Genomic DNA, 111,867 nt, shown 5'->3' on the forward strand with positions numbered 1-111,867 from the left:
TGGGTCCCTCCCAGCCAGAGGGGCTCTTGACAGATTCAGACCACTTCTGACTGGGACCTGCTGACTTCTCACCGCGAGCTGTTAGCCAAGGCACAGAGATGGGTGAGACCAAGGGACACCTCAGGTGCCCAGGGTTCCAGCAGCCAGATTGGGAAGGGGACCTGATCCCACCACCCTTCTCCCTTCTCCTTCTGCACCCGCCCCCAACCTCTCTGATTCATGCAGTGCATCAGCGACAGGAAAGAGCCCTTGGCCTGCTGGTAATGCCATTAGTAACCCCGAGGGGAAAGGGGAAGTGGAGAGGGAAGGGGAAAGGTGAGCCATCCTAGCTCCCTCAGGCTAGAAGGCCGACAGCTGCTGCTGCGACTGCCCTTAACCCCACCCTGACCTCACTGCCTCGATCTGAGATGCAGGTGGCTAGGAGCCTGGCCGACCAGAAGCTCTGGGGGCATTCTCCCCAAACCTACTGAATGGGAAAGTCAGCGAGAGAAACTCTAGAATCTGTACTTGTAAAAATGCAGCCCCCGCCATGATGCCGTAGTCAGGTGGTTGTAGGGGCCCTGACTCACCCTGATCAGGGTGATACGGGGGTACCACCAAGGGGAAGCATCAGCTATGAATGAACCAGGAGCCAAAAGGGGTGCTGTTTCCTTTAAGGTGACGTTCTGTACTTTTAAACAATTTTGTTTTGGAAAGCTTTCCAGCAGTTCACTATGTGAATTTTCCAGGAGGCTTTGGAACATCTGGGGTATGTTCTTTCTTTTAAGTCACAGGTTTAAACGGGAAAGAGAAAAATTTCCAGGCCAGCAAGAGGGAGGCGTCTATTGCAGGGCAGCGTCCAGGCCTGTGTCCTCTGCAGGGTCTGAGCTGAGCACTGGGTGGGCTGGTGAGCAGGCCCCACCCCCTCTGGCCGGTTCCCATTCTTCTGCTTTCTCCATCAGGATGTGAAGATCTTCCGGGCCCTGATCCTAGGGGAGCTGGAGAAAGGGCAGAGCCAGTTCCAGGCCCTCTGCTTTGTCACCCGGCTGCACCACAATGAGATCATTCCCAGCGAGGCTATGGCCAAGCTCCGACAGGTGAGTGCCCACCCCAGACCTGCCCCAGAGCCCTCACCCCTGCAGCCGACTCCTGGCCTGGACCCTACCCCAGCCCCAGTCTCCCACCCAGCCCCTGACCCACCTGATCGCTGGCACCCCACTCTTACACTCTAGTCCCGAACCCTTTAAATATGCCAGACCTGACCCCATAGCCCCAGATCCCTAATCTGCCCTGAAACCCCATCTCCCAGATTCTGCCAGTCCCCTAATCTCAGCTCCTCCCCGTTTATGATGGAGGCAGGTGGGATCTGCCATCAGGCCCAGGGCCACCACTCATCATCCCGGTGACGCTGGACAAGTCACCTCGCCTTCAAAACCCCTATTTTCTTACTGAGAGATGGGTTATGGTGAGAATTAAGTGGGATAGTGCATGTTAAGTGTTCAGTGCAGCCTTTGAAACCCTCAGCCTCTTGCCCTGCTCCCGGTCCCTTCCCGGACCCCGGGCCTCTCCCCGGCCTCATTTAAGTTCCCTGAACTATCCAGCAGGAGCTGTCCGAGGCCCCTCCCTTTTACCTGCTTTTCCCAGAGTGACTCAGTTGCCTGGATGTTGGAGAATACAGGGCCCCAGAGGTCACTGACCCTGGGACAGTTCGCCTCGCCTGCCCACCTCCAACGCCACCCCCCAGCAACGTGTCAGAATTCTCCCTCAGGCCCCAGAGGTCAGCCCGGCGGCCGCTGGCTGAAAAGGCTTGACTGCGCCCTGGGTATCCGTTTCTCCGCCAGTTGGAGGGGGGCTGGGTGCCCCTTGACTGCCACCCTGCCGGTGGCCCCAAGGATCTGAAGACAGCCGGCGTGGGCTTGTCTGACTCTCAGCGACCAGGGGAAGAGTGGGCAGGGGGCCTTGTGAGGCCGGGTGGGAACGGCTCTTCTCCACGCAGAAAAATCCACGGGCAGTGCGGCAGGCTGAGGAGGTGCGGGGCCTGGAGCAGATGCACATGGACGTCACCGTGAACTTCAGCCAGGGGGGCCTGTTGAGCCCCCATCTCCGCAACGTGTGTGCCGAGGCCGCGGATGCCATCTACACCCGCCAGGAGGACGTCCGGTTCTGGCTGGAGCAAGGTCAGCTGGGTGCTGCCCGCTGCCGTATCGTCTCAGATATGATGGGGAGCAATGATGAGATATGGGGGGTCTAAACCCAGCTGGGACTGGTCAGGGAAGGCTTCCTGGAGGAAGTGATGCCTGTGTGGCTGTTTACTGAGAGGAGTCAGCAGATGAAAGGAGCCAATTCCAGGTAGGGACGCGGAGAACTATGACTGTGCTAGGCCCCGGGGAGGGAATGCCCAGGCAAAGCCCCCCTCATCCCTGCCCTTCATGAGAACACAGATGGAACCTTCTGTCCTGGGACATGGGCACAGGAACCAGGGTCTGGATGGGGCCCAAAGATGCCCATTCCCACCTGCTACCTCTTCGGCCACCTCTCAGAGATCAGCTCCTCTCTTTCCCTTCACACCTTCCCAGGATCCTTGAGAACGCCTCCCATCTTTACACCGTCCCTGCCTTCCCGGCCTAGGGGACCTCACTGCTGGCCCATCTCTGGGTCACCTTTCCCAGGACTGTCCTGAAGTCAGACAGACCTGGGATTCAGTCCTGACTCCCCTACCTACTGTGTGACCTCAGCCAGATGGTTCAACCTCTCTGGGCCGGTTTTCCCATCTGTAAAACAGGGGTGATAACACTTAGCCCATAGGGGTGCCAGGATGCCTGAAGGGGCCATGCCAGGAGGCCCCCCCCTCCCCCATCCCTGACCTCCGCCTTCTCCCCCAGGTGTGGACAGCTTCGTGTTCGAGGCCCTGCCCAAGGCCTCAGAGCAGATGTCGCTGCCTCGCTGTGGGCAGGTGGGGGACCGCGGGAAGCCCTGCGTCTGCCGCTACGGCCTGAGCCTGGCCTGGTACCCCTGCGTGCTCAAGTATTGCCACGGCCGTGACCGCCCGACACCCTACAAATGTGGCATCCGCAGCTGCCAGAAGAGCTACAGCTTCGACTTCTCCGTGCCTCAGAGGCAGCTGTGCCTGTGGGACGAGGACCCCTAGCCCGCTTGGGACAAGGGGTGGTCCCGGAGGCAGCTGCTTGGGGCCCACTGCTCCTCCCCCAGCCGCCAGAGGGGGTGGCCACCCCCTTCCCTCCTCCTCATCCCGGAGCCTCTGCCCCCGGACTTGTCACTGTGAAAAGGGGTGTGGCACGGCAGGGGTTAACTCATGAAGGCAGCCCCCCGCTCCCATGGGGACGGAGGGAGAAGGGGGTTCTCCAAGCTTGCCGCCCCCATCTCCCCTGAAATGTTCGCTTTCAAGCAGCCAAAATATGACAGCGTGACTCTCCTATTTAACTCTTTGCAGGTTTAGACCCTGGAAGGTGTCGATACCTGTGACACCCACCTCCCCACGCCCAGCCCCCTGCCCCACCCTCCAGAAGGAGCTGGCCCCCGTGCACCTTCCCACTGCCCAACAGGGAGGGGATCCTTGCCCCAGAGAGGGGGCAGTGCCGAGAGCGGATCTCAACACGTTCCTCTCACTACTGGCCTCGGAGGCTGCCCGGGGCCAGCTGGGGGCCCCCCACCCCGAGACAGACCGCAGGTGCCTTTCCGCAGACCTGGACTTTGCCAAGGGAGCTGGAGCCGGCTTGCACCCTCGAAGCAGAAATATTGTTTAAGGTTTTGAGGCAGGGAGGGAGCATGAAGTATGAGGAAAACTTGAATCCCAGATTTTTACTGCAAAGTATTTATCATTTGTACCAGAAATAAAAGTTTAAATTTTTACGTGGCTGGTAGCGCTAGACTCAGAGTTCTGGGAGAACTTTTGGCCAATGCGGCTACCTGGTGTCAGGAGAAGCGTCCCTGTGCTCTTGGTGGCCCATCTTGGGACAACAGCTCCTAAAGCACCTACTGTGTGCTCAGCCTTGTGTTGGGAGGAGAGGATGTAGATGGGGGTGGGTATTATTAGGAAAAGATACGACGAAATTTATGCGCTTAAGAAGATGAGACATACATAGACGGGCAAGCCAGGCAGTAAAAGACCCCGTGACATAGACTGAGACGTGAGATATGGTGAAAACTCTGGAATCAGACTTCCAGGGGTCAAATCCTGGGCATGATTTTTTTTTTTAAATTTATTTTATTGAAGTATAGTTGATTTACAATGTTGTGTTAGTTTCTGGTGTATAGCAAACTGATTCAGTGATTACATAGATAGAATAGTTTGCATTTGTTAGTCCCAAACTCCCAGTCCACCCTTCCCCCACCCCCTTCCTCCCCTCCCCGTTGGCAACCACAAGTCTGTTCTCTATGTGAGTCTGTTTCTGTTTTGTAGATAAGTTCATTTGTGTCATATTTTAGATTCCACATGTAAGTGATATCATATGGTATTTTTCTTTCTCTTTCTGACTTACTTCACTTAGTATGATCATCTCTAGGTCCGTCCGTGTTGCTGCAAATGGTATTGTTTCATTCGTTTTTACGGCTGAGTAGTATTCCATTGTATATATGTACCACATCTTTTTTTATCCATTCACCTGTCAGTGGATATTTAGGTTGTTTCCATGTCTTGGCTATTGTAAATAGTGCCGCTATGAACATAAGGGTGCATGTAAACATCTTTTCGAATTAGAGTTTTGTCCAGATATATGCCCAGGAGTGGAGTTGCTGGATCATATGGTAACTCTAGTTTTTGGAGGAAGCTCCATACTGTTTTCCACAGTGGCTGCACCAATTTACATTCCCACCAACAGTGTAGGAGCGTTCCCTTTTCTCCACAGCCTCTCCAGCATTTGTTATCTGTAGACTTTTTAATGGTGGCCATTCTGACCAGAGCAAGGTGATACCTCACTGGAGTTTTGATTTGCATTTCTCTGTTAGTGAGGTTGAGCATCTTTTCATGGGCCTGTTACTGGCCATGATTCTTTTGTTTGTTTGTTTGTTTTTTGAGGTACGCGGGCCTCTCACTGTTGTGGCCTCTCCCGTTGCGGAGCACAGGCTCCGGACACGCAGGCTCAGCCGCCATGGCTCACGGGCCCAGCCACTCTGCAGCATGTGGGATCTTCCCGGACCGGGGCACGAACCCATGTCCCCTGTATCGGCAGGCGGACTCCCAACCACTGCGCCACCTGGGGAGCCCCCATGATTCTTACTTGCTGTGCAATCTTGAGTTACTTTACCTCTCTGTGCCTCAGCTCTCTCAGCTATAAAATGGGCTGAATTGTGAGACTGAAGTGAATTTATACGTGTCAAGTGCCCAGCACATAGTGAGTGCTCACTGTGTTAGCTGCTATTAATATAGTTACCATTAGTGAAAAGAGCAGACGTTTCCTCATTTATAAACCCGAGACAGTGGAGCCAGACATCCTGAAGGCCTCTTCACTTCAAGAGTATCTTCTAGCATAAAGAGGCTGTAATATGAAGTGCCGGGCTGGGCACTGAGTGCTTCCAAGGAGGAGGGATGTGCAGGCTGAGTTGATTGGGGAGGGTTTCCTGGACGAGATGGGACGTGGGTTGAGGCTTCAGGCTGGTAGGGGTTTGGCAAGGTGGAGGGGACCGTGTGAGCACAGGGCAGAGACTGGAGTCTTTCAGGTGTTGGGCAAGTCCCAGGGGTCCCAACTCCTGAGGAGGGAGGAGGCTGGGAGTCAGAGCCTTCCTCACAGGCCTTGGAGGAGGAAGGGGACTGGCAGGGCTGTCCCCCTTACTCTGCTCCCCAGCACCCCCAGAACAGGCTGCTGCTGCCCCTTGAACTGTGCTGGCCAGAGGGGTGTGTTGGGTGCTGGGCTTGCTTGATGGTCAAGTTAGTGGTAGGGGAGCGGGGAGACATCCTTTTCAAGTGGGCGTGCCTCTTTCTGAACCTGTTTTCAAGGACCAGCTTCAGCCGTGCTGGGGGGCAAGTTGGGGAGGCCTTCCTCCCCAAGCCTTTTTCTCCTTCTCCTCCTGCTCAGCCCCTGCTCCGGGTGAGGGAGGGGATTACTTGGAGAAGGCATCTCCCACCCCTCTTAACTCTGTGGGTGTGTCTTCATTGCTGGGGGTGGTGGTCCCCAAACCATATGCCTTCCCTACTCACTTCCAAATAGCCAAGAATAATACTTTTTTAAAAAGTAATGTTTTCAAGACTTGGAGTGTTTTTCTGATCTTCTTTGGGGAGGGGGGGATTAGCACCTCCACGCCTGCCTGTCTCCTGCAGGGAGGGGCCTCCTGGACGCTGTCACTACAGACCACCCTGCCTGGGGCCCCTTCTCGGTCTCAGGGCATGGAGATGAGGATTAAGATTCCCTGTGACTTTGGCCTGACCCTATGCTCAGACGAAGTCCACGCCTCCCATCATTCCAAGGAACCCTCCCAACCTCCCCAGCCAAGCTCTGGCTCTGCCACGGTGCCTCCAGTTGGAAGTCTCCTATTTGCGTGCATCAGACTCAGAGCTTGTTACATAGATGTAGATGGTCAGCTACGTGAGAGATAAGGCTTTACTTTCCTCAAAAGTCCTTTGTGGATGTGAGAAAACACCTGCGAGAGGTAATATACCTACGATAGTACTCATTTCTTCAGGGTTTACAAAGTGCCTTCATACAAATGAGCTCGCTTGGCTTCTTTCAGTGATTCTGTGACATTTTATGAATGCGGCTCACCTATGAAACGATGTGACTTGCCCAAGGTCAGAGGGTAGTGAGAGCAGAGCTGGAATCCAACCCCAGCCTTCTTATGCCATGCACACCTACAACCCAAATGGGTTTATCGGATGGGCCCACCGGAACCTCAGCACGGCGCACCAGGGGAGGGTGGGCAGGGCCAGCCCTGCAGTAGCAATCACTGAGGACTGGGTGGGTGGGGGGGGATTCCCAAAGCTCCCCTGGGACTGATGTTGGCAGGAACAGGCTTCTGATTGGCTCCCTTGGCCAAGGTAAGCAAGGCCCTCGGGTGGGAGCCCAGGAGACCAGATCTCACCAGTGCCTCTTCAAGCCAGAGGAGCTAAAATTGGTGCCAGGCCTCCCCGGCAGGATCATCCGAGCGTGGCCGGGCCTGTACTTCCTGTGGGTTTTCTTCAGTCTCCTCTCCCCGCGGTCTTGTTAACCACTGGATGTCTTAGGTGGGGAAACTGTGGAGCCCTACAATTAGAGCCTCTCTGCCCAGGGCCTTCATGGGACCTGGATAGGGTGCGTGGAGCTGTCAAGGAATCTGGCAAAAAAGTGGGGCAGGGGCCGCTCCCCGGAAGCAAAACTTGAGGCTAAAAGTTCACGTGAGGAATGTGGGTACCGGCCTAGGCCCACCTCTGGGTGACCTTGGGTAGGTCACCTCCCCTTCCAAGCCCCCAATTCCATCATCCACTAAGAGAGAGGGCCTCTCTAGACTGTCTTCCCCGGCACTGGCATTCACCGTGTAACTGCTGCCTGGCATCCTACTGCAGATCGTTAGCCATTTGGCTACTGATGGGCAATTGACTGGCTCCTATGGCCAGTATTTAGTAGATACCGTCAAATCACCTCCAAATGGTGCTGTCCAAATGTACATTCTCACCAGCAGTGTGTGAGAGGCCCTGTTTCCACACATTCCTGCTGTATCAGGGTTCTCCAGAGAAACAGAACAGAATATATGTATATACATATATATATATATATATACACATACATACATATATATATATATAACTGTATACATATATATACAGTTGACCCTTGAACAAGGCAAGGATTAGGGGAGCAAGAATCAAAAATCTGAGTAGGACTTATAGTTGGTCCTCCATATCTGTGGTTCCTTAGCATCCACAGTTCTGCATCCACAGATTCAACTGTGGATCGTGTAGTACGATGATATTTACTATTGAAAACAATCCCCGGATAAGTGAACCCAGGCAGTTCAAACCCATGTTGTTCAAGGGTCAACCACACACACACACACACACACACACACTGATTGATTTTAGCTCACGTGATTGGAGATGTGGGCAGCTAAGTCCTGGCAGCTGGCAGGTTAGGCAGAAGTTGATGTGGTATCCTTAAGTCTGAAATCTGTAGGGCAGGTCAGCAGCTGGGAACTCAGATTCAATTTCTGTGTTAAGGCTTGAGGCAGAATTCCTTCTTCAGGAAAGCTGTTTTTGCTCTTAAGGCCTTCAACTGATTGGATGAGCCCCACTCACATTAGCAAGGGTCATCTCCTTTACTGAAAGGCAGCTGCCTGTAGATGTTAATCATTTCTACAAAACACCTTCACAGCAACACCTAGGCTAGTGTTAGACCAAAAACTAGCATCATAGCCTAGCCAAGCTGACAGAGAAAATCAAGTACCATACCTGCCATCACTTTATATTGTCACCAAGCGTTGGTCATTTTGACTGTGAGAAGCATCAAAGCGTTCTAGGGTTTATCCTCGGATATGAACAAGTGACTAGAGAGAGGTGCCTGGCTGTACTGTTGTCCCGTCTGCCCCTCGCCCCCTGCATTCTCCACCTCCCTCTGCCCTGCTCTGTGCCCCGGGACTCCGACCTCTGGATCTGTCTCCCCTGGGCTCTCTCACCTCTGGCTCAGCCAGGAAAAGCACCGGGACGTCAGAGGGCAGGATGAGAGAGACTCTGGGGCTTGGATTCCCCTCCCCTTACTTCCTCAGCACCACGGGTCTGGCCCTGGCTTCCTTCCTCCAAGGCTCCAGACCTTGCACTCCTGGACAACCCCTCCTCCTCATTCCTCTTCAGCCCTAGCTTCCCAGTGTCCCTTAACCCTTCTGGCACCTCTGTAAATAAGCAATACTTCATTAAAGGCCCTCTGAGTTCAGCTGATTGTTTCCCTGTAGAGATCCTGCTGACGACAGCCGTCCCAGATGGGGACCCAGAAGGATGGACGGTGGACGGGAAGGGGGCCAAAGTGAGATGGACGGCACAGGCCCACATGCTTCTCCCTGGGAGAAGGTCCAGACCTCAGGGGGCTTCCGGTCAAACAAGGGAGAGAGAAGGCGGGTCACAAGCTACCTCAGGACCCAGGCCTGCAGAGCCTTTCAGGGGTGGTGAGTTAGTGGTCCTGGCTCCCGCTGTGGGTCTCCCGCTGGGAGAATGTCCTGACTCCTAGGGGGGCGGGGGGCGGGATGAAGGGACACTGCACCCACAGTGCCCTCCTTTTCTGCATCCCAGGAGCAGAAACCTCTCGACCCCCTGCATCCATACCAGCCTTCCAGGATTCCCGCCCGTCCTGATGGTGGGGAAGTGTCCCTTCTCCCCGACTCCAGGGCTTTGAATCCCAGCCCTTCCCCTTCCTCTCTGGAGAAGTTCTCCGCTCTTCCCCTGGCATCTCGCTCTTTCCTGCCTCCTGCCCATCTGTGCTGAGAGCGTTTTAATCTTTCCATTTAAAAAGTGCAATCAAAAGCACCTCAAACCCGAGTCCCACTCCACCTCTGTCCCATTTCTCCTTGTGTCCTCACAGTCAAGCTTCTTGCCAGACTCCCCCCCGCTCCCCCCACCCCATGCCATGGCACTCAAACCTATGCTGTGATGCAATCAGTAAAAGTCACCTGCTCCTGAAACTGGTGAATTATTTCCACCTAAGTTAGGCCAGATTCAAGGTCCTCCCTGTGCAAATACCATCACCTTCACTCACTTGTGGTTTTCCACCTCTTGTACCATGTGATCTAGCCGCCTTGTACCCTGTGGGCTCCCCCCAGGGTGCCAGGCACCCTGCTGGCATATGCTGTTCCCTTTGCTTGTACTGCTTAGGCTCCCTTCCTCCTCCTACCTCTTTCCTGGGGATTTCTGCTTAGATGTCCCTGCCTCTAAGAAGCCTTTCCTGATGCCCACCCCCAGACTCAGGTAAGACGTGCCCTACTGTGGGCCCCCATAGTCCCCCCTATTTCCCTGGTACAGCACAGGCCCCAGGATGAGGGACTTACTGTTCGCTGGTCCGCAAGCATCGCCAGCCTGTGAGCTTCCTGAGGGCAGGGACACTGCCTGGTCTCTGTTCCGTTCCCTGCCCCTAGCCCAATGCATAGCTCCGATGGGTACTCAATTCCCAGCTCCAGATGGATGAAAGGACCAATGGCGCTGTCCTCCTATGTGTGCGGGTGTAGGATCGGCGTGGAGCTCAGAAGCTCCGGAGGGCAATGTGGGATGTAGGACGTTTTAACCAGCAGAGCTGTGACTGACAGCCCGTCAAGGTGGTGACTGGGTGTCCAAAACTGGGCTTCCATGGTAAAGTCTGGCCTTGGATGGGGAGCATGGACTAGAAGACCCAACAGCAGCCTGAAACTTACACTCAATATCTCCAGCTGGCCTGGAACTGGGGCCCTTGCCTGTGGTTCCCCCAGACATGGACCACCACTCACCACAGGAGACAGTGGTGGAGAGACCGCTTGGAAGGAGAGGTGGGGGGCGGGGTGGAGGTGTGTGTGTGTTGGTGGGGGGAAACTCAAGTCAGGATCATACACGCCTATCACCACAAGAGGGCGCCCTGGGCTTAGACTTGCCCTGAGCGTGCAGTGGGACCAGGAGGATCACCTGGCCTGAGGTAGGCGGGGAGAGCCAGGGAAGGGCTGACTGAGGCAGGGCTCTGCCCCAAGGTGTGATTAGAGTGGCCGGACCCCGGCCCAATGCTGGCCCCGAGGTCAAAAGAGTTCATTGGAGGACAGACTTGTTATGCTGTTTTAAAATTAAATACATATATTATTATCTATTATTCGAAACCTTCAAGAGAAAAATGGGCAATGAGTTTGTTTGTACTCCCCCTAGACGGGTGGGGTGGGATGTCTAGGGTTGAGGCTCAGCATTAGGGATATCAGGGGCAGGAAACAGCTGTGTCCTCTCCCATCCACTTCCCTGGAAAGTTGCTTTATTCTGGTTCCCAGCGCACCTCTCACTCTGTCACCCTGACACGAACCCCCTCCACCCCCACTCTGCAATACTCCTCCTGGCAATGGTGTCATCAGATTGACTCTGAGGTGTGATTTTTTAAAAATATTTTTATTTATGTATTTATTTGGCTGTGCCGGGTCTTAGTTGCGGCACGCGAACTCTTAGTTGCAGCACGCGGGATCTAGTTCCCTGACCAGGGATCGAACCCAGACCCCCTGCATTGGGAGGGTGGCGTCTTAGCCACTGGACCACCAGGGAAGTCCCTCTGAGGTGTGATTTTAAAAGAGGCCTGGAATTTCTCCCTGGCCTCTATCTTCCTTCCATCCGCTCTTTTAGGGAGCCTGAGCACGGATTCAGTCCCCGTGGTCACCCCAAGGCAGGGAGCTGACCCCCGCCCCACATCCCCACGCTCTGGGCCCTACAGCCCATCTGGCAGACAGAAAGAGCTAGAAAGGACTTGTTACTTGGTGGCCTTCCAGGACGCCTGGCTCTCCACCCTTCTCCCAGTCCTGACAACTCACACCAGCTGACATGACAGGAAATGAGACTGAGCAGAAAGGCCTGCAACCAAGGAGGCCACTTTGCCGAGGTGGGGAACAGGGCTGCGGGCCCACCTCGCAACCAGAGCACCTCCTCCAGGGGTACAGCCTGTTTCCAGCCTGTGTCTGGACGGGGAGGCTTAACTCCTAGAGCCTTCCGTCCTTGAAGCAAAAGAAGCATGCTCACCTAGAAATGGGGCCTGGGGTGGGGGGGCTAGTAACTTCCTAGAGGTGCAGCCAAGGGCATCAGACGTAATCCCAGGAGGACCAGAAGGACCCCAGGAGGGATCCACATTGATCACAGTTTGGGGACAACAGGATCCTGGAGTTAGGCTTTGGCTGCTCTCTGAAAAAGCCCTCCAGCTGTTGAGAGGGTAGGGGGTAAAGGAGGAAGTGATGGGTCCTTTGCATATCATTTGTATGTAATTTGCATGGTGCTCTTTTGATGTCCAAAGGCACTGAAATGTCCTGTCCTTGCTTCTTTTCCCCTTTCTTTCTTTCCTCTGTTCCTTTCTAACCTCCAGGCAACTCCCTATCTCTCTCCTCTTCCCCCCAGCTTTTTCTCTTCCTGGCTAAACAGAGAAATGGAGTATTAGGCCACAGAGGTGGCACCTTCCCCACCTCCCATCTGCCCAGAACTCAAAGAGCTGATTTCATGGAGACTATGAGTGTTCCATAGAAGCACTCATAGTCTCCACGAAGGAGGGAGGGACCAAGGGGTCTTTTGCACTCCTGTTCCAGTTCATCTAGTTGAAATGGTCATCTAGTTGAAATGGTCAGAGAGGGAAGGAATAAAAATCATCGAACCCTGCCCCTTGCCCCACGCAACCTTCGAAGGCCCAGGAAGAACATATGAAGGAGGAGCAGAGAGAATAGAGGTCTCTGCTCTGCCTTTACTTGCCGTGTCGCGTGACCTTGGGCAAGTCCCACCCCCTGTGGACCTCTGGTCCCTCATACGATTATCTAGGTTCCTTCCACCTGGAGTTATATGCTCATAGAAGGGAAGAGAAGAGAAGAGGAGACTCAGGCTCAGACACTGGAGGCTAGGATTAAAAGTACCAGCTTTGGAGTCAGGCAGGCCTAGTCTAAATTTCAACTCTGCCGTCTACTAGCTGCATTAACTTCCGTGAACCTCAGTTTCCTCATCTATAAAAGGAACCTAAAAATTGTATGTTCCTCTTAAAGGTGTGCTGACTAAATAAAAAGGTACATGCCCAGCACGTAGCACTTTCTTGGCCTATAGGAAGCATTCAATCAATATGGATTGAATGAATGAGTAAATGAATGAAGGTGAGGTCCTGTCTGCTACCTCTCTCCCACCCCTCTCACCTTCCCATCCTTCCCCCAATCACCCCCTCCCCTGGTCCGGAACCCACAACTGTCCTTCCAACTCTGAAGCTGTAACGCCCCATCTCTTCCCCAATGGGCCCCATCCCCAAGGGTTCCACCCCCACCCGCATCCCCAGCACCCCAGTATCCTAGGCTCCTAGAGCTGGAAGACCCTTAGAAATCATTAGGTACATCCTCCTCTGGCTTCTGGAAAACTAAAGCCCAGAAAAGAAATGTAACTTTGCACATGGAAAAGAGAAACAGGTTCCAGACCCTTGGGGAACATGGCTATACAAATGCTATGCAAATAGAGATATGGAAATCACAAGCGCACAGGGGTATATAAACTATGTGCAGGCATTTTTCTAGGCTGATGGTAGGTGAAGTGCAGTTGTGGATAAGAAATGGCCTCAGGCTTGGGGCCAAACCTGAAGTGGAGGAAGGGAGGGAAAGTAGAGGAAAGGAGAGGGAAGGAAGGGACAGTCTGGCAGTGTGCCAAGGTGCAGGGGGCGTGTCTCTGGGTTCACCAGGCCTCCAAAAAGCTACTGATCTCTCTCCTCGGCCAGAAGAAACAGGAAGAAAGTCTCCTCCCTTCTTGCCAAGCGTGGGGGGAAGAAAGGATGGTGCGATTGGGGGAGAGTGGTTTGTGTGGACACGAAGAAGCACTTGTTAAACACTTTCCCTCCAGGGCCACTGTGGCACCCACTGGGCCCTTTCTGACACCTGTTGTGTACCCTGCACTGTGTTTGGTGCTGTGGGGTCAGCCAATCAGTTAACAGCCAGGAGATAGGATAAGAAAAGTCCCGCAGAGTGAGTCACAGGGCTATTAAGAACATTGAAATATTATGGTAATTTAATAACAGATCAGATCACTTCCAGCTTCAGAAAGGAGGTGGCATTTGAATTGTGCACAAAGGGAGAAGAGTGCAGAGTTTTAGAATAGGAGCCCTGATACTTACTGGAAGGGTAACCTTGGGCACACTAAACTCTCAAAGCCTCATTTTTCCCATCTGTAAAATGGAAATAATAACAGTCCAGTTTACGAGTTGTTATGAGGACTAAACAAGATCAGGTGCCTTTCAAGTGTTTGGTTAGCACAGTGCCTGATGCACTGAAAGCTCAATAAATGCTGGATATTATAATGGGGATTATTGGGGTGGATGGTGGGTGGACATACCAACTGGAAAGAACAGTGCAAACAAGCCATAGAGGCAGAAAAGCCCAGGACTTGTTCTGTAAGCAGGTTGATAGGGAGACCTGTCTGGAAAGAAAGGCGAGGTCTGTCCTGCTGTGGGCACACGGCTTTCAAGGCTTATACGCAGGTGGTCTCTTTGCCTTGGCACCTCTTCCTGGGACCTGAAGAGTGGAGGAGAAGGGTGGGGGGAGCTCAGGTGACGTGTCTATGATGGGTGCTGCAGAGAGCACTGGAATGGGAGTCCAGAGACCTGATCCCAGCCAGTTTCCTTCCATCACTAGGGAATTGTGTGCCTTTGGACAAGTCACTTCCCAGCTCTGTAAATGAGGAGGTGGCTGTTCCCACAGCCCCTGACACTAGTAAATAGCTTTCACATCATACTCTCATAGAGCCTCGCAGCAACCTGGGACCTGGTAGAGCAGGCAAGAGACACTATCTTCACCCAGAAAATGTGGTAATTAGCTGGGCCCCATCTAGGTCCCAGGATGTGGTGAGGATGCACGGGGGGGGCGCCTAAGTGAGCTTGACCACCTGCTAACTTCAGATGGATAGATGCCAGTTAAGATTAACACCTGCCCCGTTTTATGGATGAGTAAACTGAGTTCAGGGAGGTGATAAGCCTTGTCTCATGTCACACAGCCGGTAAGCGGCAGAGAGGTAGGATTCCAACACCAGATTCTTCCCAGCGCACTCCCGCGGCTTCTCCAAACACTTCCAGAGCTCCTCGCAGAGCTGGGGAGTCTGTTCAGACGGAAGCTCAGCCACCCCCCACCCCCCACCCCCGCCATCCCCGCTGGTTAATCTGCCAGGGTTTCCTCAGTAGGGCAAGCTGGCGGGCCGGGCGCGGTGGGGAGAGGCCGTTGGCGGGTCCGAGGCGGACAGGTGTTCCGTAGGGTCAGGACCCGCCCCGGCAGCACCGCCTGCCCCCCCCGCCAGGGCCCCCGGCTCCCCGAATGCAAATCGCTGCTTTGCCTGGGCCGGGGGCCAGGCGCGGGGGCCCTGCCAGGGGGCGTGGCCCTCGGCCCCCGCCCCGCCGCGCCGCGTGCTCACCTGGGGCGTGTGGCAATCCCATCGCGCCGAGTGCTGCCGGGTGGGCGGGAGGGAGCAGCGGAGCGCGCGACGGCTGCGGCGACGGCTGCGGCGACGGCTCCGGCGGCGGCTCCCGCGGCGGCGGCGGCCGGGGGCGGGCGGAAGGAGACCCTGGCTTCCCCGGGGGCCCGGCTGGGGCAGCCGCGAGGGGCCTGGGGGGAAGCTGGCTTTGGTCCGGCCTGGGGCAGGATGGTGAATCTGGAACCCATGCACCCAGGTGAGGGGCGGAGGGCGGGAGCTCTGACAGGTGTCGCTGTGCTCGGGCAGGGGCGAAGGACAGGGGCGCCGCTCCCGGGGGGTCTTGTTTCCCAGCGGCCAGGAGAGGGCAGTGTGGATAGCGGGTCACCCCGAGCGGGCGGGCGCAGGGTACATATGGGGGACTTTGGGGAAGAATGAAGGTAGGGGCTACGGTGGAGGGTGGGAGGGCTTCTGAAGCCTCGCATCTGGAGAGCGCTGGCATCTGAGAGCCGCAGCCGTGTGGGACCTGGGCGTGCTGAGCTGTGGTAGTCTCGGGGAAGTTGCCCTGTTCACTGGTTGCAGAAGGGTGGCTCACTGGCTCAGCCAGGGGTGTGGACCTTGGAGTGCAGAAGTGAGGGAAATACGTGTATCCACATGTTGCGTGTTTGGTGTCCCAGGCATTTACGTGAAGTATAGGGAGAGTGGATATTTGTAAGGTCTAGGGGGTGCCTAGGAAAAGTGAGTGGAGCTGGGCATTTACAGAGGCACACCTGGGGCAGGTGCCATGGTGCACACGTATTGATCAGGGCCTAGGGAAGCATGTGTCCGTGTGTATCAGAGGTGAGTCTACCTGTCCCCATGTGTGTTGGGAGAGGAGGTGGAGCAGACCCCACCCGTGAAGGTGTACCTGCTCCCCTGCTCCGTGAGTCTAGGCAGTGCCGTAGGCTGGTGCGCGGTGGGGCTGGGGAGTCCACGTGCAGGGGCTGAGCTGGAGCTCTGTGGGACCCACAGGAGGAGCAGCCTGCACAGGGCCCTGTGGGAAAGCGCTTCCATCTCTGTGTCTGGGGGCGGGGGCAGTGAGAGATACATCCTCTGTGTTCCATGTCCCATGGATTTAGATACCAAGCCCTCCTCTCTTCAGGGGTGGGAACGTAGGCCATGGAAATGCTTTTCCGGGAGTCAGTTTCCCCTGCGTGAAAGGTCTACGGGCATGGAGTGAACCAAGGCCCCTCCATTCACCCTGCTGATCCCTCCTTCCACAGCCGGGCAAGGACCGGAGCTCCTAATCCGGGAGGTTGGACTTGGTGTCGGGGTGGGCCTTCTGGAGGTCTGAGGGCCTGAGCAGAGACGGACTGACGTGGAGAAAGCTGAGCCTGATTTGGCCATTTCAAACCAGCAACTTGCCTCTTAAAGGGGGCAACACCCAATGAATGACCTTCATTAAGGACTTCAGGGCTGTTGACGGGAATTTTGTTACCTGCTCTCCTTTCTGGAGGAAGAGTGAGCGAGTCACTTCTCGTGACCTACCCCAAGGAGCAGGGCAGGCTGGAGGCTTTGGCCCTTCCTGGAGCCGCCAATCCTTGAAATCAAGCAGCAGTGGGTGCAGGGGGGAGACCCAGTTTCCCAGACGCAGTCCTGGTGGGGCTGAGTGAAAACCAGCAGACGGTGAGGTGTTAGCTCTGAGCGGATCCCCAGGTGCTAGGACATGCCAGGGAGGGCTCGGTGTGGCGGAAAGAATCATCCAACTGGGTATCATCCAATGGTTGGGGAAAGTCCATTTTCAGACCTCATAGCACCAGCATGGAGCTGGACATAGCTGGGGGCAGATCCCGGGTTCTCCTTCCTCCACTTTCCACCAAGGAGGCCTAAGTGTGCATGGCAGCAAGACCTGAAGGCACGCCCCCAGTGGGAAGTTCTTTAGGACCAAGATCAGAGACTTCCTGGGGGTTTTCCACTTCATCGTCTACTGGAGGCTCCTGCTCTGGGGGAAGTGGGAGGAGGGGGGGCAGCTGGGACCCAGCAGGGAGGCCTCCTGGGGGCTAAGAAGATCTAGCCGAGAGCAGGAAAGAGAGGGTGAGCTTGAGGTGAGGAGGCCAAGCCCTCCATGCCTGGCCTGGGAGGAAGCTCCAGGCTGACGCTTTTCAGAAGCCCGGGCACCTCCCCCAGCCCTGTCCCGCACAGGCAGACACAAAGGGGGAGACTGAGCTAAACCCAGGGTGCGCTGACTCCTCAGGTGGGTTCTCCCGTCCACCTGTCTACCTCAGGTGGGTGACCTGAGTCATCTCTCTACATTTGTTTGCCACTGCTCCCCAGCCCGCTTCTGTAGTCTATCTCCCCTCAGGGCTGTCTGGCCTCCCTGTGAGGTTTCCTGGCCCCTCTGTGGTGTCTGGTTCCTCTTTGGAGACCTCAAAGGGATCGCTCAGTTTGGGACTTTCTGTGGGGCCTCTCTAACTAGATCTCCATTTGAGGGCTCCCTTTGCTGGGTCTTCTCAGTGGGCTTTTTAGTCCGGGGTCATCTTTGTAAGGTCTTTCATCGAGGGCCCTGCTGTGGGGTCTCTGAGGGAGGATCCGTCTATGGAGTGTCTCCCTGGGGGCCCCTCTCTAGGGTCTCTCAGTCCAGGATCCTCTCTGTGGACATCTGGTCTCTTCTGAGCCCTATTTTTCCCTTCCCAGTGATCCTGTGTCCTGCGGATGCTTTATAAACAGCACTTGCCCTGTAAATCCCCAGTCCTAGGCCCTTGGGGATTCCCCCTCCATTGATCTACTGCAACAGTTTGGGGGGGGTTGGAGGGGGAGCAGGGGCACACAAAGTAGTGCGTAAGGTCCCCCGCTCAGCAGCTCTGTAAGCACTGCGGCCCCTGAGTCAGCCCATCTTTTTGCTCTGATAACCTGGGTACCAGCCGTGATTCAGGTTGGCCTGGGACCTCAGCACTTTGTATTTTGTAGAACACCTCTCACGTGGGAGCACAAACACCTGAGCAGGCATGAGGTCACCAGACACAGGGGGAGCACCCTGGCTAAGGAGGGGCTCCTCCCTCCCAGGCCCAAGCAGGTAGACAAGAGTCAGACAGAAAGCTCAGGAGGGAGAGAAGAGATGGAGGAAACAGTGGGAAACCAGCCGGAGGGGGACACCTGGTTAGTCCCAGAGCATCTCTTGTTTGCCCTTTTCCTCACTGTGAACTGTTCCCTATCAGCTGGGAAAGAAGGATCAAGTCTCACAGACTGATACCAGTTCCAGCTCAGGACCATTGGGTTGGAAGGTCTCTTGAGAGGAAGTGCATTTCTCTTGAAGAAGAGGCGAGAGGCCTCTCCTCCAGGGGAGAGTTGGAGCCCTGGCTAGCTCAGAAGTAGGACCGGTGGGCCCCTTGAATTCCCTCTGGTAGAAGCGCCTGCAGCAGTGGGTGTGGGAGGGAGAAGTCAGGAGGGAGCTCCAGTCCCTTCCGAAGAGATGAAGATGGACAGTAGGAGAGAGAGTAGTGGGCCTTTTGCTTTCCTGGCATAGCCTGGACCCAGGAGGTCCAGGACACTGTGGACACTCAGCCTGCAGCCTGGGGAAGTGCTGCCCCTTGGACTTTGCTCCTGGAGGTTCACACACATCCTGGTTCACAGATGTGTAAGGAGGGGCTGCTGCTGGGTCATGACAAGGCACAGGGAGGGCAAGGCCAGCAGCCAACATTTCGCTCTAGCTTCAGTGGGTGACAGCGCCGGTGAAGCAGATAAGGGGCTGCGTCTGGTATCTGGGTTCTTACACGAAGCAGCTGAGCCTCCCCAGGGAAGGGAGTGATGGCAAGGAGCCTCCTCAGTTGCCAGCTGAGATTAGAAGAGCAGAGAAGCCTGACCGCACCCCACATCTCTCTCACTCACCTCCGGCAAGTGCTGTCCGCCAGGCGAAGGGTTACGGCGTCTCGGCGAGTTTCGGTGTTGGCCCATTTTTAGGCTGAGACCCAAGAGCTCGTCCCACCCATCAGCCTCGGCCTCCTACCCAACAGGAACAGGTTCTCAGTGTCTTAGCATCCTATGGGAGTTAAGAGGTTTTACAGATCATCTCAGCCTGACCCTCCATTCAGACTCAAACCCCCGTCCAATCCCAAAGTGTCACACTGTTGCTCCCATAATGGGTACATCCAACGAGTAGATGTCCTGTCAGAGTGTGGAGCCTTTGACTCCTTCAAAAGTTATTGTTAGACATGATTAGGACTACCTTTTATGCTAATTTAAAAGATCAGAGAGATGGCTTTTGGGTAGAGTTAAAGGTGGTGCAGGGAATGGGTGTTGGAGGAGTGTTTGGGTTACAGGCATAGAATTATGGTTTAGCTAAAAAGTTACCCTTCTTAAACGTCAGATGTTTGAAATAAGTTGATTCAGAATACCTGTTCATCATCCCACCCTCCCTACCCCTTAAACTCTTCTTGTCCCCTTGAGCGTTTTTCCCATGAAGTCAGAATGTGGAGAATGCAGATGGCTTCCCAGGTAAAGGACAAATTATGATAGTGCTTAGACAGAAAAACCAAAGCTGTTTAATGTAATGGGACAAGGGGACTCCAATCGAAGCCTAAGTATCTGTTTAGTTAATTCATTGATCACGTGCTTCCTTTGTGCCAGGAACTGTGCCAGGCGGTTTTCATTCAGTATCTTATTTGCTCCTCATTATAACTCTGGGAAGTATCATTTTTCTCATTTTTTTTTTTTTAGCTGAGAAAACTGAGGTTCAAATATGTGGCTAGTGTCCCCCTGTGCTGGTTAGGATGGCACTGGGATTAAATCCAGGTCTGTCTGCTGTCAAAACCCACGCTCTGAATTCCCGGCGCTACTGAAGCAGCTTTAAAAGCCAACTGAGAGGGCTTCCCTGGTGGCGCAGTGGTTGAGAGTCCGCCTGCCGATGCAGGGGACACAGGTTTGTGCCCCGGTCTGGGAAGATCCCACATGCCGCGGAGCGGCTGGGCCCGTGAGCCATGGCCGCTGAGCCTGCGCGTCCGGAGCCTGTGCTCAGCAACGGGAGAGGCCACAACAGTGAGAGGCCCACGTACCGCAAAAAAAAAAAAAGAAAAAAAAAAAGCCCACTGAAGGTGAGCACTCACCCCCTCCCGCCCCTTCCCAGCAGTCTCTGATGTTTTTCTCAGCACTGTTGAAGGATCCCTATGGGGAAGTGTGACTGAGCCGACCTGTAATAGGCAATGCCCAGCTCCAGCGTGGGACTTCACGGGTGGCACAAAGCTAAGCCCATTTCCCCACTGGAGCAGAAAGCGTGGAGTAGCAGAAGCCCTTTGCAGGCGTGTCCAGGTGGCCCACACTAGTTACTCTGCATACTCATGCATGACAGACTGTACAAAAAGTTTCAAACTGCAGCAGGAAGGACTTTGGTTAGGCTGGAGAAATGCCTTCTTAAATGTAGCACACTGAGAGGGGTGGCAAGTGTCGCTGCAGGGTTTCCCCTAGAGGTCTGTAACCACGCAGGACAGTGTGGATGTCTGGGGAGGGCTGTACGGAGGAGCTCCAAGTATTTACCTGGGAGTCATCACTTTGACCGGTCTCAAAACTATTCCTCAAACTACAGTGGCTCCCAAGGTTGCTTACTCCCTCCCCTGCTCCTGGGGTGTTCCAAGGGCTGGAGAACCTCGGGACTCCCCATCTCTGTCTTGCTTGGCATGGCAGTCACCCCTCCCGCATTGCAGTCACTACACCCCCTGGGACCACACTTTAAATCTCTGCCAGAGCCACACACATCATTGCCCTAAAAAAAAAAAAAAAAGAAGAAGAAGAAGAAAGAAAAGTTGGTTTCTTCCTGCTTTTCCTGGGGCAGAGGTCCACCCTTCTCCCTCATCCTGATCATCTCCAGACCTCAGGCATCCAGACTGTCAACTGCCTGATTACGTGGCGCAAATTAAGAAGGCCTGCTTACCCGGGATTGGCTGGGGAGCCGGGTATGCAAATTGGCTCACCAAGACTTTATCTGGTTTGAAAGAGTTAAAGTGCTGCCCCAGAGAAGGGGTGGGGGTGGGGGGGTCAACACGATTTGAATAAAATATTCTTCTGTCTTTAACGGCTTCAGTATTTGGGTGGCTTCATAAGGAGAGGAGCTGAGAGTGAGTTAGCTCAAAGTTGTCTCTTTCCTTCTCTTTGCTGACCCTTGAGGAGACTTGGGGGCCTCTTAGGCAGTGGCAGCTGTCTGTTGTGGGTAAATGTTTAATTTATTGAAATGAAGCAGGGCAGAGAGGCCAGGCCCGCAGCACTTGGGGGCTGAGACAGGGGGCCTTGTGTAGGTCTTCTCTCTCGGCGGGGCACTGACCCGCCTGCCATCCCTTTCTTACTGAGAACGTTGAAGGAGTAGGAGAGAAGGTAAGGGTTCCCAAGGAGGGCCACACAGGAGCCAGGGTTTGATCACCAGACAGTGGGTTGACCTCTGAGAATCAGGCAGAGAATAGAGGCAGGATTGGCTAAAAAAGATGAGAAGGGCAAGCCTTGGTTCAAGGGTACTCTTACCTCTCAAGGTAGAGTGATTATGAGGGGGAGGACGGGAGATGGATATTTCTTACGCTACTTTAAAAAATAACAGACATTCCCCAAATCCCAAAGGAAATGCAGAAGGAGAATGAGAAGCATTCTCCCCCATTCCCCACCCTCCGCTGTACCCTTCCCCTTGTTAAATTTTTACCAACTGAGCCTGGTGATAGAAGGAAGGGGCAATGGATGATGCAAAGGGGAGAGACCCTGCAGTAGCCCTGGAGAAAGGGGGAAAGGAGGCAAGTCTGGGAGGAGGGGATGTGTGCCCCGAGCTTATGAATATTCTAGTAGTTGTATGTTTAGGAATCAGGAATTTGAAAGTCTGATGCTTGTGGTAATTACACATTCATCTTCACTGTTTAGTTAAAGCCACATATGTCATAGCGAGAAAAATTGTGACCTGTTACTAAAATCAGTTGTGTTTTCCCTGCAGATATCAAGATGAGTGGGGATGTAGCAGATTCTACAGTTGCTCGAAGTGCTCTCAGCCAGGTGGAGACAGGTAAGGGTCTTCTCTTCTGGGAAATGAAAAAGAAAAGCAAGGGCAGGACAGAGTTACTTGAATTCATCGAATAATGGAATAATGTGGTATCTCTTCTGGCTTGGTCTTTCAGCCAATCAGACCCAAAGGCTGGGTCTTAGGCAATGAAGGGATTCCCTAGAGACAAGGGGTATGACCCTGGAGCCTTTGAACAGTAGACATTGGTCTACAGCTGAACAAAGCCTCTGAAACTAGGCTAGGAAAGGGCCAGATCCTTAGAAACAAACAAGAAGTTAGGGAGGAGAGTCACTTTTTTTTTTTTTTCATTTTTAAGTAACATTTGTTTTTTTGCTTTTAGTTTTTTTTACTATTTTTTAATAGATCTTTATTGCAGTATAATTGCTTCACAATATCCTGTTAGTTTCTGTTGCACAACAAAGCGAATCAGCCATATACATACATGTGTCCCCATATCCCCTCCCTCTTGAGCCTCCCTCCCACCCTCCCTATCCAACCCCTCTAGGTCATCGCAAAGCACCGAGCTGATCTCCCTGTGCTATGCTGCTGCTCCCCACCAGCCAACTATTTTTACATTCGATAGTGTATGTATGTCGATGCTACTCTCATTTCGCCCCGGCTTCCCCCTCCCACCCCGTGTCATCAAGTCCATTCTCTATGTCTACCTCTTTATTCCTGCCCTGCAACTAGGTTCATCAGTACCATTTTTTTTCAAGACCCCTAGAAGCAGCAGGCTGTGTTCCCAGCTGCTACTGACTGACAGAAGGCAGAATGTGTCTCTGGTAGAGGGGAACTAAGGCCTTTTAACCCCAGATTTCTCAATAATGCTACTCAAGGAACTAATCAAAAGGCCCATGTACAAGTGTTCCTCTTCCAAATTACATGCATGTGGGTGGCAAACAGACCCAGAAAGGAGGGCTTGGTGCCTATAGAAGACTGTGCTTTGTGAATAAAAGGAAGAGGACAGGGAAGAATTGAGAAGAAAGTTTCATAGCTCTCTGCTTTTAACTCCATAGTCCAAACCTGGCTTTGAAAGCTCCATATAATTAAAAAGAACTTAAAGAAAGGTGAGCATAAATTGTAACACCACCAAATAACTTTAATAGTATCCCAACAAGACCTCAATTAGTCTTTCATCTGGATCATTAGAGGTATTGAAATTAGAAGTGGAAGAGAATTGATGTCCCCCAGAGCTAAAATCTTTTCCCAACTCTTCAGGTGCGGTCTACTTCCATTCTTGAAGCTAAAAGACTCAGGATCAGGGACATGATAATTGGGGGTCTTGTGGAGGCATCTGCAGCATACATTTACCATAAACTTTTCTGCTCCTCCGCCCTCAATTTAGTATTGAAACTGTCTGTTTACATGGGTAGTGGTACATGTTATTTTTTATTTTTGCGGTACACGGGCCTCTCACTGTTGTGGCCTCTCCCGTTGTGGAGCACAGGCTCCGGACGCGCAGGCTCAGCAGCCATGGCTCACGGGCCCAGCCGCTCCGTGACATGTGGGATCTTCCCGGACCGGGGCATGAACCCGTGTCCCCTGCATCGGCAGGCGGACTCTCAACCACTGCGCCGCCAGGGAAGCCCAGTGGTACATGTTTTATATTTTGCTTTGTGTCTGGGAAGAGTTAAGCTTGGAGAGAGTGGGCCAATTGCAACCATTTGTCAGTTGATTTATTAGCTGAGTACGTTTTACTAAAGGTCTGTGGAGTGGGGTATCTGTTCTCCCCAGTTGTGAAGAAAATTCCCTTTAATCTCCAGAACTCCAGCAAGGCTTTCATATCTGTTTACCTGATGAGTAGTAATAGGTACCTCTCTGCTCTGAACTCTTCCCTAGAGAAAAACCAGAGTCCAGAAGCCTTGATGCAGAAGTTGAGTCACCCTTTCCCAGTAGCAGGCTGGCTAGAGCCAACTCTTCACCTGGGCCAGGTGTATTGCCCCAGGTATGTGGTGACACAGCTAAGAGAATGTCCATGTGGGTGGAAGACCACGCTTAGCAGGATAGCAGAGCTATCCCAAAGTTATGGGACCAAGTCAAGGCAGCTGCGTCAGGAGTGAGAAGGACCTACATGAAGCCCTGAAAAGCCATCCAGGAGACAGAGGGAGTTCAGAACCTAGGTGGGGATTAGGAAGGTTCAGGCGTTACAGGCAATCTCAGCAAGTTCTGGCCTCCTGTCTGGGACTGTGGGAGCTTGCACAGACTAGGTTGAAGGAGAAAGAGTCTGAACATAAACCGAGACTTTCAGAATACGAGTGTCATCTCAGTGTCTGCCAGTTCAAAATGTGACCTTGGACCAGCCACTTTGCTTCCCTAGGAGACAGGAACAGATGACCTTTGAAGAGTATGGATTTAGAATCAAACAGACCTGGGGGTAAAAATCACAGCTCTGCTGCTTACTGGTTTATATGATCTGATGAGTTACTTTAACCTCATCTCTTCTATAGAGGACAATTAATGTCCATCTTAGAGAGTGGGTTGAGGGTTAGCTGAGATATTTAAAGCCCTTAGCACAGTGCTTGGCACATGACAGCTGCAGTCATCATTCCCTCTGATGGCATCATTAAGATTCTGTGATTCTGTAATATACACAACGAGACTTGCTGCTAAGTGTTCTGGGGCTGCAGGTAGCTGGGGTGCCCTTCTCCCCTTCACTCAGGCCGAGTGCGTCAACCCTACAGGTTGATTTTGTTCCTTCCACCATTCAGGGAAAGAGTCTGTGTGGGTCCTCCTCAACTCCAAGGAGACCCTTTAGTTCACGCTGTCAGAACGCCTCCATTCCCAGATCCTTCACTTCTAGCAGCTCAGCTTGGTGGCTGGTAGCATCCTTACTTAGGTGACTGTCAAATTACTGCATGTTTGTAAGGGCAAGAAAAAAAGAGGCAGCTCATTAAAGTAACCAAACTTCCTGGAAAGTCATTCTGACTCATTTTTTACAGAGGAAAGCTTATCATGAGTCACAGTGATTACCAACTTGGTTTAATGGCTTCCTTTGGATTTTTAAAAGGCAGATTCCCCTTCCCAACAGGGCCTGAATTAAGGGGTGGTTTGTCTCTGGGTTTTAAAGAAACTATAAACAAAGGTGACCTAGAAGGCCCCAGCTCCCTGAGAGCACCCTCTGTGTTGTGTGAAATCCCCAAGGTGCATGAGGTGGGAGCTGGGAAAGGGAAGTGAATTTCCCCTCCACACTGGCCAGGACTGCAAAGGAGAGCGTTCTCTAGTCCAGACACAGACCTCCCAGTTGGTAGAGACCTGGCAGGGCAGCTAGCTCATCCTTTCCTTTCCTGCGGTCTGTGAGGAAGCCGAGGCATGGGTGGACAGAGGATAAATTCAGTGTCTTTGTGACAGCACTAGGGACCAGAGGAGGCTCCCAGTCCCCTGGCCAGTGTTGTTTCCACACCCCGCAGAAGATTGAAGCCAAGCTGTTTCTAGATTTCTGAACTATCAGCTTTTCTATCCTTCCTTTTACTTCCCGTTTTTACTTTTCCTTCCTTCTTGAGGCTGACACCAATTTTTTTTTTCCGGTTCTCAACTGAGTGGTTGATAAGAACATAGCCTTACCCACATTTCAAAAGCTCCCAGCTCCATAACTGACCATCCCCAAGCACCCAAGCAGATAACCCTATGACTTTTGACCACTCTGGTCACAGTGTAGCCTCCTACACAGGGGAGGACAAATACGGTGGGCTTGGGAGGAGGAAGGGAAAGGCCAGTCACATCCACGGAGCCTCCTGCCCATACCCAGGCACATGGAGCCAACTGTACATGCATTACCTCATTTAATTCTTACAATTGCCATTTTTATCAATGAGGAAGTTGCGGCTCAGAATGAGAAACTAACTAGCCCAGGATCACACAGCTTCTAACCAGTAATCAAACTCAGTCCTGACTCCAGGCTATGAACTCCCTGCAGATTATTGGGCAAATGTTTTCCCACCCAGACATTTATTTTCCTCCCCATTAAGGAGGGTTTGGGGCTGGAGAGTCTCTAAGGGCTGAATTTTTAAAGATGTGTATGCAGTTCTGCTTTTCCAAATTCTCTGCCATCAGTTCCCACACCGTGCATTTGTGTGGGGACTTCCTCAGCCCTGAGCTCTGCTCGTCTAGCCCGCCACCTCCCTCAGCCCCTATATCCCCTCCTTCCACCGTCCCTCTCAGCCCGCTCTCCTCTGACTCCTCCAGCTGCCTTGCTCTGTTCAGGCTCCGCCCTCTTCTCCGACCTTGCTGGCAGTCCTGGCTCCTGTCAGACCCTGGGCTCAGAAAGATGATGAAACAGTCCCTGTCTTCCAGGAGCTTTCCTCCAGGGCTTCATGGTGGAGTGGATCACAGGGCCAACTTGTGTTTGGAAGAGCACGTTCCAACAGTGCCTTTGGACTTTACAACAATTCCGTGAGGGTAGATGGCACCATCCCACTTTGCAGATGGGGCAACTGAGGCTGGTTAGCTGGTCTCACCAAGATTCTGTATCTAGCAAATGACAGAATTAAACTTGGGTCTTTCTAGTGACTATTTACCCAGAGATGGTGGTGGGAAGACTGGGGACCAGCACAGGAAAACCAGGGACAGAGGACACAAGAGCATGGCTGCATCAGGGAGATGCTGAAATTATGGCAGGTGGCTCCAGCCAAGGGGCTTGGCTCTCCTCCTTGGCCGGAGGAGAGCCAAGCCCCTGCTGGGGGGTTGGTCTCATCCAAGAGGCAGAAGCCTTGTCTGGTGCCAAAATGTGCTTGCTGGGGAAGAGAGGGAAAGAGCTGGGGTCCACTTACTCCCCTTGGTGAACTGTGGAGGGTGAGAATCTGGCCTTGGAGAGAACTGTCTCCATCTCTTCTCTCATCCTGAGTCAGCCTCACCAACACACCAGCCCAGGCTCCCCGCATTCTGCAGATTCAGTCGTCATTGGTGGAGTGGGGGATTGCAGGCCCAGATGACAGTGGAGCAGACGCCTTAGGACCCTTGTCCTGCTCAGAGATCTGGGAAGGAAGGGCTCCACGAGGGGAGCCCAGGGGAGGAAAAGGGGAGCAAGAAGGGAGGGTGTGGGGACTGGACTCTGTCAGTCATCCCTTCCTGCTGGCCTTCTTCTTTGCTTCAGTTGCCTAACTGAGAGGTGAAATGGCTCACCGTGTCCCACCGTCTGGAAGGACCATCCAGGGGAGTTAGCTGTGTGGGGACCCTTTGCAGAAAGTCTCCTCACTTAAATCTGGCAACTTTCTGCATGGTTTTAAGACGGAATGGACACGATTATATAGGGGAGGCCAGAGAAGTTAGTGATTCTCCTTAAGGCCCGAAGAAATAATGAGTAACTGACCCAAGAAGAGAAACCCCATCTTGGTCAGTTCATTCCTGGGGTCTCGCCATCTCCACCCTACCGAGTCCCCAAGAAAAGAGCCAAGGATAAAGAAACTACGTCTCACTGCGACGAAGAGGGTGCAGTTCCAGGCAGAAACAGGCAGAAGGCTCTAGAGACGTGTGTGGGTTTTAACCCAGATGTTTATGGAATAAAACTATTCTTTCAATGACAGAGAGGACAAGAGAAGTCTAGGAAGTACCTGGGGTGAGGTGAGACTTGGGGGAAGGTGCGGAACAGTCTCCTATTGACAGCTCTTTCTAAATGAGACACATGGGTGCACGCACACACACACACACACACACACATCCACCCTTTTATGATTAAATGACAGAGTGGGTGTGAAAGCACTTTGCAAAGTGTATGTCACCATACAAATACAGTCCATCATTAGGTTGATAATTATCAGAAATGTTCAGGAGACAAGACAAAGCTCTGTCACTGAGCAGTGTGGGACAAGTTTGCTTGTGCCTTAGACTCGAGTTTCCTTGTCATAATATGGGGGGCGGAGAGGGCTTGGGGGAATAAAGTGAAGAGAATGAGCTGGGTGGGCTCTAGGATTCAAGCCTGGTGACTCTAGTCCTGTGCCTTGGTCTGTGCCCACTCTCGCCCTTACCTCTCTGGAGGACAAAAAGGAAGCCATAGCCCCTCCAGATGTCCAGGGGGAACTGATATGAATCCCTGGATTCTGAGAGGATATCTTGTTCATACCTTTCTCTTCCTTTGAAGACATTTCAAAACCATCCCTGGGAAATAAAGGATCCTGTTCTTAGAGCTATTTTCCCCTCATTTATCCTCCATCCTTAAGAAAAGCTAACCCCACAATTTCTCTTGGCCACCTATTCTTGTAGGATACAATTCTCAGTGTCGGGAAGTCCTTTCCTATCTCTTGTCTACAACCCTCATGCTGCAGCATATGCCCCTTGCCCCTGGTTCTGGCCCTCTCAAACCAGAGTGGCTTCCATCTTACCACGTTTCCAGTTTCTGTGCAGGGAGATGAAGAGGTACTAATTCACCATCCAGGCTTCATACTGTGGCTGTGTGTGCCAGAGGTCTCGGGAAAGCAGCCTGTGGCGTCAGGAGGTACCTGCCTCTAGCACACAGAGAACCTCTGCAAATAAAAGAGCCACCACTACAGCAGCTCCCACCTGGACCACACTTTCTCACCCATCTAGTCCCAAACCCAAACCCACAGGGCAGGACCATGCTGCTCAGATGAAAGTGTTGTGTTTTTTTTTGTTTTGTTTTTTGTTTTTTTTTTTACGGTATGCGGGCCTCTCACTGTTGCAGCCTCTCCCGTTGCGGAGCACAGGCTCCAGACGCGCAGGCCCAGTGGCCATGGCTCACGGGCCTAGCCGCTCTGCGGCATGTGGGATCTTCCCGGACCGGGGCACGAACCCGTGTCCCCTGCATCGGCAGGCAGACTCTCAACCAGTGCGCCCCCAGGGAAGCCCGTGAAGTGTTTTTAACAGCAGTGTGTTTTTTATATGTTGCTTGAAATCAGGAGGTTTATAACACATTCATGTCCGGAAATGAGTGAAGATACTTTAAAGTCTAAGCACACTATATATGAGTGTGTTAGGAGTGTGTATGTCGCAACCTCAAGAGGGGTAATAGTCCATATGGACTAAATTAATACTTGCCTCTGGGTAGCAGGTATGTTTGTAAATATAAAATTATGTTAAACCTTAGCACCAGTGCAGGTGAATGAGCCAAGTCCTGCCTGGCACCCGTCCCTCTTCCTTTCGGAGATCTCTTTAAGGAAGGCCACCTTCCCTGCCCCAGCTGCCATCTCTGCAGCCCCCAAAAGAACATGGACCTCCTTTTCTCTCCGGCCTAAGAGGGAACAAAGTGAGGGGGCCGCGTGGGGGGGCACCTGTGTGCTGCCTTTTACCATCTGGAGTTCCGCTTGGTTTCATCAGCGGTCATTCCTTAGGGCACTGCTTCAAACAACGTGGGCTGCAGGACTGGTCGTTTTACTTCCGGTCTGTCACAGAGCAGTCCACGGTCCCACCGTGCAGGACTGGTATGCAGCTCGTACCCACCACACACATTCAACAGGGCCCAGACTTGTCTACACTGCGTCCACAGGGAGCACTCACTCATGACGTACTTGGGGTGCTGTGAACATTTCTAAATTCTTACTCTCTGTGTTTGGACACATCTGGTCTCCGACCTTAATGAACAGTTCAGACCAGCCTGGCTGTGGGACCACACTTGGAGGTGCCCTGCATTAGAGGATAAGAGTGTGCATAAGAATGCCCCTTTCCTTTGGCATCCCATGGGCAATGGATACATCTTATGACCTTCTCAGCATCCCTCCTACTCCCACTGTCGGTGCTGTGGGGGCAATGATGGGGAGATCCAGCAGGAGAGGTCGGTCCCAGGCTATCCTTTGCTTCCAGGGGTGAAATGACACCCACCCCCAACCCGCTACCAACACACACACACACACACACACACACACACAGAGAGAGAGAGAGAGAGAGACCCTGAGCAGCGTCCAGAGACTCAACACTGTAGCTTCTGGGCCTTAGCCCTTCACTAAGGCCCCCAAATTGCAGCCCCCCTCCCTCATAAGCTGTGAGTAAATGCTTTTGGTCTCTTGGGTCCACCCTCCTCCTTAAGAAACAGTTACAGTAATGAACACCTGGTGTGGAAAATTGCTGAACAAGTGGAAAAAGAATTTGAAAAGAAATGAGCAGCCAAATTAGGGTTACGTCTTAGGGCTTGAAGAGCAGCCCCAATCCGGACTACTGAAATGCAGTTACACTCGGTCCGCCCCACTCCCAAACACACAGACACACACACGCCCAACTCACACTCACGCGCAAACACACACGACTCACACAATCCCCACCTCAAAGCCCTCAGGGCAGGGTGGGCAGTCTGGCGGTGGGGGTACACCCCCTGGCAGTCTTCCTTTCTGGTCAAGGCTCTATCAAAGGCAGGCCGGGGTGGTCGGGGGGTTTGTGAAACTACAGGAAGGGCAGGGGAGACGGAAGTTGGAGTCTCTGCCTGCATTTGCTAGTGGGTCCCCCTCGGGAAGGGAAGGGCTCTGCCAGGATGACCCATCCTTAGGAAGAGCTGCTGAGGGGAGAGGCAGGTGCAGCTCCCCTTGCATCCTCTCACTCCCCACTCCCCACAGCCAAGGGGAAGAGGGGCAGACATGTCCTTAAAAGGGAAGCAGCATGAGGTCATCCCAACTGGGGCTGCGTTCCTCTCATTGGAGCCTGAGGTTCTGGTAGGACAGGGCTGGGGAGGCTGAGCGAATGACCAGAGTCCTCAAAGGAGACTGAATTTCATTTCTAGAGACTTCAGCCACAGACAGTTCAAAGTCCCCTCCTGGATCCTCCATGGGCTTAGGGCTGACTGTGGGGGAGCTCCTGGGTAGCAGCAGGGCCCTGGGAGACTCAGGTAGGGCAGGCCTTTGTGCCAAGCTCGGAACATGGGAAACAGAGCTGCGGGCATCTCCCCAGAAAGCACTAGCGCTGTTGACTCAAAAAATAATAGGTGTTAATTTGCATGGCATTTTACATACAGGTTCCGTGCCCTGCTTTCTATCTCCTATCACTGGCACCACCGAAGCCCTCTAGGTCTCTCTTCTCCTGTCACCCCCTCTAGGAGCATCGCTGTGTCCTCCAGACTCCAGAACTTCCTCATCACCATCTAGCCCATCCTCGGATTAGGCTAGGCTGAGAAAAAACAGCGGTTGGTCTCGCTTGGGTGAGACCAAATCTGGGTCTAGATTTGCACTAGAGAAGCAGGCAGGAAGCCTGGCAGGTCTGGGCCCCTTTGGGCACCTCGGTGAGGGGTGCCCCACCTGCCTGCTGGGAAGAGGAACAAAAAATCTAAGCCAGAGAGCCCAGAGAGGGGCCAAAAGGAGAGGAAACCCAGTGGTTGCTATGACGATGGGGTCCTGGCGCCCAATTTGCATAGGGCAATGATTTCCATACTGCAGGGTGAATTTCCATATCCCTGCCTCAAAGCCTGTTGGGGCAGGGAGTGGGGAGAGGGGAGAGGTCATTTGAAATTCAAATGAGGATGATTAAGGTTTTCTTGAGAAGGGAAGCACGCACAAAAAGGGTTAAGCCGGCTGGGAAATGTCTGCTCTGGACTCCAAGGTATCAAAGGGAGGTGGCACTGGGCTGGCTGCTCCCACCCTGTCCCTGTCCCCTCCCCTCAGGCCCCTGGAGGCTTGAGGGTGGTTGGCTGAGTGGGGTATTAGTGACCTCTGCCTCTCGGGAGAACCAGCTGGGTCCCCATCCCCGCCTAGCCCCAACTCAGTTTACCCCCAGTGTCGTAAGGATGCTTGGGCTCTTAAGGACCATTGAGTGAGCTCTGGTCCTGGGCTCAGGCCTGTCTCCCTCTGCTGACAACAGACTAGTCATCTCAGTTTTTCTACCAGTGAAACTGGAGAAACAGTCTGCACTTTCTTGTTTGGCTGAGGAGATGTGAGGAGAGATGGAATCTGGACTCATCTCTACCATGAACCTGTGTCAGCAAGTCACCTCCCGTCTTCAGGCCTGAGTTCGTTCATTGGACGAAGGGTCTGAACTTGAGAGTCTCTAAGATCACTTCCGGTTCTAAGATGCTGAGATCTGGGAGCACATGCTGACCCTTTGTGCTCACTGGTTATTATTTGAAAGATGGGGGTTGCTGTACCTCTCAGTTCCTGTAATGTGTTAGGAAGGGCACTGCTGCCCTCAGCTTACCAAGGCGGAGGCATTAAGGGCATAGACTTTGGAGCCAGAGTCTGTATTTGAATCCCAACTTTTCTACTTACTAGTTATATGACCTTGGGCTGGTTACTTAATGTCCCTGCTCGGTTTCCTAGACTCTAAAATGGAGGTAATAATAGGGATAGGCTCCTAGAGTCGCCGTGAGGATGTTTTTTTGTTTTTGTTTTTTAATATTGTGGAGAGTGAGAAACTATTTTTTTTTGTTTTTTCTTTAATTAATTAATTTATTAATTTATTTATTTTATTTTGGACTGTGTTGGGTCTTTGTTGCTGCGCACGGGTTTTCCTCTAGTTGCGGCGAGCGGGAGCCACTCTTTGTTGCGGTGCGCGGGCTTCTCATTGTGGTGGCTTCTCTTGTTGCGGAGCATGGGCTCTAGGCACATGGGCTTCGGTAGTTGTGGCTCGTGGGCTCAGTAGTTGTGGTTCACGGGCTCTAGAGCGCAGGCTCAGTAGTTGTGGCGCACAGGCGTAGTTGCTCCGCGGCATGTGGGATCTTCCCGGACCTGGGCTCGAGCCCGTGTCCCCTGCATTGGCAGGCGGATTCTTAACCGCTGTGCCACCAGGGAAGCCCCTGCCATGAGGATTGAATAAGCCAACATGTGTAAGGTGCTTAGAGCAGAGCCTGCCGTATAGTAATGCTATTTGCCAGTATTAGTATCAGAAGGACAGAGTGTCCACACGTGACCCAGTGGCCAATTTAGGGACCCTCTATTAGGAATATGGGCTGTGTCCTGAGTAGACCTACCTGTGAATTCGTTCACTCATGGCCAACACACTGTCCTATCCACCTGCACTTGGGAGTGGGAAGTGTGCTTTGGTGAAGGACCCTCAAACAAACTGACTCCAGGCAATCAGGAAATGGCCGGAAGAAGGGGAGGGAGTTGGTGGAAAGACCCCTCCTCCCAGGACCCAGTGCTTAGGGATGGTACAGATTCAAGGAGACTAGATGATGTTTATAGTTCTGGAAAAACCTGAAGGTCTTTTTTTTTCCCCTCAAATTTCTGTGGTGACTCCATATGTGTTTTCATTTGGAGATAGTATGTCAATATATACTGTGGTGTGGTCAGCCTTGGCTGGTGGGCAGACGTGGGCTTGAGTTTCTACTCGGCAATTTACTAATCAGTAACCTTGGGCAAGTTGATTAACCTCTCTGAGCCTCAAGTTTCCTCATCTGTAAAATGGGGATAATAAGAGCACCTACTCATAGGGTGGTTGTGAGGATTAAATGCTGTCCTGTGTATAAAATGTTTAATACAAAGCTTGGTACATAGTAAATGCTCAATAAATGTCAACTATTAATTAATCCCTATTATTTGAAAATAGTGTTCTCCTGCCAAAATGTTTGAAAATTCTCTGATCTAGTCCCATTCTCCTATTTTATGGGGAAAGAGAGTGGGGTCAGAAAAGAGGAACGACTTTCTCAAGGTCACAGCAACGGGTTGAGATCCCTGTTTCTTTAAAAGCCCTTTCCCTACCCTAGAGGCAGTCCTCTGTCTTTTGCTTTTGTTTTGTTGTTTCGTTGGACAAAGTCTCCCCCCTCCCCATCACCCTTCCCTCAGAAGTGGCCCCTCCAGCCCTAGGAACACAGGCCCCAGAAGGAGAGGAAGCGACATTACCCCGGGTGAGGGAAAGGGCATGGCATGGTGTCTGGATGCGGGAGACGGCTGTGTGACATTAACCAGCCCCGCCCTCTCTGAGCCTCAGTGTACTCACTGGTGAAACAGGAGTTCTGGAATCCCGGCCCTGTAGAACTCACAGGCAGGCGAGACTCTAATAAGGACTGGATATGAAAGTACACTGCACAGAAAGAAACAAACCCAGTGCACGCCCCAAGACCCATGCGTGTTGGCCAGCGCACCAGCCCTGCAGCCAGAGCCCTGAGACCCAACTTCCTTTCCTCCAGCTCAGGCGCCATGGCCCAGCCTCAGTTTCCTTATCTGTAAGACAAGTCGTGAGGCATGAATGAAACAAGAGTGTATCTGTGGCAGCTCTCAGAAGTGAGAGCTGTTCTACACATGTGAGATAGCATCTCCCATCTAAGCTTTCTTACCACACACGTGCCCCTCTGAGCTGCACAATGGACGTCTGTGTGCCCACGTGAGGACCAGCGCCCGGCTGCACGCCCCTCTCGGTAGCTATTCATGCTCTTCCCAGCCACCCTTCTCACCCCCACTTCACTCAGTCCCGGGAAGCGGGTGGCGAAGTGCCTCTTACCAACCTTAAACCTCTTTGAATCTCTTCCCCTCTCAGGCCTGGGCAAGGAGTAGAGAAGGGGCTGGTCTGGAGGTGACCTTTAGGGACCCCCTGGGCTATGGTGGAGAGTCAAGTCCGGGCACCGGAGCTCGGGCTTTGTTCCTGCTTTGTTTTATTACCAGTGTGACCTTTAGCTCATCACTCACCCTCTCTGGGACTTAGTTTCCCTACCTGTAAGTGGTGGGTGCTGCACTGGGAGTCTCTGTGTGGTCCCTTCGAGCACAAGAAAGTTATGATAGAAAAATAGCGGCCAAGGTGCTTCTCTGACCTGTACTTATTTAGGAGTAATGGGAACCCTGGGTTTCTTTAACAGAGTTTTTCCTTTGAAGTTGGATTTTTATTGTTTTCTAGGGTCAGCGGATTATGAGTGGAGACTTCGCTGGGCAACCTGGCCCTTTGGCCCCATTCCAGGCAGGGGCCTGAGTCCCTGGCCTCTTCAGCATAGCCTCTGATCATGCTGCCCACTTTGGGCCTCAGTGTGAGGCCAGCAGGAGGTTCAGGGGCAATGCAGGGGGCCCCGGAGAGTCCCATCTATAGCTCAGACTGAGAAGACACAGGGATTTTATTTCCAAAAAAATAGAAGACCTCGGTGAGGAGCCTTTCATTTATCAAAGAATGACGACAGATAATAAAGGGAAGTCGGAGGAGGCTGGGCTTCCCTTTTAGCAAAGGTGGGCAGTGGGTGCCCTCCTCAGCCCCACGCTCCTGACATCTGTGGTAAGGGCCTGGAGAGCAAGGCTTCGGGGTTCAGTCTCATGACTGCGCAGGTGGAGAAACTCCCTGGAATGCTCACACAGGCCGGGTTGCAAGGAAGAACTGAGGTCAGTTGTGTTGACTCTGCCATTCTAGAGAGGAAGAAGCTTTAAATCATGAAAATCCCCAAAGCCACAGACGGTCAGAGGTGGAGGGACCCTGTAAGATCATCCTGTCCTGGGGTAGCAAGTGGGTTTCTTCAGGAGAGCTGCTTCTGATCATCAGTGGTGGTCACTATGCACTGAGTTTAGGAAAAGGAAGCAAGTGAGGCGGTCCATTAGTGATGTCTGCCCTGGGCATGGCGCATACGCTGCATCTTTGCATCTGCTATCCACAGCCAGGGGCACTCAGCTGGTGGAGAACTGAAGCTCAGATCTCCCGACCCCTATGCCAGCGTTTTCCCCACAGCCCATCAAGGACATCCTGTGTCCTGTTCTTCAGGTGGCTTCAGAGGCCAGCCTCGGTTTCCTCCTGGGCATTTCTTTGCTCCTACGAAGAAGGTGGCAGGAATATAGGCAGAATTTTTTGTTGTAACATGTAAGGAAGATTGAAGGCTGTGGAGATCAAGCAGCTTGCCCAAGGTCCAGCATAACACAGCCTTTGAAGTAACCCTCAAGCTCAGTTTAGAGTGTGTTCTCTGTACAGAACTCTGACCATTAGGCAACAGTGCCCAGTTCCTTGGAGGGATCTCAAGTAACAAAAAAGGTAGGCATGGTGTCTGTGGGGTCTTGGGGTAAAGTGTTTTGACTGGTTTGACTGACCTCACTGGGAAGTCTCCTGGTTTGCTCTGGAGGCTGCCTGCCCAGCAGTGCTTCCAAGGTCCTGGTTGCTTTAATCACTGCTATCCCAGGAAGTGCCAGCACATTTGCCAAGTGGTCATGAAATGACAGTGGAAGTCTTGCTGGGTTAACCTGGGAGCGGAGCTGGTGAGAAGAGAAGCAGCCCAGAAATGGGATAGGTTCAGCCGCATTACAGAATGCTCTCTGCATGTTTACCAGGCAGGAGTGAAAATCCTGCTGGAACAGGATTCTTGTGCTTCCACCTCCCCCACCCAGAGAATTGCTCCCCAGGCAAACTCACATCCCAGCGCTGCCAAAGCATGCAAATCAGTGGGCCTGTGAGGCTGTGGTTCAGAGGTGGGAAAGCAGAGGGCTGGCGCCGGCTCCTCCCGTCTACTGTCGGACAGGGGTCCTTGCCAGGTGGCTCGGACTGCTGACCTGGTGCCCACCAGATGCCAGGGAAGGAGAGGCAGAGGTGGAAGTTGCCTTTGACCCCTGTGCACCTCCTACAGACTGATCCTTGGCCTTTCTCACGGGGACTCCATTGGGTATTATGGCCATCTGGCCTAAGGAAATTCTATCCAGAATCCCGGGTCTCCCCACCAATTCAAGGTGCCGTTTACCCTCGTTTGGTCACTAAATCCCATTTTCTATGAACTGGGATGTTGTCTTCATAATTAACCCAAATCTCTCGAACTGTATTCTCGGCCTCTTCCTTGGTCTGGAGCTCTTTGGTATAGATGAACAGTCCTGGGTACCGTGTGGGACCAGGGAGATTCAGGAGTTGGGGCATTTAGCTGGAGCTTGGGTGGAGTCCTCAGACATTGTCTGAGTTTTAGAGAGGCTAGCAGTAGCGTTAACGCTAGCGTGGGAAGGTTGTACCACATTGGGGTTGGAGACGTGGGTTTTTGTCTTTCCCTGAGGATCATTCCCAACACATGCCCATACTTTAAAAGCTCTGTTACTTCGTACATATTATCACTTAACCTTGTTGAGACTCAGTTTTCTCACTGTAAAATGGGGGTGAATAATAATGCTTCATTTCCCCAAAGGCAGAGCGCTCACCCCGATGATCTCTTCAGGTCCCTCCCAGCCCCGTGAGCCATAGTTCCAAGGTGTTTGCGCTCTGGCTTTCTTGCTAGAAGCTTCATGGTCCAGAGATTCCCAGGAGACCATGAGAACCAAAAGAGGCTTGGAGAGAACTTAGCTGGTGTCCCTTCCAGCTTGGCACCGTTCTTACCCATTTGCCCCCAGGACATCCAAAGAGAGGATTCCGAAGCTTCCTTTGTGAGCCCTTTCTGCCCTATCTCTGCCCTCTGTGTTCATATCTTTTAGTTGTGGGCAGAACACAGGACAGAGGGAAACGGTGGGGAGGGTTCTTTGGTCCTTCCTTGCCTCCCTCTGCAAATGCTACACAGTGACCAGCTTCTGGGAGGGGAAGAAAAAGCCCTGGTACATTTCAATCAGCGGCACTGAATCCTAGGACTTTCGAGATGGAAGGAATTTTCAGTCCTCTGAGATCACCCGAGATCCCCCTCTTGATATTATCAAATTGCCCTTCAATTCAAATACCACTTTTATAACATCCCTGAAATAAGCAACCTCTGCCTGAATATTCCTAGCAATGGGGAGCCCTGTTGACATGAAACTGTGGGTTTCACTGCTGGACAATTCCATGTTTTACAAAATTCTTCCTTATACTGAGGTGAAGCCTGCTTCCCAGGAGCCTCCACCACCGACCTTTAGTGGAGCTGGGTCATTGGAACTGCAGGCTAAGCCTGCTTCACATCCATGCCAATATTTGGGGAGGAAGGAAGAGTACACTGACATTTACTGAAGCACTTACTATGCACCAGGCACTATGCCAAGTAGATCTTTCAAATGTTCCCTCATTGAATTACTTTAAATTTTTTTATTTTGAAAAACTTCAGATACATAGAAAAGAGAAGAAACAGCTTAATGAACAGCCATATACCCAACACCTGGATTTAATAGTTGTTAACATCTTGCCATATTTGTTTCATCCTTTTTGGGGGTAAATATTTTATTTTTAACTTTTTATTTCAAACGCACACAAAGGTGGACACTAAAACGATGAGCCCCATATACTCATTGCCTACTCTCAACAACCATCACGTTTCTGCCATTCCTGTCCCTGGAATATTTTCTTGTAAATTATAGACATTATAACTTTTCAATCCTAAATATGGCGGTATGTGTCTCTAAAACATAAAAGACATCTAAGGGTAAGTGTTCTCCTCACTAGGCTAAAGATCCTTTCCTCATGTGGTGTGACATCTAAGCCCCTTCCCATCTTGGTCCTCATGTTGCACAGCCCAGTTCATCAGGGTCCCTTTTAAAACTGTGGCCCTGGGGCTTCGCTGGTGGTGCAGTGGTTGAGAGTCCGCCTGCCGATGCAGGGGACACGGGTTCGTGCCCTGGTCTGGGAAGATCCCACGTACCGCAAAAAAAAAAAAAAAAAAAAATTGTTGCCCTGAACTGGACATGATGCTGTCAGCAGAGATCTGCAACGGTCTGCATGCCTGCTAATGCACAGGATAGCATTAGTTTTTTAAGCAGCTACACCACACCTGTGCAGCACACTCAGGCCAATATTGGCTTCAGTCAACGGAAATTCTCCCTTTTTTGGTCTCTTTTTCACATGAGACACTAACTCCAGCCTCCTCTCTCTTCCCCTCCCCACAAGGAACTGCAGTTTGTTTATTTCCAGATACTGTCTGCCAATAAACAGAAATGGGAATCACTTTTTTGGTTTTGTTTGGGAGGGAGAGATATATTTCTTTAGGAGATTTAACCTCTTTGAAAATGTAAAATACAGAGTCTAGCTATTTTGATGGTCAAGTATCTTAAATTATGCACACTTGAATTTTTAATCACCGTATGTATCTGCTGTGTTATTCCATTGCTCTAGTTTGAGGCTGGTTATTGGTATTGTTGAAAAAACTCTTTATCAGGTTTCACACTGTAGCAGAGTCTTTTGTTTAAGCTTTATTGGGGTGTTACTGGTAAATAAAATTGTAAGATTTTTACAATGTACGTCATGTTAACATCATGTGATGTTAACATGTACATCGTGTGATTTGATACGTGTACACATTGTGAAAGGATTCCCACCATCTAATTAACACATCCATCACCTCTATATTTATCTTTATATGTGTGAGAGAGAACATTTAAGTTCCACTGTTTTAGCAAATTTTAATTATACAGTACAGTGTTGTCAACTATAATCACCCTGTTATACATTAGATCTTCAGACCTGATTCATCTTATAGCTGAAAGTTTGCACCCTTTTACCAACTTCTCCCTATTTCGGAACCCTTCCAGCATCTGACAACCACTTTTCCACTCTCTGTTTCTATGAGTTTGACTCTTTTTTATTTTTATTTTTGGATTCCACATATAAGTGATACCTTGCAGTATTTGTCTTTCTCAGTCTGGTTTATTTCACTTAGCATAATGCCCCCAAGGTCAATTCATGTTGTCGCAAATGGCAGGGTTTCCTTCTTTCTCATGGCTGAATAATATTCCACCATGTAACATGTTATATATATGTAACATTTTCTTTATCCATTTACCCACTGATGAACACTTAGGTTGGCTATAGTGAATAATGCTGCAGTGAACAGAGGAATGAAGCTATCTGTTTGATATCCTGTTTTCTTTTCCTGTGGATATACACCCAGAGTAGGATTGCCAGATCATATGTAACAGGTAGGCTTAAAGGTAGGGCATACTTTTGAGCAATTTGACTACTTTAGTTGCCTACCCAGTATGAGGTAGAAAATTAGCTTTCTGGGTTAGAGTAGTTGTCAAAACATAATTCCCTAAGTTTAAAAAACTCTTTACTTTTTCTCCTTTTTTTTGGTGGTAAAACATACAATATTAAATCTAAACATAAAATTTAAAATTTAAACATAAAATTTACCACCTTAATCATTTCTAATTTCAGCCTCCTCTTTTATGTATACAATTGACCTTTTTTAACCTAAATGTAGAGCTTAGATTTATTCCTGTTACATTTTATGTTGTTGGTTTTGGCCTCTTATTAGAATCAACCAAAATATTTTCTAATCCTGATTTCATCATCCAGTTGTCTGAATTAATTTCGCTCTTTAAATCACTTCCAGATTTGATCGGCATTAATACTGCTTATTTGCCTAAACTGTTGGTTACAGTCTAATACTTGGTTTTCTCTGTGTTGGACTTGGGATGCAGTGGGTTTATTGGGAAAATTGTATGAGTATGGGAGTTGCAAAATCCAAGCTTTAGTCGGAAATCAAGGTCTCTGAGGCTGTGTGACCACTGCAAGGTGCTCCCCTCTGAGGTTGGACTTCAGTATCTTTCCAATGCTGAAAATAATGCTCCGGCCCCTCTGTGTGTCTGTCCTGCTTTGTTTTTTTTTTTTTTTCTGCAAGTGGCTGCCATCTTTCAAAGCCAGAACTTGGAGAATAGAATATGATCAGGTTTCTGCAGGTGGTGGCACCTGTGATTTCTTAGACCTGAATAGAAGATTCGTTTCTGTAGGAGTTTCTTAGTGATTTGGATCAATTAAACACATAGTCATTCAGTTCCTACTATGTGTTAAACACTGTTTTAGGCTCTTGGGGTACAAGAATGAATAAGATGTAATAACCCTGGCCTCTAGGAGCTCCCAGTTTCATGAGGGAAACAGACACACAAAACACTGACTTTTAAAAAATGTGGTAGGTGCTGGAAGAGATATAAGTACGAGAGGTGGAAACACAGAGGAGGAAATCCCTCATTTTGCTTTGGATAAGTTTCATGGAGGGTGTGACATCTGAGTTGGGTCTTGGAGGATGAGTGTGTATTTTCTAGGGAGAGAGCGCATTCTAGTCAGAGGGAACAGCATGTGCAAAATCCCTGACAAAGGAGCAGGCTCAGCCTGATGGAGGAGTGGCCCGGGACGTGTGGAGCCCAACCCACAACTGGAGAGTGCTTCCCAGCATATAGCTGAGCTTTACTGTATTCCTGGGCGGTGGGTGGAATTGAAACTATGACCTTATTTTGCCATCAAGATGCCTGAGGCTCTGGAGCTTCCTGCCTTGACCAAGGCCACACAGCTTGGGAGCGATGGAGCCAGGACTTGAGCCCTAATTCTCTGACTTCAAGTCCAGGACTGTTTCAAGTATGCCCTGCTACTCCTGCACACCACAGCTTAAAGGGGTAGAAAACAAGTTTCTGATGATTGTGGACCAGTATTTCCCACAATATGGTGATTGCATCCCTTTCTTTCTCTAGGAAAGAGGGGTGCCCTCCTCGCTGTTTCAAAAATGAATAAATTGGGTCCTGGGAATGGCTTGTCGGTCCCCTCTCAACCTAGAGCATTAGGGCAGCAGCAGAACCCCAGTGAGCTTGATCTTGTCCCAGAGTTCCCAGGCACCACCTCCCAGGCCTTTCCTGTAGGCTGGGTGGGGAGAGGTGCCAGGCGGAACTAGGTCCATGGAACATGGGAGAGAAGCAGGAAGAAGCAGCAGTAAAATGAGGGCTGAGGCCATTTCCCCTCAGCCAGATCTGGAGAGAGAATCAACAGTGTCATCAGAAATGAACTAACGCCTGTATTAGACTATGTCATGGTGTCTCCACCTAGGCCTCCAGATGCTCTGAGCTCCTTCTCTCCAGCGGGGGGAAGCCATGTCTCCTGAGAATACTCTGACCTGCTTAGCAGTGGAATCGGAATTGGAGGTGAAATCACTTTGGGGGACTGAACCTTTATTCAGTTCCCAGTGCTGAACTAGTGCCGCTCTCTGCTGTCCCAGAGTAAAGGGGTCTGTCTCCTGGGAGGCCCTGGCTGGCCTGGGTCCCTCCAGTCCAGCCATTCAGTCAGCCTGGGACTCGAGGAGGATTAGACAATGATACCGATGCAGGCCAGGATGAGTTTGATGAGAAGGGGAGACTCCATCTTCAGGCTCCAAGCGCAGCAGGTGCGTCCTTAAGGGGAGAGGCCTCTGGAGAAAGACCCTGGAGAAACTCCTGAACAAGAGAAATTGTTCTCTTGTTGGCTGGTGGGTTTTAAAATTAATCTCTTCATACTGTTTGCTCATCTTTTGCATTTTGTGGATCTCACAAACAGCACTCTAACGGCATCCGCAGATATCGAAAGTAAAGACTTTTCTTAATTGTTCACAATCCTGATGACCTCTCCAAGATAGACTGTTTTGGCCCTCAAGGTTTCTCTCCCTTTCTAGGTCTCATTCACATGTATGTTATTACCTCTTCTGGAGGTAATGATATTACACCTTCTCTTGCCTTCCAGACGCCATACCTGCCCGGTCTTCCTCCTACCTGAGTGCCCACTCTTTCTCAGTCTCCTTTGCTGGCCCTTCCTCATCATTCCCAACCTTGACCCTTTTATTCTCCTTCATCTGGACTCAGTTCCTTTGTAAACTCGTCAAGTCCTATGGCTTTAAGTACCACCTATAAGCTGAAAACTACTCACCCTGTACTTCTGACCTGACACCTATCCTGAGTCCAAACTCCTTTCCCTGTCTCTCCTGGGATCTTTAATTGGCATCTCAAAGTTAACACGTCCCAGAACATAGCTTTTGATTTTATACCACCAGCCAGCTCCTCCCCGAGTCACCCCCATCTTGGGGAATGACTCCACCACTCACTCCATGGAGAAAGCCCAACCCTAGGAATCATCCTTCCTCTCCTTCCCTTGCACCACTCCTTGCAGCCATCAGCTGGCCCTGTCAGCTATCAGTTCAAAATCCGGGTCCTTCTCACTACCTGCACGGGTGCCCTTCTATCCTGCACGCTGCCCCCTCTCACCTAGCCCACTGCGATAGCCACCTGGTTGTTCTCTTCCTCCTTGCTCATCCCTACAGCTGATCACCGCAGGTGTAAACACTTAAGTGAAATCATGTCACTCCTCTGCTCAAAGCCCTCTGATCGCTTCCCAACGTCCTTGGCATGAAAGCTGAAGTCTTCAGCACAACCCGCCTGCCAGATCCACGTCATCTTTCCCCTGGTCACACCCATCCACATCTCTCCAGCCTTGCTGGCCTCATCACTGTTCTTCAGTGGGCAAGCCTGTTCTTGCCTCACTCAGGTCCCGACCCCTCTGTCTGGAATGATCTTCCCAGACCACCCTGCTTATGGACAGCCTCTGACACTCTTCCCCTGACCATGTATTATTGTTCTCCATAGTAACTCTGTCTAAATGAAATTATATATTTGTTTTCTTATTCCTTTTATGTCTCCTCAACTAGAAGAGAAGCTCCATGTGGTCAAGGACTTCTGTCTATCTATTCCAGTATTATATTTCCAGTGCCTAGAACAGTGCCTGGTATAGAGAGTGTATTTAGCAAATACTTGTGGAATGAATGAATTTGCTCTTTGGTCAAATTTTAAAATCACTCCTTACTAGGCCACCTTTACAATGTCATGAAATAATTTTTAATATAAAAGCAATTTTATCTTTAAGTCTACCCTCTACACACACACACACACACACACACACACACACACACACACACACAATTTTCAGTCTGTGGGCCCTTCCCATCTTAACTCCCTTCACAGATTATCTATTTAGTCTTCGTTAGTCTCAAAATCAGGCTGCTGTTCAAAGATGACTTCCCGTCTCACTAATTTCCTCTTTCTCGGAATCCTGTAGTCCTCAACCTCTGCTGTCATCTTGCTGGCCCAGCTGCTCTCGGAGATGCTTCACAACCAATCATACAGGCAAGGGCTTCACTTACCCATTGTTTAGAACAGAGTAGAGGGAAGGGGGCTTAGGTTAAAGCTCCAGAGGATTCTCCTGGACCCCATTCATTCATCTATCAGGTGTTTCTTGAGCCTCTGACCCATGTTAGGAACTGTGGTCGCCATTGAGGAGAAAAATGAATGTCCTCTTCCTAGTTTTCAAGGAATTCATAGACTAGAGGGAGAGAGAAGCATGCAGACAAATAAAGAGTTACATGACATGTGCCATGCGGCTGGTAGAGAAGCCTGAAGGACCAGAGAGAAGGGGAACCAACTTTGTGGAAGGGAACAGTGCATGGAGGTGTGGAAACGGGAGAGGTGTGGCACGTTTGGACATGAGCGAGCTTTCCATGAGCCTGGAGCACAGGGTACATGGGAGGGAGGGAGGTGAGATCATGAGAGGCGGCAGACAAAGCAGGGAAGGTAGACAGAAACCAGGTCATCCAGGGAATTATATGTTATACTAAGAAATTTGGACTTCATTCCAAAGCTATTGAAGAACCGATGGAAAGCAGAAGAATTTTCTGATTGAAAGTTCTGAATTCATTCACATATTCATTCATTCAACCAATATAATTTGAGCTCCTATTATGTACTAAGCCTAGTGCTAGGCTCTGGGTGGTATTTAATATCATTTTCTTGCCATTATAGAGCCAATAATCCATGGGGCACAAAGGAAGATTCTTTGGCAGCTCCTGCCCTGAAGAGCTGTATGAACAGGAAATTTAATTATAGCAAAGAATGGAAGCAATTTCCCTAATAACAGGTATATGTTTAAGCAGATTTTGGTATCTCCATAAATGGAATATTATGTAGCCATTAAAAATGATCTTTGCAAACATAGGAGAAAGATTTATGACGTTCCTTAATCGTGTAGGAGAAAGATTATGATGCTTACTGGAAAAAGCAGGGTAAAAAATCTATACAGAGCGATATATATCAATGAGGAAAAACAAGCATAAAAAAGACCATAAAATATACAAAAATATTAATTGCAGCTGCCTCTCTGCAGATTGATTTTTCTGCTACTTTTTACTTTTTCTGTGCCAAAAAGTTTTCTCTATTAAGCACACATTTACTTTTTCAACCCAACATTTATTATAAAGGGAAAAAGATGAATAAAACCAAGAATGAAAGTTGGGGTGGGGGTGGAAACAGGGGGTGACACTCATCTACCTGACATGATTTAGGTGTCTTCAATGCTGGAGGGCTGGGATAGTGGGAGGCCTTCCTGCCTTCGGGCAGTTCCTTTAGGATTTGTGGCTGGTCCTTCCTTGCTTTTCCATTACAGCATGTATCACAGCTTCTGTCTGAGGGCATTTGGCTGAAGCAATCTGGTGTGGAAAGTTCTAATCTCAGTTAGACTCTATGTGACCTTGGACAAGTCAGTCTCCCCTTTCCCTGGTTCCCTACCTTCCTGAAGGAGATTTTCCAAAGACTTTTCCAGGAAACAGGATAAGCAAGAAGATTCCGGCCACAGGGCAGGCATTTTGTTCTTTTTCAAAATAAAGATAAGCCCATCCCAACATCCTATTTTCCACTAACTTTCAGTCTCTTCCAATCCTGCTAGCTATTAATGTTTTCTTTTTTTTTTTTTTTAATCTCTTCCAGGAAATGACCGAAACGGCTTAGATTTCAACAGGCAGGTAAGGACATTCAGAAGAAAACCTTTATTCTATACATTTTGGGGGTCATTCATACTCTGTCAGGTGTGGGGACACAAAGAAGATTAAGGGAAGTTTGAGGCTGTTTATTCATAGACTCATAGCTCTCAGAATTGAAAGGGGTCTTTCAAGGGCTTTTGCATCCAACCCCTCCCCCAATCCACAATCCAACGTCCGGGTCACCTCTTCATTATGTCCTCAAAAGAGTACTGACAGCACAGCCCTATTTAGGATTATCTTCAGGCTGGATGTGGTCTGGAATCTAAGACCACAACTCTTTTCCCATCAAAGCTCAGCTTGAGTTGTCTCTTGGGCAAGTCTGTTTGCATGGCCTGACTATGTGTAGAGGAATTTGTGGAGGTACAAAAGATGGAGGGTTGGGTTCCTCAGGGAACTCCTGATTTATTTATTTATTCATTTATTTCTAACATTTTTATTGGTGTATAACTGCTTTACAATGGTCAGTTTCTGCTTTACAGCAAAGCGAATCAGTTATACATACACATATGTCCCCATATCTCTTCCCTCTTGCGTCTCCCTCCCTCCCACCCTCCCTATCCCACCCCTCTAGGTGGACACAAAGCACCGAGCTGATCTCCCTGTGCTATGCGGCTGCTTCCCACTAGCTATCTGTTTTACGTTTGGTAGTGTATATATGTCCATGCCTCTCTCTCACTTTGTCACAGCTTACCCTTCCCCCTCCCCATATCCTCAAGTCCATTCTCTAGTAGGTCTGTGTCTTTATTCCCATCTTACCCCTAGGTTCTTCATGACATTTTTTTTTCTTAGATTCCATACATATGTGTTAGCATACGGTATTTGTTTTTCTCTTTCTGATTTACTTCACTCTGTATGACAGACTCTAGGTCCATCCACCTCACTACAAATAATTCAATTTCATTTCTTTTTATGGCTGAGTAGTATTCCATTGTATATATGTGCCACATCTTCTTTATCCATTCATCTGTTGATGGACACTTAGGTTGCTTCCAAGTCCTGGCTATTGTAAATAGCCAAAGGAACTCCTGATTTAAAAGATAGAGGACAAAACAGGGGAGCCAGGACAAAAAGAGCTCAGGAAAGAGGGTGTAACCCAGCTCAGTGGGACAATGGAGATACAAGCTGGACGCCTTTAAAGGAACAAGCTGGGTGGAGTTCAAGTTAGTCGGGAGGGTTTCAGGCAGGGGAAGGTGGTATTGGATGGATTGAAGGATGGATAGATCTGGATGTGTAAAGAGGAGGGTGAATGAAGAGAGGACCTTCCCATTGAAGTTAGAAGCTGATGGGAAGATTAGGGGCTGAGGGCGAAGACAAGGTGTGATGTCAGAGGCAGATGATGGGAGGGTTCATTGGGGGGACAAAGTCTAAATTGGAGACAAGCAGGAAGCAACACTGGGCCCTAGAGTGAGGCAGAGACGTGAGAATTAGAAACAAAGTCAGAAAGCCTGGGTTTGGGTCCTGTTTTGGCCACCAGCTAGCTGTATAAGTTTGGTCAAGTCACTTAATATTTTTAGTATGAGTTTTCTCAGCTGAAAAATTAATTTATTTCATAAATTTGGGGTGGGGGAGGGAACATGTACTGTGCCAGATGTGGGAATACAAAGAAAATTAAGACATGGTCTCTTCCCTGGAGGAGCTCACAGTCTAGATTGAGGAGTGGGGGAGATAGAGATAGAGGGAGAGGGAGAGGGGAGGGGAGAGAGAAACTCTTGAGCGGATCATTATAATACAATCTCATTCATGCTTTATTGGAGGCGTGTAAAAAGCATGGTGTCCAACAGAAATGAGAATAATTCATTCTTCCCGGTAGCTCAGGGCAGGCTTCATGGAGGAGGTGATATTTGATTCTAGCTCTGAAGAGTCAGTAGACTTTGTCAAGCAGAGAAGAGTGGGCTAGAGAAGGAGACAGCCACGGGGAAGGAAAGACAACCCCAATTTGGGGATACATTTGATACTCACTAGGGGTCCTTCACACTCATATCCAGAGTCCAAGTTTAGAAGGAAGTCAGGGGTGGAGGTCAAACTCAGACATATGTTCTTCTCCTCCTTTATCTGTAGAGTGATTTGAAGTCCCTACTAACATTTCCTGAAAGGCTTTTAACTCTGGGTACATCCTTCACAGCTGGAGAGGAACAATCTGGAGTCCTAACCCAAAACCTCTTAGGCAACTTCTGCAATTGTGTTCATTGGGGAAGTTTGCTAACACATGGAGGCCAACTACTCTCACCCTTCCCTCAAGACCTAAGACAGAGGTAGGCTTCAGTTAAAGACATATCTAGGTGAGCTACGAGGAAGGACTTGCAGCCAGTGTGACTTATCAAACAATGGAAGAGCTACCAAGGGAGGGAGACTGTGGAATCAGCTTCTCCCTCAAGGTCTTTAAAGATGAGACAGATTCTCATCTAAGGGATCGTTTGGCCAGGTTTGTTTCCAGGGCAGGAGGATGGAGGACATTCCCGAGGATTCAGTGATCCTGAAGGAGCCCTCGGCAGGTTGGGATGTGGCCTGTTGCCTGTGCTTTCCAAGGGTCCCAGCCCAGGGTCCGCCTCTCATGGTCCCTTGGACGAGATGCACGTGGAGGAGCCCATCCCACACCAAGACGTGGTGGCACCAGCCCAGCCTGGAGGTGGCCCGCTCCACAGGCCTGGTGGGTTTGGCTGCCTGTGTGATCTTTCTAGAGCTTGGGAAACCCTCGTGCTTAGGACAAGGCTAGGGACAGCCCCTCTGGCCCCAGCAGCCTACAGAGAGGCCCCGGCCCTTTGAACATCCTTTGGGGTATGGTTTCCCCACCAGCTGGGAGAAAGTTTCCTGGCTTCTGTCAGGCGAGGGCCTCACTAGCGTTCGCTTCCCTTCGATGAGCCTCATGGGAAGGGGGCAGTTCCACCCTCCCCTGGGAAGGATTTTTGGATTTCTCATTACTGACCAGAACAGACACATAAAGATCTTTTCTTTAAAGAGGTTGGAATTTTGGAGGAAGGGAGGTTCAGCTGGTCACGCTCATTTACACACTTAGACTGGAGCTCTTCTCTGTGCACAGGCACACATGTCATGCCCTCCCGAAGGCCCTCCTTGCTCCCTCTCACTGTCTCTCGGATGCCTCAGATACCAAGGCCCGCACCCTCACATTCTCACCAGTTCACTTGCAGGCCTGCAGGTGGGCACCAGGATTTCTCAGGCCCTTGCACTGACAGTGATACCCTCGTGCTTCATAACAAGGGAAGTAAACCAACGTTGGCGACCCCGAGGCACTGGGCAAAGTGCTTTTGGCACTTTATCTCATCTGATTCTCACTGTATACCAAGCGTTACTATCCCCCTTATACAGGTAAGGAAATTGCCTCCCAGGCAGCCCCACCTGATTTGGAAAAGGATTGGAGAGATTAAGTAATCTGCTGAAGGTCACGCAGATTGGTCAGCTGGCAGAGCCAGGACTTGAACCCACATCTCTTTGACTCCAGAGCTCATTTTTCCCATGATGCCTTGCAGCATCCTCCTCTACAGTCTCTCAACTCCCCTCTTCCTGAACATACACATCGTCCTTAGAGAGAGGCCTGGGAGCCAGCGGCTGAGTGTGACCTCACCATGACTAACTGGGAGGAAGTGGGAGGTGCAGGGAGTGGGGAGGGGAAGAAGGAGTGTTGTGTAGGAGCGGCCTCTGTGTCTGATACAGAGACGGGGTGGCAGACGCGGGAGAGCAAAGGATGAGTCGCTGCCCTTGGTGAGGCTCACAATGGAAGGCCCCAAGCCATTTGGTGCAGTTGGGAATTGCAGCCAGGCTCTGGGCGCACTGCTGTCCTAAGGTTGCCCGAGCGAAAGACGCTGCCTCATAAAGTTTCATGCTGAGCCTCTTAACTTTCTGGTCCCAGGAAAGCAGCCTGAGCCTGTTTGGGAGATAATTGTGGGCTGACCCAGAGACCCAGAAACAGGGCCACCCCTCAGTCCCCAGGAAAGCTTAAGACAGAGTTGGGAGGCAACAGAACAAGGCCAGATGCCTGGACAGGGAATCAGAGGTCCTGGGGGCCAGTGCTGTTTCCACCCTACACAATCCTCTTCTCCTTCCTGGGCCTTGGTGTCCTCATGAATGAAAGGAAGACATTTGCTTGAGATGATTGCTAAGGTCCCTGCGGTCTGTATGTTATGGTCCCATCAATATTCTCATGCCATATTCTGTTTGGTTTTGCTTCCACTTTCCTTTCATGGTTTTCTTTGAAGAGAAATGGGGAAGAGAGTGTCCATTTCTTCACCCTGAGCTGTAGAGAGTGAGGAGAAATATGTCACATGGAATCTTTCCAGCCTTTATGATCTTGTGTGATCCAGCGAACAGAATCTTTTGAAATTCAAGGGGCAGAGACAGGAGGACCCAGCAGGCTGGATCTGGGGCCAAATATTCATTCTTTGAATATGTAGTCATTGCTAAGAGCTGGATAGAGGGTGTCATTTGTAAGAAGATAAATGGCAATGAACTCTGAAGTGCATTCTGTAAGAAACGTAAGAGTACTGAGCTCTGAGATACCGCCCAAGGATGTCACCAAAGAGATGGTGTTGAGGCGGGTGACAAGGGAAGAGACAGGGGTTTGACTGACTGGCAGAGAGGGGCGGCAAGAATATTCCAGGCATAGGAGAGAGTAAGGCTGGAGCCTCGCTATGTAAAAGGGAGCTGTGAGAAGGTCAGCCAGGGATGTGATGGTGGCAGATGAGGCTGGGGCAGATTATGCAGACCTTTGAATACCCAGCAAAGAAGTTTATTTATTTATTTGTTTATTTTGGCTGCGCCGCATGGCTTGTGGCATCTTAGTTCCCTGATCAGCGATTGAACCCGGGCCCTCGGCAGGGAAAGCACAGAGCCCTAACCACTGGACCGCCAGGGAATTCCCAAGAAGTTTAGGTTTTATCCTGTGGGCATTTTCAAGCATAACTAGTTTCATTTAATGGAAGAGCCTTAGGAGGGAGTGTGGGTGCGGAGGGCAGGAAGGATGAATGATGCAATGATGCAAGAGAGGCCTGATGGGATGCCATTGTGGTAGGAGGAGTGGGCAATGCCAAGGAGAGGGATTATGCACACAGACTTAGAGCCAGACGACCTGGGTTTGACTCCTGGGCTTGGCACTACCTGGCGGTGTGACCTTGGGCAAGTTCTTCAACTTCTGTGTTCCTCAGTCTCCTCATCTTACAGGTGGGGAGAATAATGGTACCTATCTCACAGGGCTGTTGTTAGTGTGTGTGTGTGTGTGTGTGTGTTTGTGTGTGTGTATACCTCTTAGACAATGTCTAGAACGTATAAACTGTATAGGTATTTGCTATTATTATTCCTGTGTCAGTAAAGCATGGAGAGACTCAGATTTGAGAGCGATTTTTGGTGTAAAATCCGGAGGATTTTGTCAACAGTTAGGATATGGACAGCCAAGGAAGGGGAAGGGTCCAGCAGGATTCTTAGGTTTCTAGCTTGGGATACTGAGCATTAGTGGGACTATAACCAGAGATCAAGAGAACGGGGGAGGTCCAGCCAATTTGTCCAGATGATGGGAAGAGGATGAAGGGCAGATAATGGACAATAGGTGCTCAATACATGATGAGAAATTTGGATCTGCAGCCCACCAGCCAGGTCAGGATGCATACTGAGGGGTCACCATCGAATCGTGTCATCCAAAGTGATGAGAGGGAGGGAGGTCACCTTAGGGAGGGTGCGCAGACTGGGGTGAGAACCCAGGGCAGACCTGGAGAGAAGGAACATGTAGGGGACAGGCTGAGGAACGGGCACCCGTAGATGAGACCAAGAAGGAGTGCTTAAAGGGATGGGAGGAGGACCACGCCCACAAAGGAGAGACTTTCATATGAAGGTGGGGATAGCAGACAGCATCACAGCACGCAGAGATATTGTAGAGCCCCAGCCTGGAAGTGGCCACGGTTTGGCAGTGAGGTGAACACTGGTGGCCTCATCGTAGCGTCTCTAGCATCTGTGGTGAGAGCAGAAGCCAGATTGCTGTCATCGAGGGGTAAGGAGAAGTTAGGAAATGCTGGAGACGAGGACTGCAGATTCCCTTTCAAGGAGGGGGATGATAAGGGATGCAGATGTTGGCTGAAAATGGAGACAGTGTGAAGGGAAGGTTTTGGGGATGAGGGAGACTTTGGTGGGTTGTGGGCCTAGAGAGAGATAGGAGATGCCATAGAGGAGACAGAAAAGAGAGAACATGGGTGGAGGGTTTAGCCTAGAAGAAGAGAAGGGCTCTTCTGGGAGGGAGGGAGTGAAGGCTGAGTGCCCTGTGGGTGAAGTCAGGAGCCTGAGGGACAGCCTCCTGTTCACAGAGTTTCTCCACTTCCATTTCCTGCTGGTTTTTTTTTTTTTTTTTTTTTTTTTTGGCTGCGTTGGGTCTTCGTTGCTGAGCTCAGGCTTTCTCTAGTTGTGGCGAGCAGAGGCTACTCTTGGTTGCCGTGCGCGGGCTTCTCATTACGGTGGCTTCTCTTGCTGCGGAGCACGGGCTGTAGGCACACGGGCTTCAGTAGCTGTGGCATGTGGGCTCAGTAGTTGTGGCTCACAGGCTCTAGAGCGCAGGCTCAGTAGTTGTGGCGCACGGGCTTAGTTGCTCCATGGCATGTGGGATCTTCCCAGATCAGGGATCGAACCCATGTCCCCTGAGTTGGCAGACAGACTCTGAACCACTGTGCCACCAGGGAAGTCCCCATTTCCTGCTCTGTCAACCAACAGCTAACTTCAGAAGAACATTAGGAAGTATCATTGGCTTAAAGGGGCTTGGAGAGTCCACAGTGACAGATGCACACCTGGGGAGCCTTGCTTGCCCTGCTCTGTGCTGATGACTTCTGGGCCCCTCGTCATCCAGGGCTGTGGGTGTCCACCAGACCCATCAGAGCGATGTCTCCATCTGTGCTGTTGAAAGCTAAGTCTTGCTAGAAGACTTCACAAAAGTTCTCTGGGGCCAGAAGAGAGTCTGAAGCAAGTTGGCAGGTGTCTTTGTCCCTGAGCTTCCTACCCCCAAAGCTGAGACCCAGTGGCCTGGGATTCTATCTCAGCCCCAAGCCTGGTAGCATTCTCAAGCTCACCTGCAGCCGCAACATTCAGCCCTCCAGTGCCTCTCTTGGGAACCCGTCCAGCTAGTCCAGAGCAGTGGTCCCACTGCGCTCCCATAGAGTGTTTGGTTTTGAATCAAATGGGATTTTCCTTCCCCGTTTTCATGACTGTGAGCTACCACAGATTCTTTTTTTTTTTTTTGAATTTTTGAATTTTATTTTATTTATTTTTTTTACAGCAAGTTCTTATTAGTTATCTATTTTATACATATTAGTGTATGTATGTCAATCCCACGGATTCTGGCTGCTCCCGGCATGCGTCGATTGTAGTGTTTAATCAGCTCAATGGGACATCTTCTCTAAAATTAACAAAATTCAGCCTAAGGAAAGGTCTCTGAGGATTCTGAATGATGGAGAGGCTTCTCCGGGGAGGCCCATGATGGAGACATAGGGGCGGCAGGACCAGACTCTCAAGTGAAGGTCTGCAGTGAAGACATAGTGAGCCCCTTCCCCAGGCACCCAGGGAGCAGCCCCAGGAGGGCCGGCACCACAGTAGCTGAGCACCAGAGGACAAGGTAGGGAATTAATTGACCACATTTGACCATTTAGTTGCACAAACCTGTGTCTAGCTGTGAGGGGTCAGAGGGGAGTAGAACGTGGTCCCTGCCCACGGGAGCTCCCAGCTGGTGGGAAGGAAATGTAGCAGAGGCTGCGGAGGGGAGGGAGGGCCCCTGCACTGTAATAATGCTGATGGGGCTGGTTCAGTGAGTCTAAGAAAGCCAGGCAGGTGTGTACAGCCAGGGGTAGTTGGCCCAATAAGCTGGAGGGAGACTCTGAGACCTCCCTGTGAAAGACATTGGAGGATGAGAATTAAGGAGGCTTGTTTCCCTCTGCTGCTAGATCCTTCTTCTGGTCCTGTACTTCCGGGTTGAGGCAGGATTATTGAGGGTGGATGAGCAGACTAAGAGAAGAGGATGCGGAGCCAGCAAGCCACATTTTGCTCAACCCTAAGCAGTAGGGTTGGGTTTTAGAGTGTTGATGTATAACATCCTTCTTCTTTCCCCCTCCAAGGTACCAAAGCAGTTGAAAAAAACAGATACAGGAGCCTGACAGATAGAGCTGCAGGGGGGACAGGGTTGGTTTTTTGTTTGTTTGTTTTTAGAGTGTTTTTATCGCCAAAAAGAAAGTGACACGGCTACCCTAGGAGACATTGCTATAAAAATCATTTAACAATAAAATTATAAAGACAAAGTAATGACAAAGATGGTGGATAATTCTACCAGAAAGCCTAGATGGACAAAAAATGTAGAGTGGACATCAAAACATAGCTCTTATATCTTTGTCAAACAAGAGAAGAGGAGAACAATAAAATATTGTTTTTAGGAGATACCCTTTAAAAATGTACAATTTATTCTCAAAGGCTGCACTTGAACAACAGGCCAGAACTTATATTCACTTAATTTGTTGGGGGACATGGCTTTGATGTGTAGCCACAACGGACTTTCAAAGGCCTTGCTCCAGAATTAAATACATCCACCTGGCACAGATAGAGCTGGTGGAGAACAGACCTTAAAGTACCCTCCTAGCCAACGGGCAGGTCTCAGAAGGTGTCAAGTCGCACACACCCACTTCCCTCTAAACCTGTGTTCTTAGCCTTATCAGACCCAATGTTCCTTGTAACAAGGATGCTATAAAGCCCCTTTAATATTCTAGAATGAAATTTATAGAAAACATACATAAAAATCGGTAAGATACTCTAATTTGAATAAGGATTCAAGGGAGAATGAAAAAAATTAAAATGATATAATATGTATTTCAGCAAGTAAATGCTTGGGCACATTCCCCTGGAAGGTTTGATGAGATAGTAGGATGCTTGCACCTATATGAATGTGACAGACACAAGTACAGACTGATATTGGTATGCTCTACTGGCAGCTGAAAAGCCATGATTTTCCAAAATGTGAAACAACTCTTGGTAAACTTCCAAACAAAATAAAATATAATCTTTCCTCAATTTATACAGAAAATGGCATCCCGGAAAAAGTCAGTGCATATCAGAAGTGTGCAAAAGATATGTCGTGCCTGCATAAAAACTGGAATTGGGCTCTAGGCTCATGTGATACAGGCAGGCTTTTTACTGACACGAGTGTCCAGTGGGGCGTTTGAAAGTCGGATGCGAGTTGTACAGGACACGAACGAGAGTTTCTTGTCCGGTACTGTCTTCTGCGTTGCAGGATGTCTAGAATGCCTGTCCTCTGCCTGGTAAATGCAAATAGAGCCTCCTAATTATTAAGACAGAAAAAACCACCGCATAGATTTTAGAGAATGACCTTCAGGTTTGCTGTCATCCCCAGCGAGGACAGCTGACCTAGACTCACCAGGGACATAGGTCACTTCTACCAGGAGGCAGAGGGCGAGATGTTCCTCTAGCTGTGATCTTTCCACACAGAAAGACAAGGGAGTGGAAAATGAAGGCTCCCCAGCACTGGGAAGAGGCACCCCCAAATAATACACACAGACCTGCCCTCAGAGCACTTACTTGCTATCCAATGAAGGAGACAGGTCTGAAAAGTTCCTTAAAATGTCAGAACAAAAGGATATGTAAACCAGTGCAGCTTCAACGGGGAATAAGCTGGGCTTATTGAGTAACAAGGTTGATGGAGAACAGAATTTTCAGGCAGGAGATCATTGGTGAGAAGAAATGATTCCTTTCTCCAAAGCGATTTCCCCATTGCAGTCAAGATAATATAACAATAGAAATAGTTAATGGATCCTGCTGTGCGCAGGCGCTGAGCGTTACTTAGAGCGACACTGTGAGGTCATTGGGATCATTCCAATTCTATAGATGAGAAAACTGAGACTCTGAGAGGTTAAGGAATTTTCCCACAATCACTCCATCCATAAGTGGGGAATTTAAAGCCAGGCTGGCCAGACTCCAGACTCCGTGGCTCTCCTGCTCCACGGCTCTGCTCGTCTTGGAGGAGGCGGTTCCACGTAGCAGCTGAGCCGATAGTCTGTGTTGGCCAACCTCTCCGTGTCTCACAGCCTCACCCAAAAGTGAGAACAGTCATAGAGCCTACTTTCCAGTCATGTTGTAAGGGTTAATTATAGATAAGATACATAACCTAGAATAGGCTCTGACATACAGTCATCGACCAATAAACATTAGCTGCTATTACTTCTGATGAGTGAGAACCCATCATTTTCTCTTCCCTGGATGGCTGCTGCACTGGTCTTGCACCAGTTTAGATGGGCTGCATCTAAGCTGGTGTTTAGATGTTATCAGAAAGGAAATGTTTTTCGGAGATCCACCATCTCTCCATCTAAGCTTCCCCCACCTGCCCCAAGTTTGGGTGGGAAGCAAATGATGAGTGTCTTCACATTTGGAGAGGTGGAAAGTTGTCCTCCTTTGCCAGTCATGCTCTGCTCTTTGGCCTGAGGCTCAGCTGTCAACTGTGTCCTGCTTGTGGCCTGGGCAGCAGCCTTGGCTTTAGATGGACTGAGCCTTGTTGAGAGCAGCACGGTGAGGAACAGGTAGGAATGGGAGTGGCCGGGGTTTTCAGGAGCCCCGCCCCTGGAGCACCCTGGTTGACCCAGCTACCCACTACACCACCACAAAGCCTCTCCGGGGTACTGGGTGTCGGGCCAGCTCATTCAGGCTGCAACACTGGCACAAGCCCACAGTGCATCTCGATGGGGAGTGGAGACTGAATGTTCCTCTCCGCTCAGGGGTGGGGTGGAGAGTGGTGAGGACACGAGAGGAGGAGGGAAGTTTCGGAACCCTCTCCCTGATTCTGCAGGGATCCAAAAGGGGGTTTTCTTTGGAGATTTGAACCTAGTTGCCTTTGGTGGGTGTAGATGCTGGTCAAGCAGGGCCAGTTCATGCCCCTCTCATGTAGGAGTCTTTTTTGGAGCAGGGGTCTTGAAAAAGAAGCTGGATTTGACCCCAGTGGCAGAAGAAGTTAATACCACCCTGAGCTGAAAGGCACTGGGCTGTGCCCTTCATAAGCAGTATCTCCTTGAAACCTTACAGCAACCTAGAGCAGTAGCTTTTAGAACTCCCATTTTACAGATGGGGAAACTGAGTCTCAGGTCAAGAGACTTGCTTGGAACCAGGATTCAAACCAAGGATGATGGGATGTGCAAGGCGTTTTACCTAAAGTTATATCTTACTTGATATTACTTCATCCTTACGACAGCCCGGTGAGGTAAGCATGATTATTCCCATTATATAGCTGGGGTAACTATAGCTCAGAGAGGTGAAGTAATTTTTACCCAAGGTGGAGCTCAGATATACAGCAGACCTGTCTGACTCTACACTGTGTCAGGCTGCTTTTGCGAGAGACAGAGAGATCCTGCAAATCGACAAGCCCTCATGTTGCCCAGAGCCCCTCATCTGATGTCTGCACAGTACTTTTCCACAGGTCCCAAGCCCTCATGCTCACACCGCAGACCTCTCACGGCCGGGGCTTGCCAGCTCGCATGGCAGAGATGCTATCTGCAGGCTCAGGGAAGGCTGCCAGGGGAAGGGTGGGGCGAAGAAGGGTTCCTACCCAGAGGGTTCCCCTACCCCAAGTGGAGGCGCACCTCCCTGGGCCTGTGCGTGAGAAGGGTGCAGGGAGGAGGGGAGCGTATTCTTGTGTGTGTGCCTCCAGGGCAGGGGGTGGGACCTGCCCTTCTCTTTGCCCCCCTGTCAGAGGGCTGTCAAGGCAGCTCTAGTACCTGGGAGATTCTCCTCCCAGAATCACAGCTGCGGCAGAAAATAAACTTTTCCACCTCAAACTTCCCTCTCCTAGTCTAGCCTGAGAATGGCTTTGCAGGCCACGCTTAGGGCTCAGGAGCTGTTTCCTTGTAGCTGCTCAGTTCCCTACCAGGCCACATCCCATCTCACGGCCCCCACTGCTTGACAACTTACAGAGGACCCCATTAAGCCAATAAGTTTTAACTCACAATAGCTATTGAACAAATGTTATCATTCTCATTTGACAAGGGAACTGAGACTCAGAATGGTAAAGTGGCTTCAATTAAGTGGCAGAGCCAGGACTTATTCAATGTACCTTTATTCAGTGTCTACTTGACAATAGGCGCTGTGTCCAGTGCTGGTCTGCTGTCTTCAAATCCAGCTTATTCGACTAATGGGCTGACCCCATCGCCCCCATCGCCGCCTGGGCCTCTGCTGCTTTTGTTCGGATCCAATGTCAGGACCGCCTTCCCTCTCCCCTGCGAGGCCGCTAAAATACCCTTGGCTCCCAACCCCCAAGGATCCTTGGTTCACACCCTGTTTTGTTTCTCTGTCTTGGCAGCCCCTCCCCTGCGCTGGCATCTTCTAACATTTTCTCCACAGACTTCGCTGGCATGGACTGCTGCAGGGTGTCTGGTCTTAGGCTTGCAGATGGCAGTGTAGTGGTCAGAGGTCCAGCTCTGGCGTCACACAGACCTGGATTTGAATCTCAGCTCTACCAACAGAAGCTGTGGAACCCGGTCACTCACCCTCCCCAAGCCTCAGTTTCCGCCTTTGTAAAAAAGGGGGAAATCATAGCACCAACCTAATAGTATTGTTAGGAGGAGGATTACATGCAATCTTGAGTGTAAACTGTCCGGGACATAGTAAGTGCTCAATAAACTGGGCTATTGTTGCTCTTGCAACAGTATTGGTTCTAGCTGCCCCGTTTCACATCAGCCTGGCTCCAGCTCGCGCTTCCTCTTAGCTCTGCCCTTGGGAGCCTCTGAAGGCCGGAGGTTCACCATTTTCCAGATGGCAGTTCTGCTCATATTCCCCTCAACTGCTGGCGTCCCTCTGAGTGCTCTTACTTGTGCCCTTGTACCTGACTCAGCCTGTTACTAGAGGAATAATAAGAAAAATATGCCAGACTCAGTTGGTGCCGGGTAAATACAGGCATGCCTCACCATACCTAAAAGGGTGGTTCCTGAAATATTGTACCTAAGTCAACGTTTTATCAACTAAATTCTATTTTTTTTCCACCAAGAGCCTGCTATTTAAAGAAATGTTACACTGGATCTTTTCAGAGAATAAAGCATGCCCTTTTACAGTCATCTGGAGCCAAGCATCATTTATAGGGTTTGCTTAAAGTGAGTTACATATCAATTTGGCTTTCCCTCGATGACATCTTCTCAAAGAAAGTGTGTGATCCTAACAAGGAAAATTTTAAACTTTACCCCATCACTGTGGACAGGCTCACTTGAGGGCTTGGAAATGGGTTTGCAGGCCAGTTGGGTAGCTGGTCAACTGAGGCCCAGAAAGATTTGGACACCCAGTCCCTGGAGATAGATGTTGATTCGTGCCGGGACCAGTGGTGGAGTGCTTCTGTGCCCCGTGTCCCGGGCTGGGATTCTCAGAGGTGAGGCTGCTAGGGTAAGAGCCCCCAGGCCAGAAAGGGTTAACACCACTCTGGAGGAGAAAGCAGTGCCGCTGCCCAAAGGCAAGGAGTCCCTTCCTCTCTGCAGTGAACCAGAGCCAACTTCCTTTCTGAGGGTTTGGTGCTTCCCCTTACACTGGGCCTGGCGGGCTGAGAACAGCCTCCTGGCTGTCAGGGCACTCCCCAGCCTGGCTTTGCCCAAGGCCTGGAAGAGACAGACACTCTCTGGAATAAAGCAGGGTGGGGAATGGCAAGACCTGGGGTTTGGGACTTTGCCCAGAATCTGGCCACTCAGCAAGGGCCCAGCACTCTTAGTGTGGGCTGCCCCATCCTGCGTGGGCGGGAGAAGGATCGGGGGAGTCTAACCTCACAAGGGACCCCCAGGCCCCCTTCTTCCCCCGTCCTAAGGACTTCCAAGTACCGCTGGGAAATGAGCCTCTTTGAAATGATGGAAGTGTCCTGAAGGTAGAGAGGAATAACGGAAGAGGCAGTACCTCGACTCTGTTTTGAATGAGCCCTAGGACTGGCCTCTCTACCTGCACACACACCCGCCCCGCCCCCTCACTCCCCATCGCCCTGCCAGCCCCTCACTCATCTTTCCAAACTCAGCTCAAATGTCTTCTTCTCCAGGTAGCCCTCCAGAAGATGGGAAATACTTGAGGAAACAGTCTATATTGTATTGATTATGGTAGAGCAGTGCCTGGCGCAGAGCAGACGTTCAATAAGTGTTTCCTAAGTAGATGGATTGATGGATAGTTGGAATGAACCTATCCGCCCATCCCTCCATCCTGGGTGCCAGGAACTCCCATCTCTCTGCTTTTCAGGACCTTCCGCTCCTCATGCTGCTCTGCCCGCTGTCGTCTTTCAGCCAGCGATCCGCAGAAATGCACCCCTTTTCCCAGGGAGGTGAGCTTGCTGGGTGTCTGCATATAGCGTGTGTGGTGGGCTCCATCCAATCCGCTCTGCTAAATATTTCCCAACTTCGCCACTTGCTGACTGGGCCCCAGGAGTTGTTGGATGAGGCGTCTTAGCTGTTTGCTCAGTGGGTGCTGGGTGCCAAGGTCTACCCTCTAGGGATCCAGGGTCTGCACATAGGACTCTGGCTAACCTAGTTTTTTAAACTCTTTGAGGTTGAGAGTTCAGTACCAAGCTATATATCTCAAGCCAGAATAGGCCCTTTACAAATGCCCCTTAGGGAAGACAGGACTGAGGTTCTCCTGGGACTGCCTTCTCCTGGCCACTTCAATGGAAAGTGTGGTTGGGGATATCCAGTGACATCTGATATCCCTGTGACTTTATTTTTCGTCAACTGTGGAGACAAATTTGGGTTGAGCTTCTAACTCTGGAGTGAGTCAGAGACACATAAACCCTTAGGGCTAAAGGGTCCCTTAGAACCTGTCCCCCTGTTCCCAGAAGGGTTCCACAGATCTGTGCTGTCTGGCACCAAGGCTTTCTTCTTCCTTTCTCCTATCCAGTCTGTCGATACACTTATTTACTCATAATATTACATCTTATGGCTAAATGTTCACCATCTACAGTGGCATCTTAAAAGAAGAAAACATAGCAAATTTTTATAAAGCTCAATGTATTCAATTTTAACAGTCTGAGATTTTGCAGTTTTTTGGTATTAAAATATTAATTGTATGTAATGAAATGATGACCTGAGTAGGTGATACTGGTTACTTTAATATTATTTGGCAAAATAAAAGAACACTCTGAACTCTGAAAAAAAAAAAAAAAAAAGATTTGCTTGTCAGGAGCCTCAAATCTTAGGAACCAGTGTGATTCCAGCCTAACCTACCTCCTGGGGCACACGTTCTACTGCTGACCCCCCTGACAGATGGCCACTGGCTCCACACCTCTGCCAAAGCTCTCCCAGGAATTTGGGACTCAGCACCGAGAATACAGCCCCCTCCAGGGTTGAGAGGGTTGCAATGCTTGGCCATTCTTTCTCCTGATAGACCCCATCAACCTCCCTGTGATGGTCCCCCCGTGGTCATCACTCTGCCTGCCTCAGCTCCAAGGCCCGAGTCCATCCCCTTCACTTGACAGCCGTTCAGTATTTGAGAAGAGTTCTCACGCCTGTCTTCCCTTTTCCATGTAAACATCCAGAATTCCTTCAATAATTTCACGTATCAGGTTTCTGATTGCCTTATTTAAAGCAATTACACACATAGTACATGAATGCTATGTATACTTTCTTGTAAAAATATTTAATAATAGAGATAAACAAGAAGAATTTTGTTCCCTGTTCAGCCTCAGCCCTCTTCCCAGAGGAAATGCCTCTTATTGGTGTGGTGTGTATGTGTTTAGAAGAATCTTCTCTCTGCACGTACATGGATATGGATACAAATGGAAATGTATAAATATACGTGGAGCTTTAAAAATGCATATATATGTACATATGTAGGTAGGTATAAATTATACAGTGTGTATTCTTTTGAGACTTTCCTTTGAAATTTAAAAATAAGATTTATAGATTGTTTCATGGCAGTACATATAGGATTGATTATGATTATTGTTAATGACCACATACTGTTCTACTGTTTCAATGTAATTTTACTGTTCCATTGCCCTATCAATGGGCATTAGGTTGCTTCAAATATTTTTGTACAATGCTATACAAACTCTTTGAACTTGTTTGTGCCTTGATGCCTTTATATGTATAGGTTTCGGTCTGCCAATCACCCTCTTTAAGTGTAGTATCCACAAACGTACAACATTCAATACCCAGATGACATCTGGCTAGGCCAGAGCACAGTGGGGCCCTTGGTTCATTCATTCATCCATTTATTCATTCAGCAAAACTTGGTGGAGCAGGTACCATATCTTTATTGTGCCCTGATTTCTTTCCAAGCCCAGAGAAGACAGTGGCAGGCCTGTCCACCTGAACTTGCATGGTTAAGTAGGGGAACCTCCCTCCATACTCTACTGTACTAGGATGGTACAGCCTACCCTACAGATTTTTAAAAAGATAATTGTATCAGTGAACACCTCTCAAGTCTTTTTTTAAAAAATCTACACTGTGGCCTCAACTTGTACAGTTAATTTTCATGTTCTTAGTAAAAGATTTGTACATTTCCTCTTATGTTTTATCTTATTACTTTCTTCCCTTCCTTGCACAATTTCAAGATTTTTTTTTAACCTTGATGTCTTTGTGCAAGGTACCAGCTAGCCCTGCTCCTCATACAGAGATGTATGCGGGGCACATACATCATCATACTCTAAGGTACTGATACATTCTTAAGACTGAACAATGAGCAGAGTCCCATGACTTGCCATTGGAGACATCCCTCCTGGATGACATTGATTCATTAACTAACAGTATCTCAGCCCTTATGACCCCATCTTGACCTCCAGGGACATGTATATATGTATACCTACAATAATTGCAGCATTCACCTGATCCTCATTTCTAAGAACCCTATATAAAAGGAAATGAGCCTAGTTTGGCATGCCTTTTTAAGTCAGTGTGATACAATAGAAAGAGGGTCGATTCTGGATCTGGTCAGACATAGGTTCAAATTCCAGCTCTGCCACTTTCTAGCTGTATGGCTTTTGGGAAATCCTTTGACTTCTCTGAGACCCAGTTTCCTAAATTCAAGGATTATTGAAAGTATTTATACATCAATTCTGCATCTATTTAATTAAGCCCTTACTAAGTGGCAGACAAGCAAGATAGGTGTCCCAGGTAATAAATGTGCAGAATCATTAACTTCATAGCGTTTTGGTGACAAAAGCAGGGAAAGCTCTTCCTAGAATAGGTTTTATAGACATTTAGCCCTAACTCTTGAGACCTGGGTAAGACTCAGAAAGTATTTTCCTTTTATAAGTAGGGAAACAGATATACTGTCAGCGAGCCCCTTGGCTCAAGTTCGCTCCGCCTTTTGGCAATAAATTTGGTAACTGCTCCTCAGCCTTAGAGAATTTAGCTTACACTGTCAATTGTGTGGGTTCAGCCAACCATTGTGCCTGGAGCCCTGTCGCAGGCTAATAAGGGTAACAGGATAGATATGTAGTCAGTAAAAATTGAACCAAAGGGCGAGCCCCATGTCAAACAGCTACACAGAGCCACTTCAGTGCCGCACTTATCCAGAGAGCCAGCAACCTCACCAATTTAGAATCCAGCTGAGAATAAGAAGGAAGCAAATGAGACCTGGAGCCAAACCCTTTCTCAGAGCCTCAAACTTTTATTTTAGAAACAGTTACAACAAACTTAACTATCTGTTTTTTCTAGCCCTTAGCAAATAGAAGTTGCGAAGTTGAGCTGAAATAGGGACTGCTAGAAAGAAGCAAGGATACCAACAGTAGGATAAAAACCTGGTTGTGAGAAAGGAGGCAGAAAACCTGGAAAAAGCAGAGCTGCAAAAAAAAAAAAAAGGCAATTCAGGGCCATTTAGTGCTACTGCCAACAGAGAGGCCAAGCACTTCAGTGTCCCCGAGGGCATGATTGCTTTTAAAAAGAGTTCACAATTAAGACTGAGTCATTGACTAAATTATCTTTCAGCTGCTATTCAAGGGAAAGAAGAGATGTATATAATACATTAATAAATATCAAAAACAAAACCAATAAATATCTATCCAAAACTGAAATAAAAACTTGGAGCTACAAGGGATCGATTTCAGCGATTGAAAATCCACTTATTTGGGGAGGATTCCTCAGGAAATCCTAGGAATTTGAAAGATGTGTTGAATGTTTTTTTATTGAGGCACAGTTGATTTATAATATTATATTAGTTTCAGCATACAACATAGTGATTCAAAAATTTGATACATTATACTTCATTTATTATTATAAAATATTGGCTATTTCCCTGTGCTGTACAATATATCCTTGTAGCTTGATTATTTTATACATAGTAGTTTGTACCTCTTAATCCTCTACCCCTATCTTGTCCCTCCCACCTTTCCTCTCCCCTCTGGTCACCACTAGTTTGTTCTCTTTGTCTGTGAGTCTGTTTCTGTTTTGTTATATTCATTCATTTGTTTTATTTTTTAGATTCTAAATATAAAAGATAACATGCAGTATTCATCTTCCTCTGTCTGACTTATTTCACTAAGCATAATACCCTCCAGGTCCATCCATGTTGTTGCAAATGGCAAAATTTCATTCTTTTTTATGACTAATATTCCATTGTATACATATACCACTTCTTCTTTATCCGCTCATCTGTTGATGGACATTTAGGTTGCTTCCATATCATGGCAATTGTAAATAATGCTGCTATGAACATTGGGGAATTTGAATGAACATTGGAGAATTTTTGAAGTAGTGTTTTCATTTTCTTTGGATATATACCTAGTGGTGGAATTGCTGGATCATATGGTAGTTCTATTTTTAGTTTTTTGAGGAATCTCCATACTGTTTTCCACAGTGGCTGCACCAATTTACATTCCCACCAACAGCATACAAGGGTTCCCTTTTCTCTACATCCTCACCAAAATTTGTTATTTGTAGTCTTTTTGATGATAGCCATTCTGACAGGCATGAGGTGATATCTCATCGTGGTTTTGATTTGCATTTCTCTAATGATTAGCAATGTCAAGCATCCTTTTCATGTGCCTGTTGGCCATCTGTATGTCTTCTTTGGAAAATGTCTATTCAGTTCTTCTTCCCAGGTTTTAATTGAGTTGCTTGATTTTTTTTTATATCGAATTGTATGAGCTGTTTATATATTTTGGATATTGACCCCTTATCGGTCATATTATTTGCAAATATCTTCTCCCATAGGAGAAAATATTCTCAGTAGGCTGTCTTTTTGTTTTGTCGATGGTTTAGTTTGCTGCACAAAAGCTTTTTAAGTTTAATTAGGTCTTGTTTATTTAATTTAATTTTTTAAAATTTTATTTTGCCTTATGAGACAGATCCATCCAAAAAATATTGCTACAATTTATGTTAAAGAGTGTTCTTCCTATGTTTTCTTCTAGGAGTTTTATGGTTTCTGGGCTTACATTTAGGTCTTTAATCCATTTTGAATTTATTTTTGTATATGGTGTGAAAAAAAATGTTCTAATTTCATTCTTTTACATGTAGCTGCCCAGCTTTTCCAGTACCACTTATTGAAGAGATTGCCTTTTCCCCATTGTATATTCTTGCCTCTTTTTTGTAAATTAATTGACCATAGGTGTGTGCATTTATTTCTGGGTTCTATAATCAATTCCATTGATCTATGTGTCTGTTTTTGTACCATTACCATACTGTTTTGATGACTGTATCTTTGTAGTATAGTCTGAAGTCAGGGAGCATGATACCTTCAGCTCTGTTCTTTCTCTCAAGATTGTTTTGGCTATTCAGGTCTTTTGTGTTTCTGTACAAATTTCCATACAACAAATAATTTTATTTCTTCTAGTCCTGTGAATAATGCCATTGGTATTTTGATAGTGATTGCATTGAATCTAGAGATTGCCTTGGTCATTTTAACAATATTAGTTCTTCTAACCCATGAACCTGGTGTGTCTTTCCATCTGTTTGTGTCATCTTCAGTTTCTTTCATCAGTTCTGAGTACATGTCTTTTACCTCCTTAGTTAGATTTATTCCGAGGTGTTTTATTCTTTTTGATGTGATCTTAAATGGGATTGTTTTAATTTCTCTTTCTGATAGTTCATTGTTAGTGTATAGAAATGCAACAGATTTCTGTATATTAATTTTGTATCCTGCAACTTTATTGAATTCATGGATGAGCTCTAGTAGTTTCTTGGTAGTGTGTTTAGGATTTTCTATGTATAGTATAATGTCGTCTGCAAACAGTGATGACAGTTTTCCTTTTTTTCTGATTTGGATAGCTCTTTTTTCTTTCTTGTCTGGTAGCTGTGGCTAGGACTTCCCATGCTATGTTGCATAAAAGTGGGCATCCTTGTCTTGTTCCTAATCTTAGAGGAAATGCCTTCAGTTTTTCACCATTGAGTATGATGTTAGCTGTAGACTTGTTATATATGGCGTTTATTATGTTGAGGTGTGTTCCCTCTATATTCACTTTGTGGAGAGTCTTTGTAAAAGGATGTTGTTGACTTTTGTCAAAAACTTTTTCTGCATCTATTGAGATGATCATATAATTTTTTATTCTTTAATTTGTTAATGTGGTATATCACACATATTGATTGGTGAATACTGAACCATTCTTGCAGCCCTGGAATAAATCCCACTTGATCATGGTAGGTGATATTTTTAATGTATTGTTGGATTCGGTTTGCTAATATTTTGTTGAGGATTTTTGCATCTATGTTCATCAACACACGCACACACAGAATACACATATCTGCATATATGTGTGTTTATTTAGAAAATGTGCCCCTAAACCTCTCAAGACTTCCCTTTCACCAGATAAAGGAGGGAACTGTAACTAACTTGAATACCTCATAAACTAAAAACTTCCATACAGACTAATGAAATTTTGAGTGCTTACTATTTTTAATATTAATTTTAAACTAAGATTAATCTTAATTTTTTCTAATTTAAAATGAATAATTACCTTTAAAAATTTGAACACTGCAAAAATATTTGACTTAGAAAGTGAATACCTTCTGAAACCCCAAATACCCTCCACTCCACCTATTATTAGCAGTTGGACTGATTATGTTCTTTCAGAATTTTTTCTGTGTTAGTTCTTTTAGTCCTGCAGGCATTCAACAGAGAATTCCTGAAATAGTCCTTTGTTATAAAGGATAAACCTTTAGGGGTGAAAATACATTTTCTATCCTAAAAACTTGCCATTCTGTCTCCTCTTCTCTGTTCTTACTGTTTTGGCCTTAGGCATGTCCTCATCAGTTCTTTGCCCAGACTATTGCAATAAACAGCTTTTTAAACTAGTTGCCCCGCTTACAGTCGTCCTCTCTTCAAATCCATAGTCCACACAGCTGTTAACATAATCGAACTAAACAAAAATCTCGCGTGTCCCTGCCCTTTACTTGAGTTACACTTTGCCGCCGAGTCCGGCCTCAACTCCTTTGCGTGACCCACAGGACCTCTATCGTCAGGCCCTGGCTGTTTGCCCAGGCCTCTCCCACCCCAGGCTGCTGCAATGCTGAATAGCTTGTCGCTCCTGAACATGAAGCCCTGTTTCACCATCTGTGACTGTGTACAAACTGCTCCCATTTCCTGGCATGCCCTGCTTTATCTTCTCCTGGTGAAACCATCTTTGTCCTTCAGGGCTCCTCAGAGGCTCCACTTCTCTTCCATGGAGACTTCCTACCTCATTCCCCTTTCACTAGCTATCCTCTGCCCTGACAAAGCAAATCACACCCTTTCCGTGTGACCACTGCACTGCCTTCCCATTGCTGTAAGTACTGCACTCTAGGTAATTGCTTTTTTACTTGCCGTCTCCTAATTAATCTGGAAGGTCCTATTCACCTTTGTGTCCCAGTTCCTCTTGGTATACAATGGGTGTATACCAAATATTTATTGAGCCAAACTGGGAAGGGGACCTTTATGGGGCAGGAAAACCTCTGTTTAAAGCATGCCACATGGAGGACTGTCTACTCCAACTGCTGTTGGAGCAGACCTGGTGTCAGAGGGCCACAGAGGTGCCTCGTTTTATTTGGGGTACCAGAAGAATACAAGAGATAAGGGCCTCAGCCTTACTTAGAAGACTGTTCTCAAATATGAATGTTACCAGGGAAAAGCCTTTTACATGCATTTATAGCCAACACTCAGGCTTTCAGAGACAGGCTTCCAGGTCACAGGCAGTTCCCCAGGGGATGCCAAAGAGAATCTCATTCAGACTTGTTGAAAGTTTGCTTTCAATAACTATGTCAGCCTCACATCCATGTAAAAGTCCCAGGCTACACTTGTGGATGGAAATGTTTACACCAACTGTGTGCCACATGTGAAAACACCACGGCACATGGGGAGGCAGAGGTCAACAAGCTCATTTTTACGTGGGAAATTCTGGGTGGCAACCCAATGGGGCCACCTTATAGAGTGGTATAGGCAAAAGAGGGCCTGGAGGCCAAAGACCCAAATAGAAAGTCAGGCTCTGCTTTTCCGGCTGTGTGATGGACATATTAATTCCTCCTACTCTTGGTTCCTACATCTGTAAAAATGGTTGGATAAGATTGTTTCCCTCATTGAATCATCATGAAGAATAAATGATGATACTTTTGAAAGTGCTTTTTAATTTCTAAAATGCTTTAAAAATATTCCTTTTTCCCTATCTCGAACTGATGCTCTTGGAGCTAATCTGTGTAGCGCTTCATAGTCACAAGTTGGTGTGTATGCACGCATGTGTGTGCATGTGTGCCTGTGTGTCCGGGACGAGCAAGGCATCTGTCCTTCCTTTCATTAGTCTCCTTTGGGCCCCAGAGTAAAATGTACACTGGCGTGAGGATTTCATGGCATGGCTGAGCCTTGTCTTTCCCCTCTCTACCTCTCTTCCTCATGATGAGGGAGGAAAAGAGCAAATATCAACCCCCTGGAGTTAATTCGTCCATGTGAGAGTCAAGGGAATACAGAATGCTGGTTCTCAAACCAAGTGTATTAGGTTACACATCAAGTAGATGTGTGCTTTATCTGTGTCCAAACCTTACCCTGTGTAGTAATGGAGAACTCTGAATCGGGACTGAGATTAAATCTTATTAGAGCAATGGGATTAGGGTTACTACTGAGCTACTTGAGGAGCCAGAATAGGCAACAACATCAGAGTGATAGAAATAGAAGATAGAGCCATGCTGCAGTGCAGTGGAATGGACCAAATACTAGGTGGAGAGTTAGGAGACCGGTCCTTAGGGGCCCTGCCTTAGTCTCCAGGCCTGGCTTGGCTGCAGCTCTAGCTGTGTTGCCCTGAGCAGGTGATTTCTCCTCTCTGGACATCAGGAGTCACAGCTGTAAAATGAGCCATTTAAACGAGGTGATATCTACATTTCCTTCCAGTTCTGATGGGGAAGGAAGGGAATCAACACTTGTTGAATGTCTTCCATGCACCCGACACAATCCGCACTAAGCTACCTTGAAGAGTCTATGATTCTATCACACATGGTAGTCAGGTTTATGTAGAAGAACTATGGAATCAAATAGACGTGGATTGAAATCCCAGATCTATTATTTACCAGCAGTGTAATTTTCAGCCAGTTTCCTAACTTTTCCAAGCCTCAGTCTTTTCATCTGCAAAATGGGTCTAGTGACACAATAAACATACTTGTAGGCTCACAAGTCAATGCCCACTCTCTCTCCTATACATTCCAAATTTCTTAAGTAGATTCCATCTCATCTATTTTCCTCCTTTTGTGGAGACATAATCTAGGCCTAGATGGATGAGTGAAGTAAATAAATATTAGATCATGCAGGTTTTTAGAGGCAGGGATAGAGCCCGAAGTCAGGTCTCCTGGTTGATTCTGAGCCTTGTACTTATTTCCTGGATGTCTTTTTTTTTTTTTTTCCCATCCCCTGCTCTAAAAAGGATTACAGAGTCTTTCCATGATAGACAACCCAATGTATGCAAAAGAACACAGTGTGATGACAGCCAGCATTCACACACAAGATGATTCCCAAGAAGAGCCACTGGCAAACAGTTCTCAGAGTCTGATTCTGAGACCGTGCTCAGCATTTCTTACCCCACCCCACCCCACCTCCTGCCATTCCACTTCTTGGGGAGCAGAACAGCCATCTATGTGGGCGAATCAACAGTTCTGTGTGGCGCTCCTTCCCAGCCAAAGAACCAGAGAAGGTAGCTCTGTGTCCTTGTCCAACAGGTAGGCAACCAGGAAAACCAGAAGACTCTTATTCAAGACAGATCAGGGTTGGGAACTCCCTGGCTGTCCAGTGGTTAGGACTCGGTGCTTTCACAGCTGGGGCCCGGGGTTCAATCCCTGGTCAGGGAAGTAAGATCCTGCAAGCTGCGCGGCGTGGCTGAGAAAAAAAGATCAGGGTCAAAAAAGAGAGCTTGCATCCATCCAGCTCCTCACTGGAAGCAGACGCTGCTGGCATCTCCCGAGGGCTGGGAAGTGGTACAATGGTTAAAGCTGTTCAAGTCCTGGGCACCAAAAATATCTGGGAGGATGTGTCCTCAAAGAGAGCACAGCCCCTTCCTAGAGTTTTAAAACTTGAATGCACGGACCTATATGCCAGAGGGAGAAGAAAACTTTTATGGGCTTAAAATGATGGGGGGGTTTTCAGATATGTATCAGCACTAGCAGTGCTGCGCCCTAAGAACTGAAGCCAAAGCATTAAATAACATGACTGATAAGCTTTTTGACTTTCCAGAGGAGGTACAAGCAGGAAAAACAAGGATGCCTCTTTGGAAAGCTTCTTTTCAGGAGGGAACAACTCTAAGTGGCTCCAGCCTCCTAAGAAACCGTATGTTTATTAAAGGGCCCCATGTCTCCTCACTTCCATCACTCTTTTGTCTAGAAGTCCGATGCTTTCCAGGAGAAGATCCCAATGTGCGTGGGCAAAGGTGTGCCTAGGCTGGTCTGTCGTAGGTCTGACTAGAGACCAGGGACTGGATGAGGCCATCTCCCCAGGTAATTCAGGGGAGCATCCAAAGAGGCAGGAGCCTTGGACTCATAGAGGGCAGCCAAGAGCCATGGAGAAAGGAGAGTCCCCCAAGCAAAAATACAGCCAGCATCTCTTAGGGGACTCTCAGCCTTGTTCATCTGAGATAAGTTACCTGCCTGCCCTACTCTACCGCTTGGAATATATTTTTAGGATCGTTTCGCGAGCAAAACGTTTGTCAACCCTTTTATAGATCAGTTACGAAACAGAAACTCTTCCTCACTGCTAGGGAGACGTATAGAAGGGGGGAAGAAAGAAGAAAAAATCTTGCCTGTAATTGAAGGCAGGTTGGGAGATGTTCACGCTTTGAAATTCTCCTTCTTGTGAAATGTTTATGAAACACTTTCCACAAACGAGTTATGCAACTGGCACTACAGCTTTGATCATTTTCATCGCCAGTGATAGATTCCTAAATGTTGAGTTGTTTTCCCCCCAAGAGAGTGCCATGTGAAATGTGCTGGGGAGGGGGCTAAGGCTAAGTACTCCAGCCCCATTGCGTGACCCCAAACAGATGGTTAATAAGGAGGTCCAAGTGTAGGTCTGGGCCAGAACATCACCTATGGTCTGTTCTCTCTCCCATCCCTGGGATGTTTGCAGTATTGTTTTGTAGATAGAGTACCTGGGGAGGGTCAGAGGACCATTCTCTTGTAGCGTTTAGCCAGTGTCTTGTCGTGTAACTTTACACACGTCTCTGAAGCACTCCTGGTCTCTGTGAGATGGGAAGATAAACACTCATCCCCACACTTCCTGGCTGGGCGGTGAAGCCAAGTAAGGAATGTATGAAGGGTTTCCAGTTCCTCAGAAGGGGCTCTCTCTTCCCAGAATGAGGCTATTTCTTTCTAAAGCAGGTGATGTCCGGGAGTTCGCTGGGATTAGAAAAGATAATCACCCATGATACCTTTCTACCTCCCTGGTCACTGCCCAAGACTCAGTGTAACACCTTTGCACACAGCTCAGTGGGTGGAAAAGATCCTGAACTAACAAGCCATGTCTAACATATGGACGGGATGACCGATGGCTGTGACCAGGTAGAGGCCTCTGTGGTGACCCACGTCCCCAGGGATTAGTCCATCCCAAACAGGGCCTGGAGAAATATTTCACTTGCGTTAGAAGAAGCTCCAAAGGGACCCTGGAGACGATCTTCACGGTTCCAGACAGGCTGTGGGTTTGGTTGGGTTCTCACAAGTACAGGGGAAATTGAGTCTTCATCCAATTTGCCTCCGGTTCTCACATTAGAAGTCAATGGGATCCAACAGAAGTCTATCTCATTTTCCCGATCCACAGCCAACACCCAGTTGCCTGGAAAGGCTCCAATCTTTTCCATTCGACAGCTGTGGGAGGGATTTTTGGATTTGGAAGGGACTTGATTTCTTGATTTCTTATTGTCTTAGCTAGCCCCTGAACTCTCAGAGAATCGTTGGAGAAGCGTGCCGGGGTCGGGAGGGCAGGCAGAGCTGCTGCTCTATCTTCTTCTCCTCCAAGTACAGCTCTGCTCTTTCTGAGACCCACCGACCAAAGTGGAGATTTTATTTTATTTTTTATTTTTATTTATTTATTTTTTTATTTTATTTTATTTTATTTTTTTATTAGTTTCTGCTTTATAACAAAGTGAATCAGTCATACATATACATCTGTTCCCATATCTCTTTCCTCATGCACCTCCCTCCCTCCCACCCTCCCCATCCCACCCCTCCAGGCCAAAGTGGAGATTTTAGAATTTGTCACAGGAAAAGCAGTCTGCTTTACTGTCTTTCAAATTGGTTTGTTTAGGATTGTCTCCTTTGGGGTTTACCGTCAGCAGCTCACACACAAGGGGTAATGAATTATGAAAAATGAAAGAGTAAGAGGTCGATAAAGCAAGAACTGAGAAGAGGAACACACAGAGTTGTCAAAACGCCCCAGGCTTACACCCAGAGGGATTTTTTTTTTTTGCTATCAGACACTTCATTTTCAGAAGTGGGAGGTCGGCAGTGCCCCTAAAAGAGTTTGGAGGGCAATGGATCCAGGAAGCAGATGAAAGAGTGAGTTTTCTTTTATGATGGCGCTGGTTTCTGAAATTCAGTGTTGCAGGAAGACCTGGCCCTGATTCTAACAGATAACACCCAGGTTGGAGGCAAAGCACATGTTTTCAAGCTGTGTCATAGCGGCACCCCCTTATCTCCCCGTCGCGCATAATGAGTCTATAAAGGAACCCTGCCACTTGCCTCTGAGCTGGAGCCGTGCCAAGCTGCCTGCGGTGGTTCCACCAGTGTGCTTTGAGCTCCAATTTTCCATGTTCTCCCTCCATCCCCCTCCATCCTGCCTCACCTATCCCCACTTGGGATGAGGGACGTCCAGGAGAAGGAGGGGCTGCAGAAGGGAGTTGTGGGGAAGGGAGGCTTCGCTTAAGTAAAATCTCCCCTCTGAGCAAAGCTTGAGATTGGTGGTGGTTTGAAATAAGTAGTTTATCATCTATTTTGAGCTTTTTAAAACCTGCTAACAAATGTTTCCCCGGATAATTCCTGGGGGAAGGACTAGGACGGCAAGCTTCTTAGATGGAGATGCCAAGTGTGGGTGGGGAGAGCTGAAGGGCACTGGGGGTAGGGATGGCGGCTGTCCTGGAGATCACTCCTGGGGGGCAATGCCTTTGGAGTTTTCCTGATGTCTAACTCTCTGCCCCCATTGTGCTACTTCCTGACACTCTCCCTTCCTCTTCTTTGCTTCCAAGACTCCAGAATAGCCTCCTTAGGTGAGAGAAGAGAGGAGTGATTTGTAAAGACTGTCCCTAAAAGGAGCATCCTCTTACCAATTTGGATGCAACTAGGACTTCCTAGTGCTGTTTAGATCTGCTTTATCTAAGAACACTACAGCAACATTGACTAGCCAGATTCTGCCAAATACACCACGGAACTGGAATTTTATAATTCCATTTTAGGACTGAAAGAAAAATGATGTAGAATCATACAACAGATGGGGAAACCAAGTCTCATAGAGATGAAATGATTGCTCAAGGTTATATCATCTGTTAGAGTCAGAGTTAGGACTGGAAACAAGTTCTAGCTCCCTGTTTGATGTCTTCCTAGCTGTATCCCACTGAGGGATGGAGAGGTGGATTCCGATTATGTCTTTTATTCAGTTAGCACGCATTCGGTTCCCACTATGTACAAGGCACCATATTTAGGACATGAGCTCCCTCCTCAGTCTCTGTCACTCAACAAGATCTTCCTAACTCTCCAACCAAAGGGAACTCTTGGTTGAGTAATCCAAAGCACCATTCTTCCACAGCGATTAAACACAAGTAGAGCTGTTAGTCTGAACCTTTACCTTGGATTAAACTAATACAGAAAAGATTCCAGGATGTCAGTGATATTCCCTGTATAGACCATGAAAATGGTTTAAGCCAGGGTTGCTATGGCCAAGAGGTTCCATCAGAGGGTCCCCCAATGTCTTTTATAAGGTATGGTCTAGATCCATCCCAAGCTCCCTGCCATATTATATGAATCCAAGGTCACTTGCATACTCCCTACCCAACGCCCCCATCCCCACAATGGACTTCCTGAAATGCTGCAACAGGGTACAGTAAGTCCCCTACATACGAATAAGTTCCATTCTGAGAGCATATTCGTAAGTCCAATTTGTTCGCAAGTCCAACAAAGAGAGCCTAGGTGCCCAACTAACACAATCGGCTATATAGTACTGTACTGTAATAGGTTTATAATACTTTTCACACAAATAATACATAACAAACAAAAAATAAAGAATTTTTTTTTTTTTTTTTTTTTTTTTTTTTGCGGTACGCGGGCCTCTCACTGTTGTGGCCTCTCCCGTTGCGGAGCTCAGGCTCCAGACGCGCAGGCTCAGTGGCTATGGCTCACGGGCCCAGCCGCTCTGCGGCATGTGGGATCTTCCCGAACCAGGGCACAAACCTGTGTCCCCTGCATCTGCAGGCGGACTCTCAACCACTGCGCCACCAGGGAAGCCCAAAGAAAACATTTTTAATCTTACAGTATAGTACCTTGAAAAGTACAGTAGTACAGTACAACCGCTGGCATACAGGGGCTGGTATCAAGTGAACAGGCAAGAAGAGTTACTGACTGGAGGAGGGAGAGGAAGTGGGAGATGGTAGAGCTGAAGGATTGTCAGCAGTGGGAGATGGAGGGCAAGCTGCAATTTCACTCACACCTGACGGTGATGGCACAAGTTCTGGTTCCTTGCTGGAACCAGGTGCATGTTCGCATCTCTGAAAGTTTGCAACTTGAAGGTTCGTATGTAGGGGACTTACTGTAGTTGTTCTCAGGGTGGGAGGAGGGGTGGGCACAAGTAGTGCTTCCTGCCCTGCCCTTGGAGACCTGGAAAGCCCACAGGTGGGTGGGTGGTGCTGCTACCGAAGGGTGATGGAGGCTGGAGAGAGTTTGCAAACCACCACAGTCCCCTCAGGCTGCAACTACAGCAGTGATTGTGAAGGAGACATGTCCCCGCCTGTAGGGAGACAGGCAAGGACTGTCACCTAAGCCACATGGCTGAAGAGGCCAGCTGCAAAGGCAGCTCAGCATGCAGAGGGCAGACAAGTGTGGAAAACAAGGGGGAATGGAGGGGAAACTGGTTCCCAGACTTTGGGATTTCGTGGACCAGGAAAATAAAAAACCATAATATAAAGGAGATTGGTAAAGGATTGCCAATTTTTTTTTTAATTTGTGAAAGTGGGGAGTTTAAAAAATACCATTTAGGATCACCATCATTTCCTAAAAGAAATTCTAACATACCACCCCCCAAGAAAAAAGAACATCACCTCGGAATCTAAAAGAAATGTTTAAAGTCACTACAAGAATTCCTCGTTTTTTGGAGTTTCAGTGAGGAAGAGCATATATTGCACCATGTACCAGCACATGCCCCAGAATGGTGCTCGGAAACGATCAATCCAGGTGGATTCCCCAATCTCGAGGATGGTTACCCAGAGAGACTCTCACCTCTGTCCCTTACCAGCTGCCCCGGCCCGAAGGGCTCACGCAGGCAGGAAAATCAAGCTGCAGCCCAGTAGACGCTGAGCTAGTTCTTTGACTCTCCAGGCTTGTCACTATCTCCTGCCTCGGTCTTCTCTAAGTTTCCACTTCTGTCTGCCTGGGGAGGCCCAGAACTGATGCTCTCCCCCTGCCTCCACTTACAGATTAAAACCGAGGACCTCAGTGACTCTCTGCAGCAGACCCTCTCTCATCGGCCATGCCACCCGAGTCAAGGACCTGCCATGATGCCTGGAAACCAAATGTCTGGGGTAAATGGCAGCCCGAGTCGGGAAGCCCTGATATTCTCAGAGGGCCAGTGAGTTTAAGTCAAGCCTCCTGCAAAATGCTTCACCTCTAGATCTGGCTCTCAGTGAATGCAGATTGGGCTAAAAAAATCCCCTGCAGGGAAACTTGGAGGCCTGCATTGGGAGGGGGGCTGGGTTACAGAACAATCCTCTGAAAGATGAAGCCTGGTTAGTTATGGGAAGAAGGAGGTCTCCACCTCTCGGGAGGAAAAAGGAGTCAATCTTGCCAAAACAATCGAGCTAACCCCTACAATGGGGTTAGCTAGCCCCTAACGATGGGGCTGGGGTCTGCCAGCCATATTCAGGGGAGCCCCATGATGACAGCTACCGCTGTGGTTACAGAGCATCTCTGTCCCCAGTAAGCCCATTCTCCTCCCCCAAGGTTTTGTCATACTAGAAGGAATAAAGAGGCATCTGGAATAGTAACGACAAATGTCTGAGACGGCAGGTGTCCACGTGGCAAGCCCCTTTCTTGATCTGGATTCCCAGGGGAGGAAAGAGCTGACCCTTCCCTGGAAATATTTAAGACTAGAACGTGCATTTATTCCTTCACTTCTTTATTCAGCAAGGGTTTACCAAGTCTTTTCTTTGTGCACAGACCTAAGCTCAGTCCTGTATGGTCACAGAACCCTGGGGGTCTAGGTCACAGAGGACTCCCAGATCCCTCAGGTATTGGGAAGTAGTATTTCCCTCTTGGAGGCTATTGGGAGGAAGCCAGGGGAAATGGACTTTCTGTTTAATCAAAGTGGTTTTATTAAGAACGAATAACATGCCTCTTCCTCCAGGAAAGGTTCAGGACCAGGAAATGGCCAAGACAAAAGCGGCTTTTAGCATATCAAGTGGTGTGAGATTTTTTTTTTTTTTAATTAGAAATTTGGGATTGCATGTCCTTTCTAGGGTAAACCTCTGAGAGATGGGTAATACCCACAGTCTGTGCCCTCGGGGCATTACCAGTCTAGCTGGGAGACCGTTCTGATACACACAAAAGTTAAATAACAAGGCAAAGTTTAAGCAAGGCACAGCTTGGCTGAGTGCAGGAGGTGTAACAACACCATCGTTAATGGGGTAGCTGCTATGTGTCAGACACAGGGATACAGAGGCACAGGGCAAGGTCCCTACGGAGACCCACAGGACCGATGGGCGGTGGGCAGATGCAGCCCACACTTGCAGCTTGTAAGTTCTGTGATGCCTGTATCTCCCTGCACAGGACATGGCGCCCCTCCATCCTCTCCAGCAGCTTGTGCTGGTTCCCGGACACCTACAGTCTGTCTCCCAGTTCCTGCTATCTCAGACCCAGCCTGGGCAGCAAGGTGAGAAACCCTGGCGGCTTCTACATAGATGAGTGTGCTAAGGATCTGCTTCTGCCTGCTGGGACCCAAGTGTGGGGCGTGGCTGACGGGCTCACCCTCTACTATTAAGGGCGGCTTGTCCACCTCAGGGCCCGAGGAAGCGACCTGGTGTGGCCCTCCAGGTTGAGTCTCCTTTTCTGCTTCCCCCTCCCATCGTCCTCAATTTCATGGCCAGTTGAGACCGAAGGCGCAAGGGTGGCAGGAGCTGGGGCAGAACAAGGAAGGAGGAGCTCCTTAGGAATCGCCGTCCAGATGAGTCCCGGATCCTTGGAAATCTCCCCAGGCTGTGGACGTGGACTCAGACTTCCACCCTTGGGAAGCTGGAATTCCATTTGGGTAGAGCGGCAGTGCCACCCACAGGCTGTGGAGAGCGTTTTCAGGTTTTCTTCAGCAGGGAAGTTACTCACAGACGACTTCTCCTTGGCCGAGAACAAACAGATTAGAATACTTACAATAATAGCTAACATTTCTTGAGCATGATATGCCAGGAGCTCTGCGGAGTGATTTTCCTGACATCTTTCAAAAGAACCTCGTGTGGTAGGTAGTCATATCATGTCACCGGTGACCTGCTAGAAAGTTCCATAAAAGTCTGTCGGAAACCCATGTTCTTGGCATGGCACTGTACTGCCTCTCCCTCTCCCATCTCCACCAACCAGGGCTGAAAGTGATGGAAGTATAAGCTTCCCTCCATTGTACAAATCCCAAGGAGAGGTTTTGGAAATCCAGAATCCACAGAAAACGCAATTCTGCCTTCTGTCCTTAGCACCTGCCCAAGTTATAGTTATCCTTAGGTACCAAGTCATCTCAGAGTGTGATTATGATGGTGCCTGACAACATATGTGAACCCGTGAGTATTTATGTTAGCTAAACAGTACATATCATACTCCTGGAATAGGAAAGGGAAGGTAACAGTTCATTCTGTTTCTTTTTGAAAGGCGGTGTTGTGAAACTGGCTCAGGCATATAACCAATGAGGTCAGTGTATGACACGGGGGAAAGAAACAGTTTAGTATTTGGAATCAGAAAAACTCATTGGTTAAAAAAAGGTCCCTTGTTAGCTGTGTCTCCTTGAGAAATTTACCTAACCTCTCTGAGGTTCCATTTTCTCCTCCTAAAACTCCTAAAACTGGAATCATAGTAAAACTCTACCTCACAAGGTTAGTGAGAGTTATTTGAAATAATGCATGTGAGACGGCTTTGTACACTTCAAAAGGCAACGTAAGTGTCAGATTACTATTAGTACTCGAGCTTCCGACTCCCAGTACAGGGCTCCTTACAAGAGCTTTTTTGCCTAGGTTTTTTTTTTTTTTTTTTTTTTTTTTTTTTTTTTTCGGTACGCGGGCCTCTCACTGTTGTGGCCTCTCACTGTTGTGGCCTCTCCAGTTGCGGAGCACAGGCTCCAGACGTGCAGGCTCAGCGGCCACGGCTCAGGGGCCGAGCCACTCCGCGGCATGTGGGATCTTCCCAGACCGGGGCACAAACCTGCGTCCCCAGCATTAGCAGGCGGACTCTCAACCGCTGCTCCACCAGGGAAGCCCTGCCTATGTATTTTAATAACGAAAAATTAAGCCTTGGTTGTTTTAGACTGAGGAGCAAAACGGTCAGCATCAGTAGATCTACACATCAGTGACCCAGAACAGCTTAGGGGCAACAGAGAACCCAAAGGTCTGCTGTGTGCTGAGTGATTGGGGTGACCTGCCTCATCGTGTGCTTCGGTAATTTGATGGCCCCATTCCCACAGTGAAAGTGAGAGTTCCTGGCTGTGGCTCTTCTTAGAGGGAGGCCACTGTCATGACCACCATCCAGGCAGAGCCCTTCATGGACAGTTTTCCTGGAGAAAGCAATCCTCAGGCCGTGCAATGAGCAGGTAGAGTCCATACCACCAGGTAGAGTTGCCTCCTGCTCTTCCCTTCTCTCTCAGCCTTTCCTCCCAAGTGTTCAATGTCTGGGTCCTGCCCAGAGCCTCTGGCAATTGGCTGCTGCCCTTTGGAGCTGTATGGCACCGTTCCCTTGATCCGGCATCTTTGCAGATCTGGCTAGGCCTTTGTAGCCATCCCAGGTGCTTCTGCAGGCAAAATGGAAACCCTCAGCTCCAACTTGAATTCTTAGTAGTCATCCCCACATCTCCTTCCCTCTTGGGTTTCTTCAGGTCTGGTTCTCAAATCCCAGAGCAGGTTGCCTTGACCCTCCTCAGCCTTTGCACCACTCCCGAAGGCAGGCGGGCAAGCAGAAGGACTGGTTTGGGGACTGCTGTTTACATCTGTGTATCCCTGTGTCTGATTTGCCCCCACCTGTGTGTGCCAATCCTGACAGTGCCCATGGGGGCCTCTCCACAAGGCTGGAGGCAGGGTGGATGGACATGGTTAGCTAGTGGGGCAGGGACAGTTATCACGGTTCCAAAGCTGTAGAGCATGTCTTTTCAGCTGGCCTGGATTTGATTTGTTTGCTCCTTTGTTCCTCCCCTTTCACCCAGGTCTGCAGTCAAATCTTCTCTCCTTTCCACAGCAGCAAAGCTCTCTCCTCCTCCCACAGACGGGGCTTGGCCTGGCGTCCCAGGTAAACACCCACGTTCTTCCTGTCCCAGCTGCTGACAGAGTTAAGCTCCTAGGCTTCCCCCACCCACTTGACGGTACACTTACCCCTCTGGGAAGAGGGAATAGCAAGGGATTATCCCAGTCGGCACGGGGGCAAAATCAGGCCACAGCCAGAGGAAATGAGGGACCCAATATCACTGGTGGAGCCAGAATTAGAAGCCAGAGATTTCAGCTTCCGGGCTAGCCTGCTCTGTGTGCAGGCATTCCACTCCTGCCCCAGTCAGGCCCTGGCATCACTCCTCTGAGAACCAGGGATCAGCCAACTTTCCAGGGACGTCAAGGTGACCGCCAGCCCTGCCCAGGTGCTCTCAAGTGCCAAGGGGGAGACCAGAAGCCCAGAGACCTGACGTCCTGAGAACACCAAGCCAGGGCCTCTCATCTCTGGGCCTCTCTTAAGAACTGCTCTTCTAGACTGCTTCCTGGAGGGGACAAAGCACGGGTCAGGAAGACAGAGACCTGCGAGAGGGCCCTTTGCAGAGCTGCCGTGGTGCCACACAGCACCTGTTTGCCAGGGAGAAAAAAGGCACCTCTTCCTCTGGCCAGACGCGGCCTCACGCCAGGGAGTGTGGCTTGGCGAGGGCAGCAGGAGCTACACTGGAGCTGCTGCTCCTCCCCTTATCTGGGTGACCCGGTGCAGTTAATGCCTGCACCGCTGCATGAGGTGCCTCTGCAGAGACGGACGTGTGGAACAGTTGGGAATGACTGCAGAGACCCTAATGTCCCTTCTCGGGGCTAAGATCCCCGTGGATCACTCAGGGCCCTGGCTTTACAGGGCTAGAGTCCAGTGGAGGCCCCTGGAAGGGGATGGGTGCCCCCTAGTGGCTAATAGAAATGGGGACACCAAGAGTCCTGAGCTCCTGGACCTTCTGACCGGCTCTCCGAATCGCATCATCACAGACTTAGATCTGGAAGAGATCTGAGAGAGGGTTCAAGATCACCTCTCGTGTCTTATAACACGAGAGCCGGGCGAGACCAGAAGCAGAGGGACTGTTTGGAAGGTTATTAAGATGATCCTAGGACAGCAGTAAAGGGACTGGCTTTGGGTGGTGGCAATAAGCATAGAGAGGAGGGGCTGACAGGGGATGTCAGGGAAGTTGACTCAGTGCAATTCAGCCGCTGATCGGATGTGAAGGGAGTAGGGGGAAGGTCTAGCAGAGAGCTCAAGACATGTTTGTGGGATGAAAGAACACATGAGTTCAGGAAAAGGAAGGCTGAGAGAGGACCGAGGCCTTGTCCTGAGAGTCTGGTCCACGCCACCTTCTCTCCTGCGGGGAACAGGATCAAAGCCTAATGGTTTCAAATCATTCTGTTCTAAAAGACCCTCCCTCAGGGGAAAAGAGTCCTTCACTTCTCTCTGGTCATCACAAGGCTGCCTGTCTGAATGGGAAGCCTGAATATCTTGGAAGAAAGGAGTAAAGTTAACCCCAGTCTCGGAAAAGAGTAAACTGGAAAGGAGTGAGAAGAGGGTGGACTGAGGCCACGCCATCCACATCGGTAGCAGCCCCTGCCCTGGACACAAGCCCATTAGGACCCCAAGCCTAATGGGTTTCTGCTCCTTCTCTGTGGACGGGTTGGATTTATTCCTGACCCCAAATGGGCACAACATGGATTCTAGGTATAAGGGTCTGTTCTCCTATGAAAATGAACTAAAGGAAGAATATCTCCTGACAACCACAAATGAGATCAAGGTGCACTTGGATAGCACTGGAATACCTTTGATTAAAAAACCCAAAAAACAGAATACTGTCCGGAAAGAAGATGATTGTTTAGAAAGTAAAATGGCAGTCACAGGAGTTTGGAATTTTATGGAAATTCCATTAATGCAATGAATTTCAGATGCCCTCTGTTATCTTCAGTTAATGCCTGTTGAACACCTCAGTTACTTTGCTTTGTGGAAAAGAACAGGCCAGGCAAACAACCTTTTCCTTGTCCCGTTCTGAGATCTGTTTTGGGGATCTTTGTAAACGAGTCTGCTTAGCTCCTTTTATGGTAGAAAACTGAACGGAGGAAGTTACCTGCTCAGACTCAAATAGTGAGTCATAGACTAAAACCCGGAAAGGCCACCTCCCTGTCCCGCACTCCTACTGTTTCTACCCCAGCTACTCCAGCTATTTGCCAGTCCCTTCATGGAGACTCCAATTTCCACTTCCACACCATCGAAATAATAGGAATCCAATCTGTCATCCTCTAAGTGGGCCTATTAGTACAAAATATCAGGAAATGCGTTTGATCTGTTGACTGTTTGTGCGTTGGCTTGGTGTGTGTCTGCTCTTAGGCAGTTGGGTGCCCTGGGGTGCCAGGATCCTCTTTAGAACCGCATCTGGAAGCATCCCAGCATCTCCCAGTCCCCAAGCATCTCCCCAGCTCTGGAGGAGCTGATGAGCCCAGTGACCTGGAGGAGCTGGAGAAGTTTGCCAAGACCTTCAAGCAGAGGCGCATTAAGCTGGGCTTCACACAGGTTCGGTTTGGGAAAGGGAGGTGGAAGAACTTGGGTTGAGTGAGTAGAGACTGGGGTTCCCGAGTGGACGTTTGAAGAGCTCATTGTGTCTGGGGCAAACCCACCGTGTTCCTGCATCCCCTGAGAATGGGACACAGTTGCTGTTGGCAGGGAAAATGGGAACACCGCTGGTGGAGGGGAGAGGAATGAGAGCCAGGCAAGGAGCTAGGCACGAGGGCACAGCGCACTCAGAGTCTAGGGAGAGAAATAACCAAGTCTCCATCTTAGAGCGAAGAAACTGGAAGGGAGCCAGGGTGAGCAAAGGTTTGCTGGGTGTGGATAGGTGCTAGGATGGTGAGGGATGTGCACAAAGGAGAGAAGGGACCTACCTCTCAAAGTCCTTCCCTCTCCATCCCCGCGTGCAGGGAGACGTGGGTCTGGCGATGGGAAAGCTGTATGGCAACGACTTCAGCCAGACTACCATCTCCAGATTTGAGGCTCTAAATCTGAGCTTCAAGAACATGTGCAAGCTCAAGCCGCTGCTGGAGAAGTGGCTGAATGATGCAGGTAAGCCTCGGGGACACAAGGATGGATGGAGCCTTAGAAGGTCTGCAGGGAAGGGGATGGTGACTGGTCTGTGTTGGGGCTTTCTTTCTTTCTTTTTTTTTTAAACAACATTTTTAAATTATTATTTATTTACGTATTTTGGCTGCACCGGGTCTTAGTTGCAGCGTGCGGGATATATTTTTTTAGTTGCAACGTGGACTCTTAGTTGCGGCATGCGAGTTTCTTACTTGCAGCACGCGGACTATTAGTCACGGCATGCATGTGGGATCTAGTTCCCCGACCAGGGATGGAACCCGGGCCCCGTGCACTGGGAGCATGGAGTCTTACCCACTGGACCATCGGGGAAGTCCTCTGTGTTGGGGCTTTTGGCAGTCAATACATAGCACCCTTTCCTCTCTTCCTGAGTCTGGAACCAATTGAGAAATAAGACACAGGAGACAGCCAAGTAGAGATGAAAATGTCAGCTTCACTACTGATAAAGCACATGGAAGACTTAGCTTTAGGTCTGTGGCCAAGAAGATTTGCCCCATTTTATTCCCTACCCCAGACACACCCAGCCTAGACCGTAGGACAGCTCGCCAGAGACAAAGGTCAGGTCTGCAGAGCAAACACACTTACCCAGACTGCTGTCTGGACTAGGTCTAGGTCAGGGGAATAGGGAAGGAGGTTTCTAGGGTTTCGTGGCTGGGAAGAGGAGGCAGTAGGCACAATGCAAGCTCTTCCTCTGGTTGATTCTTGAGTAGGTTTTCAGAGGGCAGGGAGTCACTCCAAGCTGGACTGGTTGGGAAAGCCTTACAGCAAGAGTGGGGCTTGCAGGAGGATTCAGTCAGGCGTGGGGGGCCAGGAGGTCCGGGATGTAAGCCAAGGGCAAAAAGTTTGCAATAATGAATGGAAGAGTTTGGTGTCACGGTATAGCATGGGACAGGGTTTCTCAACCAAGGCATTAGCAACAGCTTGGGCCAGATATTGCTCTGTGGCGGAGGCGGTCCTATGAAATGTAGGCTATTTAGCAGCATCCCTGGTCTCTGCCCACTAGATGCCAGGAGCACCCGCCCCCTGTTGAGAGGTGTAAAAATGTCTCCAGATACTGCCGAATGGCCCCTGGGAGAGTGAGGGTGGTACAGAATCTTGCCCCAGGTTGAGAACCACTGGTCTAGGAGCAGAGCCAGTGTCATGGCTGGGCTCTCGTCTGTAGATAGTGTGGGTCAGTGGTTACTATGGAGAGAGAGGAAGGCGGGGGATGGGCAGCCAAGGGTGTGACCCTCTCGGAAGTTGCTCCACATGGAAACAAGGGAGGGCGTGAGGAAGCTCCCCAGCCCACCCCGCCCCACCCCACCCCCGCCCGTGGAAAGCTGATCCTTCTGCGGTTTTACTGGAGCGCCAAAGTGAAAGAGGTGATCAGAAGGTCTTAGAATCTTCGGGAAGGGATCTTGCGGATCATTTCTTGTGCGATTCCCTGGCTGCGCCTGAATCCTTCCTAAGGGACACCCCCGCCGACCCCTCATACAGCCTCAGCCCCAACACTCACACTGAAAAGGAAGTGGCTTCCACACCAACATTCCGCCACCAAGTGCCACCGCCTTTAGCTCAAAACACCAGTCCTCATTTTCCTCGGGATTCACATCCAGGCCTACTTATAAAAGACAGGCTCATGGGCGTCACTCGTAGGAGCTCTGCCTGCCCCCGCTCACACCCACACGCGCCGCTGATGTCTGGGTGTCCCCGAACCATGACCGCAAACGCTGGAGGCACGGCAGTGAGAGGCATGGAGGACCTTTGCCCAGAGCAACGAGGGGAAGCAGGGTTCTTGGTCTGTCTGGTTCCCCTGTGTCGGGAAGGGGGCTGCAGAACCTGCCGAGAAGGGTCATTGGACCCCAAGTCCATCGAGCCAGAGCCTGAACCAGCTGCCTTCCCTTCCCTGAGCCTCCTCTGCTCTCCCCTCCCCACAGAATCCTCTCCATCAGACCCCTCCGTGAGCACCCCCAGCTCTTACCCCACCCTCAGTGAAGTGTTCGGGAGGAAGAGGAAGAAGCGGACCAGCATCGAGACCAGCGTCCGCCTGACTCTGGAGAAGAGATTTCAAGATGTGAGCAGGCCCTTTGGGTGGCAACGGGTGGGCCGACTTGCACAGGGCTTGAGCAGACGCACACAAGCCCCTCAGCACCACCCCTGAGCCCCCATACGCCTGCCTTGGGAAAGGGTCGGGACACAGAGACACGCTCCCTCTCCAGGTGCCCCGGTGTTTGAATGAGAGGCTGGGTTCCAGAAACTTCCTCCCCCACTGACCGTTCTCGCCCTGACCTCTGTTTGGTGCCCATTGTCCCTCGAGCCGGGAGATTTAAAGACTGGGGTATAGAATCCCAGAAGAGAGTGTATCTCTGTATCCAGTTGAGATCAAGGGAGCAAAGCCAGGGCATTGTATATAAATTCTTTATTTTCTTTGCATTGTTTTGTATTTTTCAAATTATATATATATATAATAAATGCTCATTGTAAACAATTTGGAAAATGCAGGGAGGCAGGAAAAAAATCCACCACCAAATGCCATCTAACTGCACGTCCTTCTATTTCTTTCTTCTACATACATTTAAATATTTGTAGTCATATTACATACAGACACCTTTTTGAACTTGCAGCAAAAGTACGTTCTTGAGCCAATATGTGGACACTAATAATACCAGTTATGTGCCCCGGGGGAGCTGGGGAAGAGAAGAGGGATAAACAGGTGTGGTCTAAACAGCCTCTAATCAGGATCCCTTAGGTACCAGACCCCAGAGCTTCCATCCACACCACACGGTCCCTAAAGGGCTCGCCTGTGGCCTAGTTCCACCTTGCAGGCCTCAGGCCTCCAGGACTCCTGTCTCTCCAGCAGACTCTCCAGCACATATGACTCAGGACTTGATGGCTGCATCCTGCTGGCAGGATGACAAGACCTGGCTTTTCCTTCTGATTAACTTTCTCAGAGCAGCAAGAGTAAGGGAGGGTGCAGAAGGGAGAGAAGGGAGCTAAGGTCAAAGATTGGGTGGGGGTGGGAGGGGTCAGAACAAAGGAGTGATGGATATGTATTGGAATGTGTGTGTGTGTATGTGTATATATATATATATATATATATATATATATATATATATATATATATATATACATACACACATGTCTCCTTTATAGTCTTGATGGGTCCACATGTTTTAACTTCATCATTTCCTATTTTGAGGTAGGCAGCAAGAAATGACGCAAGAGAAGGGTATCAGATTCTGAGGAAAGAACAGAAGGGAGCGTGTGTTCTAGGAATTATGCCTGCCCTATCTAATTCATCAGTGGGCTCCTCTTTTCAGAACTTCTGAAGAAGGAGCAAGAGAAGAGCCTCCACCCTGTGTCAGGCCCTGTGCTTGGCAGTTTATACACATTTTCTCATTTAATCTTCCTAATCATCCTATACGGTAGGCATTATTTCTCTCATTTCATAGATGATAAGACTGAGGCTCAGTGAGGTTCAGAAAGTTTCCTAAGGCCACAGAGTAAGTGCTCAAGCCACTGTTCCATTGTAGGTCCGATTCTAAAGCTTTTGCTCCATCTATTGTTCTATCCTGCTTCTTTGGAACATCTGTTCCCCATGCACAATCCTTGATCCTATTCCCTTCTCCTCCTGACTACTCTATCCCTTTGGTTTCTGTAGAACCCCAAACCCAGCTCAGAGGAGATCTCCATGATTGCAGAGCAGTTGTCCATGGAGAAGGAGGTGGTGAGGGTCTGGTTCTGCAACCGCCGCCAAAAGGAGAAGCGAATCAACTGCCCTGTGGCCACACCCAACAAATCACCCATGTACAGTTCCCAGCTGGTGAGTGGCCAGGAGCCAAGCTGCCTGCCAAGCACTGGGGGAGATGAAGCCTGGAGGGCAAAGAGTCCTCCCCGTCCTAAAGAAGATGGGGGTTGGGGAGCAAGGAATAAATATATAAACAAAGAGATGCTGTATACAAAATATATATAATATAAAGAAGCATAAAGAAGGATAAGGAGATAGAAAGTGATTACGGGGAGATGCTTTTATAGTAGAGGGGTAAGAAAAGACCTCTCTGAGAGGGTGACATTTGAGCAGGGATCTAAGTATTGAAAGGGAATGAAATATCTGAGGGATAGAGTGTTCCAGGTAGGGAAACCAGAAAATGAGAAGACCTGACATGTTTGAGGAACAGCAAGGAAGCCAGTGTCGCCAGGGCAGGGTGAGGAAGGAGGTGAGAAGTGGGAGATGAAGTCAGAGAAGTAACGGGGAAGTAACAGGAAGCCATTCACCACGGTCTCGGAGGCCATTGAAAGGACCTTAGCTTTTAGTTTGAGTGAAATAAGAAGCCACTGGAGAACTGACATGGGCTGCTACGTGGAGATTAATTTGTGTAGAGGCAGGATACCAGCCTGAGAATTACAACAATCAGGCTGAGAGTGGTGGAGGCTTGGGCTAGGGTGGGGATCATGGTGGTGAGGAGACGTGGCTGGATTCTGAATGTATTTCAACCATGAGCCAACAAGATGTGTTGTTAGCTCAGGTATGGAGTGTGAGAAGTAAGGCCAAGATGAGCAGCTGGTTGGAAGGTGCTGCCATTTTTGGAGATGATGAAGACTGCAGGAGGAACAGGTTTAAGGGGAAAAAAGACTAAGTATTCAGAGCTGGTCGTATTAAGTTAGACTTACCTCCTAGGCATCCAAGAGGAAGGGTCATGCAGACAGTTATATCTGTGATTCTGGAGTTCAAGGGGAGAAGTCAGGGCTGGCAATAATTTGAAGTACAGGCAGAATGGGAAGTTTGGAGGATACGGAATGTCTTCTCCATCTGGGAGAGAGATGGTGCCTGGAGGGCCGGGGGGAGGGAGAAGGTTCTTCTTCAACCCTAGGGATGGTGATGGTTGAAGGTTAAGGGAATTGGGGATAATGGTGTTGTCCTCTGTCTTTTAGTACTCAAGGATGGGTGAAATTCAGCCTCGTTCTGGGTGGGACGTAGCTACTTCATAAAACTATACTATTGTTTATTCTTTCACCAAACATTTATCGACCATCTACTATGTTTTGGTCCTTGTGCTGAGTGCTGGGGATGCACAAATAAGTAATATTTGTTCCCTGTCCCAGAGGACCTCACTGCCTAGCAGAGGAGACAGACAGATAAACAAATGATAAACAACACGATGATTTCTCTTGGAGAACTTAGGAGTAGCAGCTAACAAAGCCTTGGGAGGTGGTGGTTAGGGAAGGCTTCCCCAAGGAGATAATTAATACCTGAGCTGAGTCTAAAAAGACAAGAAGGAATGAAGAGGCAAGTAAGTGAGGGGTGGAATTCCCCCAGGGGGATAGTATGAGAACAGTGGTATGGAGGAGGGAGAAGAGGGCACATGCACGGAATCGCAGGTGGTTCCACGTGGAGGAATGTTGAAAGATGAGGCTGGATAGATCAGCAAGGGCCAGACAGAGGGACTATGAGCAAGGCTAAGGAACTTGAAGCCCTGGGGAGTTGCTGAAGGATTTGAAGTAGGGCATTAGTGTGATCTGATTGCTTTTTAGAATGATCACTTTGACTGTAGTTATAAAGGGTGGTTTGAGAGGCATCACATTTGGTTTCAGAGAGACCAGTTAGATGTGACTGCAGTTATCCAGCAGAGACATTATAAGGGCTGAAGCAAACCCATTTGGTAAGAATGAAGGGGATGGGAGAGATTCAGGAGATAATTAGAAGGTAGAATTATTAGGTCTTGGTTAATAAATTGAAAACTGGGTGGGGCAGGGAGAGTGATAAAGGAAAGAGAATACTCTGGGATGACTCTCAGCATTCAGGCTGGGCTGATTGGGTAGAAGCTGGTGCTGTAGATGGAACAATTAAACACAGGGGGAGGAGCTGGCTTAGGAGCAGGAGAAAATGATGATTTCAATTCTTCACATCATTATGATATACAGAGAGGCTTGTGGGACACCCAAGTGGGAATGCCCCTGGGCACTTGGAATAATGGGTCTGGGGGTCAGGAGGAAAGGCTAAGGTAGAGAAATGGGCTGGGAGTCATAAGCACACAGGGGGTAGGTGGAATCCTGGGTAAGGAGGAGCTCACCTGTGGAGCTTGTACAGAGGAAGCAAAGAGGAAAGTTGAGGTCTCAACCCTGGGGAACACGAGCTTTTGAGGGATGGGCAAAGGAAGAGCACCAAGGAAAGAAACTGAGAAGCAGGAACCAGAAAATGCAAAAAATTGCAATGAAGTAGATGGAGGGGTGAAGCACATGTGAAGAGCCCTGCAAGAGTGCCTTGGGAACACAGATAAAAGGCCCCCAAATCAGAATGGGGTGTGGGAGGGCTAACCCCCTGATTTGTTTGGAGAACAGATTAGGAGTTAGCAAAAAGAACAGCATAGCTGGCAGAAGGAACAGTGTGTGAGAGGCATGGAATTATAAAACAACATGATGCATTTGGGGAATCACAAGCCTTTTGGTCTGGCTGGAGCTAAGGGTTTAGGACTAAGACAGAGAGGTTGATGAAAGCTAGATCATGGTGGGTCGTGGATGCTAAATTACTCTCAAAGATATGAAGAACCGTTGACAGTTTTAGTTTGGGGACAATGTGATATTCATTCACCATTCCTGTCTTAAATACTTACTGAGCACCCACCATCTGTTTGGCACTGGGATATGGTGGTGCACAGGATACTTACTGGTGATCTCTGCTTAGAGTCTAGCAAGGAAAACAGACATTAAACAAATGCGATTTGTGATGAAGCCTCCAGAGAAGATGTGCGGGTATCTGAGGGACCTAACCTAGTCCAGATGTCAGGGGCTTCTCGAGGAATGATGCTCCAATTGACAGAAGAAGAAAGAGTAGACTTGAATGGGGAAAAGGTCTGAGCTGCGGTGGGAGACAGGACGGAAGGGTGGAGATAGTGTTGGGGAAGAACATTCTATGCAGAGGAAACAGTGTGTACAAAGGTTCTGAGGCTGGGGTGGGTGGGGAGAGGAAGCAAAGAAGGTTGGAATGGAACCCGAGGAGTGAGAGAGAGTGTGTGAAAGAGGAAGCTGGAGTGGTAGGTGGGGGCTAAATCTTGTAGGGCGTTGTAGACCATGTTAAGGAACCTGAACCATGTCATAAGAGAGTCAGAATCTTTAAAGATGAGGCTTTGTTTAGAATAGATGGACATTTAATAGATGGACATTAGACATTTATCACTTTGGTTCAATCCCAGCCCGGGACACCAATGTGGAGGAAAGTGGTGGGAGGCATGGAGGAGCCGTAAAGGAGTGTCATGGGTTCTCACCGTGCATTCAACACATATTTACTTAACACCTGCAAAGTTCCAGGCACTGCAGTAGACACTGAGAACACAGCAGGGGACCACGCAGGCATCATCCTGCCCTCATGAATTCCCCAGCCTAGTGGGGGAGAAAGATGTTAAATAAATAATCACATTAATCCTTGTGGCATCCTGAAGGAAGAGACTAGAGAAAATGTTCTAATCCTGTCTTCTCCTCAGGTCTCATTGGGACACTCTCCGTGGGACTAGGACATAGTTTCTTCTGCTTCTGATGTGAAATGATCTCTAAGATACACAGTTAAGGGGAAAAAAAAGAATGAGACAGAGAGAGAAGGAAGGGGAAAAAAAGGCAAAATTATTCAGACCAGTGTGCACAGAATGCTTCCATTTATATACAAAATGTTAAAGGAACCATATCTATGTCTGCTTGCATATGTATAGTCTGTCTCCAGAAGGAAGCAGAAGAAGCTTGTCGCAGTGACTGAATAATTATTTATTTAACAACAACAACAAATTTCTGGGGGTGTGGCAGCAGGGAGGGGCGGAGGAGAAGAGAGAGGGAGATTATCAATAACATCTCTTACCTCTTACCACGCTGCTCCACACCTGTCTCCACCCATGGTGGGCCCCAGCCGACTGAGAATGCTCCTTGTACAAGGGCAGGTAAATGAAAGCAGCAGAACCATTGCTGATTAATTAGGAAATGAGTACATGCTGCATCCTGTCGGGATGGCATGTTCCAAACTGGGGAGGGGAGGATCGCCAGTCACAGCTCCCTGAGCAGAACTGCCTTGCAAGGTCCTTTTTAAAGGTTGATCTGAGCGTCCCAGGTCAGCATGAGAAGAATAAGGGGGAGGAAAAGTATGCAGGGTTCAGCTCAAATGAAGAAATAAACAGTTTCTAGCTAGAAACACACAACAGTTGACAGCTTCCTGCTGGAAGGAAGGGAACGAACAGCCTTGCGCTGTTTGCCAGGCATTGAGTTGGAAGCTTTACGGACATTATCTCATTAAATCTTAATTAAAAGAAAATATGAGGGGGATATTACTGCTATTTTACGGATGAGAAAACCAAATCTCAGCGGGGTTAAGTAACTTGCCCAAATCACACAGACAGTGGTGGAGCCAGGGCTCACCCCCAGATCTGTTGGGCCACAATGTCTATTCTTTTTATTATGTCTTGTTCCAGGTTGTGCTAGGATAGTAATACTGAGGGGGGGATTCCTGAACTGCGTGGGAGGTTAAGCTAAATCATCTTAGGTCCCTTCCAAACTCAGAGTTGATGATGCTGTGAAGTATCCAGGGCAAGATGAAAGGCTTCACAGAGCGCAGTTCATCTCCTCCAGTTACCTCGGGAGAGTGGATGGTCCACTCATGCATCAAGATGGGAAGCCTGAAACAGGGTGGTTAGGGCTGGCTGCTCTGCTGCCCTGAGCAAGTGCAGGGGTCTTTTAAGAAAGAAGAAGAGGGACTTCCCTGGTCGTCCAGTGGGTAAGACTCCACACTCCCGATGCAGAGGGCCAGGGTTCGATCCCTGGTTGGGGAAGTAGATCCCACACGCATGCCGCAACTAAGAAGTCCGCATGCCGCAACTAAGAAATCCGTGCGCCGCAACTAATACCCGGTGCAGCTGAAATAGATAAATAATAAATAAAATAAATAAATATTTTTTTAAAAAGGAAGAAGAAGGGACTGGAAAATAGGCAGCCGTCCAGGAGTGTCAGCCACAGCAGGGTCCAGGAGGCACGTTCCTCTCATCACCGGAGCACTTGAGCAGGGCAGCTTCAGTCTGGCAGTGCCCCAGAGACCTTGCCAGGGGACACGCAGCAGGGAGGGTAGGGCCTGGTGTCAGCAGCAGGGAGACACGGGAGCAGGGCAGAGCCTGAGCTGGGTGCTGTACGTGGTCCAGAGACCTTCCTATGAAACAAGGCACAGAGTACAGGTTTGGGATTAGGAAATCATCCAGGAAGCTGAGCCCTGTCTCTGCAGAGTCTGGGGCCCAGCATCCTGGGAGAAGTGCCAGAGGTGGGAGAAGGAAGCAGAAGTGGACATTTATAAGCTTCTGTTGCCTTTCAGGTGTCTCCCTCTGGGTCTCTGGGGCCCCTCTCTGTCCCTCCTGTCCACAGCACCATGCCTGGAACAGGTGAGCTCTAAAAATGAGGTTTCTGAATAGTACCAGAATTCTTTTAAATAATGGGATACTAGAACTGAGAGGTACCTACCTAAGTCAGCATTCCCAAAACGTATTTCAAAAGATGTTAAAATCTGTGCTAGGAGGAACAAACTTCTGTGATCAAGTAAGTTTGGGAAATGCTGGGTAGGCAAAGTTTGAACAAGTTTTTGTTTTTGTTTTAATTGCCACAGTTTCTCCATACAAATGAGCTGTATGGAAGGCAGGGTTTTCCAAACCAATTTTCTAGAGAACTCTATTTTTCAAAGAGTATTCTAAAGCATTTCAAAGAACTAGAGAGGATGACCATATGATAGTCCCAGTGTCTGACAGTCCCTTGTCCTGACATAATTATCAATACCAGTGCCTTCGACCCTTCAAAGCACCTTAGCTTGGAGGCTGAAACATATGTCACCTTCTCCACGGAATGCTGTTTGGGAAACTCAAATACAGTTTAATCCAAATCTGCCATATGACAGAGGTCGAAAAGGGGATGCAGGGAAGTGAAACACGTTGCCACAGGCCACAGAGCTGCTTAGTGAATGGCCCAGGACTCCTCACTCCTGGTTGTGTTCTTTCTGGAAGACCACGAACCATCTGGAGACGGCAACATCAGAGAGGCTGGCCGTCTTTACCTGTGCTCTCAGCTTCTCTTTTCCTCCCCGAGTGCTTTGCTTGCTTTCCTCCTCTCTTCCTTTCTAAGGCTTCTGGTTCTTTTGCTCATCCTGCCCCGTGGTCCGGGGCTGCGTATGCCCAGCCCAGGGCGTGTCCTGGAGTAAGATGATTTTGGCATCTGTATCTCCTGCATTCAGCTAGTCTGGGACTCGCAGAACCAGCCACGCCACTCTCCAGGGCCTGGGCCGCGGAGAGCGTGTATGAGGAGGGCCCCTTTGGGGCCGGGTGTCGGTGCTAACATGGTAGGAGTTGGGCAGATGGGTGGCAGGTAGGGACAGGGTGAGCCCCCTTGGAGGACATGTGTCTGAATGTCACGAGGTCCCCAGACCCAGCCTCATTGTTTCCCCCTTGTTTTTGCCTCTCCTCATTCTCAGTAACGTCATCCTGCTCCTCTGGGAACAGCAGCAGGCCTTCGTCTCCTGGCCCAGGACTCCACGCCAGCAGCCCTACTGCATCTCAAAATAACTCCAAAGTGGCTGTGAACGCCTCCACCAGTTTTAACTCTTCAGGGTGAGGCAGAGGGGTGAGCCCAGAGAGTCCTCAGCGGGGCCGAGGGACATGTGAGAAGCTGCGTCTGGGTCAACACCTTGGGAAGGAAAGCTTGTCACGGGGCTGGACAAGGGGAATGGGGGGCGGGGGGCAGGGAGGGGGCGGGGTGGAGTGCCAGACTAGACTCTCTCCCTAGGGAGTGGGATTTGAAAGAGAAGCCTCAGCCAGTGAGCAGTCCTGGCAAGGAGCTGATGTCAACAAAACCAACATTTCCCTCCTCACTGGGAGGGTGGAAATTTCCAAACCCTCCTGTCAGAAAGGGCCAGGTCCTCCACTGGTCTGGGGAGAGTTACCCTCCAGGCCAGCCCCTCTGCTCTGGGGTGTTCTGCCCTGAGCCTGAGCTTCCAGTGTGCCTGACACCGTGAGAGCGGGAGGGTGCTACCCCCTAACCTCGTGCTCCCACCCGGGATGCAGCGGGAAAAGCAGCCTCTCAAGCTTTGATTAATGAAGCAAAGAATCTACTCTAAGAAGTGTTCTCAGCAGATGCCTCGAGAGATCCTTCCCCGATTCAGAACAAAACAGAGATTTGCAGGTTAGGCGACTGGTTGAAGACCAGAGCTTGTCGGAAGAAGTGAACCCGCTTGTCCACACCCAGACTGTTCAGCAAGGCAGCCACCTCTTATGGGCCAATTGTTGCACAGCCCCAAAGGTTGGAGCTCCTCAGCCACCTCCACCAAAAAAAAAAAAAGAGAGAGAGAGAAACATATAATGTACATTTTAAAGAATTGTCTTGAGATATAATTCACTTTCCATAAAATTTACCATTTTAAAGTGTACAAGTCAGTGCTTTTTAGTTTATTCACAAGGTTGTGCAATTGTCACCATGATCTGATTCCAGAACATTTTCATCACCCCCCCACCCCATACCTACCTGCTAACACTCACTGCTCATTCCCATCTTCCCTCCTCATTAGAAGCTGTCCGATTGACTTGTTTCTTCCTTCCTTCTAGATCTTGGTACCGATGGAATCATCCCACCTACCTCCACTGAGACCAAAAAAGTTTCTCCTATGCCGCCTGGCCCCGTATTCCCCACTGGAGGGACAGGAGTCACGCCTTCTCTGCATGGACAGGTCACTTTCAGGAGAGCAGAAGAGGATCTCCACTGTCAGTGAGCCCAAGCTCTTGCCTTCTTCAGGAGCAAGGGCCTCTGGAGATCCAAACTGTGCCCGAGCTATGTGCCGGCTCCGAGTGCTCTTGAAACGCACAGCCCGCCTAGGAGTTGACCGTTTTTACCTTCCTTGCCTGTGCCCTTCTCCTCTCGTTCCAAATATGTCACATGGCTTCACTGTGACGGTGGTCTTTCAGAAAGGACCTCTTGGGCTTGCCTAGTGGCGCAGTGGTTGACAGTCCGCCTGCCGATGCAGGGGACGCGGGTTCGTGCCCCGGTCTGGGAAGATCCCACATGCCGCAGAGCAGCTGGGCCTGTGAGCCATGGCCGCTGGGCCTGCACGTCCGGAGCCTGTGCTCCGCAACGGGAGAGACCACAACAGTGAGAGGCCCGTGTACCGCAAAAAAAAAAAAAAAAAAAAAAAAGGACCTCTTGCCGTTATTCTCCAGCTCATCTCCAGCTCATTCTGGGCACAGCCATTTGCCTGGTGCCAAACCACCAGAGGGGAGAGAAGGTTTTGACTCTGAACTTAGCCACAATCTCTGAACTGATTCTAGAATCTATGAAAAGATTTGAATCTGATGTCTCCACCAAAGCTCTGATGTCTTCTCTGTTCAGCAAAGCTTTCTGACTGAGTCTTCATGTCACCCTATTTTCTCTTTAGCCCCACCCCATTTCCAGAACCACATCCATTCATGATTGTGTTCTCCGAAGTCCCTCCTCTTTACAGAACGCTGAGCCATGCTCAGCCCCCTGGGCACATTGCTCTGCCCATATGTGTTCTGTCTGCTCCGTCTGCCCCAGAGTTCAGGAACGCTTGTTCTTTCTCTCCTTTCCTGTATTTCTCCTTATCTCGTCCTCTCTCCCTTCTCCTGGTGCAGAAGGAAGAATGCACACACGCAACAATTATGCTGGCAAAATACCTGTATATAGCCCTTTCCTTTTTTTGCATTATGTTCTTCTCTCCTTAATGTGGAATTTTCCAGAAAAATGTTTAACTCAGGTGTGAATTTTGAAGATCTCTGTAATATTTTATCTTCTTTAACAAAAAAGAAAGGAAAAATAATACCAAAGTGTGAAACACCGTGCTAGCTTCCACAAGAGTTCCCACGTGGGCTGGGAATCCTTGTTGATTTCTGCGGGAACATTCTTTCTTGAGTCTCCTTTTTGGGCCAGTGTGTAAACATGTAACATGAAGCCATTCCAGAAATGGTAACTTTTTTTTTTTAGAGACGGCATATCCAAGAAAATGATGAGATTCAAAGGAATCTCTCTGTTCCTAAATAAATTTGTATGGTGATGATATACAGTATTCCACTATTGGCAAGAAGAGGTTTAGATTATTCTGGGTCTTTTGTTGTGCAGGACATGTGAGTGCATGTAATGAAACGGGGTGGAGAAAGGGTTCAAATGGGTGGATTAAGTCTGTGACTCCCCGAACTGATGCTAAAGATGATATACATTAATACAGGACTCCAAAGAGTTCAGAGTTTCTACTCTTTTTGACAGAACAGCCTTGAGGACAGAATGGGTAAGAGATTGGCTTCCTCATTTTGTAAGTGGGAGAATGGAAAATGTTTAAGGTCAAGTCATTTGTAGACTTTAATAGGTGAAGGCTGAGGCTAATAGTTCATATCTCAGGATGTCCTGAGGTCAATTATTCATTATTCGCAATGGAAAGTGATAGATATTTGAGACAAGGGATAATTCAAAAGTCAAATCTATTTGGCTTTGGAATGCACTGTGACTTTTGATGAGAGGGTTGAGGGGCAAGGAAGCTATCCCTATGGTTTTTCTTGGGTTAATAAAAATTTAAAGAGTTACCATTTTTGAGGCAAACATTGACCTCTGGTGGGAAAGGGAGGCCCTTCAAAAATGTAATGACTGAAGGGAAGAAACTAAAATTGGCATTAAACATTTGTTGCAAATACTAATATCCAAGGGAGAAATCCATACCTAAATAACCATAAGTTAAGTGTTTTTCATGTTTGGATGGGGCTTATACTAAGACTCATATTTCATGTCATGAAGTGGAAGAAAGCCTCTTGGTAGTGGTTACTTTGTCAAGAAAAGATCCAGTTGAAAGGGGCTCGGTATGTGTCAAAGAGACAAGAGGAGCCTGCAGCAATAATTTAAGTATGTAAAGAAATTACTCTGCCACCCATGAGCCCATCTGTGCATATCTGTGCATACACACACACATGTATGTATGCACTGTTCCTTGCATACTCATGGGTGCCAGAGCTGATGCTTTTCTGCAGCCGTCTTGGCCACCTTGACATCTTGCTCAGGTGAGTGCTGAAAGCTGATGTCCTGAACTGTCCATGATGCTGGTTTTCACTCATTTGACCCTTTAAAAAATACTTTATTTTTTAAGAGCAGTTTTTGGTTTACAATAAAATTAAGAGGAAACTATGGAGATTTCCCATAGACCTCCTGCCCAAACACGTTCGTAGCCTTCCCCATCATCAACATCACTCACGAGAAAGTAAAATTTTTTTTACCAAGAATGAACCTACATTGACACATCACAATCACCCAAAGTCCATAGTTTACCTTAGAGTTCACTCTTGGTGTTGTACATTCTACAGCTTTGGACAATAGTATAATGATGTATGTCTATCATTATAATGTCATACAGAGTATTTTCACTGCCCTAACAGTCCTCTGTGCTCCACCTATTCATCTCTCTCCCTGCTACGCCCTTACAACCACTGATCCTTTTTTACTGTCTCCATAGTTGTGCCTTTTCCAGAATGTCACATGGTTGGAATCATAGTATATAGGCTTTCCAGGTTGGCTTATTTAGTCATATGCCTTCAAGTTTCTTTCATGTCTTTTCATGAGCTTGATTGCTCATTTCTTGTTAATGCTGAATAATATTCTCTTGTCTGGATGTACCACAGTTTATTTATTCATTTACCTACTTAAGGACATCTGGGTTGCTTCCAAATTTTAGCAATTATGAATAAAGCTGCTATAAATATCTGCATGCAGGTTTTTGTGTGGACATAAATTTTCAGTTCCTTTGGGTAAATACCAAGGAGCGTGATTGTCGGATCGTGTAGTAAGAGTATATTTAGTTTTGTAAGAAACCACCAAACTGTCTTCCAAAGTGGCTGGACCACTTTGCATTCCCACCAGTAACATTACCAGAGTTCCTGTTGCTCCACATCCTCACCAGCCTTTGTTGTCAGTGTTCAGGATTTGGTCATTCTAATAGGTGTATAATGGTATCTCATTGTTGTTTTAATTTGCATTTCCCTGATAGCACATGATGTGGAGCAACTTTTCACATGCTTAATTTACCATCTGTGTATCATCTTTGGTGAGGTGTCTATTAAGATTTTCGGCCCATTTTTTAATCAAGTTGTTTGTTTTTTTACTGTTGAGTTTTAACAGTTCTTTGTATATTTTGGGTAACAGTCCGTTATCAGATGTGTCTTTTGCAAATATTTTCTCCCAGTCTGTGACTTCTCATTCTCTTGATATTGTCTTTCACAGAAGTCTTTAATTTTAGTGAAGTCCAGCTTGCTAATTATTTCTTTCATGGGTTGTCTTTAGTGTTGTATCTAAAAAGGCATCACCACACCCAGCATCATGTAGGTTTCCTCCTTTTTTATCTTTAGGAGTTTTATAGTTTTGTGTTTTACATTTAGGTCTGTGATCCTTTTGAGTTAACTTTTGTGATGGTGTGAGGTCTGAGTCTGGGTTCATTTTTTCACGTGTGGATGTCCAGTTGTTCCAGCTCCATCTGTTGAAGACACTATCTTTGTCCCATTGTGCTGCCTTTGCTCCTTTGTCAAAGATCAGTTGACTGTATTTATGGGGGTCTATTTCTGGGCTATTTGACCATGGTTTTCATGAAAGAAATAAACAGAATTATAGTCTAACTGCTCAGCCTCCCGTATCTTCCATTGTCCATTGCCTTGGACAGTTGCTGAACAGAGTCAAACCTGAAAGTGGGTAACAATTCACATTTCATGTCTGCAAGATCCTGTAAAACTCATCATTCCAGTCAAGTTTAACGGAAGCCTGGTTAGCTTCTTCAGCGTCTAATTAGGCACAAGAGAATCAAAGGGCAACAACCAGTCATTGTTTAGGTGGAAGGAAAGGGAAAAAGAATTGTTGCCACTGCTTTTTGAACTTGTAAAACTTCGATCTTTAGTTGACTCAAGACTGGTGGGCCCAGCTGTGGGCGCCCAATACTAAGGGCTTTTGGTCCAACTCAGAGAATGAGTTTAGTCACAGTCTCAAATTAGGAATCCTGTCCTGAGGCCCCGGGTTGCCGGTTCAGTGCCTCTTCTCCCTGTGCACTCTGCATCCCCCTGCTACATTCATGGACTGCTTTTGCTGACTCGCCTGCTTCTCGTGCTAGACTGTGGGGAGCTCCTTGTAGCTGAGTCTGTCTTTTTCTCTGTATCCCCATGACTAGCATTGCGACTAGTACATAATACGCAGTTCAGGTTTTTAAAAGTTGAATACTTTCTTTTAACCTCTAAACAACTTCTAGTGCCTTTCACTGACGTTAGGAGCTGTGAATATAGAAAAATATAGTACCATCTGTAGTGGAGGCAGACTATCTTGGTGGTTAAGAGCATGACCTCCAGTGCCATATTGCCTGGGTTCATACCCAAATCTGCCTCCTATTAATCATGTCACCTTGAGCAAGTTCCTCAAGTGCTCTGTGCCTCAGTTTCTCACCTGTAAAATGGGGATAACAACAGTATCCATCTCATAGAGTTGTTGTGAGAATTAAATAAATGAATATATATATATATATATATATATATATATATATATATATATGTAAAGTGCTTGGAACAATGCCTGATACATTAATAAGTGTTATGTTGTTATGATTATTATGATATTATTGTTTTTCAAATAAATTGGTGGAGAGTTTCCTGTCCTCTGCTCTCTCTAACAGTCCAGAACTTTCCTGGGGGACACCACAGTTGACAAGCATATGATTTGGTGGAACAAGGGTTGTGGCCAAAAATATGTGAATTAATAAAATTTAATTCCAAGTAATGGAGCTTGAACCTGGAATCCCAGTCACCCCAGGATAAAGGCCCAATAAAGGCGCCACTGGAAGAACTAGCACCTTCCCTTATCCCCTCAGTCTTTTGACTCCTGAAGCCTTTAATATGTACTCTGTTCTTTCCTGGGAAATGGTGGCAGCAAGAAGATAATTCCAGATTCAGATACTAGAAGAAAAAAACGATACTGCAACAAAAACAAATGGGGAAACAGTTGAGATGTGCATACTATATGTTCATTTAGTGAAATGGATCTTTCCTTGTTTTCTTCCTGCAGGCTATTACTACCTCTTATCTGGTCTTTTCCAACCCACTTGTGACAGGCTATCTTCTCCAATTAGTCTTATACTGATTTTCATTGAGTCTCTATATGGCAGTGATTCTCAACTTTGGTTGCACAATGGAATTACCTGGGAAACTTGAAAAAAAAAATTGACACTCACACAGATTCTGATTTACTTTGTCTGGGATGTGGCCCAGGGAATTGGGATTTTAAACAGCTCCTCAAGTGATTCTATTGTTCTGTCAAGGTTGAGAACCACTGCCTGAATGTGCATACAGACCATTGGGGACTTTGTTAAAATGCAGATTCTGATTCAGTAGATCCGGGATTAGGGTCTGAGATTTTGTGTTTTTAACAAATTCTCAGGTGATGTAGATTTTGCTGGTCCCTGGACCAGACTTTGAGTAGCAAGGACTTGGAGAGCATGGTAAAATTAATCCCTTTGCCCAATATCACCATAGGTTTCTTATTATCCACATAATAAGATGGCATCTTAGGCTGGCATCAGTCATTTAAGGTCCTCTAACATCAGTGGTCCCCAAATGTGACTAATCATCTGAAGATCTTTGGGCAGATTTTAAAAGATACAGGTTCCTGGGCGTCACACCAAGCCTACTAAAGCACAACCTTCAAGGTGCGGCCTGAACAAAGGGTATTTTGAAAACACTTCCCAAGTGGTCTAGATGGTCATTAAGGTTTAGAAGCTTCAATATGCTTCCAATATACATTTCCAGGCTCATTGCCCATTCATTCAACCAGCAAACATTTATTGCACCTGCCTCTGTACCAGGTACTAGGGAAACAAAAATGAAAAGAGTGTGATCCTTACTCTTAAAGGGCTGGCAAGACAAATGACCCCAACAAGACTATTTATTATTTCCCAGACATGGCCTAAATGCTCACAATTCTGCTCAAGGTCTTCTCTTCTTAAGAATGTCTGGGCCCCTCAGCATCCTACCTTTGCCTGTCCTGATCAGCCAACTCAGATGCTCTCTTTACCCCATTGGCATCTCCACACATATGTTTGGTTATCTCTTCAAACTTACTTTCCCTGGTATTAAAACAGATCCAGAGAGGAGAGAGGATTAACCCAAAGTGAGGTAACAACATCAATAATTAACATTCATATAACGACTTCCATGCACCAGCCATTGCTGTAAGCAGTTTCCACATGTAAAGTGTGTAGAATTCTTGCAATAACTTTATGAGACAGCTATTATTATTATCCCCATTCTATGAATGAGAAAACGGAGGCACAGAAAAGTAACTTGTCCAAAGATACACAGTCAGTAACGGAGCCAGGTTTACCCTCAAGCCTTCTACTCTACTGCCCAGTTGGTGACAGTTGACATGAGAAGGAATATGTAACTCTAATTTTCAGGCCTGAGCGCTTCCCTGGAAATTAGTTATTTGTGTGCTTGTTTCACAACTTAGACTCAAGCGTGAGGGCAGGGACTATGTCTTCCATCTCACACAGTGCCTAGCAGGGGTGCAAGCACTTAGTAGGTGCTCTACAACTGGTTATGGGATGGGCTGTCCCATCGTGGGGGGAGAGGATGGATATTTATTCTAACAAACAGACAACAAACAAACACGTAAGCCAGGGCAACAGCCTGCAGGTCTTACGTCACCACTAGGTCATCTTCACCCCTCACCACCACCGCCCCGCCCCCTCAGGCCTGCGCGAAGAAGGAGGACCCTCCCGCCCGCTTTCTGAACAGTCTCTGGTCCAGCTCTGGCTGTGTGCTCCGTCCTCCCAGCCAGCAGGTGCCCCCAGACCACCGGCTCCTCCTCTGCAGCCGTCAGAGCCTCGTCCTCTCTCCCTCTTTCCGCTGCTTCCTGCTACCGGGATCCGGGCCCTGAGCCCCGGGGCCGAGGTTCCCGAGGCTTCCCGGGGCGCTCGGCCAGGTAACTGCGCGGCGCGGACCGTCCGGCTCCCGCGGCCGGGCTGGGCTCCGGACGTGGATGACCCGGCCTGCGCGGTCCGCTGCCGGGGAAGGAAGCGGGCAGATGGCCTGGCCTGGCCTCTAAGGGGAGGGGGGTTCCTTCTGTCTTTGGGCGCCGGCGCGGGCGCCGGGTGGGATGCTGGCATAGCGGTCCGGCCGGGTGGGATGCTGGCATAGCGGTCCGGCTCAGGTGTGCCCAAGCCGGGCGTGACCACAGTGTAGGTAGGCGCGGCCGGGGGAGATGCGCTCGCGGTGCCTGCCAGGCGCCGAGGTTGCTGCTCGCTCCAGCCACGCCTGCACCGAGGCCCAGAGCCAGGTGGGCCCGCCCAGCGCTCCTCCTCCCGAATCTGGCCCTGGACCGGGAGGAGCAAGGACAGGAGCCTTGGAATTCTGAGCTGGAACGGCCATCGGCCATCTAAATACCCTGTCATTCTTTCACCCAAGAGTGAAAAGCCGAAACGCGGAGATGGAGTGACTTTCCCAAGGTCACAGAGTTGTATCTGCCATTTATAAATGTCTATTCTTTTATTTGTTTGTAAATGGGCTACCGTGTCCTCTGTTCTGCCAGGGAATTAGGATTTAGGGAAGAGGACTCTAAAAATACTAATCGGCATATCCAAATGAGCTGATCCGCATTACTGGCCGGTGACCCTGGCCTTTAAAAGGCAGTGAGAGAGGACAGTTCTTTTCACTCTGGGTCCTTTGTACTTCTGGCCCTTGCTCTGAAAATTGGCCTGGATGTTTTAAGAAATTATCTCAGAACTCCTTGTCAGAACTGGGCCAGATCATAGAGTTATTTTCAATCCTTTTTTCGTTCCTTTCTTCTCTCTCTCTCTCTTTTTTTTTTTAAACTGAGGCTCAAGAGGTGAAAGTGATTGCTCACACTCTTATGGCTATTTAGGGGCAGAGACAGAACTGGAACTCAGGTCAATGACTGACAACTGCTGTTTTCTAATCTGATTTCAGATGAAAGCTGTACAGCACTTGACCTTCATAAAGCCCTCTCTGGATAGCATTCTTGGGAGTGGCTTGTGTATTGAAGTGTGTTGGTCCACAGATACTATTTCACTTGTCAGAATAGGGTTAAGCAATAAGTGTAGCCATGCAGAAAATTCCTGCTGAGATGAGACAGATATCTGAAATGTTTTTTACTTTTTTATTTGTACTTTCAATAGAGGAGCTAATGAATATTAATAAGGACATCTTGGTTATTTTCAGATTTTAGTCCTGTCTGACTATATTGACTCCATTACACTCATTCTTGTCCTGAAACATTTATCACCAGTAAAAATTTCAGTCAGTGGCATTCTGACTTTGTTTCATTTTTAACTAAATAATTGTCTTAAAGATATTTTTATAACTTAACAAAAACTCCCCACTTGTACCTCAAAATCCTGCTTCCCCCTTGGTCAATCTTTGAGTTGGATTTCAGAACTGAATAAAACTAGGAGTTTATTTTTTTTCCCTTCCAAACTATTTAGGTCTTTGTTTAGTTCTGTCTTTAGGTTTACCTCAAGTTTTGATTTTGACTGATAAACCCATGATCCAAACCCAGACTTCAGTTGAGTTTAGTATCAGCTTAAAACCACATTAAACTGCCATGTGTCATATGACTTCTAGCAGAGACTGCAAGTGGTGGAGGTTTTTTTTCCGTGAGGGCTTCTTATTGAGATTTTTGAAATATGAACACATTATCTAATACACGTATTAAATTACTTGTGTATTGTAGTCCAAGGTCAGTCATCACTGGGAGTTTATTGACATTTACTCATCATAACAACATATACCATATTAGACCATCTGCTAATTCAGAATGCAGTTCCTGCTTTTCGGTTTACAGTTTTGACCAGTTATCTCTAAGGAACACGCAATCAGAAATACAGCCACGCTTCAGTAGAAGATTCTTGGCTCTGTAGATAAGGAAAAAGTGTTTCCGGGAAGGCAATATTTTTGTACTGTCTTAGAGTAGAAATGAAGACGTATACACAAAATGACCCAATGCTGTTTTCTTAGGGTGCATCCTTTGTTTTTCTGGTTCTGGTCTTTTCATCGTAGGATGGCCTTAGCTCTGTGTCTGCAGGCGCTGTGCAGCCTGGGGGGCTGGCTCTCGCTCTACATTTCTTTCTGTCGCCTGAATAATCACCGAAGCTATGAGTGGAGCTGCCGGCTGGTTACGTTCACCCACGGAGTCCTCTCGATAGGTCTCTCAGCTTATATTGGCTTCATTGATGGCCCTTGGCCTTTTACCCACCCAGGTAGGTGGGAGACATTAGAGACTTTTCCCTTAGGAATTTATGATTTGGGGGTAGTCTTAGAAGGATGGGACTTTTCCACAGAATTTGTATAATACTGAAGAATATTGAAGAATAATTACTATTATAATGTGCTTTGGGAGTCTCCATTCATCTTCATTGTTAATGCTGATATTGTATGTGTCACCTATTGTTTCTGCTTTTCATAACTCTCTATTTTTAAAACAAATCTTAATTGCTTTTTACAATTTAATCGGTCAAAATGTATAAATCATAAAGCTAATATCAACATCTACCACCAGCCCCAAACAGACACTAATGGACTGCATTATACATACTTCTTGGTAACCTGCAATTTTTACTTGATTGTATATTCAAAGGACATCATCTTTCCATGTCTATGTATATAGATCTTCCTTATCCTTTTCAGTTGTTATATAATATTGTGTTGTATGCATTTACTGTCTTTTATTTAACCAATGCCTCATTATTTGGGGGCAGCTATATTAATTTTTAAGCTGCTAGATATACTGATACAAGTGTTATACTTCCTTAGAATACAAAACCTATATCCCCTTGAATTAGTTTGCTGGGGCTGTTATAACAAAATACTACAGTCTGGGTAGCATAAACAACAGAGATTGATTTTCTCACAATTCTGGAGGCTAGAAGTCCAAGATCAAGGTGTTGGAAGGTTTGATTTCTTCTGAGGCTTTGCTCCTTTGCGTGCAGAGCCGCCTTCTTGCTGTGTCTTCACGTGGTCTTTCCTTTGTGCCTGTCTACGTCCTAGTCCTAATGTCCTTGTTTTATAAGAACACTACCCTAACATCCCTATTTTAACTTAATTACCTCTTCAAAGGCCCTATTTCCAAATATAGTCACATTTTGAGGTACTGGAGTTGATGGCTTCAACATACGAATTTTGCAGGGACATAACTCAGTCCATAAGTCCCCTAGAATATGATTTTTTAAAAATTCCTTAGATTCTTTCTTTTTATAATTTCTTTAGATTCCCATATTGAGCTTCTGAATTTTCCCCCAAACTGTCAAACTGATAGGAAGCAACTCTTAAGCTTTATATTTTATATGAAGGCTCTTAATGGATTCAAACTTGTCAGGTCCTTGCACCCTATATTCTTGGACATGGGAACATACTAAGTTTTGGGGTTCTCTCCAGAGTCCACTTCAAGATGAGTTAAGGCCACCAATGTCCAATAATCTAACCCATTAAGCTAAGAAATTAATCTGACATTTGGGACAATAACTTTTCCATTATGGTTTATTACAGGATATTGAATATAGTTCCCTGTGCCATACAGTAGGACCTTGTTGTTTGTCCATTCTATATATAATAGTTAGCATCTGCTGCTAGTGGGAGGGAATAACTAAAAGAGTCTAGACACAGAGCTTTAGCTGGTTAAAAAAAAGAAGACAAGAAAGAGACTGTGTAGGATTTTAATTGAAAGAACAAAATAACTGGATTTTATGCTGCTACACAGAGAGGATGCTGAGATAACTGCTGGTGCTTAAATCACTCATTGAGATCTGGTGCATCAGAACAGAATTTCCTGAGCCCTGTAACATTGGTTTGATAAAGACCAAAGTTTTAGATTTTAGTGTTTCGGTTTTTTTTTTTTTTTTTTTTTTTGGTTGCCTTTAAAAAGCGTGTGCCTGCAATTGTTTTCAGTGATTCAGAAAAGTTTGAGAAAGAGCAACACAGGATTTCTGTGTAAGGTAGCACAATTCCCAGCCACTCAATTTGCTTCTGTCTTGGTTTATTTCAGGCTCACCCAATACACCTCTCCAAGTGCACGTTCTGTGTCTCACCTTGGGCTACTTCATCTTTGACTTGGGCTGGTGCATCTACTTCCAGTCTGAGGGGGCCCTGATGCTGGCCCACCACACACTGAGTATCTTGGGCATCATCATGGCCCTGGTGCTTGGAGAGTCAGGCACAGAGGTCAATGCAGTCCTCTTTGGAAGTGAGATTACCAATCCCTTGCTCCAGGTGCGCTGGTTTCTTCGTGAAACAGGCCATTACCATAGTTTCACTGGAGACGTGGTGGATTTCCTCTTTGCAGCTCTGTTCACTGGAGTGAGGATTGGCGTAGGAGCTCACCTCCTCTTCTGTGAAATGGTCTCACCCAAGCCCAGGTGGTTTGTGAAGGTTGGGGGAGTTGCGATGTATGCTGTGTCTTGGTGTTTCATGTTTAGTATCTGGCGCTTTGCATGGAGGAAAAGCAGCAAGAAGTACCACACCTGGAGAAGCAGGCGGAGTGAGGAGCAGCAGCTAAAACACAATGGACATCTCAAGACGCACTAGCCAAGGCTTGCTCCAGACAATGGATTGGGTTAAGTCAGCCACGGGAACCAGCTTGGAGATATGGCTGTTACAGAATCCTGCTTATGACAAGCTTAGGTTTCTAAAAAGGGCTAAATTTATCCATCCGTTTGCTCAGTCTTGGAGCGGAACACATCCCAGTATTAAAACACTAACCTCTGCAGCTGTGCAGTTGTAGAAAGTGAGACTACCAGCAGTAGTTTTAAGTCAGAACTGTGAGGTGAGCATGCTGCATTCCTTTTAAGTTGTGGTGACCCTGGCTCCTTTGTCCCTGGGAGGCTTGATGATCAGACAGCCTAGAAAGGAACTCAGAAAGCATTAGTGCTGTTTCTTCCTTATTCCTTTGAGAAGTGACTCCTTCAACAAATATTTCTTCCTACTTTCTGTGTAGCAGCTTAAAGAAGTGCACCTCATTTACTATAAAGTGAGGAACTTTCAGGAAGATACATGCCTTTGGCATTCTGAGCATTGGATCCGGAAATTGAATGGAGGGACAGAAGGTGGAGAGAAGGATGTGGGTGAAACCGTGACGGTGGGGGGGGGGCTACTTACTGAGCCTCCCTATACCATATACTTGGTATATACCATAAAGGACTCCCTGTACTTGGGGGTCCCAAGATCACCCTCAGGCTTGGTGCTTCGCTAAGAGGACTCACACTACTCAGCACGTAGTTGTACTTAGAGCTTTGGTTTATTACAGCAACAGGATACAACAAAAGATCAGCCAAGGGAAAAGGCACCTGGAGCAGAGGACAGGGGAAACCAGGCCCAAGCTTCCAGAGCCCTCTCCCAGTGGGATCATGCAGGATGTGCTTAATTCCCCTAGCAACGATTTATTCACAATATCTGTGAAATGTCTAGAAGGGAGCTTGTTAGAGACTAAGTACCCAAGGTTTTAATGGGGGGGGGGGGTGCTGGTCATGTAGGCAGCCTTTTCCTGACTCCCAGAAGGAAAGGAGGTTTTCACCATGAACCACATTGTTTGTAGAAACAGTTTAGAGCCAGTGAGCCAGTCTCATCAGTTCATGTGGGAACCTTCCCAATGAAATCTAAGTCTTCAGATGTCAGCCAAGGGCCACCCTTGCAAACGGCCCTTTCCAGGCCTACTATATTAACTCTTTTCTGCACAAAAATCATAGAGCTAGAGCTTTGGATGAGAGATGAATGAGGTGTGGGCAGATTTACCGGGTCCTGTTGTACGGGTTCTGCCCTACCAGGAAAACTCTGCCAGTTCTCAGGGCTTTTGTGCATTAATCTCCTAGGCATGAGAGGCTGTGACTGAATTCCATAGGGATTTACCATGTGGATTCCACTGGCTTGAGATGCCAGTTCAGGTTTCAGCTCTGCTATACATACTGCAAACCAGAACCAAAGACCAAATGTCCTGGCCTCAGGGTGATGAGGCTATTTTTTTTTTTTTTTTCCATTTCAGATACATTACCTGTTCATCCTGTTACTACTTTTTCTCTGGAAAAGGTGCCACTCTCTCTGGATAATATATTATGACAAGGCCCGTGTTGGAAGGAAAAAATATTTCTTAATCAATAGTCTCTCAGCTAGAAAGAGCAAGAATGTAAGTGTAGACGAAGGGCTTAGGAATCGAGAATTCTTCGTTTCTTTGAACTAATTTGGCTACTCACCTGCCAGATCATTTGGGCAGGTCACTTGTTTACTCTGCTTCAGTTTAAACCCCATTGTCAATTAAGGAAATACCCCGTTGTGAATTTCACAGAGACATTAGGTGGTGTTTTATTAATGCAGGTCTTTAATGTAGGGCTTTTATGGGAAAAAAGGGAAATTTTATTTATTTGTTTGTTTGTTGTTTATTTATTCATTTGATTGTGTTGTTGAGACCAGTGGTGAGCGAGTAGCTCAGCTGATGAGCAAGGGTGTGGGGATGTTGAGGTCAAGGCTGGACGTGAGTAGGAAGTATCAGCCCATTCGATGGTAATCCTAACCTAATGAGTGGTCTTGAAGATGGACGTCATTGTCCAGGCATGACCAAGTGGTTGGAACTGCATGAGGTCATCATTGCTCTGGGAAAAGCGGCTTTAAAGGCATGTTAACCGTGGGTCTTTTAAAATGACTGTCTTCTGGTTAAGGAGATTTGTTGGACATGAGAATAATCTGACAGTAGCATCTCTATCTCTTTTTTTCTATGATCAGTATCCCTGAAATGCTGGTTAGCTTCTTTCCAACAAAATTGTGGTCCAAGTAGGATGCTGGGGAATGCTGATTTTAGCAAAAGCCTAGTTAGAAAAAAAAGAGTGGCTTGGCACAAAAGAAAAAAAAAAGGAAAAAGCCGTCTCTTGAGTTTTGGCACAGTGCAAGCTGTCCCATACCAGACAAATGAATAGACTTAATCTGGTACCATTCTTTTCTCCTTCTACCCCAGAAGTGAAGGGATTGCAGACCTTGCTCTTTTAGGGGAATGTACTTAGGTTTCTTGAATTTTGAGAAACCTACCTAGTGATAAGGGAAGGAGAATCCCTCATTTCAACTTTTCTTGCTGTTGTAGCTGATAACTCTGAAGGAAACTCACTGAGAGAAAAATGTGAAATGAAGGTGACTCAGCAGTTAAGATGCTGAGTCTGTACATGAGAGGTACATGAAGGGCTAATTAACATGTGGTATGGTTGGACACATGAAGTACTCATTTGCGTTTAGATTACTATGTAATAGTCATTAACACTGCTCAAGAAGGATTTATATTTCAGTTAGATTTGTACTAAATTTTATAAAAATAAACAACTTTTTATCAACCCAGAGTCTGGCTTTATGTCTTTGTTCTGGTTCTGCCAGAAGCTTAAAAAATAAAGGCTTTTGGCCTGCAGAAATGTTGACCCATATTTATACTTATCGGTAAAATACTTCGTAGCTGTTCTTATCATCCACCATTCCTAATACTGCTTACTTTTTGAGGCAACAGTCTACATACAGAAAACAGTTTGCCAAAAGAAGGAGGAAGAACTTAATTTCTTTCTTATTTTGCCACCTGTTTGAGCAGTTGCCTTGAGAATGATGATGTCCAGTTGGGTCCACAAAGACAGGCCCTTCGGCTGTCCTCGGACTCTGCTTCCCATGCCTGGAACAGTGTTAGACACATAGTAGGTGCTCAATAAGCAGGTTGAAAGAATGGATGAAGGCATGAGGATGTAGTTTAGAATTACCCCCCACTGGAAATCGATCTCAAAGAGCCTGCACAGTAGATGGTGTCACCAATGTCATTTTTCTAGGTAAAGGACTAATGTCCCTGGGGTGTGTGTTCTGCTTAAATTGGTGTGACTCTTCTGAAGGTATTCTATACACAGACTTAAAACAGTCTAGAGCTATCAACGGCTGTAAAGAGGCTTTCAGGGACATTTTTTACCATTAGAGCTTTGTGCCTGAATATAGAGATTTTCATCATTAAAAAAAATAGCTCTGGAGTGAATAACCACTGACTTAATTAAATCCTTTGCTTACCATCTTCTGAAGCTTTCCCACAGCAAATGCCCTCTTTGCTCACAGCTAGAACTTTGGGTCTGTTTTAAGTTTGGAAAGATCTTGAAAGCAGCCTGCCAAGAGGTTTTGTATGCAAGGAAGAGAAGGTGAATTAGGAAACTTTCCCAGTTTATTTTATTCCTGAAGCTCGTGTTGTGAGGCATTCTTGAAGAGAAGAGGGGAACTCATTTTTAAAATGAATGATTTGATGAGTCATTGGGTCCAATTAATTTGATACCCACACGATAAAATTATTAGAATAGGGCCAAAAAGATATTTAGTATGTCTAAGAAAGACAAACGTTTGGGGATAAGGTTTGCATTTTGGTCATTTTTTATAGATTGATGGAGCTCTTTCCAGTTACATATAGAAAATGCGCAATTGTGAGTTTTCAGGATAGAATTATCATGCTAGGGTACACCAGCAGGTGGCAATGTGTCCTGGTTGGATCATTAGGAAAGTGGCTTGGAACCCTAATCTGCTTCTATTCTTTCCCAAAATAAACATTACAAAATTAGCTGGCTGTGCGCTGAACTTAAAAAAAAAAATCAAGTAATAAAGAGTCATCTTTGGCCTCTGTTTATCTTTTTCTTTTTTTTACTCGTTCTAACGTCAGCCTTAGCTCATGCATCTATTCAGGGATAATGATCCTTTTATGCACTGTTGCGGATTGACTTTTAGAAACAGCAATGTTAAGAAGTAATTGTTTCCCCTCTCCACGTCCACTGTTTGTTAGATTTGCTTTGCCACTTGATTTCCACAAAGAGGCTAAAGACCCTTACCCATCAATACAGGTTTGAACTCAAAAGTCTGAAAATAGTTGGATAAAGAGACAGCCACTTCAGATGTTTGCAGGCGGAATCGAAGAAATACATTATACATGGTACTTGAATCGCTGTAATCCTGAATTATGCAATCAAAACTGGACGGTTATCTAAATCTATCTACCCAGCAGGAAAAAAAATATATTATTTGGGAACTCCTCAAAGAGAACTGTAATGCTATTTACTGGATAAATATATTTTATTTTCTGCTCCCATTTCTTTCCACAACAAGCTTGTTAAGTCGCTGTGGAAAGCACCATGCTCGCTCAATTTGGCAAATAATACATATCATTTTGCCAAGGCAGAAGCAGCCTAAAAGCAACATTATACGAAGAAATCCTGGCTCCAATTCCCCAGCCCTATACACCTCCATCCTCCAACCCTCTGCGTGCAGCCAAGACTGGTGCGCGGCGGCCCCTGCCCTGGGATGTGGCCAGCAGGTGCCCCAGGTGAGCGGCCAAGGCCAAAACCTCTCTTTGCTGGGGTTTGTTTCACAAGCGAGGAGTGGAGTCCGGCCACCCGGATCTGAGTTCGCTTCCATCGGCCAAAAGCAGTCTGTGCGTGTTATCGGAAAAGGAAAACAAGTATGCTCCCTTAAAGAATACAAGTTTCGAGGACAAGGGGGTGGGTAATTTCCAAAAAGCCTCTTATCCACAACTCCTTGGGATTGGGGGCGTGCTCTTTGGCGGTCTCAAACGAAAGCCGAGTTGGTGCAAACTAGACCCCAAAGTACAGATCTCCAGCATTCCCGGGGACCTGGGGACAACGGTGGGTTGGCGGGTGGAACTCCCAGAACCAGACGGAACCCACCTCCCTCCGCCCCGCAGAACTACTTTTTCGCTCCCTCCAACAAGACTGCGGCGGAGGCGTCCGCGCGGGGGCGGCGCACGCCCGCGGTCGGCGCACACCCGCGGTCGGCGAGCGGAGGGCGGTACGCGGGACAGGGAGCGCGGGTCGCGCGGGCGGCGGGGGCGGCCCGGCGCGCCGCGGAGGGATCCCGGGTGAGGCGGCTTCCCGAAGTCAGAGGGGAGGAGGCCAAAAAAGTGGACGGGGGAGGGGAAGAGAGAGCTCGCGCTGGATGCAGCCGGGGCCGGGAAGTCAGAACCGGAACCGGAACCCGTGCGCGCCCCTGCGATTGTCGCGCGGCCCCCACCGCTGGCGGCCTCCTCTGCCCGCCGCGCGCGCTCCCGCGAGGGCCCCAGGACCCGGCGAGCCGGCCCTGCGCTCCGAGACGCAGCCAGCCTCCGGCGCTGGTGCTTCCAGGCCGGGTCGGACGGGAACCTCCCGCCCCTCGCGGGAACCGCCGCCTACCGGCGCGTCGGGGAGGAGCCGCTGCCGCCGCCTGTGCAGACCGCGGAAGAGCCCGGGCCTCCGAGGGATGGGTAGCAGCCCGCGGCGCTGAGAGACCAGGTTCCTGTCACCTCCGGCTGCGGGACCCCCCTTGCCCGGCACCCGCGCTTGTCCCGGCGCCCGGAGCCTGGTGGGGGCGGCGAGGAGAACGAGCGGTGTCCCTCG

General features: G+C 48.4%; 3 protein-coding genes across 4 annotated transcripts in view; all 3 read left to right on the forward strand.

Moving 5' to 3' along the window:
* OAF (out at first homolog) overlaps nt 1–6,143 on the forward strand; it is a 20,001-nt gene extending 13,858 nt beyond the window's left edge. Inside the window, exons 2-4 of the mRNA XM_060103953.1 lie at nt 942–1,076; nt 1,976–2,156; nt 2,862–6,143. Of these exons, the coding sequence (XP_059959936.1) occupies nt 942–1,076; nt 1,976–2,156; nt 2,862–3,127 (582 nt within the window). The 3' untranslated portion in view covers nt 3,128–6,143. The remainder of the gene's footprint in view (nt 1–941; nt 1,077–1,975; nt 2,157–2,861) is intronic.
* A 9,092-nt stretch (nt 6,144–15,235) lies between these two features.
* Nucleotides 15,236–94,061, forward strand: POU2F3 (POU class 2 homeobox 3). Its single transcript, XM_060104273.1, is given in 13 exon segments — nt 15,236–15,263; nt 21,939–22,007; nt 45,239–45,273; nt 75,320–75,440; nt 76,639–76,770; nt 79,282–79,364; nt 81,678–81,860; nt 82,265–82,406; nt 84,356–84,492; nt 86,080–86,241; nt 91,753–91,819; nt 92,896–93,031; nt 94,022–94,061. Coding segments are annotated over 13 exon segments (1,335 nt in total).
* A 9,381-nt stretch (nt 94,062–103,442) lies between these two features.
* TLCD5 (TLC domain containing 5) lies at nt 103,443–106,027 on the forward strand. 2 transcript variants are annotated; one of them, XM_060105114.1, is made up of 3 exons: nt 103,443–103,707; nt 105,489–105,561; nt 105,919–106,027. In XM_060105114.1, exons 1-3 carry the CDS (start codon nt 103,443–103,445, stop codon nt 106,025–106,027), a joined length of 447 nt encoding a protein of 148 aa, XP_059961097.1. The 2 variants fall into 2 exon arrangements, with proteins under 2 accessions (XP_059961097.1, XP_059961096.1); XM_060105113.1 differs by having other exon boundaries at nt 105,489–106,027.
* The last annotated feature ends 5,840 nt before the right edge of the window (nt 106,028–111,867 follow it).

This window comes from Mesoplodon densirostris, chromosome 7, assembly GCF_025265405.1.
Source record: "Mesoplodon densirostris isolate mMesDen1 chromosome 7, mMesDen1 primary haplotype, whole genome shotgun sequence".
Classification (NCBI taxonomy): Eukaryota; Metazoa; Chordata; class Mammalia; order Artiodactyla; family Ziphiidae; genus Mesoplodon; species Mesoplodon densirostris.

Coding starts and splice junctions, on each gene's coding strand:
- TLCD5 (XM_060105113.1), top strand. CDS start 103,443: ATGACCCAATGCTGTTTTCTTAGGGTGCATCCTTTGTTTTTCTGGTTC. Junction 103,708..105,488: donor TTGGCCTTTTACCCACCCAG/GTAGGTGGGAGA, acceptor GGTTTATTTCAG/GCTCACCCAATACACCTCTC.